The sequence below is a fragment of the Cyrtonyx montezumae genome, unplaced genomic scaffold, assembly GCF_038088225.1.
Source record: "Cyrtonyx montezumae isolate F1298 unplaced genomic scaffold, pur_monq_1.0 scaffold_36, whole genome shotgun sequence".
Classification (NCBI taxonomy): Eukaryota; Metazoa; Chordata; class Aves; order Galliformes; family Odontophoridae; genus Cyrtonyx; species Cyrtonyx montezumae.
The window spans coordinates 10,786,917-10,931,095 of record NW_027072041.1 but is presented as its reverse complement, the minus strand read 5'-3'; the positions used below and the strand labels follow the sequence as shown (position 1 = coordinate 10,931,095).

At 43.2% G+C, this 144,179-nt stretch overlaps 3 protein-coding genes across 3 annotated transcripts; 2 read left to right on the top strand and 1 right to left on the bottom strand.

Annotated features, from left to right (window-relative positions):
• The first annotated feature begins 29,195 nt into the window (after nucleotides 1-29,195).
• Nucleotides 29,196-117,591, top strand: CUNH5orf63 (chromosome unknown C5orf63 homolog). Its single transcript, XM_065745606.1, is given in 4 exon segments — nucleotides 29,196-30,213; nucleotides 33,974-34,030; nucleotides 34,691-34,924; nucleotides 117,582-117,591. Coding segments are annotated over 3 exon segments (348 nt in total). The 5' UTR covers nucleotides 29,196-30,102; the 3' UTR covers nucleotides 34,871-34,924; nucleotides 117,582-117,591.
• MARCHF3 (membrane associated ring-CH-type finger 3) lies at nucleotides 79,991-104,356 on the top strand. Its single transcript, XM_065745514.1, is given in 6 exon segments — nucleotides 79,991-80,068; nucleotides 80,522-80,564; nucleotides 80,567-80,726; nucleotides 80,994-81,201; nucleotides 98,420-98,629; nucleotides 103,682-104,356. Coding segments are annotated over 6 exon segments (858 nt in total). The 3' UTR covers nucleotides 103,841-104,356.
• Nucleotides 115,534-123,849, bottom strand: PHAX (phosphorylated adaptor for RNA export). Its single transcript, XM_065745603.1, has 5 exons — nucleotides 123,730-123,849; nucleotides 121,743-122,365; nucleotides 118,934-119,054; nucleotides 116,874-116,957; nucleotides 115,534-115,853 (listed from the first exon to the last, which is right to left on the bottom strand). The coding sequence occupies exons 1-5, from the start codon at nucleotides 123,832-123,834 to the stop codon at nucleotides 115,584-115,586; spliced, it is 1,203 nt and encodes a 400-aa protein (XP_065601675.1). The 5' UTR covers nucleotides 123,835-123,849; the 3' UTR covers nucleotides 115,534-115,583.
• Nucleotides 123,850-144,179: the final 20,330 nt, after the last annotated feature.

Below are 144,179 nucleotides of genomic sequence, written 5' to 3'. Positions count from 1 at the left end.
TATTGTCTTTTGTCTTAGATTTTAGACTATAAAAGGCAAGATAACTTTTGTTATTGTTTTTGTGCTCTTGTCCCTGTTACTACAGCCATACAACCAATAGCTGTTATCAATACTATTTCTGCTTTAAATATAATTTTGCTCTAGGTCTTCATATTCAAGTACCTTTGCAAGTGATAGCTTCCATTCCTGTATGTTTAACAAAAATAATGTGCTAGCCACAGAACAAGTGTTTTTTTTCAGCAGCAGAAAAAAATAATTCAACACATTTTATGAGGTCACGCAAGTCAACATCAAATTTAAAATTACACTTTTTGATTCCCGATCTGTATTATTCCATTGTCTTGTACATTAAAAGGGCTCAGAATTAGTACTTCATTGTTGACAACGGACTAATTTCTCTGGCAACCAGATACAAAAATAGATAAAACATTAAGAGCTGACTGTCTATATTTTAATATAAACTTAATGTGTACATCCAAAGGAACGAACCACAGTTCCTTACAGAAGCAAAACATCAACTAAAGACCAGACAGCTTGAATGGGTTAATTAACAAGAATGCTGACACAATCAATAACGCCATTCTAGTAAAGCCAATCTCTGCCCAGAATACCCCTCCTACTTTTCTGACAGATGGCTTTAGATCACGCATACTCTTTTCATAAGAAAACATTTGGAATAGCAAGATAGAGATTCTTGTAATAGATGAAAAGAACAATGCAGGAACACAACTTCTATCTACTAGAATGTGGAGGCACGGGTATCATTCATCAAGCAAGGCAATGCTTAATGGGAATAAGGGTGTGAGGACCTTGACTGTAGCAACACTATTCCTCACTACCCCACACCTAAGGAGAGACTTACATTGAATTTTTATTGATATATACTAGATTCCACTTAAAAACAATAATAATAATGCAATTAATTACATCCATGTCACAGCATCTTCCATGTAAGAATCAACCTATCCTAATCTTGACTAAAACTGTAGCACACAGGAATGTAATCTGGCCATTTTTTTCCTTCCTCAAATGCCAGTTACTTTCCCTAATAAGAAATAAAAGTGCTTAGATGGGAAATAGGTATGTAGAGACATGGTGCAACTCCTGCCAAGTAATCTGAATATAAATTCAAGGGACCTTCACCAGCTGCAGTAAATGCACTCGAAACTCCATTAGACTTCAATCAAACTTAAGTGCATTAATGTGTGGTTCCTGTGCTCTTTGCATAGCTGAGTTAACTGCTCTCGTTGAAGTGCCTTTGCTTCTCTGGGTGCATGCTCCCACACAGTACAATACACCCTTTTGTGGAAAACACCGTTTTGAAGGCTGCTGGTGGACTGCCCACCAGCCAAACTTCTCTACTAGTCTGCAAGGCAGGAGGCTGTTCACTCACCACTGAGACCCTCTGGGCACCAGAGGACACAACCCTTTCAGGCATGCACATTAACCATGCATGCTGCAGCTACAGCAGTGAAGGGCAAAGTCTAGGGGGCACAAAGGAATAAAACATCAGGTCGCTAGTGCAAAGGCAGCATGGCTTCAGTCCACTGGTACTGCTTTTGGAGAGTCAAAACTGGTGAGCACAGCTCTACCCCTGGAGAACAGTGCAACTCTGATAAGTAACTTCAGACACAACCAACTCACTTCACACAGGTCACTGAGCAGCCAGCAGCTGTTTTTGTTTGGTTGGTAGGGTTTGTTCTTCTTCTTCTTTTTCTTCTTTTTTTTTTTTGCAAGATACTGATTTGAACTAGTGAGCAAGACACAGGAAACTCATTCCTTGTCCTGTGAACTGTTCAGCTCCCACCAGAGACCTCTTTAAACCTATGACACTCCAGACTAACAAATACACCATCAGAAGTCAAATGCAAAGTCAAGCTGTCTGCACAGCATTATTAACAATCAATATTAACATGATGCAACTGATCTACCTTCTGTGGGAGCGATCTGCATTTATATTTGTTTGTGTGACAAGGACATACTGTGATTGCCATTGCATTTGCAAGAAAATTTAAATAAATTGTACAATACAAGGTTCTGTATTCTGAAGCTGTGCAGGGACGTGAGTTATATGAATGAAAAAAAATAGGAACATAGGCCTGAATTGCATTGTTTGTCCAGGTTATTAAAAACTCCTGAGCACACCTGCCCAGCTGCCATTTCTGACACAGTATCAGTTCTTGTTTACCACATTTCATCAGCAGGACCACGCAGTGGCAACTGATACAGATGACTTTTGCCTATCTAGTGTGCCATTCTCCGAAGTTCTGACTCTGGCTTGGCCAGCTGTACCCCCAACCCCACATATAAAGAAAGACATACAGAGATAATCGTGTATGCTTTCCTTCTTCATTATTGTGCTGTTGGGCACAAGTGCCTTTTAGGGGATTTGACAAGAAAACTGAAGCTTGAAGCCAGCTTTCAGTTTCAGTCTCCCATCAGACATGCTGCTGAGACTGAGCATCCAAGGCTCTCTAGCATCTTATCTGACGGGGAAAAAAAAAAAAGTCATCCTCCAGAGTTGGTTTTTGCTGGTTTATTTTATCTCATTTATTTATTTATTTATTTATTTATTCATTCATTCCCTTCTAAGTTTCTGGATAAAAACGCTTTTCGTAAATTGAGTCATTATGTTAATCTGCTTTCTAAACTGCTGCCAACAAAGCTTAATTACAAACCTAAGAAAGTACTGATGCCATCAGTACTAATACCATATCCAAAACAGAGGCTTTAAATTCTGTGTAATCAGAAGTTGGTACCCAACAGAAACTAGGGAGCTGTAAATGATTCTGGGATTACATGTCTGCTTTGATTAAGGGAAAACACTCAAATTGGGTGCAACATCGAAGTAATTCGTACAGTTACAAATATGGCTGCATTACTGGCTCATTCTAGGAAAAGCAGCTGTTTTGGGGTGGGTTTTTTTTTTTTTTTTCCCTAATTGACTTGTGCCTATATTTTGAGTCTGTTTCTTGGCTGAAACAAACGAATGACAACAACAAATTGGAAATATTTACCCTGCTATGAACGCAGCCAAAAGAAAATATGTGCAGGACATCGCATGACTTGAGAGCTTTTTTCTGGGTGGCCCGTGCTGAAAGACATATGCTGGAACATAGTCAAGCTGTTAAGCAGATGTGCACATTTCCATGTGCAGGTCGTGCTTATTTGCATATGTAGACAAACACCCCTGTCCCTCAGTAGATGCCACAGCTCCAGTCCTTGTGCAACAGTCAAAAACTTCCCACGAAAACTACGACGGCCTTTAAAAACACAACACCGCTCTTTCCTTCACATAAGCACAAACCTGAATTCTGAGAAGTGCGGTGCTGCACCGCACCCTGAAGCGTCCTCTCGGGACACAGACACGACCCCAGAGCCCCGCCACGACCCGGCCCAACCCGCAGCCGCAGCGCACGGGGTGCTGCCCGCTCCCTGCGCACGGACGCGGCACCGGAGGCACTGCGGGACGCGCCTCGGACAGCGCAGCGCCCGCACCGCTCCGCACCGCACCATACCGTACGCTGCATACCTGTCCGGGAACGCTGCCGCTCCGCCGCCGGGTCCCCGCTGCCGCTGCGCCGGGCGAGAGGCAGTGCGTGCGGCGGGGCCGGCGGAACGCAGCCCCTCCCTCCCCCTCCCTCTCCCCCTCCCTCTCCCTCTCCCCATCCATCCCGCCCCGCCGACGGCACAGCCCGGTCCGCCCCCGGCCCCTCCGCCCGCGGGAGGGGGCGGGCGGCGTTCCGGCAGCCGAGAGGAAGAACGGAGGCGGGTGGGGTCCCCACGATGCTCCTCCCTGTACCCCCCGTTCAGCCGCTCTAAGGCGGAAAAAAACTCAGAGAGCTCAGAGAGTGAGAGCCTGCAGAGGATGAGTGGCCTCCGAGCAAGTGCTGGAGGGATTTACTCATCCTGTCTCCCTCGGAGCTCACTCACGGGTCCCAGAAGCGACAGACAGACGTGCCCCTCGCTATTGCAACTTTCTCAGTCCTCTGTATTTACACATAACGGAAAAGATGGATCTGTGTGTGTGTCTCAAGTTTCTCCCGCTTCGTGACTGAAGATGCAGCTTGGAGCGATGGGAGGAAAATGTTTCCTGTAGCTGCGTAATTACTGCTTGCAACAGAAAGCCTCGGAAAGAGTGACAATTGCAGATCTCCCTCCCTTCCCCGGACCCCCCTCTTCCCCCCCCCCGCCCCCAACCTTCTCCTTGCGCGGCTTGTACAGGCAAACAAACGCTTTCAATATATTAAAAATAAATAAATAAATAAATAAAGGAATCCTAATTTGCGAGGGCAGTCGATAACTTGCCCAATAAGCTGATGCACGAGGAAATCTCCCCGGGATAAACAGTGAAAGCTGTCTCTGCCCGTAGATGGACCCCGACGCCGCGCAAAGAGCTGCGGGCGCGGCTGCTGAGTGCCGGGGGTGCGCGCATTTCCCGGGCAGCAGCGACCCCTGCGGGCTGCCGCGAGGGAAGGGGAGGGGAGGATTTTCTGCCAAAGATGCTGACCTCACTAACAGGAGACCACCCTCATTTCTGTGGTCATTGCTTTAAGCTGTTTAACTTCGTTACTCTTCATAGAACCATAGAATGGCTTGGTTGAGAAGGACCATAATGATCATCTAGTTTCAATAACCCTGCCATGGGCAGGGTTGCCAGCCACTGGATGCCCAGAGCTAAATGCAGTCTGGTTTGAAAACCTCCAGGGATGGGGCATCCATGACCTCCTTGAGCAACCTGTTCCAGTGTGCTCCCACTTCTTCCCAATCTCTAACCTAAATCTCCCCTGTCTCACTTTAGGATAATTCCTCCTTGTCCTATCTCACAGAATCGCAGAATTGTAGGGGTTTGAAGGGACCTCAAGAGATCATCAAGTCCAACCCCATTGCCAAAGCAGCTCCCTACACCAAGTCGCACAGGTAGGCGTCCAGGCAGGTCTTGAATATCTCCAGAGAAGGAGACCCCACAACTCCTCTCAGCAGCTTATTCCAGTGCTCCATCACCCTCACCGTAAAGAAGTTCTTGCGCACATATGTGCAGAACCTTCTGTACTCCAGTTTCCGTCTGTTCCCCCTTGTCCTGACCCCATACACTGCTGAAAAGAGTCTGGCCTCGCCACTTTCTCCCCCACAACTCAGATATTTATAAACCTGAATTAGGTCCCCTCTCAAGCCTTCTTTTCTCAAGGCCAAAGAGACCCAGTTCATTTAGCCTTTCTTCATAGGGGAGATCCTCCAGGCCCTTCACCATCTTTATGGCCCTGCGCTGGACTCTTTCCAAGAGATCCCTGTCTTTTTGATACTGGGGAGCCCAGAACTGGACACAGTAGTCCAGATGAGGCCTCACCAGGGCAGCGTATAAAGGGGAGTATCACCTCCCTTGACCTGCTGGTCACACTTTTTTTAATGCATCCCAGAATGCCATTGGCTCTCTTGGCCATGAGAGCACACTGCTGGCTCATGGTCAACCTGTTGTCCACCAGGACACCCAGGTCCCTCTCTGCAGAGCTCCTCTCCAACAGCTCATCCCCCAGCCTCTACTGGTGCATGCAATTATTCCTCCCTAGGTGCAAAACTCTACCCTTGCTTTTGGTAAATTTCATCGGGTTTCTGACTGCCCACCTCTCCAGCCTGTCCAGGTCTTGCTGAATGGCAGCACAGCCTTCAGGCATGTCTGCCAATCCTCCCAACTTCGTATCATCAACAATCTTGCTGAGGGCGGCCACTATCCACTCATCAAAGTCGTTGATGAAGATGTTGAACAAGACTGGACCCAGCACAGACCCCTGGGGAACACCGCTGGTTACAGGCCTCCAACCAGACTCTGCGCCGCCAATGACAACCCTGTGCGCTCTGCCAGTCAGCCAGTTCTCAGCCCACTTCACTGTCCACTCGTCTATCCCACACTTCCTTAGCTTTGTTATAAGGATGTCATGGGAGGCAGTATCAAATGCCTTGCTGAAATCAAGGTAGACTACATCCACTGCCCTCCCCCCAACCACCCAGCCAGTGACAACATCATAGAAGGCCACCAGGCTGGTAGAGCATGACATGGCATCCAGCACAAGCTGTTCCATCACCTTTCCAGGGACAGAGGTGAGGCCGAGTGGCCTATAATTACCCAAATTTTCCTTCTTGCCCTTTTTGAAGACCAGAGTGACACTGGCTATCCTCCAGTCTTCAGGCACATCCCCCATTCTCCAAGACCTCTCAAAGATGATAGAAAGTGGTTCAGCAATCACCTCCGCCAGCTCCCTCAGCACCCGTGGATGTACCCTGTTGGGTCCCATGGATTTATGAACATTAGCATTGCCTAGGCACTCACGGACTACCTCTTCCCTGACTGAAGGAAAGCCTCCCATTCCCCAGACCCTCTCACTAACCTCCATGGTCTGGGATTTCTGAGGGAGAGCTTTTTCACTCAAGATAGAAGCAAAGAAGGCGTTCAGTATTTCCGCCTTCTCAGCATCCCCCTTTACCAGGACACCCCCATCACCTAGTAGGGGGCTCACATTCTCCCTAATCTTCCTTTTACTGCTAACATACTTAAAAAAGCCTTTTTTATTATCCTGCATCACTTTTGCCAGATTCAATTCCAGGTGGCCTTTAGCCTTCCTCATTTCATCCCTGCAGGCCCTGACAACCTTCCTATATTCTTCCCAAGTGGTCAGACCCTTTTTCCACATTTCATGGACCTCCTTCTTCCCTTTCAGTTTGCACATGAGCTCCTTGCTCATCCATGCAGGTTTCCTGCCACCCATTCCCGATTTCTTGTTCACAGGGACACACTGCTCCGTAGCTTGGAAGAAGAGATGTTTAAATGCTGACCAGCTCTCACAGGCCCCCTTGCCTTCTAATACCCTAGCCCACAGGATAGCTCCAAGTAGGTCCCGGGAGAGATCAAAGTTGGCTCTCCTAAAGTCCAGGATAGCAATCCTACTTTTTGCTTTGCTCCTTCCACTCAGGATCTTGAACTCCACCATATCGTGATTACTACAACCCAAGCTGCCCCTGACCTTTACTTAATAGTGACCTGCAAGAGGCAGAGAACAATGTCTTCAGCTTAAAGTCTGAATTTAAGCATAGGTCATTTGAACTTAAATAACAAAACAAAACAAACAAACAAACAAATAATAATAATAAAAAAAAACTGCACACAGATATTCATAAAGTCATTATTTGCCTGTTAAATATTTTGGATTGCTTTGTTGGATGTGAAGTGATATTTTCTTTGAAGTAGTGAGAATTGCACTAAGTACCCTCAATTCTATTTTCCTGGAAAGTCATACAGAAAGGGCCTTCCTTGCTCCTAGAATTTGTAGTTTGCATTTCCTTTCCTTGATATATGTACTTTAACACACCACAGTGTCTGGAGTGTTTGCAATTGTTTGTGAGACAGTATGCTGAACTGCAGAATAAAATACCCTGCAAGTGATCCCCTGCTACCATGTTACAGCTCTTCTGGTTGTGGATCTGTAACACGACTAAGGGAATTCACATTAATGGGCACCACACTAGCTTCTGCAAATGAGCTTTCAAACGAGAAAGTCGTTTCTATAAGTGAAGTAAGACTTCTCAGCAAAATGGAGGGTACTTTATTATACAGAAGAAAGCAAATGTTACAGCCAACTATCCAGTGGGATGTGAAGGTAGTCTGTATCACAAACAAACAAATAAATGAAAGATCCCTTCCAAACCCCACAGTTCTGTGATCCTGTGACAGGTAATTAATATTACTATAAATGCACATTGAGTTGTTGCTCTCCAGTCTGAGATCCACTCTGACACTTTTGTGCCTGAAGTATTACCCTACGAACCACAAGGATTTTGCTAGCTTTAGTGAATGGATGCAAATATAATTGCCTTATTGATTTCTCCCTTCTGAGTTATCAGTGTGTGCATTAGTTAAAAGGAGCTATACTGAACACAGACACACCTGCAGTGTCTCGGAGTTACAGGCAACCTCCATATATTTTCTGTGAAATCCTGTATCCATATATCTTTTGCAATGTAACCATCTCATCCATGCTTCATCAGTGCAGCGGGCAGCACATCAGATATTCACTGTGTTAAACACTGGGAATGCATAACTGCATCAGGAAAATTAGTGTACAGGACTTGCGTTACTAGAGCAGACTGTGTGCAGCAAATAGTATCATCTAATTGGTCTTCAAGCTATGGAATTTCAGTGGAGGGAATGTGGCAGTATTTTGCATGGGGTTTTTTACTTTTCTTTTTCTAGACTGGCAGGCTTTCATTGACTTTTAAATGCCCAACTCTGCTGGAATTTTAGTAATAAATACAGCTTGCATTATCTTTGAATAATATCCCGCTAGTGGGTAAGGCCAAACATTTGTTTAACCTAGATTTACAATTCAGAAGGAATCATCCCACAACACTTTTTTGTTTGTTTTTAGTCAATAGACAAGCCCTAAATCTTTAAGGAGAGTTAATTAAACTCTACAGTTCCAAATGCTACTGATTCTGGTATATTTCAATGCTGAAATATATACATATAAAGCAGCTCAGACGATTCCCAGTGCAAGCTAGTATGTCAGAATGAGTACCAAGCAGTGTTTAGCCTTCCAGTGACTATGGACCTAACTGAGTGATACCATTGCTTGGAGAAGTTGTGCTTTGAAACACAAATTGGTCCTAAGGCACACACATTAATAAGAAGCAAATGGATACATTCTCCTCAGGGGTTGGACTTGGGACCAGTACTCTTCAACATTTTCAGTAATGACATAGACGATGGCATTGAGTGCACCCTCAGCAAGTTTGCAGATGACACCAAGCTGAATGGTGCAGTTGATACACTGGAAGGAAGGGAAGCCATCCAGAGGGACCTGCACAGGCTGGAGAAGAGGGCCCATGAAAAACTAACGAGGTTCAATAAGGCCAAGTGCAGTGTGCTGCACTTGGATCAGGGCAACCCCAAGTATTTATACCAACTGGGGGAAGATCTCCTTGAGAGCAGCCTGGAGGATTAGGACTTGGGGGTCCCGGTGGATGAGAAGCTGCACATGAGCTGGCAGTGCACGCTTGCAGCCCGGAAGGCCAACTGTGTTCTGGGCTGCATTAAAAAAGGGGTCACCAGCAGGGAGAGGGAGGTGATTGTCCCCCTCTACTCAGCTCTTGTGAGGCCTCAACTGGAGTACTGCGTCCAGGCCTGGGGCCCTGAGTACAGAAAGGATGTGGAGCTCTTGGAGCAGGTCCAGAGGAGGACCTCCAAAATGTTCAGAGTTCTGGAGCACCTCTCCTATGATGAAAGGTTTAGGGAACTGGGCTTTTTCAGCTTGGTGAAGTCTCCAGAGAGACCTCATTGCAGCCTTCCAGTGCTTGAAGGGAGCACATAAATAGGAGGGGAAACAGCAGTTAACAAGCGTGGATTGAGATGCCCCGTCTTAGCCAAGCAGAGCAAGGCAATTTGAGAGAGAAGGACGAGTGGAAACAGATACCAACTATTTTCCCTTGAAATTAATAGATTTTATTAAATATTTCATGCATAGGTATTTATAAAGAAACAACTAATTGCTAATTACTACAGGAAAGTCGTCTCCAGTAGATCTTTGTAAAGAATTTCAGTGCTACAGGAGCAATCTTATTAAATGAGATCCCACAGCAATGACTCCAGATGGATGGCAATATCAGTTGTATTCTCACAGTTCTCGCAGAGCTCAGCACAGGTCTTTGCTTGTCTTTGTGCTTTCTTTTTGTTGCGTTTGTCAAGTTTTGGCTTGGATGAAAACAATTCTTCATTGTAAATTTGTCTGAGAATAAACTACTCCTATACTACAATGGCAGAACCATTTAATCTACATAACAGGAAGATCTTTTATGATGTTTTACAATAGCCACGTGCCAAAAGAGAACAATTCACTGAGTAAGTTTCCTTGAGGAAACGGTCCTCCCACTAAGTATCCTTGCCATTCACGTTGAGGCCTGAGATCCGTTTTCCCGGGAGACAAATAGGCAGCCATGTAGCACTTCCTCTATGGGGACCTCAAGGGAAAATAAAGTTGAAGGTGGAGACTCAGGGAGATGGCTCTCTTCCTTCTGAGTCAGGGCTGAACCAGTGCCCTGGCACAGTGGATTGGGCACGCAGCACTGCTGAAGATGCCATGCTTTGGGTGAGTGACTAAGTAACTTGAAATGGCTGGTGTGACCAACACATCTCTGTATAAGAAACATGAAAGTTACATACATGTCACTTAGAAATGCCCTTTTCTCAGCCTGGATAAAGGTCCACGAGTCAGAACCTTTATCTGCCATTTGTGCAAGAGTCATTGTCTCCTCCAACCGAAGTGAAGAGCGGACAGAAAAGGAGGCCACAAAGGAAAAGAAGATTGAAAGGTGGGAGGGAGAACAGGAAGCGATCTGTAAAGTAGTAATGTGTTGTGCTGATAGATCGTGTATTTTTTAAAACTTGCTGTCCATTAGGAACTGCTTAGACATTTGGCTCTATGAAACAGTCTTTATGACGCAGGCTTATTGCTATCTGTAACTACCTGAAGAGAGGTTGTAGTGAGCTGGGGGTTGGCCTCTTCTCTCTCATGTAACTGTTGATAGGACGAGAGGGAATGGCGTCAAGTTGCACCGGGAGAGATTCAGAGTGGAGTTTAGGAAACGTTTCTTCTACGGAAGAGCAGTCATGTGCTGGAATGGGATGCCCAGTGAGGTGGTGGACTCACCGATTCAGGAGGTGTACGGGAGGAATAGACATTGTGGTTAATAGAGAACAACTGGAGATAGATGGACAGTTGGACTATTTGACCTTGTATGTCACTCCCAATTTTGTGATTCTGTAAAAAAAGAAACGGTGCTATTCTATAAGAGAAGGTTGTTTTCCCTTGAAATAAAAACCTGTTTGTCTTATTCCACGTGACACTCAGGCCCAGGCACACAGCACTACTGAGCAAACAGAAGCTTTGCTTACTGGCACTTCATCTCTGCAAGAAGTTAGAAGAACAATTACTCTCTTGCTTCATGTCTGTCAAAAGCCCAGCAAAATGAGCGGATACGTTGCTCAAAGCAGCATATGTATCTTACATGAAGTTAGTCTTACTTTGTACATAGAGGGGGTAGCGGCCTTGACAGACTTAGAAGAACAGCCGTTGGGTCCTCAGCAATTATGTATGCCAGTTTAAAGACTTTCTTATTATCTTCACTGGAGCTGCGTGCTGTTGCTGACTGCCCGGTCCTCTGAAGGATCTGTATCCCCATGCAAGACGTCTCACCCCACCGGAGAATCCGAGTATACACACCTGAGTATGCACTCCTGCACCCAGACCCATCCTCTCATTTCTGTGCATTCTTGACACCATGAGTCTATACCACTGTGGTTCTCCTCATGGGCTGCAGCCTCCTTCAGCTCCGGTCCAGCTGCTTGTGCATGGGCTCCTCCAGGGGTAGCTCCCATTTGGACCTGGCTGGGGGACGTTCATCTCCCAGGCTCTCCCCACACTAGTTGCCCCTGCAGCCCACTACTACAGATGCCTTGCTGCCAGCTCAGCAAGGGAAGATACAAAGGGAACAGCTTTGTAATTCGAGCTTTCATCAGTCAGAGGAATTTACTGGCTTTGCATGGCCCGCAACACAGTTTGCCAAGCCTGTCCCATGCTGATTTTTCCGGCTGCCTTGGATGTCTCAGTGTCAGTATTCTTCTAGTTGCCAGGGAGCGGACTACCAGATTGGTGTCTCGTTTCAAAGGATAGAGGGCTGCCACAGAAGGAAACAGAGCAGAGATGAAATCCACCAACCTGCAGAGACCTACTGGCATCCCCTCCTGACCATGCCAGCCTCAACCTCATTAGTTTTCCAGGCCAGGAGGAGCACGTAAGTCTAAGGGATCAGCTAGAAGCCACAGCTCAGGATTGCTCCATCTGCCCCAGGAATGTTCCTCTGCCCCTGCAGCATTTCCTCAGAGCAGGGTAAGGCATGGCTGCACACTGCTTGGGATCTATCCCGACTGATTAATAGGGATGAACCTGTGGCAGCTATCAGAAGCAAGCGCCTTCCTGCTCGAGCAAATGACAGCACTAACTTCATAACTTCATGTCACGTGCGGCTCTGTGGAGTTACTTACGTGCCAATGGAGAAGATATGAAGGGATGGCATAAAAAGACCTACCCCCGCACCGTGAGCGTGGGCGAGAGAATTACAGTGCAGACCAACTACCAATTAAATTGTTCCTGTTGCTGCAGGTAACCAATAGAGGGGCCTTGCCCTCAGCAGGATAAGAGGAAGAGGGATAATAGAGTGTATTGGACTGTGTGGATTCAGTGGCCTGGCACATCAGAACCACAAAAATATAAGGCACTGGTAGATACTGGTGCACAGTGTACTCTAATGCCTTTGAGTAATAATAAATGGACAGAACTGATCCCTGCCCCCAGCCCCAGCACTGTCCTCACTCACCATTGTAGATCATGTTCTTGTCCTCCTCACTTTGGTCCCAGTAGTGAAACAAAAACACCCCTAGGTAAAGAGATCCCATCAGATTGCCGCTCCCCAACACGCTCCCAGGAGCACAGGCTGCAGCCCAGCCAGCCCATCTGCTTCTGCTCCTGCACACCCAGGCAGGGACTGTGCCTGAGGGGGCACTTCAGCGAGGCACCCACTGGGGCTACTGGCGCGGGCAGGGTGTATCTGGGGGCTGCAGCATTGTGCCTTATTGCCAGGGCAGGGCCCAAAGAGGGACCCAGGGGCTCATTGGGCTCACCAATGAAATACAGAGCCTCTCTTTTCACTGAAGTCTGGGAATCCTCCAGGTATGTCAAACTCTGCAGCAGGTATTTCTTCGCTCTCCTTCTGTCCTGCTGCACCTGTCGAAAAACACAAAGGCCGCATGGTGCTTGCAGAACCTTCCCAGCAGCAGATGCGCCCCGTCCACTCCTTCCCCCTCCCCCCCGCCAACATCTCCTTCCTCAGCAAAGGGGCCGGGGCTGCAGAGTTGTCCTTACCAAGCACTCCCTGATCCCTTGCACATTGTTCTCCTGGGCCTGGCACTCCAACTCATTCCACTTCAGGAACTTTGCACAAGCGACGAGGACTTCTCCAGAGGCCTACAGAGCAACAGATACAGGGAGATGGCACCGCAGACACAGATCCCAAGTGCTGGAATGCTTGCTGCCCTCGCCCTCAGTTCCCAGACCAGCCCTGAGCTCAGCACACCCTTGCTTGCACACTGGACAGGTCTGAAATTCATACCTGTGCAACACTCAAGGTCTCGTCATTCTTTCGAAAGAGCAGAGGGACCAGGCTCCTGAGCACTCTCTTCTTCATTTTTCCCTTTTGCCACCATGCCACAGCCTCTATCACATCTCTGAAGAGGAGGATGGATAACTCTCGTATTTCACTTGACTCCTGACGGAAGAGAACAGGAGAACTTGGGCAACACACTCTCACTGCCCATGGGAAGCACAAGAGTAGGTGTGGCTGATGCAAAGGGAGACGCTTCTGAATCACATTCTGTATGAAGGTGCTCTGAATTCATGCACATCAGTGTAACAGCTTTTCAGCATGCGGTGTCTGTGCCTCAGAGTGCCGAGCACCCATCTGCAGAGCTCAGCCTCCCACAGCAGACTTACATGGTTAAAAAGATGCAGAAGTTTGTCAGCCAGCTCCAGAGCAATGGGACGTGCCTCCATATGATTCCCCAGGTTTCTGAAGATATTCAGCGCCTTAAGAGTGATCTCCGCATTGGCAAGTTGCAGGGTCTCCAGGATGTCTGGCAGCAGGGTCTGTATTTGTCTTGCCTGCACAAAGCACACAGTTTCCTTTTCATGAAGAGGGCAATGGCCACCCTGGCCTAAAGGCTCTGATAACAGAGCACCAGTCACACGCCTTGCATCCTGGCAGCTGCCACAGGAATCACAGCAGTAGACTCTGGGCAGGTGGTGGCCATGGGAGATAGCAGAAGGAGAGTGGGAGAGCAAGTACTCCATCTTTTCTGCTCAGCCACTCCCTTTTCCAACACACCCCCAAGTAGCCCATCTGGAAAGCTCCTGGAAAGCTCCCCATATAGTCACCAGGCCACACCGTGGCCATCATTCGAACTCTTTGAGTTTCGGGCAAGGTTAAGACACAACACTGCCCAGTGCACAGGTGATAGGCTGCCCACAGGGCTTTCATTTGACCTCATTGTTCCTGCTCACCATCTCAGGTCTCCGTGACAGATGGACGAGGCCCCTGAGCACCAGCCAGAGTATTGGAAAGCTTTGAATCTTCAGATACGTCTGAAGGAGCTCTTTGTTACCTATATCTTGCAGGCACTCTTCAGTGGGGCGCGACACCTGAAACAAATCCATCAGTGAGAGGCAGATAGAGGCATCAGGACTCCCTGCACCGTGCAACTCCTGGCTGCTCTGGCAGCCCAGGGCAGGACACTGGGGCCACACAGCCCAGCCTTTGGCAGTGGTGCCTCTGGAGGGCCCCACAGTCTCTCTGTACCCAGGCAGGCCTAGAACTACAAAAGATGATTTTTTTGCCTCCTGCAATCTCACCAGCCTCAGCCTCTTGCTCTCATGCTTTGAGGTGCAATAGAGCAGAGGGAGCTGGAACAAAAATGGCACCAGACATGGGTGGCCACAGGCGCTTCAGCAAGCTAAGGCCACGCAGAGGCCACAGCTCTCCCTGGACCCAGCCATGGCATTGGCTCCACCCTGCAGCCCGCCTCCGGTGTCCAGTCTGGGGGGCAGTGCTGGTGAAGGAAAACGAGACATGAAGGGGTGCAAGGTGCATTGTCAGGTAACTCACAATCAGGCAAAGGAGGTGAGAATCCGCTGTGGGGATGTTAAAGGTCATGCACAGCTCTTGGTCCTGAAGAACACTGCAAAGTTCTCCAAGGAGCACCTTCCATGAAGTTGCTTTTAGAGCAAGCACACTCCTCCAGATGTCCAGAGCAGTGCTGCAAACAGAAAGCAATGGTGAGTCAGCAGGGCTGCCTAAGCCCCAGCGCCATGTCTCCGTCAGTCCTCGCAGCCACAGGCTGTTCTGCAGCCCTGGCCCTGCCACCACACATCCTTAGGGAGGCCTGGGATCCCGGCCAGGGTGGGTGCTGAGACAGGCTTCCCCGAGGGCCAGGGCTGGAGCCCGATGGGGGCTCAGAGCTGCCTTGGTTGCATTGGCTGCTGCAGCCCTGAGCGGCCCACCAGCGCTGGAAACCACCATGCCATGGAGGGCCTGCTCCTCTGGAATGTCCTGCAGCTTTCCTTGGCTCTGGCAGACTCTGAGCCCCACTCTTCTCATGGATCAAGCCCACGGGGCTGTCAGGGCTGGTACCTGTCACTCTGTGGAAGGTGGATCAACACGCTCTCCACCACTTCTCTGGGAAAAGTATATGCCAGCATTTCAAGAGCTGAGAATAATTTCTGATGAAGTGATGTATGGTTTCTTTTCAGGTTCCCATGGATGGACCAAAGAATCTCTGGCACCTGTTGAGAGGACACGTGAAGAATATTGTTGCCACTGTACTGCAGACATTTGCCCTGCTGCCAGTGATATTACTGCCTTTCCTGTTGCTCTGTGCAGGCTTAAAATGTTGACAGATGCCCACGAGCTGAGGAGAGCAGGCCTTATCATTAGTATGGCTGATGCTAAGGGTCGTGCTTCAGTCTCACATTGTGCACAAAGGTGCTGTCTGTTTGTGCATAGCCATGCATGGGTTTCAATCACAGGTTGCCTGAGCCATGGAGAGGGGCTGGCCCTCGGCAGTTCTTGCAGTGCACACGCTGCCTTCTTAGCCTCCACATCCCTGCTTTAGCACCTGCAGAGAATGCCTGGAGCTGTCAGCAAAGGCAGCAGTGGAGGCTCTCAAAGTAATGCTTGGCAGCTGATGCTTTGTTGTACAGAGGCTGAGCATGTCCCCAGCACAGAGGTGTCACATCACTAAGGATGACCAAGCTGCCAGGGAGAAGGCCTTCTTCTCCTGCCCTTTGACCAGCCACGGCCTCTTGTTCTCACACCTTTGACAAGCAATTGCCCTGTAGGAGCTGGCACCAAATTGGCACCAGCCGTGCGTGGCCACAGGCTGATCCTCTCTCTGGCCCTGCAGCCTGCTCAAGCTGCATGGAGGCCACAGCTCTCCCTGGACCCAGGCATGGCCTTGACTCTGCCCCTAGCCTGCCTCAGTTTTCGAGTCTAAGGCACTGGGCTGGTGGAGGCAGGGAGCTGGGTAGAAGGAGCCCTGAAAGAGTGCAAGGTGTACTGTCTGCTAACTCACAGTCTGTCGAAGGAGGACCAACTCTTTTGTGGGGATCCCGCATAGATTTTCAGTCTTGAGCACACTGATCAGCACTACCAAGACTGTCTCTGATGACTGTGGGAAGGAAAATACACTCCTACAGATGTCCAGAGTAGTGCTGCAAACAGAGAGCAATGGTGTGTCAGCAGGGCTGCCTCAGCCCCAGCGCCATGTCTGTCCGGCAGCCCTCGCAGCCACAGGCTGTTCTGCAGCCCTGGCCCTGCCACCACACATCCTTAGGGAGGCCTACTAGTCGGCCAGGGTGAGCGGGGGGGCTGAGACAGGCTTCCCCAAGGGCAAGGGCTGGAGCCCGATGGGGGCTCAGAGCTGCCTTAATCAGCATTGGCTGCTGCAGCCCTGAGTGGCCCACCAGCGCTGGAAACCACCATGCCATGGAGGGCCTGCTCCTCTGGGATGTCCTGCAGCTTTCCTTGGCTCTGGCAGACTCTGAGCCCCACTCTTCTCATGGATCAAGCCCACGGGGCTGTCAGGGCTGGTACCTGTCACTCTGTGGAAGGTGGATCAACACGCTCTCCACCACTTCTCTGGGAAAAGTGTATGCCAGCATTTCAAGAGCTGAGAATAATGTCTCATGAAGTGATGTATGGTTTCTTTTCAGGTTCCCATGGATGGACCAAAGAATCTCTGGCACCTGTTGAGAGGACACGTGAAGAATATTGTTGCCACTGTACTGCAGACATTTGCCCTGCTGCCAGTGATATTACTGCCTTTCCTGTTGCTCTGTGCAGGCTTAAAATGTTGACAGATGCCCACGAGCTGAGGAGAGCAGGCCTTATCATTAGTATGGCTGATGCTAAGGGTCGTGCTTCAGTCTCACATTGTGCACAAAGGTGCTGTCTGTTTGTGCATAGCCATGCATGGGTTTCAATCACAGGTTGCCTGAGCCATGGAGAGGGGCTGGCCCTCGGCAGTTCTTGCAGTGCACACGCTGCCTTCTTAGCCTCCACATCCCTGCTTTAGCACCTGCAGAGAATGCCTGGAGCTGTCAGCAAAGGCAGCAGTGGAGGCTCTCAAAGTAATGCTTGGCAGCTGATGCTTTGTTGTACAGAGGCTGAGCATGTCCCCAGCACAGAGGTGTCACATCACTAAGGATGACCAAGCTGCCAGGGAGAAGGCCTTCTTCTCCTGCCCTTTGACCAGCCACGGCCTCTTGTTCTCACACCTTTGACAAGCAATTGCCCTGTAGGAGCTGGCACCAAATTGGCACCAGCCGTGCGTGGCCACAGGCTGATCCTCTCTCTGGCCCTGCAGCCTGCTCAAGCTGCATGGAGGCCACAGCTCTCCCTGGACCCAGGCATGGCCTTGACTCTGCCCCTAGCCTGCCTCAGTTTTCGAGTCTAAGGCACTGGGCTGGTGGAGGCAGGGAGCTGGGTAGAAGGAGCCCTGAAAGAGTGCAAGGTGTACTGTCTGCTAACTCACAGTCTGTCGAAGGAGGACCAACTCTTTTGTGGGGATCCCGCATAGATTTTCAGTCTTGAGCACACTGATCAGCACTACCAAGACTGTCTCTGATGACTGTGGGAAGGAAAGTACACTTCTCCAGATGTCCAGAGTAGTGCTGCAAACAGAGAGCAATGGTGTGTCAGCAGGGCTGCCTCAGCCCCAGCGCCATGTCTGTCCGGCAGGCCTCACAGCCACAGGCTGTTCTGCAGCCCTGGCCCTGCCCCCATGCATCCCTAGGGAGGCCTACCAGTCGGCCAGGGTGAGCGGGGGGGCTGAGACAGGCTTCCCCGAGGGCCAGCGCAGGATCCCAACGGGGGCTTGGAGCTGCCTTAATCAGCGTTGGCTGCTGCAGCCCTGAGTGGCCCACCAGCGCTAGAAAGCACAGTGCCATGGAGGGCCTGCTTCTCTGGGATGACCTGCAGATTTCCTTGGCTCTGGCAGACTTCTGAGCCCCACTCTTCGCATGGATCAAGCCCACGGGGCTGTCAGGGCTGGTACCTGTCACTCTGTGGAAGGTGGATCAACACGCTCTCCACCACTTCTCTGGGAAAAGTGTATGCCAGCATTTCAAGAGCTGAGAATAATGTCTCATGAAGTGATGTATGGTTTCTTTTCAGGTTCCCATGGATGGACCAAAGAATCTCTGGCACCTGTTGAGAGGACACGTGAAAAATATTGTTGCCACTGTACTGCAGACATTTGCCCTGCTGCCAGTGATATTGCTGCCTTTCCTGTTGCTCTGTGCAGGCTTAAAATGTTGACAGATGCCCACGAGCTGAGGAGAGCAGGCCTTATCATTAGTATGGCTGATGCTAAGGGTCGTGCTTCAGTCTCACATTGTGCACAAAGGTGCTGTCTGTTTGTGCATAGCCATGCATGGGTTTCAATCACAGGTTGCCTGAGCCATGGAGAGGGGCTGGCCCTCAGCAGTTCTTGCAGTGCACACGCTGCCTTCTTAGCCTCCACATCCCTGCTTTAGCACCTGCGGAGAATGCCTGGAGCTGTCAGCAAAGGCAGCAGTGGAGGCTCTCAAAGTAATGCTTGGCAACTGTTGCTTTGTTGTACAGAGGCTGAGCATGTCCCCAGCACAGAGGTGTCACATCACTAAGGATGACCAAGCTGCCAGGGACAAGGCCTGCTCCTCCTGCCCTTTGACCAGCCACGGCCTCTTGTTCTCACACCTTTGACAAGCAATTGCCCTGTAGGAGCTGGCACCAAATTGGCACCAGCCGTGTGTGGCCACAGGCTGATCCTCTCTCTGCCCCTGCAGCCTGCTCAAGCTGCATGGAGGCCACAGCTCTCCCTGGACCCAGGCATGGCCTTGACTCTGCCCCTAGCCTGCCTCAGTTTTCGAGTCTAAGGCACTGGGCTGGTGGAGGCAGGGAGCTGGGTAGAAGGAGCCCTGAAAGAGTGCAAGGTGTACTGTCTGCTAACTCACAGTCTGTCGAAGGAGGACCAACTCTTTTGTGGGGATCCCGCACAGATCTTCATTCTTGAGCACATTGAGCAGCACTACTAAGACTGTCTCTGATGACTGTGGGAAGGAAAGTACACTTCTCCAGATGTCCAGAGTAGTGCTGCAAACAGAGAGCAATGGTGTGTCAGGAGGGTTCTCTCAGCCCTGGTGACATGTGTTAGGCAGGCCCCGCAGCCACAGGCTGTTCTGCAGCCCTGGCCCTGCCACCATGCATGCCTGGGGAGGCCTACTATTCGGCCAGGGTGAGCGGGGGGGCTGAGACAGGCTTCCCCAAAGGCCAGGGCTGGAGCCCGATGGGGGCTTGGAGCTGCCTTGGTTGATGTTGGCTGCTGCAGCACTGAGCGGCCCCCCAGTGCTGGAAAGCACAGTGCCATGGAGGGCCTGCTCCTCTGGGATGTCCTGCATCTTTCCTTGGCTCTGGCAGTCTCCAAGCACCACTCTTTGCATGGATTAAGCCCACGGGGCTGTCAGGGCTGGTACCTGTCCCTCTGTGGAAGGTGGATCAACACGCTCTCCACCACTTCTCTGGGAAAAGTGTATGCCAGCATGTCAAGCACGGAGAAAACTGCCTGCTCAACTGGTGTTTTGTTGGTGTTTAGGTGTCTAACGAGGTATAACATAATCTCGGGCACCTGTTGGAAGAACACAGGGATTCTGCTACTGCCTTCGTACTGCAGATATTTGCCCTGATGCCAATGAATTTACTGCCCTTGCCACTGCTCTTTGCTGGCTTAAATTGGCTTCAGATGACCAAGAGCTGTGCAGGGCAGAGCATTCCAGCCTCAGACTGCTTACATCTTTCAGCCAGATGCCAGGATTTCTCAGGATCCTGTCCAGTATATTTTCGGCCCGCTCAATGTCCTCAACGCTGCTGTCTCCTGTGATCTTCTCAAGGGTCATGAGGACAATGTCTGTCCTCTGAGGATGTTTGAGGAGTTTTTCTAATTGCTACGGTAGGAAGGAGAAAAGGAGGGAAGACTTGTCAAACTGAGTGAGAATGAACGTGGTCTGGAGGAGGAAAACCAGAGGAAAAGGAAGGATGAAGTCTCTTGCTTCAAGGCAGAAACATGCTGAGGGCTCCAAGCTGTGCCCATTCATGTCTCACAGGCACCCCTGAGCTGTAGGCTGCTCTGGGATCCAGAGAAGGGGAGATAGCCTGTCTGGAAAGTTCCTGGCTCTTTACCTGACATAAACTGCCATCCGTGGAGCCGCAAAGCTTCCAGATCCGCTCCATGGCCTTTTCATGCACAATTTTTCTTGGGGAGGTGGTGAAGGGCAGCAGCACCTGTGAGGAGAGGAACAACTGGTTTGCCTGGGAGCCGCTGACGCCCACTCCAGCAGAAGCAGCTCTCCTGAGCTCCCAGCTGGAATCACAGCATTTATCCAGGCTTCTCCCAGAGATAGAGCCAAACCCTTCACAGGGCGGCTGCCACTGAGTTCCCTTGCGGGTTCTTGCTACTGGCAAGAAGTAGGAGGGGGGCTCAAATTCTACCAAAGACACAGACCTCCAGGATATTCTGCAATGTCACGTGCCTGGAGGTGACACGGCTGACCATCAGCATCTGCAGCATGTTGTCCACAGCATTCAGGGTCTGTAAAGAGAGAAAGAGGTTGTGGAAGTCTTTCAGAGGGCCCTCTCACCCCGAGGAAACTGCTGTGAACCCATGTGACTACCAGGGAAGGACTTAACAGATCTGCACACAGCCCAGGAGAGGCCTCATGGCAGCAAAGCCGCTGTGTGCATCCAAGGCTGTGAGCAGAATGGGATCTCCAGAAGTTCACCAAGTACGTACGTGATCGTATAGGACAACGTTCAATTCCTCTTCTTCTGGGATGAGGCTGAAGATGACTTTGAAGCACAAATTTGAAAGAGGTATTATTTCGTCCTCCGAAACTGCCTTCACTTCACTGCAAATTAGAGAGACCTTGCTGTTGGAGGCAGTGGCTTGAAGATGAGGTGGGGGTGGCACAGGTCCTCCCCTTGGGCAAGGCTCCTTGGGAGGGATTTGGAGCCCTGCTGGGAGGCACCTCCTCCGTGGGGATGTCCTGGGGATGTGTGGGCAAAAGCAGGGGCTGGGCATATACCTCAAGGCAGCGATGGCAGCCATGGCTTGGTGCTGCACTGCCGTGCACATTTGGTCCGTGGACTCCTTTTCCAGTAGCTCCTGTTGACCACAACCAGAATGGGACCTGGCAGTCCCCAGCACCCAGCACCAGCAGACCTGGCACCGGTCAGCAGGGCCAGAGCAGCCCCAGTGCCCCCAGCCCAGCACCAGAACGCAGAGGCACCCTGTGTCCCACTGCTGAGATCTTGGCGGCACTCGTAGTCGCCGCACCCACAACTGTCCCTCAGGGTGCCAGTCCCTGGGCACCTCTGCCACCTCCCACAACCCCCTGTATGGTCCCCTCACCTTGACTTTCTCTCCTAAGTTATTTTCATGGCAGAAAAAAGCCACGCTCTCGCACAAGCCCCTGTTTCTGCCAATTCTGCAGATGGTGAAGATGCTTTCCAGGAACATTATCTTTAGTGTCTCGTCCTGGCCAACACAGAGAGACAAGGAGGGAGCGTGAGCTGGAAGAGCTGTGTTCCACAGGCTCAGAGCATCGAAGACTGCGGAGCAGCGCAGCATGCCTGGAGGGCAGCAGATCTGCCCAGCCAGCAGCCCTCCTGCAGCCTGAAGGCAGAGCCAGAGGAACTGGGTGGAGATATGCAGGTGCAGCTGAGACATTACCCCTCCCGTGTTCCTGAGGAAGTGTTCAATTGTATTTATGGCCTCCTTGTTCTTCACCTCTTCATTGTCTTCTTCTCCATGGGGAGGCAGCCAGCCAGCATCTAACCAAGGAGGAGAGTGAGCAGCATTGTAGAGGGGCCGAAGGCAGGCGCGAGCAGAGGAAGGAGCCATGCTCTCTGCAGCCCTGTGCCTGCTCCCCTGGCACAGTGTGCCTGTGGCTGTCAGGACAAGGGGCCCTGGTGTTGAGCAGGGGGCACACGCTGCCCCAGCCCTGCCCGCCATGCTGTGGGACCCTTGCTTACCGGCATGCAGTGTCTGCACCTTGGTCACCTCTTCATAGAGCTTCGGTGGAGGTGTTCTCTCCCGGGGAGCCCCACTCTCCTCCCAGGCCACAATAGGGTGGCTGCGGGGTCTCTCCTCCATCCTGAGGGATGAGGACTGAAGTTGGGACGGGGCAGTTGTGGGGCTGCCGGGGGTAGAGGGAAACGACATGGGCTACGCTCGGGGGCTCCTCGCCAGACCCGCACACTCCTACAATGTCCCCTCACTGTCCTGCCAGACACTGCCAAGCCTCCGTGTCAGTGCCAACTGTCCCTGGGTGTCACACAATTGGGTCACAAAGGGCCTCACTGTGACACGCTGCCCCACCCAGGCGAGGCTGGATCCGGGCCCCGGGTTGAAATGGCACAGACCAAAGTCCCACAGCGAGGGGGGGGGGGGGGGGGGGGGGATATGTGCGCCTGCTTACACAAAGAGCTTTGGAAGTGGGCCCGAGAGCAGCCATACTGCCCAGGCACTCATGCGTCTGCTGTGAGGCCGCAGACGGCCGCTGCAGGACAGAGGAGGCAGACAAGCGCTCACTGTCAGCTCAGCAGCTGTCTTGCTCACAGGCCTGTGAACTCCAAGGCATTTGGTTATGAATGGTGGTGTTTTCTTCTGTAACTACAGTGGCAGAGAAGGATACTGACAGGATCCAAAAATCCCACCTCTGAAATAAATGGATCAGGAGTTGGTGCAAACATAGGAATTTTGTTTGTTTTGATCACGGGGCAATTTACTCGGCACCTGGCATGATGGCTGCAGGTGGAAGCAGCCTGTCTCCGAGGGGTGGGAGGATTCTAGCCGAGGAACTGGCAGGACTTATTGTCAGGTCTTTAAACTAGGTATGAAGGGGGAAGGTGACCAAATGAGGGCCACAGGGGCTGACGGGTAGTTCAAGGCTCAAAACAGAGCTTGATGGGTGAAGTGGATGGAATTCAAAGGCATGCAGAGGGGCGGGGGGATGCAGCTTCCCTTAAGTGTCTGTACACTAATGCGCGCAGCATGGGAAATAACCAGGAAGAGCTGGAGATCTGCGTGCGGGCCTGCAAGGCCACAATCTCATTGCTATCACAGAGACGTGGTGGGACAGCTCTCATGACTGGAATGTTGCCGTGGAGGACTATGTGCTTTTTAGGGAAGATCGGATCGCAAGGTGAGGTGATGGAGTTGCTCTTTATGTGAGATAGCAGTTAGAATGTATTGAACTTCACCTGGGGGAGAGTGACGTAGCAGTGGAGAGCCTGTGGGTGAGAATCAAGGGGCAGGCTGGTAAGGGTGACACAGCTGTGGGTGTGTACTATAGGCCCCCTGATCAGGAGGAGGGGGTTGATGGGGCCTTCCATAAACAATTGGAAGTAGCGTCATGTTCCCCAGTGCTGGTGCTTATGGGGGACTTCAATTATCCAGATATTTGCTGGATGAGCAACATGGCCAAGCACGCACAGTCCAGACGGTTCTTGCAATGTGTTGAAGACAACTTTCTGATGCAGGTGGTGGAGGAACCAACACAGAGAGGGGTGTTACTGGACCTTGTTTTCACTAACAAGGAAGGACTTGGAAAGGAAGTAAAGGTCTGGGGCAGCTTGGGTTGTATGCCACCTTAAGATTCTACAGTACTGACCTTTACCAGGTCAGGGCCAAAGAGCGGCACATTCACACCAATATGGTGAGCAGCAAAATGGCGTTTATTGGTAGTAAACACTTGCTTATATGCTCTATGTGCTTTGTCTATGCCCCTAAGCGTGCGTCATGATTTACACAGCAGATATATGATTTACGTAGCGGATGACAGAACAGGGAAGGTCCTATCGTGTCACATCCCAGTGCCGCCTCGTTAATGCCTAATACAACATCTCCCCCTCCCCATGCTCAGTAAGGCCTACAGCAACAGCCTACAGCAGTAAGGTTACAGCACGATCTGCTTAATAATTCTATCCTAACAGCCTAACAGCCTACTGACCTTCACATGTGTCCTACATGAAGCGGTATGTCACATTCTTAAATAATGCTGATTTGAGTCGGGACACTTGTCTCAGCATGCGCCATATCTTTATGTATAATATGATTACAAGCACTAAGCATATTAATGTTAGCCCTAACACAACTACGACTGGATGCAATACAGAGTTAAACATCCCCGTTGCTGTGGGGGACCATCCAAGAAGTACTTCCCACCAGTGATGTTCTCCTTCCTTTTTTATTCTCTCTAACAAGCGATGTATCTCTTTCGTATCGTGGTGAACAGTGATCAAGGTTTTCTGTCCATTGTCTCGAATGCGTTTTAGCAGTTGGCTCAGATCATCATGTTGCAAAAGTTTCTTTACCAGAGTGAGATTCATTCCAATTGGTACAGGCTGTAATTCCTGAATCAGCGTGTAGTTAGACTGTAGCAACTGGTAAGATTTAATCAGAGCTGTATAGTTGAAATCACATCCTAGAGTACTAGTAAAGTTACAAACACAGAAATTTGAATGATTACTGGTATCTACAATAATATCATCTATGCTTATGAAACTACAGGAAGTCCTCATACACGCACATCCTTTTCCAATATATATAAGCACTGTCCCGGATGTTACATTGGGACGAATCTCAAAATGGCAAATGTTCTGCGCAGTATCAAGACAGATGTCTTGAGTCTTAAGTGTATTATTACTTTAACAAACAAATCCTTGCTGTTCCTAAACTGTTTTTACTTTTCTTGTCTCAAAGCTTGCTTCACGAGGCCTTTGTGGCTATAAGACTCTAATTGACATCTGCAAATCATCTAGATGGTTGTCGTGGTGCCTCAGTGTCTCTGTTTATGGTTGTAAAGATAAGCAGAAATAGGGGCAAGTAGTCTTTTTCAGGGTACGGCTTGGAGAAGCTGATCACCGCAAAGGACGATAATACTTGTACATGGCACCAAAGGTGCTACTCCCTGCTGATTTATCTGTTGGGCCAGATGTGTTACACAGAGAACAAAACTTATAAATGGGGGTGGGCATAAATGAAACTAGTGCCAAAACATGGAGGCAACTAAACTTCGATAAAAAAGCAGGACAGACATCCTGTTGTCCCAACAAGATAACCAAACAGATGTCTCTCTTCAGGAATGATGAGGAGCTCTCCCCCTTCAACGTTTGAAAATGTACAGCAAAATTGACCCTTAGGTTTAACGCCCTAGATAACCAGAGTTTGGAATGTGTTGAATATGCATGTACTATACCTTTAAATATGTATTCGTTTCTCTCTTCGGTGTGCATGTTTGGTGGAGCGATCCCCCATGTACCCAGTTCTGTAACGGGGAGGGAAAAGCTGCTTGACATAACTCATTGGTGTGTTGAGTTGCTTGGTTGGTTTTCTTGGCACCACTAAACCAAAGACTTTGAAGAAGAGACTTTCCTGAGGGAAAAACCTCATTGGAAGAACCCACCCCCCCCCCACACCTCCTCCCTGCATGTTGTCTGCTTGCTGAGAAGCTTCCCAGCTTTCTCCCATCCCCCACGGTGACCAGACGAGTTCCTGAGATCAACAGACTACGGACCTCGATGGATCCACGGTGGTGATGCTCTCTCTCTCTCTCTCGCTTTCTGCCAAGTCTCCTTGCTTTTCATCTCTTTTCTATAGTATTTGTAATAGACTGGTTGGGCTCACATTTGACCTGTTGTGTCTTAATCTCACACCAGGTATACACATAATCAAAGAACCTCATCTCACTCCATTATATTGTAGCGTGACAGCATCCTACAAAGCACAGTTGCAAGCATTCTATAAAGCGTGACATACAGATCAGAATCCACACAAAGATTGTGAGCCCTGTTGTGAAAGTCTTAACCAATAATCTTAGTCATGAGGCCATCTGCGATTTCTTCTATCTATAACATAATACCATCCGTTAACACCTTTCTGAGGTATCTCTCATTCGTTACTTGTTGACATCTTCAGTCTCTCCTCAAGGTAGTGTAATCGTCCACGCCTTTCTGATCTATCATGACTTCCGCATCTCATCTGGTCACGACTCCTGCTCTGTCTTCCTTCTCTGCTACTTGATCTCTTGTGGTCTCATGGATGGCTCTAGTTAAATCTGATCCTTCCACTGCCTGTATTAACCTATTTGCGAAGTCCTGAAAGGACTTCGTAGGGTCCTGGCTGATGTTTGTCCAAGGGGTGGAGAGTTTGGTGCTTCGGACAAATTTTCTAAAGGCAGCCAACGCTGTATCTGATGTGGCAATCAATTCCCCCAGGTGTAATGGCACAACTTGGCTCTGGGGGGTGAGCATTGCACTGGATGTGCATGGGATGATTCTGTGCTGCCGCTGCGACTGACCTCAGCTGGTTAACCCATTCCTCCTTCCAGACTGTAAACTGTACAATGTGCATACGGGTCTCTCTGTCATAAGGTAGCAAAGGCCCTGGCGCTGTGAGAATCTCCAGCATGTTTGGTGTTAATGGTGATCTCAGCCCTTTCTTATCAATGGCCTCCACTAGTCAAGCTACTCCTTTTGGGTCGAGGGGAACGCATGTAAGGCCCTCCTCCCCAGCAAAATTGGGATTTTGCAAGCTCATAGAATATTTAAAGCGCAAGTGATCCTTGGGACTCACACGGTGTGAGTTGTGAGTTCAAAACTCACACGGGGCACCATTTGCCCTAATGAAATTCTACAGCACTGATCTGGGGCTGACCAGGACCACAGAACTGCACATTCGCACCAATGTGGTGAGCAGCAAAATGGCGTTTCTTGGTAGCAAACACTCGTTTATATGCCCTGTGTGTTCTACGCCCCCAAACGTGCGTATCACATCCCGGTACGTCCACATAGCAAAAAACTCAGTACATTCCTGATATTGCCACATAGCAGATAACAAAGCAGATAACAGAGCAGGGGAGGTCCTAACGTGTCACATCCAATATCGCCTCTTTAACGCCTAATACAACAAAATCCAACCACAACCTGACAGTACTACCCTAACTCTAACAGCCCACTGCTAAATCAAGTCCCTCAGCACCATATCCAAACATGCAGCTCAATTCTGTGACTTTGTGCAAGGCTCATCTTTTAGTTGTAGTAGTATCGGGCAGTGAAGGTTTGCTGCTGAGCTCTAAATACGATGTTGCTTATGATTATTTGAAATTGCTGGGGGAGTGAGACACTGGACTGGTGTCTTGATTCCTGTGAGACCCTGAAGCTCAGCGCTGATACCAGCATAACCATTTGCCTTTAGTTGGAGTTGTCTGGGCTCAAATTGGGATGGAGGGATCCAAAAGCAGGGATAAAGGAGGGAACCAGAGTCATTTTACATACATCGTAAGTGTAAGTGGGGGAATAAATCTGTGGATATAAATATCTGTACTGATTCTGCTGTCCACAAAATAATATGGGGGCAATCTTCCTTGTTTTGAAGGAAAAAATTTGCCTTGCAAGTCTGGCAACAAAAGCATTCATTTAAAAACTAGCCAGAACGAAAACAATTTGTCTTTGACTTTTTTATCCTGCATGTGAGCAAGCTGACATAGTGCACTTCGCTTTGCCAAAAATACATTCTCTCTGAGCAGCTATTTAGTGTGGATGCAAACGTTTCTAAGTGTGATTGAGGCTAGATGCCATCTTCCAGATTTGCTTTTTTTTTTTTTTTTCAAAGTGCTCGATGTTTATTTTTGTATTTACTGCGTAAGATCCTGGACAATGAGTTTTCCACCCAGCTAACATGAGCACTGCTCTGTGGCTCAGCTGGCAGCAGTGTGACCACAGGCACTGCAGCTGACACTCCTGATGGTCCTGAGCCTGGCCCACTGTCAACGGTTTCCGGGCAGGTTCGGCCCAGTTCTGTGACGATTGGTGTGGGGGACCCGCAGACCCACGACCCAGGAAAGGGGAAGGGGGAAAGGGAAAAGGGAAAAGGGAGATGGGCCTAGGAACAAAACAGCGGCAACGATCTGAGGAGGAAAGCTAATTTACTAAATAGATATCAGAAAGCAAAATAACACAATAGAATACAATATAATTGGAATTAAAGCTAATAAATCAAGTAAAATGATCAAGAGAGAGTGTCCGATAAACCGAAGGCCTTACGCTAACGCTGAAGGCGGATGGCAGCGAGCACCCACTGCTGAGTCCATCCCAAAGGAAAGAGAGTGTCCCGTGACCGCAGACAGTTTTTATCTTTCCCTCTGAGCGTAAACACGTAAAAACACAAAGCATCACAAAGTCCTCTGGGGAATGGAGTTCTTCTTCTCTTCTGAGACAGGTATACCTGGAACTATCGATGATCCACGGAGCTGGAGCATTAACTCTTTAACTCTAAATGCACTATATGATGTTATGATGTGGAATACCAGTACCAAAAATCATAAAACCATGACATTCCACCCCTTATTCCACATCGCTATATCACGTTTGATATATATGTATAAAAGAACAATGATTAACATGCATTAAATACACACACACAACATATATATGTATATACATGGAATTACCGACTGTACTCCCCCAACATCAAATTCTCTTGTGGTACACACTGAACATCCCCATTCTTCTGCATCACCCACCAAGTGGACCCAGGTCCCTGAGCAAAGACAGTTGCCCAGAGAGGTCTGCCCTTTCCAGAAGCTGGAAGGACCCAAACCGCTTTTCCCAACATGTTCTTTACATGTACTACAGGGACCTTATCTCCTTCTATAGTAGGTAGAGATCTGGATTGGGCAGGACCATCGCGACTGATGGATCCTCTGCTTTTGCCATCGCCCTTCCCACCAAAGAGGTTTCATCCTCTTGGTTTGTTTAATTGTGATGCATGTATCACAGTCATGGATAACCTGTGCAATAGCATCCATAGTTAAGTCCACCCCTCGGTCTCTAGCCCACTTATATGTTGCATCTCTTCCTTGATGCCTAGAGGTCTCATGGGCCCATCGAGCTAAAAATAATTCACTCTTGTGTTGCCAGTCCAAGTCTGCCTGAGCATTATTTGTGCTGTACAACTGTAGGCAAGTTCTTCTTGAGTGGAAAATGAATAAAAACAGATTGACTTTATGTAAAAGAGACCTGTTTGCCACAGTGCAGGATCTGATGGCAAGTATTCTCAGTGCAGACTCCCTTTTGTTTCTGCTCTTTGCTTCCAAGTCCCAGCATGCGATTTAAAGATTCCCTTAACATTAAGCTTGGGAGAAAGCACAGTTGTTGTTTGTCTCGCTATTGTTAGATGACTTCAAGACTCCAGTTTGGCACCCTTCAACAACACCACTTCCTATGAATTTTCTTAAACTTCCCCCAAAAAAGCAAGAATGCATCAACATTTTTCATAAATTCATTTGCTGTTGCAGGAAGGACTGAGGCTGAGATGCATGCTTTTAATATTATAAAGTTAAGTTGTCTTGACTGTGGCATTTTATTCACTGCAGGAAGCATTGTTTCAACATTCTGATTAGGTACAGATTAGTTGTTTGATGGAATAATTTTAAGTAGAACATGTCAAGCACTGCAGCAAGATTATTGAGGTTCAAAGCGCAGCACTTTGCATTTTCTTAATATCATGTAATTCTTAGTGGCATATATCAAGTTGAAACTGTTACACGTTTATGCCAGTGTTTGTATTACAGAATTTAAAAGAGGCATTTCAGCTGGAAAATATATATTTTTTAATGGAGTTGCATTTCTTTAACTACCTCGAGTTGTTTCTGATATGTCACAAAGTAACCTGGTATTCTGTTTAAAATGCTGATCCTGTGAACATGAAAGCACTGGGAAAATGGTTTGATTGTATATTTTAGAGCTGCTACTGAAGCACCAATGAATAAGGTTGAAATTGAATTTCGTTACTTATAACTTACCACAAAACAGTTAAAGTGCACATTTTATTTTTGTCTTATCAGGACAGTGATGCTTTGTTTTCTGAGCAGAACAGCACAGCTAGCAAGTACATCCAGTCTACTGGGAAGACAGCTGTGTTCAGCAAGCACGAAGAAACCCTTATTGACTCTGTTTACCAAGGTAAATGTAGTTTTCAGAATAAAGCACTGATAAACACGAATCCTGGATGAAATAGCTTGGCCTTTTGTGTAATCATTTGCTTTTAGGGTGTTTTTTACTTTTGGATTTACAGCACTCTTCTCACAAGCAAGTAGGTACGAGCAATAAATGGAGATTTCAGGACTATTCAATCTCAGTGATGCTGTGGTCCATTTTCTAGTAGAAAATTGTTCCCTAACTACTAGTGTTTTCTGGACTATTCAATCTCAGTGATGCTGTGGTCCATTTTCTAGTAGAAAATTGTTCCCTAACTACTAGTGTTTTGTAGGTGGCAAAGAAATGAGACGGCAATACACTCAATATGAATGCTACAATCGTCCAAATTTAATTCAAGACTCATCCCTTTTTATACAATTTTAACTAACATCTGACTATCATAACTCACTATTATTACAACAAGTACTAGATGAAATGATGGGTACATATCAGAACATGGGATAAAATATGGGTACATATCAGTGTTTACAGGATGCTTTCACAGGAACACAGATCTTGGCGAACCACCACATCCGCAATTCAGTCCCTTCTTTGTTGATTATCAGCATCAAGATGTTCTCATTAACCTTCTCGTGGTGCATCCAGATGTTGTCCCACGCTCTCAGTACTTTTCCTTTATCAACCTGACAACTTCAAAACTTTTCCATGCACAATGACCATTTGCAGGTCAAACTATTTCAGAGCAGCAAGCCCCACACTGTTTCATTCTGGAAATGGATATCAAAGATGAGTTTTCTTACCTAATCTGCTCAGAACAAGCATAAGCAGTCAAAATAGGCTGTTCAAAGCACTCGTTTAATTTCATTGCTATATTTGAGACTGAAAATATATGAGAGTAGTACTGATAGTACATGAGGAAAACTCTGCTGTCACCTTTTTCTTTCTTTGTTTTACTGGCTCTGTAAATCTGACTGGAATAAAATGCAAATAAACCTTTGGCTGGGGCACGGGCAGGTAGGATTCTTAAGCATATGTAGAAAACAGGGGTGCTGAGCAAGAATGCCCATCTGGAGCTACTGTCTTCCACAGATTCTTACCAAGGGCCTGCCTTATCTGCACAGGTCTTCTCCTCTTTTATACAGAATGCCACACTGCAGAATTCATGTTTATGTTGTCACATAGTTTCTGAAATCTTTGGTAGAAAAAACTACAAGTGTAAAGCCCTGAGAATGTTGATATCAGTGTGGCAGCACTTGTTGGTGTTGGATGGGATTCTTGTGATTTCCTCCTGCACAATGTTTGTTCACTCCCTGCCTAGCTGTAAAGGAGAGTTTAAACTGTGTAACATGGGAAAAGGTTTTAAAAGTCCTCATCTGTTATTAATCAGTGGAATGCATTCTTTAAGAAGGACAGTGCTTTAAAGCTTTCTTCTCTCCTTGCTTGGTGCAGTATAAATTCTTTCACAAAGCGAATGTGATAAGGTAGGGAATAATGAGCTTAGCATTAGGTTAATAATTGCAAAAAAGTTCTGTAGGATCTTGTGTCATAAAATCTTAAACAGTAATACTGTATGCAATCAAAATTTCTGGGTGTAGAGTTCATTCCTAAACCATCTTCTTTGGTTGAATGTGTTTTAATGAAAAATGTTACTCGTGTCTGATATCACCGGCAGTTGCCAAGCAGAAGGCAGACTGCTTTAAAACTCACTACCCCTCTTAGTTTGTACTTATTAACTGCCTTTCTCCCTCCTTCCAATTTTTAAGAACAAAAAGAAAAGAGGAGGAGAAGGCAGTAGAGAGCTATGGCTTCTGTGACCAAATCAAGCTGGTAAGATGCTAGCACTGCCAAATGGTTTTCCCCTTCATAAGCTTTGTTTATGCCAACACAGGCATCCATGCAACAACTGCTCCAGCTTTACAAAAAACAAAAAGCAGACAAACAACAAAAAAAAAAAGATCAATTTTTAACGGGGTTACTGTAAGTCAAATCAGATTTCATGACTAGTTTTACTGTGTAGCTGTATGAGTGCACAAAAGAAGTGGTGGCAGGAACATAGGCCTGCTTCCTTCAGCATCAGTGACAGTCTGAAATGAGCACCAAACTGCAGGCAAAGTATGCAGCATCAGTTTTAGTTCTACAGACAATTCTCATTTATACCAGAGATTTAGCATGAGTGGTGTCAGACAGATCCAGCTAACAGCACAGCACAGCACAGGTCTCTTTGGGAAGAGGTTTGTACTGTGTCAGCAGTAAGAATCCCACTTGCTGCAGAAAGGTACCCTTCAGATGTGAGCTGGTGTGAGACAGCTTCAACCAGGCAGCCCTATTACAGACTAAGATAAAGTCATGTCTGAGATCTACAATTGGACCGATTGACTGAAAAATACACGGTGATATAAGCAGATCATTTAAACAGATTTCACTGTTTTTGGAGCTTGTTGTCTGACTGCAAACCCGTGCCAATCGTATTAGTATTATGCAGTACTAACCCTTGCCATCAGGGCAGGAGCAAAGATATATTCTTTGCTAAGAATGAACTTAGTTTTTTGTGGGTTTTTTTTTTATGCTTTCGAGTGACATTAGAAAGCTTACCACAAGCCTAGGCCTGAGAACATCCTAATGACACTGTAAGGTGGCTGGCACTTTACAGAATTGATGTGTAGGATTCTGGAGCGTTTCTGTCACTTACTGATGTGCGCATTTGGGACTTTAGTATATCAGTCTAAAAAGGCCACAAGCAAGAACTCACAGCTCTCAGTCTTTAGCATCTTGCATAGGTTTTCAAAGCATCAGGATGTGTCTGTGCATGAAAGACAGTTTAGATTGGATCTGAATTGAAAGTAGAGTATTTAATCTAAGTTAATGTACGTGTGGGAAGCAAGGAATAGCTACTTCAGATTAACTCTGTATTTAAAGGAGCCACAGAAAGACTTGTGAGTGGGAAGGAAAGGAGTAGGTATTTTCAAGCTGTTGAGTGATGTTCCGTGACAGAGGGACCCCTGTGTGCTTTGCTGTGTGAATTATAGGCCAAATGCTGCTCCTACAGACAGTGAAGCAGCGTTCCTTCCAGTGAGTCACTGTCTCACATAAGCAGTGCTCTGACAATCGTGATGCATGATCAGTATAAGTCAGCTGTAATGCTACAGGTAACGCTTGGGAATTTTCAGGCAGGAGAAGTTTTCTTGAGCCTCGTTGCAGGTCAGAGCTGTTTGCCAGTTCACTCCGCTGGAGGTTTGCTGTCCTTGTAGCTGTGCACGTTGGGAGGTATCATGCTTAGTTTCTGTCAGCCACTGTCAGCCATGCTATATTTACTCTCGTGTTTTTGGTGTTGAACTGACAGTAGTGGCTTGATGTGAAGCAGAACAGAAGTTACTCATGTGAGTCCCTCACTCCCTGGGCTTCTGACAACAGCATTATGGGCAATTGTTTCCATCTGGAGATGGCAACACTTTCAATACCTGCCACTGCTAACCAAAAGAAGGGGTGTGATTAGAACCTTGTAAACCATTTTGACCTTCTAAATGGCCTTTGGAATGGCAGTTGAAAACTGCTAATTGGTACAGTCAGGAGAGTAACAGAAAATGTATGCGCTGTGTGGGTGAAACAAGAGTAGTTTGTTTTTGTCCATGCTGCAAGGGTAGAAATTTAGAAGGCCTTGAGACATATGAGAGAAAATGGAGGAGGAAAGCCACGTTTACAGCAGTGATGACACTTACCTTTTATGTGCAGCTAACTTGTGTGTTTTATTTTGTGTGTTATGATGGTCTGAATCTTTTCCCTTTAGAAACCTTGCCCTCTTTGTGATGAAGCAAAAGAAGTGCTTGAGCCGTATAAGAAAAGGGTAATGTATTGTAATATTGTACATACTTAATATAGAGAAAAAATAGTTCATCAGGATTCCATCTTTGAGAAAGAAAATTGCTTGGATTTATTTGCATCCATGATTTTACAGGTGACCTCTTCAAGAACATTTCAGCACTGATTTCCATAGAATGACAAACGTTTTTAAAACCACTGCACTTGTAAACATTGTTTCTCTGTCTGAAAGTTTACAGCTCTATTGGGGCAGGTGATGATCTCATTTGGGAAGTATATTGGTAAATAGGGCTTCAAATATTTCAACTGTATTTAAGCACAGTTTTTACTGTTCTGTGCCTAGGAAAGCATTTAAAAAGTATTGCAGTGTGCTGCTTGACAGGAAGCTGTTGTGTTGCCAGCTGCCCGTTTGTTGTAGATAATATTCAAAGGAGAGGGATTCTGCACAGGGGAGCAGAAGTACCTGTATGAACTGGCATAAATCCTTTGCAGACACATTGCTAAGGACTGTGGCTGCGTGCATTTCTTTGCCACAAAATGGGCAGTGTTTTGCAACGTAGAGGAATAAATCCGAAAGCCCAAAGTGAACCTTATTTCATTTCCGGAGAAGAATCTTGATCGGAAGACAAGCTAGTGTTCTTTTCCACTGTCTAGTATGTACTAACATATTTCTTTTCTGTCACAGTTTATTTTGCAGGAGGTGGATATTACCCTTCCAGGGAAATCAGCTTGGTATATTAAATAGAAATATGACATACCTGTTTTTCATTTAAATTGAAAGTTCCTAATGATGCATCAAGTAGACATTCAAAAGTTTGAGGAGCAGCTTACAGAGCTGGAGAGGCATAATGAGGGAAACCATTGAAGAAAATACAGTTTTTCCAGCGTGGTTCTGAAATGACCGTGCACAATAAATGGTGTGAAGAAATAGTATTCATTATCTGTCTTTACTGTCCTTAGAACTTATTGTACCCATGTCCTAACAAAGTTGGGTGACTCATATTCTGTTTTGTACTAGTCATTCAGTCCAGCTGCCTCAGTAGCAATTGTACTGCACTTCTACTGTGTTCCTACACTGTGGCTTTGCATTGATAGAATAAATGTTGCTCCATAGCAGCAGATCAAATGAAAGGTGCTTTTAGATTGGTAGTATGTGTAAGATGCATGTCTGTGGGAGACAGGAAGACGTTATAGATGTCTGTCCCAAGTGCTCATTTTGAAATGGAGAAGAAGGCTGTAAATGGATTGTAAATGAAAAGGACGCTTGATTAAAGACAGCAGATTCTCAGTGAAGGAGCGTAGCACCTATAGAAATCTGATGAAGCTGATACTCGTACATGAGCAATTGAGTGGGTTGTTCCTGTGGAGTGAACATGTTACACTTAAATCTATTACTGTCCTTACTGCTAGAGTTACTCCCATCACAACTGAGACAGAAAGAACAAAATGAAGTACTATAAAGCCAGAAGAACAGGATCTATAATGGAAGCAGCGTTTATTAATTCCAGATTAGTTTCTACTAATGCCATTTACTTCAGACTATTATGAAAAGGTAAACAAGAAACCCAAAGAGCTTATTTTAAAATTTTCTGGTTTGAAATAATATGATTTTCCTTTAATTTCCAGTTGCGTTCTTAAAAAAAAAAATAAGAAAAAGAAAGGAAAAAAACTCACAGTGATTTGCTCTGCTTAGGGATACTTTGGTAATTCTGTGGTAATTCAATCGGGGCCTTTATGCTTTCTGACAGAAAGGAGTCACATTTCTGTTCGCTCTGCAAGACAACTGCAAATCCATTTATCATTTGGCTTCAGTACTCTTTTATGAAGGGTACTGCAGTTCTTTCAGGGCGTCATTGGCAATGAAAATACGAATGGTAGACAGAGAATATCTACGTTAAATATATTTTCAGAAGCAGGAAAAAAGCAAGGAGTCAGCTGTTCTGAGGTGAGTAGTCTGTAACAAGTGCTGAAAAAAAAGTCATCTTAAGACCTACTTGATAGAACCTCCTAAAAAGAAACTAACACATACCTGCTGCTGCATTTCTGTTCTTTTCTATCCTGTGCTCTGTCCTCAGTAAGAATTTAAGCAAGCATGCTTAACAGACACAGCTTTCATAGAGGGAAGATTCCAGACATGAAACTCAATGAGGAGAGCAAGCTGAAATTCACTGAGATTTACTACTGATTTCAGCTCTTAGGGCATTGGTTGAATAAGAAACCAGCTAATAACTGTTGTGGAAATCGGCAGTCCCACTATGGCTCCATCCTGCAGTGTCTCCTGTTGATCACCCAATTCTGATGAATTCTGCTAGAGGAAAGCTTTCTGGGCACCAAGGGGTGAGAATTTAAAACGTTTTTTCTGCAACTTGAGTCCACTGCGCACGGGGTCTGAAAACAGCAGAGCACTGCTAGAACAGAGAGCTCTACGTTGTGGAGACTGTTAAAAAACAAGGTGAAATTTCTTGGGAATAAGTGAGTGATCAAACATTGTGTTAACAAAGCAGAGTGTTGAATGTAATGTTTTCGCCAACAGGAGAAAAGAAAAATGCAGAAGCTGCTATAACAAAATGCTTTTGGCATTGTGTCCTCCAGCATAGTGTTGCCCACCCCACAGTGCTTTTCACCATTAACAAGAGCACAGGTCCCTAGAGACAAAATCTTCCATGCTTATAGATTCATAGATTCATAGATACATTAGGTTGGAAAGGACTTACGTCCTTTCCTGAAAGGAAATTAGGTTGGAAAGGACCTACGTCCTGCCTGACCACTTTTTCAGAGAAAAAATTTTTCCTCAAATCTAATCTAAATCTTCCCCAGTGCAACTTGTGGCCATTCCCTCTCGTCCTGTCATTAGTTATCAGGGAAAAGAGGCCGATCCCCTCCTCATCACAACCTCCTTTCAGGAAGTGGTAGAGTGTGATAAGGTCTCCTCTGAACTTCCTTTTCTCCAGACCAAACAATCCCGGCTCCCTCAGCTGCTCCTCATAAGATTTGTGCTCCAAACCCCTCACCAGTTTTTTTTTCAGTTTCTCTGAACACGCTCCAGGGCCTCAATGTTCTTCTTATAGTTAGGGGCCCAAAACTGAACACAGTACTCGAGGTGCGGCCGCACCAGAGCTGAGTACAGGGGGATGATCACCTCCCTGCTCCTGCTGGCTACACTATTTCTAATACAGGCCAGGATGCCTGTATTTTCTGCAGTTTCTGCAGTTTATAATGCTGTAAATTTCCTATGGGATACAGTTAAATAATGTGTCTGAATTATCTCTTGTGTCAGCAACCAAGTGCCAAGGTCATAGAACCATAGAATTGTAGGGGTTTGAAGTGACCTCAAGAGATCATCAAGTCCAGCCCCCCTGCCAAAGAAGGTTCCCTACACCAGGTCGCACAGGTAGACGTCAAGGAGGGTCTTGAATATCTCCGGAGAATGAGATTGTACAACCCCCCTGGGCAGCCTGATCCAGCACTCCATCACCCTCACCGTAAAGAAGTTCTTGTGCACATTTGTGCGGAACCATTTCCTTCTGTGCTGCAGTTTCTGTCCATTCCCCCTTGTCCTGTCTCCACACACTGCTGAATAGAGTCTGGCCTCACCACTTTGTCCCCCACAACTCAGATATTTATAAACCTGGATCAGGTCCCCTCTCAAGCCTTCTTTTCTCAAGGCCAAAGAGACCCAGTTCATTTAGCCTTTCTTCATAGGGGAGATCCTCCAGGCCCTTCACCATCTTTATGGCCCTGCGCTGGACTCTTTCCAAGAGATCCCTGTCTTTTTGATACTGGGGGGCCCAGAACTGGACACAGTAGTCCAGATGAGGCCTCACCAGGGCAGCGTATAAAGAGGAGTATCACCTCCCTTGACCTGCTGGCCACACTTTTTTTAATGCATCCCAGAATGCCATTGGCTCTCTTGGCCATGAGAGCACACTGCTGGCTCATGGTCAACCTGTTGTCCACCAGGACACCCAGGTCCCTCTCTGCAGAGCTCCTCTCCAGCAGCTCATCCCCCAGCCTCTACTGGTGCATGCAATTATTCCTCCCTGAGTGCAAGACTCTACACATGCTTTTGTTAAATTTCATCAGGTTTCTGACTGCCCACCTCTCCAGCCTGTCCAGGTCTTGCTGAATGGCAGCACAGCCTTCAGGCATGTCTGCCAATCCTCCCAGCTTCGTATCATCAACAATCTTGCTGAGGGCGGCCACTATCCACTCATCAAAGTCGTTGATGAAGATGTTGAACAAGACTGGACCCAGCACGGACCCCCTGGGGGACACCGCTGGTTACAGGCCTCCAACCAGACTCTGCGCCGCCAATGACAACCCTGTGCACTCTGCCAGTCAGCCAGTTCTCAGCCCACTTCACTGTCCACTCGTCTATCCCACACTTCCTTAGCTTTGTTATAAGGATGTCATGGGAGGCAGTATCAAATGCCTTGCTGAAATCAAGGTAGACTACATCCACTGCCCTCCCCCCAACCACCCAGCCAGTGACAACATCATAGAAGGCCACCAGGCTGGTAGAGCATGACCTCCCCTTGGTGAACCCATGCTGGCTACTCCTGATAACCTCCTTTTCTTCCAATTGTCTGCAGACGGCATCCAGCACAAGCTGTTCCATCACCTTTCCAGGGACAGAGGTGAGGCCGAGTGGCCTATAATTACCCAAATTTTCCTTCTTGCCCTTTTTGAAGACCAGAGTGACACTGGCTATCCTCCAGTCTTCAGGCACATCTCCCATTCTCCAAGACCTCTCAAAGATGATAGAGAGTGGTTCAGCAATCACCTCCGCCAGCTCCCTCAGCACCCGTGGATGTACCCTGTTGGGTCCCATGGATTTATGAACATTAGCATTGCCTAGGCACTCTCAGACTACCTAATTCTGACACGGAGGCTTGGCAGTGTCTGGCAGGACAGCGAGGGAACAGGGCAGGAGTGTGTGGGTCTGGCAAGGAGCCCCCGAGCGCAGCCCACGTCGTTTCCCTCTACCCCCAGCAGCCCTGCGGCTTCTCCTTCCCAACTTCAGTCCTCATCCCTGAGGATGGAGGAGAGATCCCCCTAGCTGCCCCAGTCTGGGCTGGAAGGAGAGTGGGGCTCCCCGGGAGAGAACACCTCCACCGGAGCCCTACGAGGAGGTGACTGAGGTGCAGCTGCTGCTTGCCAGTGAGCGAGGGTCCACAGCATGGTGGGCAGGGCTGGGGTAGCGTGTGCCCCCTGCTCGACACCAGGGCCCCTTGTCCTGACAGCCACGGGCACACTGTGCCAGGGGAGCGGGCACAGGCTGCAGAGGGCACAGCTCCTTCCTCTGCTCGCGCCTGCCTTCAGCCCCTCTACAACACTGCTCACTCTCCTCCTTGGTTAGATGCTGGCTGGCTGCCTCCCCATGGAGAAGAGTACAACGAAAAGTTGGAGAAGAACAAGGAGGCCATAAATACAATTGAACACTTTCTCAGGAGTACGGGAGAGTTAACATCTTGGCTGTGCCTGCATCTCCACACAGTCCCTCCGGCTCTGCTGTCTGGACGGAGCTGCTGCCCTCTAGGCATGCTGCATCCTGCAGTGCTCTGGACCAGTGGGACATGGCTCACCCAGCTCACACACCCTCCTTGTCGCTCTATGTTGGCCAGGACGAGACACTAAAGATAATGTTCCTGGAAAGCATCTTCACCATGTGCAGAATCGGCACAAAGAGGGACTTGTGTGAGAGCGTGGCTATTTTCTGCCATGAAAATAACTTAGCAGAGAAAGTCAAGGTGAGGGGACCATACAGGGGGTTGTGGGAGGGGGCAGAGGTGCCCAGGGACCAGCACCCTGAGAGGCAGGGGTGGGTGGGGCAACTATGAGCGCCACCAAGATCTCAGCAGTGGGACACAGGGTGCCTCTGCGTTCCGGTGCTGGGCTGGGGGCACTAGGGCTGCTCTGGCCCTGCCGACCAGCACCAGGTCTGCTGGTGCTGGGTGCTGGAGACTGCCAGGTACCATCCTGGTTGTGGTCTACAGGAGCTGCTGGAAAATGAGCCCATGGACCAGATGTGCATGGCAGTGCAGCACCAAGCCATGGCTGCCATCACTGCCTTGAGGTACATGCCCAGCCCCTGCTTTTGCCCACACATCCCCAGGACATCCCCACGGAGGAGGTGCCTCCCAGCAGGGCTCCACATCCCTCCCAAGGAGCCTTGCCCAGGAGAGGACCTGTTAAAAAACAAGGTGAAATTTCTTTGGAATAAGTGACTGATCCCAAGTTAACAAAGCAGAGTGTTGAATGTAATGTTTTCACTAACAAGAGAAAAGAAAATTTGGAAGCTGCTATAACAAAATGCTTTTGGCATTGTGTCCTGCAGCATAGGGTTGCCCTACCCACAGTGCTTTTCACCATTAAGAAGAGTGCAGGTCCCTAGAGACAAAATCTTCCATGCTTTCTGCAGTTTATAATGCTGTAAATTCCCTATGGGATACTGTTAAATAATGTGTCTGAATTATCTCTATTGTCAGCAACCAAGTGCCAAGATCATTTTTTGGGATGGTTTCAGACAGCCTGGATTTTTCCATGCTGAAAATTTTGTAATAAGAGAACTGCTTCACAGTGTTTTTCAAGCAATCAGTTTCCCAAAATCAATTTTCAATCGAACAGTTTCCCAAAATACACCATTATTACTTCAAAGATACGGAGGACAGAGGTCATATGGGCTTGCCCTATTTCCCAAAACACATTACTGACAGAGGCTGGAATAGCCATCAGAGAGCAATTTTCCTTTATTTTTAACAAGCTCTGCTTTTGTGAAAATGGAAGACAAAAACAGGTTTCCTCGTTGTCCTTATTCATCCAGGCTGTGAAGGTTCTCTTCTGTAGTCAGTGGCTGAATTTTTCTCTCTACTTTGTAACGTGGATTGTAGCATTATTTTTATAACAGCTTCTGACTGTGCCATGGCCTTTATCAGTTGGATGGAGGTTTTTCTATTTTAGCTGTGTGTACTAGTGATATAGAATAAGGAGGGATGATTTCCAGCTTTTCTTCCAGTCCAGAGTGAAATGCATCCCTGTCTTGTGCATACCTCATCCTATTTTCCTTATCAAGGAAAGGTTGTTTTAGACCTTATGTGCCAGCAACGGGCCTGGATTTCTAGGTAGGTGTGGAAAGATCACTTCCAGCCACCTGGCATCCTCAGCCTCCTCCCCATCCTGTCAAAGCCAGACATGGGATATATTGCCAGAATCTTTCAGCACTGCTGGAAAAGGTACTTTTGCTCTTCCATTTCCAGAGAGCTGAAGCCCTCTTGTTTTGGAGACAAAGATGAAAAGGGAACATGAATGTGGAGCACCAGGTAGCACATCTCACAAAAGGAGAGAACTTTCAGTCATTTCCAGGTGAAAACCCCACAGGACAGGATGACGGGCAAGAAGCTAGTCCCACGTGCTGCAAGGGCCACACGTGCTGCAAGGTTCTCACTGCTAATTTAGGTTGCGTCAAGGTTGCAGTTGCTACCCCCTCCTCTCTTACCTTTGTTATTCTCGTTGACTGGGAGAACCTTAGTGGGAACAGAATTTTGCTTCAAATAGTTAACTGTTCCCATTTCCTTTGATGTCCAGGAATAACAAGTATTGTTTGATAGCATGGTATTGCTCTGTCTTTTACTTTCATCTTCCAAAACCAAGAAGGGAAGGAGCAAATAATATGTAAACTTTCCTAATTATGCCCTATTTCTGGACAATCAAAAAGTGATAACACAGTGTTGTCTTCCTCCAGTAACTGAAAATTGCAAATACTCACCAAGCTGACCTGCTTTATCTGCTCAACTTCTCCAGCTTTTTGTTGATGTCTTCACATGTTGCAGCCCACAAATGGGTCACCTTATTTCAGGAGGGGTGGTGGTGTGGCTTTCTATGTTAGAGTGTGTTTTGTTGTTGTTGAGTTTGGGGCTGGGAATAATAAGGTTGAGACTCTATGGGTGAGGATCAGGGGAGGGACAACAAAGTGGACATCCTGATGCTCCAGCCCTCTGGCCATCTTTGTGGCCCTCCTCTGAACCTGCTCCAGCAGCTCCATCCCCTTGTTTTGGGAGTCTCAGAACTGGACGCAGTACTCCAGGTGGGGTCTCATGAGAGCAGAGGGGCAAAATTGACTCTCTCAACCTGCTGGTCGTGCTTCTTTTGGTGCATCCCAGGGTTTGGCCTTCTTGGCAGCAAGTACATATTGTGGGCTCACATTGAATCTTTCATCAGCCAACACTTCCAAATCCTCCTCGGGGCTGCTCTCATGCCATTCTCCACTCAGCTTGTATCTGTGCTTGATATTACCCCAGCCCAGGTGCAGCACTTTGCACTTGGCTTTGTTGAACTTTAAACTTCATGAGGTTGGCATGGACTCACCTCTCAAGCATGTCCAGGTCCCCCTGGATCTTTTCTACAATACAATGAAAGTGAACTTCTGTAGGTGAGAAATAGGCAGTTCGCACTGTGAATGTGAGCTGGTGCTCAGCTGTCTGTGGTGAGGTGGTCTGGGGAAGTTCACCACCAAAGTGATTACTTATCTCCTTATGGGTGAGTTACCGTTGAAAGAGCAAGAGCAAGAACCCATACCAGATTTCAGGGGAAATGGGAGGAACCATAGTTGTAGTTCTGCTGTGAACTGATTTGAACTGGAGGACTGCAGCCCATGAGACTGCTGGATGTCACTTGGAAAAGTTCCATCTCCTCAAATCATAGTGCTTTAATCACTGGCTATGTCCACTCATTCTTGTGAGGGTTTTGTTGTTGTTTTTTTTTCCTCTCAGCGGTGACGATATTTAGAAGTGAATTGGAGCATGCTGACAAATAGAAAGTCTGTTCTCAAACTGACATTGCCTGGTGTAAAGCAATCACTAATAATATTATCCACATGGTTAAGACTGTTGAAAGCCTGGCAGCTGAAGCTTGATGAACCTCGTCACTTCCAGTTAAGATGCAGAAAGTGAAGCCAGGAGGTGGCAGCCTCATAGCTTAGATGTGTAAGTTGCTCAGCTTTACAAAGAATGGCAGTTTAACAAGCTGAGTGAGCTTGAGCTGTGGACTAGGGTTAGGCTGAAAGCAACAGCAGTGTACTTCCACTCCTGAATTGCCACTCTTCAGGTAGATGGGTTTTGTCAAAATAAGAATGAAAATAGTGTTTATTTGTTAGTGAAAACTGCAATTTGTTGAACTTGTGCAAGTCTGAGAGCCCTGTGGGTAGGGGTGAATCACTGGCATTAACAGGTGTCTGTTTGCTCTCCCTTTTCTTGGAACTGGTGGAGAGCAGACAATTTATAGCTGTAACAGCCCACATCCCTGCCCAGGACTATGGCATGTTTTAGGAGAATTTAATCCAGGCTAAGTTGGAATCCCATGTGCCAAAAATGCAGTTAAACAGTTGAAGACTGGCCAGGAGAATGGGGTGGATTGAGGTTCCTTTTTCCTTATAAAAGCTTGGGCAAGTGTAACCATACCTACCTTTGGGACTATCTCTGCTGCCAATGTTCCATGGTGACCCTGAACCTGGGAGTGTCCAGGCCCCAGCAGCACCAGCGCAGCACGTACACACGTTCAGGAAGCATGAAGCCCTGCCAATCTGTTGTCACAGCAAGCTGGGCCAGCAGAACTTATGGTAAAGGGAAGGACCACAGCTGTGTAAATGTTATTTGATACATGGATGTTGTAACAGGTTCCCATCTAGCAGCAATGCATTAATTCTACTCCATTCTGGTAAGTGCTGACCTTTAGCATGCTTGTTTCCTCCGCAGCTTACTGGTTGTCTCTCAGTTTGAATTTCATATACCATGGGTCACCATCCGCAGCAGCACCCATTCCTGCAGGTGAAAAGCAGTGCTTGACACTGCATCATGATGTCTCAGAATACACTGGGAGGATGAGGGGATAAGAAGTAGACTGAGAAAGAAAACGTTGTACTGGAAGAAAGCAATGGCAGAAGAGTGTACAGCTTTGAAGTCTTTCCATTCGGTATTTCTGTACATGGGCGTTGTGATTAACCTCACTGTGATAGCTGCCATGTGGTAATTCACATGGATACAGGTTAAGGTTCATTTTTTATCTTTTCCAGTTTCACTAGTAAAATTATATTCAGGCATGAGCATTGGAAGCTATCAACATAATGTCTACATTAATTTTAATAATATCTCCATTCATTTTAACAAGATAGAACAGTTTTTTGATCATTTATTTATTCTTCTGGAAACACTATTCTTCCACGCACTCAGATTTAGGTTTTTACCCTTTTGTTCCACAATAACTAGCAGATTTAAACCAGTTTTTGTCTGAGAATAGCTATGCATTTTTATGGATCTTGACAAATAAAGTACTTTCACTTCTCCCTATGTTCTTGAACGTTTTGCCAAAAATAGTTATATTTCTCCCTCTCAGAGTATTTTAGGGAACATCCTTTTCTTCATTAAAGTCATAAGGTTGGATATAAGGGAAAGGCTGTGCTCCAGAGGATGGTGGACATGGATCAGGCTGCCCAGGGTAGTGGGCACAGCCCCAAGCTGCTACATTTCAGGGAGTGTTTGGATACTGCTCTCAGATATAGGGTTTTGGTGGTGCTGTGTAGAGCCAGGAATCCTTATGTGTCCCTTCCAGCTGAGCACACTGAGAGCAAGAGTTAAAGCAGGTTATCTCACAGACAGGTTGTTTACACATCCTTTGTGCTCTGTATAAGAAAAACTTCTTGCTTGTCTTTATCTATTTTCTATCCAATTATAGTGTCAGAGACAGTCTAACCAATGAGTATAAGAGCTTTAGTTCATATATTCATATATAAGCATATTATGTAAGCAGCATTTAAATGTGGTTTCTTACTGAATGTTGTCCAAGATGGCAGATGGTGGAAAACCGATAGGAAGCAAGCAGTTTTTCTGAAGATGACTTCAGCATTGAAAGCACAGACATGTACAATGACTTCAGACTCAACATACATGTCTACACTTTCCCATCTGGTAAGATGGCCTTGTGAAGTTTGGTGGGAAGGCATTTTTACTCCACAGGATGTGTGGGTGGAAAAGCAGCATGGGCATATAGAAAGTGCATAACTGAAGTAGTTGCAATTAGAAAGACACTATAATGGTGGTGCACACATAACTGAAATGCTTCTGAAGTAATATCAGCACTTCTTCCCTGCTAAATCCAGCGCTGGGCATGTACTTCTCTGTGTGTGAGCAGTGTACTTTGCAACCTCCTTTGTGATTCACCAAAGCAGCTGCTTTATGGCTGAAGTGGCTATAGAGTTTTTGAAATACATTGAAATAGGTGTACTGCAAGCTGCTTCCATCTGTTTGAAAGTTTTCAGGGAGTGGAGTTTTGGGAATGCATTTGTTTGCTGGTAGTAATGGCTTATGAAGCATGTTATTATTCATTCATAGGGAAGTGGCACCTTCTCAGTTCTCCTAATGTCTGCTTGTCAAAGCAAGCAACAAACCCAAATTTTGAGTAGGCTGTGCTAGATCAGTCTAATTTTGACTAGTTTTCAGAAAGGTAATTTACATTCAAGCAAGTATTAAAAAAGAAGCAGGGGAGGGGGAGGGAGTTGCAGCTCTGAAAATAGCTCTGATAAAAAGTATTAGCGTTTATTTTAATTCCAACAATAAATTAAAATAGTGTTTAATCTCTTCATTTTGTTTTCCAGGACTGTATTCCTTTTCCTTGTAATTATGTCAATTTGGATTGGATTTTGCTGTCTGTGTTTCAAGTGACTGCATGAGGAATTTCACTTTCATGCAGGCATGGCTGATGTAAACCCAATGAGCAATTTTAGGACAGTTTTGAACATTGTGACCTTAATACTTTTTAATCAAAAACACATGGGAACTGCAGTTATGCTATCTCTAAGAGGATAATATTAACAAACTTTCATCTTCTTCACACTGTGCCTACTTGAGTCTTAGCTTTCTGCTAAAAACTCCTGTGGAGGCATTCTATAAAACTGAATGGGGATTAAAACTAATTGCTTTCTATATAAATCCTGGTAGAAATTAGAACAATAAGTTGAAGAAAATGTCTTTTTGGTAATTTCTTTTCCCACTATGGAAAACTTTATGTCACAGAAAAGGTATTTTCCTGTCATATCCTGCAAAGTTTTAATAATGGTGAAGATCAGGCATTGTGTGGCTTGATTAAAAAGCCGCTTGGAACAGTGGAATTCAGAGGTGGTGTGATCACTGAGAATCATTTATATCCCCAAAGTTTCAAAAGTTCAGCAGCAAAATTTGAAGCAGAACTTCAAGTACGTCAGATGACCGTTTTGTGGACATTAGTTGTAGTTGGTTTCTAGCCAAGAAGCAGGCAGATGTAACAAGCAGTTCTCAAATTTGAGATCTGGGCTTCAGGTTTTGAAAGTACCATGTATAAGCTCAACAGACATGTCATTCAGTGGTGTAGCAGGAAACAAGCCAACGCCACAGCTCTTAGAAGCCAAACCAATTCATCTTGCCACTGTGCTATTGTCTACTGTACATATCTGAAAGGCTACAAAAGCAGAATTTCTCAGCTTAATAGAGTTTCAGGAAGAATGTTGCTGTCATTCCCCATTGCCTCCAGGCTTCTTGGTTGCATAATGATGAAAGGTATGAGTTGTCCAGACTTGTCCACTCCTGACCAGCAAAAAAACCTCCAAACTCTGTCTACCTTTGAAAATTGCAATTCTCAAAAAAAAAAAAAAAAAAAAAAAAAGAAGAAGAAAAAAAAGGAAGTATACTTGATACTAATTTAAGCAACGTTTTAGAGTAGCACAGAAGGCTTTTCTGCATCGTCTGCTTACGCTACTACATTTGCTTGTGCCAAACTGAATCTAGTTTTGGGTACTGATACAAACCACTCATGTTAGATTAAGTGGTTGAATATATGTATGCCCCAAAAGCCTGAAGTTGTTTGTATGAGTAGGTAGAGTCACGCGGCAATGACTGAATTTGATTCTGTGATAAGAGCAAGTATTTGTCCACTCACAGAAAGTCCTGAGCAGAAATAACCTATTCTTATAAATACAGGATATGCTGCACAGATGGTTGCTGCAACAATTCGCAGAAACTTCTGTAGGCAGTTGCATGGATTAAACTCTTCTAACTCTAGACAACAGGATTTAGGGCATGTGCCCCTTCAGTTAGATTTCAGATCCATAATCTTTGTCAAGCCTATAGAAGCACCTGAAATTCTGTTGCCCAGCAGCAGATTTGGTTTAGGACATTTAAGGGGTTTTTCAGGTCACTGGGCAACAGTGGGATTTCACTATTTGTACTGATCAGACTCCTCACAGAGTAAATAGGATGTTGGTGTGCTGCCCATGAAAATTGTAAATGGGCTGTTATTATTCCTCTTCCAGTGTGCTGTGTTTAGCTGTGGCATGTAGTGCAGAAATGTCCTCTGGACAAAATGATCCTATTTTGGATAGGGCCAGGCAGTCACTGTGAGGTTGTAGCTACCTTTGCACACTGATTTTTGTGTTTGTACTGGGTCTGGCCATGATGGAGATACTTATACAGCAGCCCACGTGGTGCTGGGCTTTGGTTCTTGATAGCACACCAGTGTTGACTGTTGCTTAACAGTGACTGCACAGCTGTGAGCATTCCTCTTCTCTTTCCAGCACTCTGCCCATGCAGTGAGCAGGTTGTCAGGGACAGCGGACTGAGCCCTGGCACTTGGCTGCTGGACAGAGTCAAGTCATAAAATCATAAAAGGTCATAGAGTTATCTAGGTTGGAAAAGACCTTCAAGATAATCATCAGTCCAACAATCAGTCCAACCTACTGAGTCCCACCACTGTGTCCCTTCATGCCATATCCACAGATCTCTTAAATACACCCAAGGATGGGGACTCCTCCACTTCCTTGTACAGCCAGTGCAGAGCTGTAATGGAGCTCTAGTAATCCAGTAATTAAGCTCTAAGAGAGATCAGCTACCCAGGTTTATGTGTGCTGTGTATTTCTAGAAGACATCACACTGCAGTATAGTACAGAGAAACTGAGGAATAACTGATTGGGTTGGTCCTGGGAAGATGAACACTCTGTCTGGTGACATTCTTTCATAACAGGAAAAAAGGTGGTATAGATGATCATTTAATTTGGGTACAGTTGCAGGCTCATGATTTTTTTTGTTTGAGTGCAATGGCAGTAGTTAACCAGGGGACAGGAAGTGCATCAGGTTTCTTTGTGACCTGCTGGGTGATCCAAAAGGACAGCTTTGGATCTTGCTGCTCAAGGCTGCATCTGAGGGTGAAGCAAAGCTTTGGTTTTCTTTGCTTGAAGTGCTGCCAAAAAATGCAAGCTGTTTCTGTTCTGATTCTGTTGTTGGGTGAGATGAATGAATGACATGACAGTGAGCTAATTTGAATGGAGTCACACTTCATGTGTTTCCTAACAAAGAATAACTAACTTCTCTCTTTGTTGTACATATACTACAATCACGCTACTTACAAATGATGCATCAATTTAGAGTAACTAACAAACTCATTTTTTTATTCCCTTATTACAAATTGGTGCAGATGACAAAAAACAGAGCCCTACCTCACATGCTTATTGAGACTGCAATGAAAGTCATCTATCTTCCTGAGATATCTATCTGACCAGGAAGATGTCCAGCTGACATCTATTTTAAGATATTTTAAGACTTCATTTTCCTCCACTTTTTCAGTGGGAAATCTCTTCTTGGTAAGTTTGATTTTTCTTCCTCCTAAAGCCTTTGACACTGCTCCCATTCCTAAAAACACTTGCTATCATTATCCAGAGATATTTCATGCTGAAAAACTTGTGCCATGGAGGATGTGGTTAACAAAATAGGAAAACTGAACAAATGAACAAGCACTGTCCCATCAGGTAAGGGAGTGCGTAGTAGTCTGAAACTTTGTGTATTTTGTTGTTTGGTTTTGTTTGTTTGAGAAAAACCCTGAGAGAATCAGATGTACACCAATTATGTGGTGTATATTCACGAGGACTCCACCAAACAGGTATGCCAGTACATTAGCAGCAGAGTATGGCAGAAGACAAAGAAGACCCCTTATAAATGACCTGATTAACAAACTTCAAGACATTGAGTTACATTTAACCCCTCTATGAGCTTATGTTTCAGCCTTGGTAAAGGTAACTGAAAGAGTGGACAGACTAGAGTGCAATCAAGGAGATATAATGGACGAACTGACTACTGTGCTTGATTCTGACGAAACTGATAGATTTGATGGGAACCAGGATTCCCAAAACAGAAACATCTCAGCTATCAAAGAGGACGTTCTCCTGCTCGAGGAAGTGACAACAGTAAGACTATGTCACATGTTGCCTTGTGGCATTACCTATGTGACCAGGGGGAAAATATGAAGAAGTGGCATAAAAAACACACATCTGCACTTCAGGCACGGGTAAAAGAGTTACGAAATAGATCAACCATCAGGGTGAACATCTCCAAGAAGGTGACTGCTCCAGTGGCTGCCGGACACGGCAGTAGCTGTAAAAATAACAGAGGTAACAAATAGAGGGGCCCTGCCCTCAGCCAGGGGAGGGAAGGGATAATAGAGTGTATTGGACTGTGTGGATTCGATGGCCTGGCACATCAGAACCACAAAAATATAAGGCACTGGTGGACACTGGTGCACAGTGCACTCTAATGCCCTCAAGTCACCAAGGGACAGACTTAAATCTATATTTCTGGGGTGACTGGGGGTTCCCAAGAGTTAACCATGTTGGAGGCTGAAATAAACCTCACTGGTAAAGACTGGCAAAAACATGCTATTGTGACTGGCCCAGGGGCTCCATGTATACTTGGTATTGATTACCTCAAAAGGGGATATTTTAAGGATCCCAAAGGGTATCGATGGGCCTTTGGAATAGCTGCTGGGGATGCAGACTTTGCCTGGCCTATCAGAAGATCCGTCTGTTGTGGGGTTGCTGCAAGTGGAGGAGCAACAGGTACCGATTGCTACAAAAACGGTGCACAGACGGCAGTACCGCACCAACAGGGATTCCTTGCTCCCCATTCATAACCTGATTCATCAGCTAGAGAGACAGGGAGTGATCAGTAAAACTCACTCACCTTTTAACAGCCCCATATGGCCGGCGTGTAAAGCCAGTGGAGAATGGAGGCTGACGGTAGATTACCGAGATTACCATGATCTGAATGAAGTCACACCTCCACTGAGTGCTGCTGTGCCAGATATGTTGGAGCTGCAATATGAACTGGAGTCAAAAGCAGCCAAGTGGTATGCCACCACTGACATTGCCAATGCTTTCTTCTCAATTCCTTTGGCCACAGAGTGCAGGCCACAGTTTGCTTTCACCTGGAGGGGCGTCCAGTACACCTGGAACCGTTTGCCCCAGGGGTGGAAGCACAGCCCAACCATTTGCCATGGGTTGATCCAAGCTGCATTGGAACAGGGCAGTGCTCCTGAGCACTTACAATACATTGATGATATCTTTGTGTGGGGCAACACAGCAGGGGAAGTTTTTGAGAAAGGAGAGAGAATAATCCAGATCCTTCTGCAAGCTGGCTTTGCTATCAAGCGAAGCAAAGTGAAAGGGCCTGCACAGGACATTCAGTTCCTAGGTATAAAGTGGCAAGATGGACGTCATCACATCCCTACAGATGTGATTAACAAAATCACTGCCATGTCTCCACCCACAAGTAAGACAGAGACTCAAGCTTTTTTGGGTGTAGTGGGCTTTTGGAGAATGCATGTTCCAAACTACAGTCTCATTGTGAGCCCTCTCTATCGGGTGACGCGGAAGAAGAATGATTTTGTGTGGGGCCCTGAGCAGCAGCAGACTTTTGAGCAAATTAAGCAGGAGATAGCCCGTGCCGTGGCCCTGGGGCCAGTGCGGACGGGACAGGATGTAAAGAACATCCTCTACACTGCTGCTGGAAAGGAAGGTCCCACTTGGAGTTTGTGGCAAAGAGCTCCTGGAGAGACCCGAGGCCGACCCCTTGGATTCTGGAGTTGGGCGTACAGGGGGTCTGAGGAGCGCTACACTCCAACTGAGAAGGAGATCTTAGCCGCGTACGAGGGGGTTCGAGCTGCTTCCGAAGTAATCGGTACTGAAATGCAGCTCCTCCTGGCACCTCGATTGCCAGTGCTGAACTGGATGTTCAAAGGAAAGGTTCCCTCCACCCATCATGCTACTGATGCCACTTGGAGTAAGTGGATTGCGCTGATTACACAGCGAGCTCGGATGAGGAACCTCAGTCATCCAGGAATCCTAGAAGTGATCATGGACTGGCCTGAAGGTAAAAAGTTTGGAACAACACCAGCAAAGGAGGTATCACACACATGCCAAAGAGGCCCCACCATATAATGAAGTACCAGACAATGAAAAGAGATATGTCCTGTTCACAGATGGATCGTGTCGCATTGTGGGTAAGCACCGCAGATGGAAATCCGCTGTGTGGAGCCCCACACGACGAGTTGCAGAGGCCACAGAAGGAAAAGGAGAATCAAGTCAATTTGCAGAGGTAAAGGCTGTCCAGCTGGCCTTAGATGTGGCTGAATGGGAGAGGTGGCCCATGCTATATCTTTACACTGAATCATGGATGGTGGCAAATGCTTTTTGGGGGTGGTTACAGCAATGGGAACAAAATGGTTGGCAAGGGAGGGGTAAACCTATTTGGGCTGCTGAATTGTGGAGAGACATTGCTGCCCAAATAAAGAATATGGTTGTAAAGCTGCGCCATGTAGATGCTCATGTTCCTGAGAGCCGGGCAACTGAGGAACAACAAAATAACCATCAGATAGATCGAGCTGCCAAAGTTAAGGTGGCTCAAGCAGACTTGGACTGGCAACACAAGAGTGAATTATTTTTAGCTCGATGGGCCCATGAGACCTCTAGGCATCAAGGAAGAGATGCAACATATAAGTGGGCTAGAGACCGAGGGGTGGACTTAACTATGGATGCTATTGCACAGGTTATCCATGACTGTGATACATGCGTCACAATTAAACAAGCCAAGAGGATGAAACCTCCTTGGTGGGAAGGGCGATGGCAAAAGCAGAGGATCCATCTGTTGTGATGGTCCTGCCCAATCCAGATCTCTACCTACTGTAGAGGGAGATAAGGTCCCTGTAGTACATGTAAAGAACATGTTGGGAAAAGCAGTTTGGGTCCTTCCAGCTTCTGGAAAGGGCAGACCTCTCTGGGCAACTGTCTTTGCTCAGGGACCTGGGTCCACTTGGTGGTTAACGCAGAAGAATGGGGATGTTCAGTGTGTACCACAAGAGAATTTGATGTTGGGGGAGTACAGTCGGTAATTCCATGTATATACATATATATGTTGTGTGTGTATTTAATGCATGTTAATCATTGTTCTTCTATACACATATATCAAACATGATGTAGTGATGTGGAATAAGGGGTGGAATGTCATGGTTTTATGATTTTTGGAACTGGTATTCCACATCATAACATCATATAGTGCATTTAGAGTTAAAGAGTTAATGCTCCAGCTCTGTGGATCATCGATAGTTCCAGGTATGCCTGTCTCAGAAGAGAAGAAGATCTCCATTCCCCAGAGGACTTTGCGATACTTTGCGTTCTTACATGTTTGCGCTCAGAGGGAAAGATAAAAACTGTCTGTGGTCACGGGACACTCTCTTTCCTTTGGGATGGACTCAGCAGTGGGTGCTCGCTGCCATCCGCCTTCAGCATTAGCATAAGGCCTTCGGTTTATCGGACACTCTCTCTTGCTCATTTTGTTTGATTTATTAGCTTTAATTCCAATTATATTGTATTACATTTTGTTATTTTGCTTTCTGATATCTATTTAGTAAATTAGCTTTCCTCCTCAGATTGTTGCCGCTGTTTTGTTCCTAGGCCCATCTCCCTTTTTCCCTTTTCCCTTTCCCCCTTCCCTGGGGCGTGGGTCCCCCGCACCAATTGTCAGGGAACCGGGCGAGCCTGCCTGTAAACCATTGACACTTAGTCTTTCAAAGAAGTTAATTAGTATAAGTGGTCCTGTGAAAAAAACCACACCACTCTTTTAGGAACGATTAAATTCTGTCTCTCTCTGATCTTCGCAACTATTCATTATGGCCTTACAGATAAACTGTGGGAAACAGCAGAAGGTAAGCATTTCTCCCCTAAGTGGTGGCCGTGGCATTCAACTATTGTCAACCCCCTCTCTCCCTCTTCATGTAACAAAGGAGGTTCCAGCACCAAATGTGAGTCTGCACATTTCCCTCCAGTAAGAAAAGCAAGATGCTGGATGTTGTTCCCTCCCTAGCTCCTTTCAGTTCTGAAACTGAAGCTTCCATGTGACAAAGGTCTTCAAATATCAGTGACTTGTGGCCTCATCCCAAGAGCAAACAGAGGAAGCAGGTAAGGGCAGATCGAGCATGGAAATTGGCAGTGAGCCTCAGCAGCAGCTGAGGCATGAACTGTGCCCAGTGAAATTCCAGATGGGAAGCGAGGCACTAGAAAATCTCTAGAAGATCTAGAGGTGCTTTGGAGTTGAACTTCTGACATTAGTTTTGACATTAGGTTTACCACTTTCTCAGTGGGGGTCCGATCAATTGTTTCCAAAGTGCTTCATGTGTTATTGAACTGGACAGTGTGGGTATGCATTTAAACCTGCCAGTGGTTTTGGTACTTGCCCACAAAGAGATATTTAAAATTCTAATAAATTTGCCTATCGTTGTGTTTCTTAATGCAGTCATATATTTAAGGCACCAGGTACTTTGTCTTTTGAGTCTTCTCCTCAGGATACAAGTAATACAAAAGAGAAGATGGCTCACCTTCAGGATGTCAAGGCTCACAGGGGACTCCATGTGGGAGGGATCTCCAAGAAGAGATCTTTCCCTGGTGGTGGTCAGCCCTTAAATGGGGTTTGGGAGAGGTGGAGCCAGGCTCCACCCCTTCCAATCACACAGGTATATCACCTTCACCTGTGGCCCCTTGGCTGACTTGGTGCTCACCTCAGGTGACCAATCAGTGGTTTGGGTTGTGATTCAGCAGTTCCCATACACTGCCAAAGGAGGTGGTGGTCTCTGGAGGTGTTCAACAGCCATAGGGATATGGCACTGAGGGACATGGTCAGTGAGCATGGTGGGGTTGAACTTGATCATCTTAGAGGTCTTTTCTAACCTGCACGATTCTGTGGTTCTATTTGCTAGTACAGAGGATGTTTTTTTAGGAGATGTAAGTAGAATTATGTGGGATTCTACTGCATTGTGACCCAGCTTGGATCATCGTAACTCCACACAAATTGTTGAAGTATGATCAATAAAAGAGAGGTAAGAATTATATTTGAAAGGGGATTTGAGTTGTTTACAGGAGCAATAGTAGCACTGATAAATTTAAAAATTTTTGAACAGTAATTTTAAGACAAATAAGCAATATTACGCATGGAATGCTGCTTGGCTACATCTGACTATGAATCTCTGCCTGGAATTTCATAGTTAATACATAAGGATCCAAAGGTGGAGAAATTTGCTTTGCACCATATGCAAATGTAAAAATAACTGCATGCCTCTATTGACTACCAGCCAGTACTCCTCTTTTGTGCTTAGCAAATGTTTTTTCTGTTAGTGTTTTAATGGGAAGTTAGCTACGTGGCTTCTCTGCATTCCACGTAGCGTGAATAAAACACCACTGGCAGAAGCTATAAATCAATTTGGAAAGGCAGTTAGTACATGGAAAAGCCTGAAAGAGTTTTGTTACCTTAGTGTATTAAGCATGCACACTATGAGACATGTTTGTCACTGTAGGGAATGTACTTAACAAGAAATGTCAGCACTAATGAGTATGTGGGAAAGAAGCAATAATGGAAAAAACTGCCAGCTGTTATTTTTTGATATTTAAGATAGACAAGTTTATACTGTGCTAAAGAGATTTAAAGTGTTATGCAATAACGTAAAGGTGTTTAAAATTATATGTGAGGATGCTGTGTTGTTGCTGACAGCATTTTCTTACCAAAATAATTTTCTTCTTCCCCACTGTGTGCTAGATTTTATGGCTTGTTTGCTTTAGTGGTGCTGCTGGCAGCTCTCCAAACTGCCTTCCACCCGAGAACAGCAGCCAAAAAATAGAGCTGTGCCAAACCAAAACCGATGCAGTATTGATTTGTTCATTTTTAAATATATGATTTGCAGTATTTAGCTGGTTGTCAATTACCAATACTCACAGCAGTAGCTGAGTTTCTCATTATATATGCTGCAGCAAAAAACAAAACAAAACAGGAAAGGGCCAGGCAAGTCCTGGACCTTAATACTCTGTGTCTTAGATATGGGCCGAACACATTTCTGCTTTGTTAAGGAAAGAAAACAGATTTTGGTACTTCTGCATGACCTCACTTATTAAGATATCTCATTTTAGCTGTGTTGTGCAACATGCTGTCACTTGCAAGCTAGGAAAAAAAATAATTCCCCTATGCAATATCTGGTCTTTCATGTCTCCATTGCACTGGCTGCTGACAAAAAAAAAAAAAATCAGTGAGACTGGAATGGGGATCAAAGGTGGCAAATTTTAAATGTCTTTTGTAAGATGTTTATTTTTAATAGTATATTAAAAAATAATAAAAAACACAACAGCTTTTGTCAGACTTTGAGCAACTAATCACAATGTTTGTATGCTTACATTTCAGTATTTAGCATTTGTCGGTTATTCCATTTATGTGAATTTTTTTGATCTAGTTCAAGAAAGGAATAAAATATGCTAAAAAGACATATATGGAGTTGAAAAAGAAAATATCAACAAATAGACACATGAGGCTTAATTCACAGACTACCAACCTATGATTACATTCTGACTGGTGCTAAATGTGTAGGTTACTCCTACTGTTCACACAAATAATCATGCAGAGAAGTACCAGTGGTGGCTCCAGTACAGTGTTTATAAAGAAGTAACAATAGAAATATGAATAAATCAACAGAACACCTTCAAGTGAGGTGAATTAATTTTTCTTTTTAAACACTGCTCAAGATTGAAATTGTAAATAAATTTTTCTTTCATGCTTTCAGATTAAAGATCTAGGCTTATTAGTAATTCTGTTATTCTTCCCTTTGTGCTTTCCAATTTTTATTTCAAGCATGCAAACTTTGATAAATAATGAGATAAATAAGCCAATGTTGGTCAATGCTTCATTGTCTCATGCTCTTCATAAAATAGTTTGACTTAAATCTGTAAGCAGTGTGGTATGGCTATGTCTTTGAACCAGATGGTAGGTGAAGGGAAGGAAAGACTGGACGACAAATCCTTTCAGAGGAGTGGATTATTTAACATGCATTTTGGTGTGGGAGTTGTCTCCATTTTTAGTACATTGAAGGAAGAATCAGCACTTAATTTATTGGAGGTTTCTGCTAGATTTCTCAGAGTTATCCTAGGTTATGATCAGCCCATGCAAACTGTGTGAATGAGCCAGTCCAGATCAGAATGTAGGGCTTTGGGCACCATCTTCCTTACAGGCTTAATTTCATGTTGCCTACTCCTTAGTATATGACTATTAAGTGCACAAAAGCAGAGTTGAATCAATGTTACTCTGTCCCTCAGGCTGCATGTGAAGATGGCAAAGGGGACGATTTGTCCAATGCAATACACAGAAAACCAGAACCTGTCATTGTAGCAGAATGCATTTGCCTATGTAGTTCTATGTAGTAATACATATTGCTGAATCCCTGTGCCTGTGTAGCCATCTTCATTTCATTTCACAGAGCAGTCATGAATTAGAGTTGCACGGGACTTTACTTGGTTGTGTCTTAGGGCTACTGACAGTGTCCACTGGAGTCCTCAGGAGGATTAAAGGAACATAATGGAAACAAGAAAGAAGAAAAAGGGGTGAGTGAAATTCAGATATCTTTTATATTATTTTATACCAAACTACAGATGTACACAAAGACTCAGAACACATTTCTTTCATCTCGCTGCCTAAGGAGATACTGACTTCATTTTGGCTGGATCTATCTGCCTATGTATTTGTCTTTAAACTGTATGTTAAGTCACTTTCAACTGATCTATAGGATGTCTAAATGAATCGGGAAAACAGAACTATGCTATAGAAACAACAATGTTGAATTCCCCAGAAAAGTCCTGGTTCTCACTCAGCTTTGGGAGAGAGGGGAACTGGGTTCAGATAGCTGCTAGTTATATAATGGATGTTATCAAAAGAAGTGGAGTTCTCTGTACATATTCATAGTGCTGAAAAGAGGAAAAAGGAGATACTTTGCAACTCCTCACTTTCCATTCTTAAAAAAAAATCTGAAAAGATTTTAATGAAATATTAGGGATGTGAATGTGGTAATTCTTTTCAGTCTCTTATTCTTTCAAATTTCTCTGAGGTTTCATTGAAATAGATATAAATTTGAATAAAATTTTGGTCAACCTCTACTTAGAAGGAAAGAAAAAGAGCCTTTCACACATCTCTCAATGCACTTTATTTTTTATTAGAAGCAATATAGATTTAAAAAGCCCAAGTCCCATGTTTGAAATCTTTCCCCCTCTTACTTGTCAGAATTCCTTTTTTAAAGGGTAATCTTTTTCTTCTTTTAGGATTCCTGATTCAGAAGCAGAGATGTCAAATGTCTAATTTTTCTAAAAGCAGTGATAAATACTATATAACAATGATACAGGTGTGTCCTTCTACATGATGAGATACTAAACACATCAGTCTTTTTCATGACTGAAATCCATGCTAGCAGCCTTGCACATCAGCCCTCAGACAGGAAATTTCAATCTTGTCTTCAATCTTTTTCCCCTGGAGGCATTAATATTTTTTATTATGGTAGAAATCACACATTAACCCATTCAGATGAAAGAAAAATTGAGACACTAGTGACTAACAAGGAGGTGGTGCTTGGTATGCACAAAAAAGTCCTTAAGAAGACAGTGATAGGCACTTTTAAATGTTTAGATGATTGTTGCTCTACTAAAAGGGTAAGAAACTTGTAAAGATGGGTAAAAAAATTAAAAATGTTAGTTTTTAGTGAAATAACTCAAGATTATAACCAACTTCTTTACCTGTTAACAGATATGAGGGTATGTCTGTGGAAGTGGAAGTTTATTACCTCTCTTTCAAATCAGTACATGCAGAGGTCAGCTTTAGATTCACAATTATAGCTGGCATTTTCTAACTATTCTAGTATGAGGAAATTTCATGATATATGGTGATGAGGCCTGAAAATTTTAGGAAAAAGAGAGAACATAGGAAAAGCCAGTGAAAATTAGGTACTACCTCAGTGGTCAGATAAAGAGGAAGGACAGGGAACTAATGACCTTAGTGTGGATACAGCTTTATTTCACATGGGGCAGAGCCATGTGAGAATGTAAAATCTGAAATGATGTAGTAGATACGAAACCTTCCTTCAGTTACTGTTAGAGAACACTGAAGTTGCATGTCAGTGTGTGTTTCACAGAACATCCTTGCCCCACTGGTTCCCTCACTCACAGTCCAGAGTGAGGGCAGAACCCAGTCCATTGCCTCAATTACAGAGCTGAGTGATGGCAAATGTTTGCTAGAGTAGGTGCTGTTTCAAATGTTCATAATGGCAGACAAGTCAAGAAAAGCACCAGGGCTTGCACAGGAAAGGAAATGATGAACATCTTACAGCCTCTGTGCTTAGACCACATCCCTGCAGGGAAGAATAACCCTGAGACTTACTGGAAGTAAGTGGAAAGATGCTGGTAAAATATATAGACTTTGCATGCTGGGTTAGGTGCTGGAAAATGAAGGATTTATTTGTTTCTTTCTTCTGCTCACATTACCTAATTGGATTTGTACCTGACCGAACCCTTTCCTGCTGAGCACGCCTCACTGTCTGCAGCTGCACTTTCTTCCTGCCACACACTTTGAAAAAAAAATGATGTTTTTCCCAGTGTGAAGCTGTAAAAAACTGTTATTGTTTTCAGGTGTTAACTGACTCCCGCTGTTCTTGGGCTAGCCCAGCAGTATGTCACAGGACCAAGCTGCTGTGCTCCACGCAACTGCAATAAACTTTGAAAGAAATGTATCTGTCATTTAATGTTATATTTTGTTGTATGGTGCCTAAGGATGCAATCAATAATAATTTAAAGTCTGACATTAAAAATAGAATTCTTTTTATTAACTTCAGTCCTTATGGAAAATAAGTAAATATTTATGTATGCAATCAGACACTCTTCTTTGAAGACTTTTCATAAAAAATACAACTTTTCTTTAAGAACAGAATAAAATAAAATAAATGTAAACCTTGTTCTTGGAAAAAGGATGGAAGCATTGGATTATTCCAGAAAGTTCCATTAAAAAAAAATTTTGACATATAAGGTATTAACAGTACTCCACCTCAAAACCATACCAAGCATTTGGGGTGAAAGAGATTGATAACTTTGTATGAAATTGAGCCTCTTCACAAATCCAAAGCTCAGATTATTTCTAGTACTCGTGCAGATACTGGAAGATGTCCAAAATGCCCAGAGGAAGTACCTCACTAAAAATATGCTGTATCTCTAAAAATATTTAATACTTGTTAGTAAGTTAGACACTAAGATACAACACTTAGCAGTGATGAAATAAAGGTAACACCTTCTTATCAAATATTAAAAGAAAAACTGTACAAGTTATAGTTCAAGGTAGCTATTTGTCTGCTTTTTAAGTAAGCACAATCATATTTTAACATAAAATGGTTTATTCTTTCATAAAACATCAAAAACAGGTTCCAGGAAGGTCTTCTAGAATCAGACTGAATTGGTAACTTGATACAATATCCACTATCTCCAGTTTTCCAGATTATCTTGACTTTTCCAGGAAAGCCTGTCTTCTAAAAGAGCAGCTTGAGTATAGGCATCACTTAATATGACTCAAAGTTCTAGTTTTATGCCATGTTATGTTTTTCCATACAATGAAACTGAAAGCGCTTCTAAATTTACTGAAAATGAGACAGAAAACACAGTTTGACTTGAGAAAACTATCTTTCTTCTTCTACTGCTATTTTAATTTAAATGTTAACTTCCGCTGATCAGTAAGCTGCAGAAACAAATGTTCCCGTTTTTAAAAACAGGTTTGATTGTATGAAAATCCCACTCGATACACCAAAGCCCCATCTGAAGGCCACTGCACACAACAGCAATGTAAGCTGTGAGAAAATGTACACAAACAACTTGGACAAAGTGTACTGATCCCTAAGCCCACCCATTAAATAGGTAAAAAGCTAACAGTTTAGACCCAAACACAGGGAGGAAGCCAAACTTCTGTTCGGTAAATGCTTCTCCATGGCACAGAAGCTGCTTTACAAGTGTCCAAAATGCTCTTTTAGGCTTACTCAGAAGCAAGCTCTTTCATGGGACCATCCTTAGAAGAAGCACAGTGTAAGCACAATAAAGCTGAGAGGTCTGGAGCATAAGTCTTATGAGGAACGGCTGAGAGAACTGGGATTGTTCAGTCTGGAGAAGAGGAGGCTCATAGGAGACCTTGTCACCTGGAGGTGTTCAAGAGCCATGTAGATGCAACACTGAGGGACATGGTTAGTGGGCACAGTGAGGATGGATTGACAGTTGGAATTGATGATCTTAGTGGTCTTTTCCAAACTTAATGATTCTGTGATATAAAGAATAATAAGCTTAATGAAGCCAGGATTTATTCTTTAGAATAATAAGTGTCACTGAGTTGGATTATCAGTAGCATCTGCTCTCTGTGGAAGTATAATGAAGTTGGTAATAGTTGCTCCTGTTTTATCTAATAGAGTCACAGGGGTGTTTTGTTAACAGAACTCAAGAAATGAACAATCTTTTTAACATAACCTGCTGCAATTTGTTGGTTGTCATTGCAACGCTGCTGTGCCAAGAGTGAAACAAAATAAGATGACTCGGATAATCTAGTCTATAAATTACTTCCACCTGAAGAGTTAGCATATTCCTTTTCTGAGCAGATCCTAGAAAAATGAACATTAACTAACTGACTGGGTACATTTGTTTTAAAGAAAAAAAACTTACCAAATGAAAATAATGTTATTAAAAGGGAACAGAAATATCACCTCATTTTAATTACTCGACAGAGGTGATTAATCATTGCTGGCATTGCTGATGCAGAAGTGAGACAAAATATTCAATCTGTATAAAAATCTCATAATGCTTCAGTGAGGTCTTGGATCCTTTTTAGTAAGTTTTATCTTACTTGTCAACTGCTGTGGAAGTTAGAAGGTCAACCACCTGTGCAGAAGAGAAATCAGCTGTGATACTACCCTGTCATTACATATTATCCTCATGCATAACTTTTTATTATCATATTTGTCTATCAAAATAATGCACAGAATCATTTATGTAATGATGTTTCTGGCTGTGGCATGCTCACATATTATTTCCCACAGCTTCTGCAACGAATACTCACTGCTGCTGCTGTAGAATTGCCAGCTACTCAACATTGCTGTATGTCTGCTGCAGACAGAATGACTCTTGTTCATCTTTTTCAGAATAGCAGCTCAAAAAAGAAACTGTCCTTCTCTTCATGGTGAAAGGTGGTAGTAGGGATGACAGCTGGTGTCACTTGGCACAGCTTTCAATTTTATGATCAGAGAAGACTCCACGCACAGATTCCCCCTTGAGAATAGAGGGAAGAGCTCTGTTAGATTATGTTGACCAGTGCCCTTTTTCAGTATTCTGTCATATTTTTATTGGTCTGCCCAAGCCTTGCAACAACTGTAGTAAAGCCACTGGGCACATGTTAAAATATTAATGCATAAAAATCTTCTGCATAGATGTGCCCACAGTGAAAAAGTAAGCATGGACTACTGCTTTCTGGTTTAACTGTGACAGTCAAGAATATGCAGGCTTTGCAGGAAGTGAGCTAAAGAATGCAGACAACTGGCATTAAACCTTTACTAACTGTAATATTTGTTAGGATGTGACAGTAAGCACAAAGAAATAAACACTGTTGTGACTGTACAGCCCAGGCAGTCTGAAGTATTTTAGTATTGTTCCCCTATAAAAAAAATAGTGCAGAAAAAAACAACCAAACAAAAAAACCCGTATCTTATTCCAGTCCCTTAGTGGGATTTTAAAATATATTTTAACCCCTATCAGGATGTAGCACCACATAGTGATAGTCTTCATTGGGACTGTCTTCATTGTCCCTTTCGCTTCTCACTGAAGTCCCTCTCAAAGAAAACCAAAAGATATCAGGGTCCATGGAAATGTTTGGTTCCCTGGGATGGAAACTTCTGAGGAGAGCATCACCTGGAGATAAGGTCTGAGGACAGTAAAGATAATGATGCAGCTACAGAGACAGATGCAGTTCTCCTTTTGATTTTTTTTTTTTAATTAGACAACCATCATCTTGCAATGGGATTCTTACAGACAGTGTGTGACTGAATGAGTTAGCACAAAGTAAAGGGTGTACTTCATAACAGTTACTGTCACTTTGGGGTGATCAGTGTGTGGTGCCTACCTGCGACGTGGTATTCCTCACTAAGATTGCTGCAGGCGTGCTTAATTCTTCCATTAAGCAATCACCAGAGAAGTGAAGGTAGAGGAGGTAGTTCATGATTCTTGGGTTGCAGTTGAAATGCGGGAGATCTTCCTCTTCTTTTGTTATCAAAACTGAGCGTGGAATCCTGCCTATCAGTGTAGCTGACCAAACCTTTATCTCGTGAAAGGCAGGAGAGGGAGACAAGGTGAGAACTTCACTAGTCTGCAGTCTCCACATAGTTCTGTCTATCAAACAGTGCATGAGCAGCAGCAGAATGTCTTTATCATATTTGGAAGCATTTTAAGGCCTCTTTGAAGTTCTTTTTCTTCCTTATGCTGATAGAATGGCCCTTGGCTGAAGATGAATAATCTTGATTGCATAAATAAGCATTCTGATTCATAATTCACTAGCATTTACAGAATTCTTGGAAAATGCAAACTACAGTGCAACCACTGTGTGTTCCAGCTCTTCCATATCACTCCAGTAGGCAATTCTGTCTGACTGCTGGTGATTACATTGGTGGATTTAAGCAGTTAAGTTTTGCCAGGGGTGGAGTGACAGTACCAAAAGCAGCTTCTTCTGTGGCTGCTGTATCAGCATACTGTAAGGCAGTCCTGTTTCCCCACCAGCCCAATGCTTTCCAAGCCTCACTGGGCTGAAGACAGGCAGATTTGTCTTGTACTACGTACCTTAGACTTTAGGTAATCAGTTTTTTGAGGGTTTAAAAAATGGAATCATAACTCTGACAGAAGGTGAGTGTTAGATGTTTATCTCTTCTAGGCTGCTCATGAGAAGCATTAAATTCATTTATCTGTGTTTGGAAATAAAAGGCTGTCGCAGCTCATGTTTGTAGCTAAAATTAGTAAATATACAGAGCATGTTCAAGCTTCTTACTGACACAGCCATATTATCACACAACAAAATATAAACTAAGAAGCAGGAAAAAAGGAGAATTATTGGAGGATATCAACTTCCAAACAAAAACACTGGGAATGCAGTTGATGGAAGATGGAACAAATTTCAGAACAAGTATGACTGAGAACAATGCCAAGATGGTAGGGGAAATGTAATTAACCCTTGGCGAGCACCAACAAAAAGATGAGTCACAAATTCAATAAGCTGCATTAGACTATTGAGATGTTCATATATACAGCAATCCATTTCCCTCTTTCAGTGCCCATGCTATTATAAAATATGTATGGAAAGCATATCAAGACCCAGAAGCAGACACTTAAAAATAGTCGCCAAATACAGAAGAGTTGAATGTGATGGAAATAACCAACAGAAAAAAAAGTCTGACTTACAGTTACCAAATCTGTGGCGTGAAAAATGATCCTTCTGGCAATGCTGAAAAACTAGGAGACGTGGTACTTAATGAGGAAATTTGCTTCAGTGCTTCCTCATAACAAGGTATCCTTTATTCCTGACCTGACAGGCTGATAAAACTCAGGATGTCATTAAACTGATAATGAAATGCCATACCAAAAATAATCTTTTTTTCTTTTTTCTTTTTTTTTCTTTTTTTTCAGCACCTGGGTATCAGAACTAGTTGAATCAAATTTTAATCAGTTAACTCTTGGTTTTGATTTTGAGATATCACTGTGTATAAGTCTCCTAGGATAAGAAGTGTCATCTATTTTCTGTAAGTCAGAGCAGCATTTAATACTTGTCTTGTACTAAGAAAGCAGATATAATTGGAAACTAGTCAATCGATCTTGTTTGTTTGCAAGCCATGTTTGGATTATTGTTGAATGTGTTTTAAAAACTTAAGTGTGAGCATAAGTTGAACCAAACAAATATTTTCATGGAAAATATTATGTTTATTCTTTCTAAATGCTGTTGAATTACCTACAGCCCCTCTGAAACTGTATCATCTAGCTTCACATTTCACACACCATGTAAGTACAAAAGGGTTTCCATTTAGACACAAGAAAAGTACCTCAAAGCCCAGCTAGAACTATTGCTTAGGAATTATAAGGTATCCATTTTAAGGTTTTATTGGTAATTTTCTCTAACTACAGGCAGCTTTTGTGTTTGGTACTTGGGCCAAAGGCCTCATGGCATAAAATACCACAGTTTTGATGCAGTAAGACTGTCTGAAATTAAGCTGAAATTAAGAGGAAGTGGATGCAACAAGGATTCACAAAATCCTGCTTTGTGGAACATGGAAATTCATCATCCCAAACCTTTGAGTGTTCCTCTTTTCCTACCTCAGTAAAAAGCAGTTTTGTTCCACTCAGGAGCTGCACAGGAACATTTTAATTACTTGTTTCTTAAGAATGAATGTTTTGTGTAGTGAACTGTGTTAACACAGCAAATTGATGAAGTCAGATAATTTTACCTTAGCTTTTACTTCTAGGTTTTCACAGCATTTTAAGAATCACCAGGCACTGAAGCAAAACATGGAGCTCTCCAGTTATGCTCCCCTTTGTCAATGATTAATTTTTCTTCACCTAGGCTGACTTTCAGAGGAACAGAACTTGCTCAGCCAATTTCCAGACTTCCATGCCTCTGCTTTCCATGTCATCAGTGATGCTTTACAGTATGCAGAATGTATTTTCTGAGGAGATGCAAGTGAATCTATAATAAGATACTGATTTAGAAGTCTAGTTTAAGGAATTTTGTAATGATCACATCCTCAGACCTAATGGGATTGACGTTTCCTTGGAATTTTTCCAGAGTCGCTTTATCATATCCATAAGTGAAGAATGCACTCCAAACCTGAGCATGGTGGTAAGGTAATGGGTCTTGTGCCTCTCTCTAATATTATTTTTTGTCCCTCCACAATTTTAGGCTTCGCAGGCATGCTTTGTCTTCAAGGAGGAGAAGCTTAACTTGTAAGTGATAAATAAACTTCAAAAGAATTTGCATTAGGTATATATTAATTATCAGGCTGTATATTTGCTCTGAGTTGATTAATGTTCTCCCTTTAGATATGGTTAAGTGTTGATTTCTTAAACTCATACCATACAAAATAACATAAGCAAATATTGTTTCATTACTGTAAAATGGGGTGTATTTCTGTGAAATAGAAACATGCCTACATTCTAAGAGGCATTGGAAGAGTAGGTTCAAGGCCATTCAGAATGGACAACTAAATATTTCGTATTCTGTTATTTAGAATTGCCTGTTAAGCAATTAAACACAATATATTTCTCAAGGACTTGCTACTGTTGGATGCAGTTTCCTAGATTAAGGCCGCCCTCCAAATTCCTGTTTCTGTGGCACTTAGATGAAGATCACAGCTTTTGTTATCTTAGTGACAGGGGGCCAGAATCATGCTTCAGTGGCTATCTAGGCATTTCATCAGTTAAGAGAGCAATATAGCATTATAAATCAAGAAACTATCATGTATACGTAGTTTTCTAAAGAAATAAATGCCAATAGTACAACTTAAGCAGCACTTACTAGACGGTTCTAGAAGCACTGGTTTAAGATGGGGTACCATCTGCAACCTGTTTTTGCTGTCACAAACATGTGCCGAGTTTATAATAGACACACAAGAAAATCTGCACATCAGGATTGGTTTCAAAGCAGAAGTCAAAATAACACTGAGAGATTAAAATCTCAACTGAGATCCGCACATACTCCACATTTCTCATAAGACGGGCTAATTTCTCGTAAGATTACAGCTAATACTTAACTTCTAACTCTTTTTCTTATAATCTGTAGATGTTATTATTTTTCATGGCTTTGGATAAGGAGAAAAATGCTGTCCAGTTAAATTCTTTCTATGCTGTTTCAAATAAGTGTTGTGGTTTTCATGTACTGATGAAGCACTTCAGTAATTTGCATGAAAACTGTTGAGTAGAAATGGGATTTTACTTGCTTTGTTTACAGCAACACTTTTTCATTCTCAGATCTGCATGTCAGGGCTGATTTATTTCAGCAGTGTGAAGTTTGTTTGACAATCACTAACCACTTTGTTGCTCTTCTTTGAGAAAGCAGTAAACCACTGCCCAGTTAAACATATAGCATTACATAGCACAGGACATATAAAACTAGCTAGAGTAGGAAATAATCACTTTTTTATTACCTTGCAGTACTCCTATACGCTTGTCACATCTGGGTTGATTTCTAGAATGCAGTTTACAAACCTTGATGAAAGACTTTCAACTCAAGTTTAGAGATAAAACTTCACGTGAACCACTGAGCCTACATTTTTTTTCCTGGTGAGAAGAGTAAATTCTTGTTCTCCTTTATTTTTGTTTCTTCTCCTTTCTTTCATTTCTAATACAAAGTAAATTATCTTTATTGAAGGAGAGGGCTTGTTAGATGTCACCTTCAGAAGAACACGAGAGGATAGCAGCCTTAGAATAAGAGAATGTATATCAGTATTTAAAATTGTCTGGAGTATGGTTGGTAAAGCACTACTTATGTTTCATATATTTACAAGATGTCATTAGATGGTTCACCACTGAATAAAACTTGAATATACTCCAAGTAATTTTTAGTCTCATTATACTGACAAGCACAATATAAAGGGGATAAGAAGTGTTGGCTCTCCCTTCCTTCAGCTTCAATTCTACTTAATGCACCTAAGCTTTAGCACAGAGAAGAGATAATGCTTTTACTAATGCAGTTATATTGCATAGAAAGACTTTGGGGGGTAAGATTTTCTGGATGCATTCCATACACAGGACAGACGTGCTCAATACAGGAAGTAAATGTTAGTATTAAATATATTTATGCAGGTGAAGCCTAGAAAAATAAATATATAAATAATTTCATGTGAATATATCTGAATTATTTTTAATTACAGTGCAGTAGAAGAGCATTATTCAGGGTAAGCATCTTTATTTCAAAACTGAGATCTTAAAGAGAAGTCATGTTCATGAAGCTTCTAATCAGTTTTGCTTAGCAAGCAGAAGACTGATGCAGCTGATGTCAGTGGAGTTTGGTACAAAAATGTAAAGCTATTAAATTGAGAACTTTTTAATTTTCTAGATATTTTTTCTAATTTTGAAGTGGTTGTAATAAGCATTTTTTAAATTTTCATACATTCAGTGTTGTCCATCTGTAGTCAGGACTCTGCAATATTTTAATGAGATCATATTTGAGTAAAATCATCACTGCAAGAGCTGAAGCTTGAAGAATGAAATATAAAATGGCACATAATTAAGTTAAGTTAGCAACAATGAACAAGAGAATTAACAATTAATCTGTCTGTAGAAATTCTGTGACCATATTTCTCCAGGTGTTCTTCTTTAATAATTAAAAACACTTTTGCTTTTAGCTTTCCATCTCTGGCTATGCTGGTCCTTAGGTTTTTCAGTACCCATCACCTCTGTGAACAAGAGCTGCCTATGTTCTTAATCTTGCAAGCTGTTACATGAAGAAGTTGCTTGGTTCTGACAGCAATCCTGCTCAGGAATTGCACCAAATAGAGCACTCTGAGTCATGTAAAAACACAGGTTTCAAACTGCTCCAGCTCATCAGAAAATTCATGTACACAAGCTCTATACAAACAGGACTTCTTACTAAAACCGGGACATGAGGTTAAGCAATATGTACAACATTTGCAGTTTAAGCAAGATGTTTCCAGGGTGACATTCTCAGGCCAGGAAAAATCAGTTGACCTCAGTTAAAATTTACCTGTGTGAGAGAAGGATGAACAGTGAGGAAGTTAATATATGGAACAGGATATATGTAGGTTGTTCCAAAAGCACTACCTACTGTTTATTTCCATGGAAACTACAGCAGATACAAAGAACAGAATAACACTGCTTGATATAGCAAATTCTCAGCTAAAAAAAACATTATTTTTCACCATAGTCACCACCATTAGCTATGCAATTTCAGTAGTGATGAAAAGCACTACTCACTGCCTCACTGTGCTCACACCCACTGTTTGGTCTCTGTAAGTGTTCATCAAGCATCAATAAATGTTGATGAGTCACATTTTTTTCCACATGGAGGAAATCAGTTCCACACGTTTGCTCCATCTGCACTTCCATGTCAGATGCCGTTCTGTCAGACTGCCCCTCTGCTGCCATCTGTCACATGGCAGCAAAATGTAATGGAACATTGGTAGGAAGGTTCAGCCTCTACTGCAATACCACCAACATTCTCCTCTGACATTGTGGGCCAACATCAAAAAATGGGAGGCATTAATTTTGGAGCAGCCCTCCTTTCAGCTTTACAGTAGAAATGATGAGAAAATGATGAGAGTTATTTCTGAATGCTTCCTGGGGGAGAACAGCCTTGGTTGGACATGAAGGCTAAACTTTGTTCTCCCATAAGATTTATCCTAGAGGTGATGAACAGTAAGCACAAGTCCAATATAAAACCTCAGTGAGGTCAGTGGTAACTTTACCACCAAGTAGAGCCACATTTGGGTCAGGTATGGCTTGATTTGCTCCCTTTAAAGACTTAGTGTTTAACAAATAAAGGTTGGTCTCACACTGTATTGTTGCAAGGCTGAAAAAAAAGTCAGCTTTAAAACCTCAGGATGTAGCAGGTGCAGTCTGTGTACATTTTCCAGCTGTCTCAAGCTGTGCAGACACAGACTAACTGCTTAGCCTGGAAACATGAATGCTATGCAAGATGTGTCCCAGAAGGCAGGAGGATGTTTGCTGTTTTGGAGGAGAGCCCCATGCTCCTGGATGGAGCAGCAGAAATGAAGGATCCAAAGAAAGAAGAATCCAGAATCTAAAAAAACTGACTGATGGTTAAAACTGCTACTGCTGGATGGTGTAACACATATACTTTCTGAATAAATTGTGGGTATTTGCCGAGAGAAGGGTAACTGAGAGTTTTGCAGATTCTGTGATAGGGAAAGAACAAAGTCGGTAATATATATTGTACTGAAAAAAAGATTGATGCTTTTCATAACATATTTACTGAGTGATTTTTAAGGTTGAGTCCTGACTCTAAAGGATTGACTTGTCCTTTGGCCATTGTTGAAGAGAATGAAATCGCGTGGTTCAGGCCTCATCTGGCAGGTTTTTTGCCAAGAAGTAAACACGCATCTCTGATATAAGGTTTCAAAATCTACTTTTCACAGCTTTATAAATCAGTTTGGTTTGGGAAAATGAAAGGGAATCAAATACTTAATCCACCTTGCAAAAGTGAGCTTCCAACTTGCTGGCTTTCCAGTGTATAACTAGATACTACTGACTTTTGGTGCTTTAGTTCAAAATAGCACAAATTGTGTTTGGTGTGACTTAAGCTAGAAATAAACCACTTGGAAACAGTGATTCTGTGGAGTGCCAGCCCAGCTTGCAAGTGGCTGCCCTTTGGGTCACTCCATAAAGCACACGACTTACTCATTAATCTACATGATTTCTATGAGAAGCCAAGCTTTTCAGTTCAGGACATCTGATCAAAACAAATGGAGAGGGAAAGCACTGTCCTAGCGTTTAAGATCCTGGATGCAATTGTCATTTTGCAGCCTTGGACTTGGTCTTCTTGGAAAGATATCTCTGTCTGAGCAGTAACTACTGTGTGTGGGAAGACCTTTGACCAAAATAATCTGTAAGCCAATGGCACCTGTCTATTTTCACAGCCCCTGGCCATGTTGGCTGGAGTACCTGGAAGACTGTTACAGGAAGTGCATGGTAGGCAGAGAAAGGTGATCTTTGGCAGAGCTTCTACATCCATGGTGCATGCTCCTGGCAAATGCCAATTAAGTGTGCATCTCTGGGGTCTGGCTCACAAGAGCAACCATGGCCAGGGGTTTCAAAATGCATAATTGGCAACATATACAAAAACATTAGTTTGTTTCCTGGATTGTTCATGAAAGAGCAACTAGGCACATTAAGCTGTTCCATTCATGCCTGTGTTCTACTAGTTTCTGCAGGTGCAGGGAGTCTATTCAAAGAGCTGCTGTCAAATATGGGTTTTCTGCAGAGAGAGTGTGGACACAGCTTCCTCATTTGCTCTGCTTGCAGCACTCAGAAGTTACTCTGAATCATAGCTTCCTCTTGTTTTACTAGTAATCCAAAATGCCTTCTAGGAAAAATGAGACAGACTGGTTTTGCATTTTGACTTGTATGAGGAAAGGCATCTACTCTAGAAAATGCCAGTAGGAAAGAAAATGTACATCTTTCCCCATAAATTGAAAGAAGCTATCACTGCTATTTCCAGGTTGGTAGTAAACTACTTCTTTAAGATTAAAATGCCACCCAAATGCAGGATGACACTTTCTTAAATGCTTCAGCTAGCAAATACTACAAGCCCTTCTTCTATGCTGGTAACATCTTACATTTTGACAAGAATCAAAAGAAGAAAAATCTAAGCAAAAGACTTCAGTTAACACTGGTACAGACATAAAACAATTTATTAAGTTCCACAGTGCCAGAAATGTTCATTGCTCTCACAGAAAGTAATTCAAGATTCAATAGATGAAAAAAAATAAAAGAAATATTGATTTCTCACTGGGCAGTGAGTTTTTAAATACATGGATGACTCTTGAGGACTATTCATGCTGATGTGCTCTGTGCTTCTGCCTGAGACTAGCACTCAGTTCTTTGATGTGCATGCTTTTAAAATCGTACTTCACATGCAGCATACTTCATGATAGTTTTTAAGAAGCCCTAGAGCTTTCTGCCATCAGATTGAGAAGAAAATGTTATCTGCAGCATGAAGAATTAGTTAACTGTGAGCTGAATCAGCCACTTTGAAACTGCCTAGTATTGGTGAAGTTCAGTATTACACTGAAAACTTTCAAAAATTAAAAATAAACTTTCTGTTTATTTAATATGTTTTACAGTGAAATCTTTCAATCTTGTGAAGTTGCTTGCCTTCCTCAACAGGTAAACAAGCATCACATCTTCCTTTTGTAACAACTGTCTCTCATGGTTTCCTCGGTGTTTTTTTTTTTTTTGATGTTGTTATTGTAGCTACTACAAAACAAATGCTGTTGAAAGATTGTAATGGTTGTTCTTCAGTGCTGTTTCACCATCACAGTGTCCCTGAACTACCGTGTACTGTAGTGCTGTCACGCTCCAATATAAAGAAGGGCAACGAGGTTCTTAGATTATGTATATACCTAGCATGAGATTAAGAAATAACGGTTCAAATGTTGGTCCGACCAGTTTATTACCATTGACCAGGGAGATGGGGAAGGCGGACACTGTTAGGGTGATGGGGAAGAGAAGACGAGCTATAGGAAAGATAGGAAAGAAGCAAGGGTTTGTACAACGCGGGGAAAGTCACCAGCCAGGATCCCAGGGGCGGTCCGGTTGCAAGCGGCTCCGACGGTCCGAGGCAGAAGAGCAGGGGTGGCAGAAGCGGGGAGAACAGCAGCAGCGACGGGCAGCCCTGAGCAGCAAGCAGCTGTCCTGGAGAAGCGGCACCGGGTCAGCACAGGAGGAGCGGCGTGGGGAAAGTCCAGGAACAGCGTCAGTCAGCACCGGAGAAGCAGCAAACAGTAATCAGCTCGTGAGGGTTCAGATGGTAGAACACCTCGAAGGAGTGGCGAGGTCCAGGAGAAAGCAGCATGTCTCAGGCAGCAGGCCCAGGAGGGAGAACAGCAGCAGGGATCAGCTCATGAGGTTTCCCATGGAAGAACACCAACACAGCAACACCAACAAAACCACACCAATCTCATGGTGGTCGATCCCTCTTTTATCCTTCATTTCTCTTGCCTACGTGGCAAGTCCTGTGCTAGCCTGCCAGGCAAGCTTCTCCTGAGATGGCTATCTCCCCACGGAGATGAGTACCACACAAAAGAGTGTTCAGCGGCCACTGAGCTGCAGCTTATCTCTCTTTCGTTGCCCCAGGACATGCCCATCTGCTTGTCCCTTAGACAAAGGATTTCGCAACCCTTGCCCAGGACTAGCTTGGACATGTTCGGACATGTTCATCAGCAAACTTTGAGGCAATGATATAAAATATTAGTCTCTTACAAGTGCACTTCAGTGATAGCTGGAATTCAGTGAATGCTTAGCAGTTTAGATAAGGTTTTCTCACATATCTTCCTTCTCCCTAAGCAACAAATGAGTATTCATCAAATGAGTTTGATTTCCACAAGTTGTAGAAATGAATCTTATATATTCAGGAATTAAGATTCTTGTGGGCAGACTTCCTGTGGGATTCAGATTTTTTGAAGAAAGTATCTATACCTCATTTTGTTTTCTTTTTGTTAATGCTTCTGAACAAACAGAATGAAGTCTGTTATTTACAACTACATACCCACTGAAGCTGCAAGAAAGCAGGTCTTTCCCATTTTACATCCTGGTCTTAGTTGCTCTAGATGTCAGTTATTTTAAGAACAATATAGATGCACGCAGGATTATACAACAGGGCCAAAACTGAGTTGAGGTCCCAGCTGTTAGGCTGGGACCAGGAGGCACAACCAAAGGCATGCCACAGAAGATAGCCCTGTAACTGAAGACAAGCAAGTTCAGACTGGCTGGGGCTCTGAGCAACTTGACTGAGCTGTAGGTGTTCCTGTTCATTGCAGGTGGTTGGACTAGATAGAAGATCTTTAAAGATCCTTTCCAACACAAATGATTATATGATTCTACAATTTTTTACTGTTCTACGCTTCTATACTTCTATGATTCTAGTAGTTGGTTGGGACCCTGGTCTGTGTGTGCCCTTCTGGCATCTCATATGGCACAAGGTTTTCTGTTCTGAAATCATCTGGCAGTTGCCAGCTGAAAGAAGTATGGATGTACCCACATACCAAATGATATATCATCTAGGGCTACAAAAACTGCCCAAATAACCATAGCTAAATCCGTAACAGTAGTTTAACTAAAGCAGAGTTCTTCTGTATAGTACTGGTTCATCTCCATAGGGATTGTGCAAAATAGGGGTAACTTGAAGAGGGACATGTCTTGTACTGAGAACTACTGTAAAAAAGAGACTGTCTTACGAAGCAGGATGGCAGGTGACAGCATAAACTTCAGTGAGGGGAAGATCCTTTTCTCCATCACCACCTAATAAATGTTTAACAGACTATCCTTTGAGCCAGAATCTTTTATCAATCAGCAACAGTTTGCAATCCAAAGTACAAATAAAGGCAAAAGGTGTTACCATACAAACTTCACCTTAAAATTGCAGATTGCAGTATGATGCAGAATTGTACCTGCCATCCATGATTGCTAATCTCCAAGATCCATCCAAGAGCACAAGTTGCTGTTCAGTCAGTGCCAGGCTTCACTGGCAGTCAGATTGCTCTGTCAGTGCAACGGTGGATGGGTTTGTTTCTACATGATCCCTCAGGCAGGCTGAGGAGCAGCCATGGGCCTCAGTAGGAGGTAAGGCCCCACCAATTCACACAAAAACAATGAGAGCTTTGGTTTCTCCTTAATCACAGCTAGCAAGCCATTTCTCCTTGATACTGGATGTTAATGTTAATATTGAACACTGGGCTGCGGCTAGAGTGGAAAAGGAAATAGTCTTCTGGAATTCAATGACATAAATTAGAAATAAAAATGCATCTCCAAACACTGCATTTTTAAAGATTTTTTTTAATAATGCTGTATTTCATAGGAAAAAATATTCCCCAGATAAGAATGTAGTGTTTTTCATAGACTTGTTAAGTTTTGACGCATGCATGTTTGGGTTGCATGTCTTGAAACCATTAGGGTGACTCATGGTAACATGGAATAAGAAAAGTTCATGGATTTCCAGATTTGGAACTTTATGAGTATGAGATGCATTGTGTGCTATTCTTAGAAAGGTGCCACAAAAAGGGAAGCAAACAAATCACACAGGAGCTCTGTGTGAATATTTATTTAGCTTTTCCATCCCACCATTTGAATTGTAAGATCTTTTTGCCTCACGCAAATCAAAACCACTTACAGCTTCAGTGGAAAATCTCCACTGCTAACTGTTATGTTAAAATCTGTTATGTTAATTTAACTCATCAGCATGATAATGTTTCAGGATATGAGGTCAGTTCAGATAAAATAGGCTGAAGTTCACTAAGGATTCCAGTTTTTGGTGCTAATTGCAAATGCAGATGTTTTCTTATTTAAATTCTTTTCCAGGGTAGTGATGCTAGTTTTCAACATCTCCTATTTGACTGCAATTCAGAAAGAGCAGCAGTGCTTTACTCAGTGGCATGGTTTTTTTAGTCTCATGTTTTCTCTTGATATAAAAGTTAAAATTTTCTTAGAAAGAAAAATAAGAATGGGAAAGAAGATGTACTAGGCAGCCCATAAAGGAGTAGTACTTCATGAGCTTAGAGGGGCCATGCTGTTAGCAATAATCAGCAGCTGACAAAGCCCAGAAGCAGCTTGTCTTTGAAACAAAGATTGCAATTGTTAGGCAACATTTGTTTGGGAGACTAAGCCACTTCTCCAGTGTATTTCCATTAATTCATGTAATGCCAAGAAGAAAAATACTCCAGATGCCTCTTAAAAACTGCTACAGCCCTAGAAAACAGCCCAGACTTGGAAATTATTTACAAAATAAAAATCAAAACAAGCAGTAGAGGAAAAAAAGGCAAAGCATGGCAAGAGAGTAAGATGTTGACCTATATTTTAACAGTGGAGGTAGTAGCCACTGGATTGGGACTGAAAGAGAGAAAGTTATAACTGACATCTGCTGGGAAAAGATCCAATAAATTATGATACGGAGAACAATTTCAGTTGCACTTGAGTCTTTTACCCAGTTCCAGCAACGATCTCAGTTAATTTGCTGGAGAACGCTGCATCTCAATTCCCTGTTGCAGTTCTTTGCTTCACAGTGATGGTCAGATTTAATTTACTGACTATACATGCAGTGCCTGCAGAGTTGCTAGGGCTGCTTTTTGGGAGGACGGAGTACAAATAACTGCAGACTACTGTGATCACCTGAATCTGTAGTTCTGTGAACTAAAGAAGGAAGTGGACTTGATATTGATATCACAACTTGCACTTTTCACATCTGCACATAACAGCACTGGATGCAAAAGTAACAGGAATGTACATTAAACTAGTCCATAAACCCATGAATGAAGGGGATGGGAAAAAAAATCACCATGAGGACATTTTTAATTGGTGATGCAAGTTGTTTAGGGGTTGGTTTGCCCCAGTTCCGTGACGGATGGGGCAGGGGAGACCCACAGACCCACAGACCCCCTCCCCAGGAAAAGGGAAAGGGGAAAAGGGCAGAGAGATGGGCCTAAAAACAAAACAGCTGCAATGATCTGAGAAAGAAAAATACTTTACTAAAGAAGATATTGGAATGCAAAACAACACAATATAATTGGAATTGAAGCTAATAAATAAAGTGAGAGAGATGTCCAAAAACTGAAGGCCTTTTGCTAAAGCTGAAGGTGAGATGGCTAGGGAGCGCACACACTGCAGGTGAGGAGCAGAAAGAGGAAAGACATGCAAACAGATTTATCTTCCTCTCTGGTTGGAAAACAGGAATGCACAGTCTCCTGGGGTACGTAGTTCTTCTCTGGTACAGGTATACCTGGAAATATCAATGATCCATGGAGCTGGAGCATTAACTCTTTAACTCCCAGTGCACATGATGTTACGATGTGGAATACCAATACAAAAATCATAAAACCATGTCAGGTGACTAAAAGAACGTTTTTTCCAGTGTGTACTTCCTTCAGGAAAACATCCACTGTTTTATTCCAGATCAGAATGTTGAAATTTCAGAGGACACAGAACAGCTCCAAGAATCTAATAGCTTTTTTTTTTTTTTTGCCTTTAAATTTCACATTTGTTCACGATCAAAATACATACAAAATCTTTGCACACATATACAACACACACACATAATATATGACAGTGAGATGTCTTAGTGATCACAAAATGACCTGGAAAATGGGATTTTGAGATATTAAAGTTGTGGGAATAGAATGCTGTCCCTGCATAAGAACAAGATAAGAATTTTATGCCATCGTCTCTGCTGCAATCTAGCATCACAGAAATTAGAAATAAAGATTGCAAATTGATGAGCAGTGTAAAGGTATAGCTAGTAACAACTTATGTTCAGTCAGTATGATTACATATGTAATATTTTGCTGCATGCCATGCCCAAAGAAGTGGAGGCAAGTTGGAACTTGCCTGTGTGAGGAGGCATCAGGCAGACCTGACACACACACCCAGTGCATCTTTTGGCAGTATGGAAGAGGCCCTGGAGAGAATCTCCATGTCAATACGATGAGTTCTGAGACTCCTTGGAAACAGCAGGATTGGCCATTAATCCACTGGCTATTCATTTGTAATTAACAAATGTAATCCTTAGGTGAGATCTTGAACCTGGAGTATCCAGCCAATAGGAAAGCAGGGCAGGGGGTGAGCAGTGGGAGACAGGTACAAAAGTTGCAGTATTGTTCCCAGAGGTGCACTCCTGTTGTCAGGATGCCCACCATTGCAATCACAGATTAAAAGTTTCTTCAGCAGAGATCCTGTCTCCTAAAAATTATCTCAGATGTTTTTGACAAAGTGATTGTACAAAAAGGGAAAGAGAATAAATACTCCATGAACTGCTCAAGCATAAAGTGATAGATGGAAGACAGAGCTGAAATGTGAAGGTTACTGTAAGAAACAGCTGGACTTTGCCATCTTCACATTTCATGTTGTGGAGGTGAGAAGTGCGAGTTAGAAACTGGTAGCAAAGAAAAGGTAGGAAAACTAAGATGAGGAGAAAGAGCTGGAATAAATATTGCTGTCATCAGGCAGTCTTAAAATAGATTTTGGATAGATAAGAGATGAGTTGTGGGTGTAGTAGCGGAAACAGAAGAGCGAATTACTACATATCTTCGAACATGTGTCCATCACAACAGATCCAATCACTTCTCTCTGAGTTTTCAGGCACCTGAAATAACATTTATAAGTTCATAAGTTCATAAGTTCATAAGGTTGGAAAGGACCTATAAGATCATCTAGTCCAACCATCCTCCTATCACTATCTCTACCCAACTACTAAATTAAGTCCTTTAGCACCTCATCTAAACGCTTCTTGAACAGCGCTAGGGATGGTGCCTCAACCACCTCCCTAGGCAGGCCATTCCAGTGCCTGACCACTCTTTCAGAAAAGAAATGCTTCCTGAGGTCTAATCTAAATCTTCCCTGGCGCAACTTGTGGCCATTCCCTCTCGTCCTGTCATTACTTATCAGGGAGAAGAGGCCTACCCCCTCCTCACCACAACCCCCCTTCAGGAAGTGGTAGAGTGCAATAAGGTCTCCTCTGAGCCTCCTCTTCTCCAGACTAAACAATCCCAGCTCCCTCAGCCGCTCCTCATAAGACTTGTGCTCCAGGCCCCTCACCAGTTTTGTTGCCCTTCTCTGAACACGCTCCAGGGCCTCAATGTCCTTCTTGTAGTGAGGGGCCCAAAACTGAACACAGTTCTCGAGGTGCGGCCGTACCAGAGCTGAGTACAGGGGGATGATCACCTCCCTGCTCCTGCTGGCTACACTATTTCTAATACAGGCCAGGATGCTGTTGGCCTTCTTAGCCACCTGGGCACACTGCCGGCTCATGTTGAGCCGAGCATCAACCAACACCCCCAGGTCCTTTTCCTCTCTACATTCTTCAAGCCATTCTGCCCCAAGCCTATAGCATTGCATGGGGTTATTGTGGCCAAAGTGCAGGACCCGGCACTTGGTCTTATTGAACCTCATCCCATTGAGCTCAGCCCAGCTGTTCAGCCTATCCAAATCCCTCTGAAGGGCCTCCCTACCCTCAGGCAGTTTGACACATCCTCCCAGCTTTGTGTCATCTGCAAACTTACTGAGGGTACACTCAATTCCCTCGTCTAGGTCATCAATAAAGATATTAAACAAGATGGGCCCCAAAACTGACCCTTGGGGGACACCACTCGTAACAGGACGCCAGCTGGACTTAACTCCATTAACCACTACCCTCTGGGCACGGCCCTCCAGCCAGTTCTCCACCCAGAGAAGAGTGAACCTGTCCACACCAATTTGGTGGAAGACAGATTTGATAATCTGGCTTCCACCACCTAACATTTCATTCTTCTGGAATCAGTGAAAAAAATGTTTTTATAGCCTCTAATATTCTTTTATTAAAAGGAAAAAAGAAAGGAAAAGAAAAGAAAAGAAAAAAAAGAAAAAAAGCTATCTGTAAATAAATAGGTCAGATACATTTGCTGTGCCAAGGTTGGATATTGGTGCAGTGCTGTATTCAGAGATTTGAGTTAACATAATTGTTGGGACATTAGACATGCCCTAAAGCTCTGCATTTAGTTGCATTATCTGATGCTTTAGCAAATGCTCGTGGACTCGTGAAGTAGCTGATAGATGTGTTTGTAACACCTCGGGCAGTCTGTATGCAACGATAAACCCGCTGCTGTGCTTAATGAGGTCAGTGAAGCATCCAGAGAAGACATACATAGTTGTGCAGCGTGGGTCTGCGCTGCCTGGGCTTTTTAGGTTTAATGAAGCAGTTCCTCAGCGGCTGGGTATTCTTGTCGAACAGTCTCAGAGCAGATTTCAAAACTACGACGTTGCTTTTAGATGTTCCTCTATTCTCCTTGGAGCTCTGTGGCTCTTCCTCTCTTACAATGCCTGCATCTTTTGTGTGCTAATGGTTTTGAAATCAACCATTTCCCGCAGTTCCGTTTTAATCGGGAGGCAGAGTCTAGCCGCTTTCCTTCCCTGTTCTCCGAATGTAAGCTGGCTCAGCAGCCTGCAGCTTCCCCTCTAGGTGGTGCATAGTCTGAAAATACCCAAAGCAATCCCACGCAACGTGCAAATTCACGGACGCTTTCCTATTTTAGACGCCAAGTTTAGAATCCAAGTTCCCACGGGAAAAGTTGCATCCTGCGAGCTGTCTAGCGACCCTGTCACATCCTCACACATCACACAGACTGCCCGCCCCAGGCTTCCGTTCGGGCTGCTAGAATCACCTTACAGGATCTATTCTAAAGGAGACACCTTTGCTTAAAAAGTGAACGGGCGCTTAATTTTTGGAGATGTTTCTTCCCACTGCGGTACCGTCCAAATAGGAGCGGTGACCGAGGCAGAGCGTTTTTCTGGAGGAGTAGAGGCAGCGCAGACAGGAACGTGTCACAGCGGTAATCCACGGTGGACTGCCTCCGTGGTCCGGAGCCGTGCTAGGAGCTTCTCCTCACGCAAGCAGTCAGTCCGCCCGCGCGTGCAGGCACGCGTTCTCCCCGCTGTACACCTGTGAGCAGCGACACCCGAAGTCACCGAGAGCTTCCCTTCGCAGGCTCCGTGCTGACCGAGCAGCCCATGCTTCCTGGCTGCCGCCCGGACATCGCATAAAGCGATGGGGAAAGGAGCGCAGAAGGATGTATGTAGTCAGGCTGTGATTTCCACGCAGCGCGTGGCACGCAGTTATCGGCTGCTCCGCGTGACAACGCCGGCTGCGGGAAGCGGTGCTGCGCTCCGGGTGACCGTGAGGGTCCTTGCGGGGCTGCTCCTCCTCCCGCGCAGTTTCCCCTACCCACGGCCGGGGCAGCCTACAGGTGCGGGGCACGCGCGGCGGAGATCGTGCGCTCCTTGCAGCGCTCGGGGAGGGGGAGAAGAGAGACAGCGGCTCATTCCCTTGAACATGAAGGTAAAGAGCAAAGCCGAGCTCACGCTCGCAGCCGGCTGCGGTTCGGTCGGGGCGGGGATGTGGCCTGACCCCGCCCCCCGCTCCCTAAAGCATACGGGCGCCCAGAGCGGCCGCCGCTCTTCACTATGACGAACAGCCGCGGCCGCCAGCAGGAGCCCGCCCCGAGGCGGCCCGGCTGCCCGGGGTATGTCATGCAGGTGGCGACAAAGGACGGGCAGCTGCTCTCCGCCGTGCGGACCCTCGCCACGCAGAGGTAGGGGACGCGGGGAGCGGTGTCGCGGCTGCGCGGCGCGGAGCTGGAAAGCTTCGGTGGGACGGGAACCGCCGTGCTGCTGTGAAGTTTCTCGCTGCTGCTGCAGGTGTGACCCGAAGGCCCGAAAGGGCTTTTCTGCCTTTACTTGCAATAAGTTTTTCAAAGCCGGTGCTTCTGCACGTCCCCGTTGGGAGCGGGCGCACCGCTCCGGTGCATCCTGCTCTCCTCCTCGCCCCGCTCCCTCGAGGAGCCGGGCGTGGCACCGCGAGAGGTTGTGGGGCTTGAGGGAGTCCAGGCAGCGGGAAGCCACCGTGCACCATAACGAGAGATTCTTCCGTAATGAAGTTGGTTAAGTTCGGAGGTGTTGTCTAGAAGGAGAAGCACCCTTTGGTTGTACAGAATCACAGAGTGGCTTCAGCTGAAACGGACCTTTAAGCCCTTCCAGTCGGCAGCGCTACCACGCATCAAGATGAGGCTGCCCTGGGTCCCATTGAGCCTGGCCCTGAGTGCCTCCAGGGATGGGGCACCCGCAGTTTCTCTGCGGTGCTGAGGGTGACTCCATGAGAAATGGCCGTGGGAGGAAGGTGCTGGACGCAGCGCTCCTTTTACAGGCAGCTCGTATCTACTCTTGAGCAGCAGGTGGGGAATCGCCCCAGGGAATGTTACGTCACTGTGTCCTCGCTGTAGGTGAAGCTGCTCCCTCATTCCTCATGACTCGCTCACCTACTAGCACTGTATGTTTGCTTTTCTCCCTTTTTTAACCCCCACACCAGTGACATCTAAGTAAGTGTATGTGCATGCGTATGGCTGTATCCTGACAGCCTGCTGCACTGACCACAGAACAAAGCATGCACCCTGCGAACGTTTCCTGCCTTGTGAATTGGTGCTGTCTCCAGTGGCAGGGCTGTGTGCTGACCAGCAGTGTCTCTCTCCTCCCACAGCAGTCCCTTCAATGACCGCCCAGTGTGCAGGATCTGCCACGAGGGCAGCAGTCAGGAAGACCTGCTTTCTCCCTGCGAGTGTATGGGGACACTGGGGACCATCCACCGCAGCTGCCTGGAGCACTGGCTGTCTTCATCCAACACTAGCTACTGCGAGCTCTGCCATTTCAGGTTTGCAGTGGAGCGCAAACCCAGGCTGCTGGTAGAGGTCAGTATGCGGGGCACATCCTCCCAAGCTAAGCCCTAATAAGCACATGGTGTCTGCTTTGTGTGGGCATCACACAGCTGCTCTGCTGGAGCAAGATTAAGCTGGAAGCCTGGGACTCTCCAGGGCAGGGGCAGGAGTTTAAGCAAAGCAGTGGAGCCTGACTGGTGGTTTCGCTTTGCTATAAACATAAGCAAAGGTCTGGGGAGCAATGTGTGGGGAGTACAGAGTACAGCAGCCACTGAGGTGGTGGTGGAGGTATGTCACAGCCATGTGGTGGTTTCTGCTAGACATATGTGAGTATACAGAATCCTTGACTTGTCAGGAACTTTTCTTCTGGCTTCTGAGGAAGACAAAACAAATCAAGAAGCCTTAGGAACCAGGCTTGTGTGTTGAGCCCATGAGAAGGAACTGTCTTTTTGTACAGTGTCTGGCATCTTCAGCCATTCTGGAATGACCTTTTGGCCTCCCCTTGCCTGGATACCAGGCTGTGAATCGGGTAATTGTTCTTCCCTTATCAATTAAAATTCAGTTACAGTGGACAATAGATGTTTTAGTGGCTGCATGAAGCTTGCCATGAAAAGAAAGGAGAAAAAAAAAAAAGAACAAACCATAATCATTATCTCTATCTCTGATTTTTTTTCTTTCTCTATTTTCCTTTGGAGGAAAAAGAAAAATAGATGGTTTATGCTGAAATTAAAAGTGAGTTACAAATAACAACTATTTTAAGAAGCAATGTGAAGTATCTGATCATAGCAGTGGTGATACAAGTACTTGCATGCTGAGCTTGGATTAAGGGCAGAGTATTCTTCTTCATTATTACTACAAACTGTAGCAGAGTAAGTAGGAGTTACACTGTTGAAAATGAGGGAGAGGATGTTCTGTTTTGTCCTTGTTCACAGGACAAAACAGCTGGGTACAGGACAGCACTGAGCTTGGATGTGGGTCAGAAGGTGGGTAGTTGTGTGACAGCTGCTCTCACTGAAGACCACCAAATCTGCTCCAGGATAGGTGAAGTTAGGTGAAGTTAATGTCTGAATCTGAGGTTATCTTTTTAGGATCCATGAAAACAGAGATGTGGGATCTCTTCTTTCAGCCAGATGCCCTGAGTCAGGGTTGAACTGTGTGTTTTTGCTTGTTTATTGCTGTGGTTTTGGTGCAAGGATATTGCCGCCCTGAATTGTTCTTCTAAAAAGAAAGATAAGCAGTGCTGAGAGAGTGCTAAGCTGTTTGATTTTAGAGTCCAGCTTCATCCAGATGTTCCCTTACAGTGGCTGCTTCTGAGCCTTGCTTTGTACAAATGGGGCATGACTTGTCTCAGAGCTAATGGGGACTGAAGATTCTGCAAGTGAAAGCCATGCCTGCTCAAGCTGGGGAGCCTTGGATGCTTAGTCACCAGCTGCTGAAGCACACCTCTTTGTGCCAAAAATCAACAGTATTATTATGATATAGGAGATGGTGTATATCATGAATATAGTAACAGTAACTTAAAAGCTGCCTTTTTTCTTCAGCTGGGGACAAGTGGGAGTTAGGTGCGGTTTCTGAACATCTCTGAAATATGGCACACATTTCTTACTGAAGTTTTTTTTCTTTACTATCCATTTTTTTTCTTGCTTTTCAACCACCACATCCACACCACAGTATTTTAATGTGGTTTTCAGCAGTTGCATTATGGGTTGTGATAAAGCAGCAACTGATTCCCTTACATTCCTTTGCAGTCTTACAGAAGTATGTTTCTGGTTAGAAGGGAATTTGACTTATTCTTTCAAAGCTAAGAGCATCAGGGAGTAAAAGTGACTGAGATGGGCTGTGTGCAAGGAGACAAACCTAAGCAGGAAGATGTCAGATTTCTTTACTATGATTTAACTTTGTACTCAAAGTTTGCGTTAATCTGTTCCACACAGTGCTCTGTATTTTCCAAACCTTCCCATGTAAATAATTACAACCAGTCTGTAAAGTTCCCAAAGCACAGCTAAACCAGATTCATGTTGCTGGATCCTCTCACCACCTATTCCCTCCAGGGCTGTCCTATCTGCCTCCCTGCATTACCTAAAGTAATGGGGTGTGGAAGGATGATTATCAGATATATCAGGACAAACTTGCACAAAAGCCTGGTGTAAAGCCTGGACTAATGGCAAGCCAGAGTGACCATCTGCTTCTCAGTCCATTGTGCGTGGATGAGAGCTGTGTGTGTTTGGGTGATGGGATGACAAGTCTGGCAAGCACCATCAGCTCTCGGAGCTGCTTCCCACCCATGAAGTGCTGGTACAAGTGACATATATGAGCACAACCAGAGTCGTTCTCTTCAGTTAGTAGTATAACTAGTTCTCCAGAGATTCCTTGGAACTAGATAATGGAAGTGGTAAACAGTTCTCTCAGTGGAGGTGAATGATGAGTTTACCAATGCATTCAGGGAGGTCAGGAGAGACAAATATAGTCATAGAGTCATTTATAGAGCATATCGAAGCCAAGCATATCCAGTAATTCCTCTCCAAGTCCTATCTCATGCAGAGTCTGTGTCCCATTCATTGGTCGGTGACAAGCAGGACAAAAATGTTTGAAGCAGTCAATCACCTTCATTCATCTTTTCTGGAGTTTTTTTCATCAGGAGAAAAAAAATTGCTTCTGCCTATTGAAAGAAATATTATTCACTTTCTCAAAGGGGACAAAAAAAAGAAAAACAATTCTCTTCACTAGTTTGATTGCTGCTTCTAATGAAATATAGCCATAAGTGTGTGAAGAAAATCTCAAAGGAAGCAAATAGATTTACTTTTCTTGCTTTGCTCAGAAATGCCATACCCAAAAAGCCTTCATGCTTGAGATGCTGTATCCAGGAAATGCTGGATCAGTAATGGGCTTGAAGTGAGGCGAGCAGAAAGTGGCATGGCTGCTTGCTCAGCCATGTTCCTTCCTCCCCTGTGCATGTCATTGTGGAAGCAGCAGAATATTTCTTGCTGCACTTAGTTATGTGGTTAGAGCAGTTTAGTGGACCCATTCAATTTCTCCCTTTACCATGCTATCAGATTATCATTAGTATATTATTATTAAATGAGAGCAACTACTCCATGAAAATTTATTGCAAGATGGCTTTTTGCCTTCTTTCTAGCAACTGTGTATGTTCATGCTAAGGATGTGTGCCCATGAACTCAAGACAGGAGACCTTTAGCTCAGATAGAAGGAGCATGTCTACAATTGTGTCCTGCCTTCTGCATTATTTGTGCACAGGATGCAGAAGTGCAGGAATCACACCTTCACTTTTTTCCTCCAGCTTACGTTATGAGCAGCATTCTGCTTTTTTCTGGATTTTTTTTGTAAGTAAAAGCAAAAGGAATTTGATTTTGACCTTCGTCTTTTATTTGTTATATCTTTTCTCCATCGTAAGTTTCTCTCTGGTTGAGTTCCAAGGTGTATACTTCTCATAAGAGACTCCCTTTATCTGTGACATACTGCATACTTCTGTTTGAGTAAGAAACACTTCTCTGTGAATGTACAATTTGTGGAAGCAGAGTCAGGAAAGTCAATTCCCAACCTCGTGTTTGTAAAGTTTTAGACGTTGTTGATGTACTTTATTTTAACCCACATTCTTTTCCTCTGAAGAATTGTTTAACTATGAATCTGACTTTGCGATTGGGACAGTATTTATTCATTTTTCAAGGAGCTGTTCATTGCCTTACACCTTTTCCTGCCTCAAGGCATCGTGCCATGGTTCAGGGTGGTAACATATGAAGGCTGTGGTCCTGTGTCTTTATATGTATGCTGGGACATAACGGGATAATGCAGCAGGAAAACAAGTTCAATATTGGTTTTAATACGTGTTTACAACCCTCTCGTTTTTGTCTTTTGCCCCCAGTGCACTGGGAGAAGTGCTGTGTGTTGTTCTTCACCAAGTCAAAGAAGTACGCACAAGGATTTCATCTTCCATGGGTATTTACCAAAGCTTGTTTGGCAGAAAACATTCTTCTTCACATTCTTCCTTGTCTCCCATATCTTTGGTTTCCTTGTGTCAGAAACGCTGCCCTGTTTGATTTTACAGTCACTGGTGAGAACTGCTTGCTGCTACACTTTTCATGGGGTTAGTTATACAAATGGCTATAGCACAGCAGGTAGGTGTGGAGCACCCATGCTCTGATAGGGTTGACTTGCCTGTGGCCAACTAATCAGAAGCTGGTGCGCTCCTTCCAGATGTCCCTGCTTCTGCAGGGACTTAGCTCAGTGGATGGACTGGTGCTCATCTGCCTTTGTCTTTATTTCAGAGCCGCTCGTGAAGCTGTTGACAGCAGCTGCACTGGAGATAATTTGGTATGCAGTTACAGTAGAGTGGGAGATGGAATGATAGAAAAAGTACTTTTTCAGTGCATTTGGGATGTCAGGAACAGGCTACCAGTTATCGTAAAGCTGGAGGACTACTATCTGCTCCTGCTCTTTCAAACTGGGTCACAGGAGACTGCAAGTAGAAATCACAAAACATTAAAAAGGACTTAATATTCCTTGGGCATGGCCCTCCTCTGGATTCACTTTAGCAGCTTCACGTTTCTTCTGCTGGGTGCCCCAGGCCTGAATGCAGTACTGCAGATGGGTCCTTACATTATGATAGAGGGGGACAGTCCCCTCCCTTCCTCAGCTGGCCACCACTCTTCTGATGCAGCCCAGAATATTGCTGGCCTTCTGGGCTGCAGGCACACATTGCTGGCTCACATCCAGCTTTTCATCCACCAGGACCCCCTAGTCCTTCTCCACAGGGCTGCTCTCCAGCTCTTCTTTTCCCAGTCTGTACACATTCCTGGTGTTGCCCCAACTCAAGTGCAACACCTTACACTTGGCCTTGTTGAACCTCATTAGGTTCATTTCACCCCACTTGTCATACTTGACCAGGTCCCTGTGGATGACATCCTTTCATTCTGTTGTTATCAATTGCATGACTGAGCTTGGAATCATCTGCAAACTTGATGAGAGTACACTTGATCCTACTATCTGCATCACTGGAAAAGATATTGAAGAGCACCAGTCCCAAGAAGGACACCTGGGAGACAGTTTGCCACTGGCCTCGCCCTAGATGTACAGACATGGACCCCACAGCACTCTGGCTGCAGCTATCCAACCAATTATTTATCCAGTGAAGATGCAACTCTTTAAATTCGTATATCCCACATTTAGAGATGAGAATGTGGTGTGGGACCATTCCAAAGGCCTTGAAGAAATCCAGGTAGATGACATCAATTTCTCTTTGTCTATGGAAACCATCGCTCCATTGTAGAAGGTCCCTGGATTTGCAAGGTACAGTCTGCCCTCAGTGAAGCTGTGCTGTTGGTCTCACATCACTGTCTCGTCCCTCATGTGCCTTAATGTATCTTCCAGGAGGATCTGCTCCATGATTTTCCCAGGTACGGAGGTGAGGCTCTCCACCCTGTAATTCCATAGGTCTTCTTTTCTCTGTTAAAAATGGATATGGTGTTTACCTTTTTCCTGTCACTGGAGACTTCTGAGAGCCACAACTGTTCAAATACAGTGGTGAGTGGCTAGGCAACCGCATCAGCCAGTTTCTTTATGACTCTGGAGTGCATATGGCCCCCACGGACTTGTACACATTCAGTCTCATGAGGTGGTCTCAAACTTGCTCTTTGTTTACAGGGGTCACCCGGCAAACTGTGACACTGAGAAAGCTGAAATAACCAACATCAGTCAGAACTAATCTGCTTGAGCATAGGCTTCCTGTAGTATCTTTGAAGCTGCCATGTGGAGTGACATTTTTGCAAGAGATAGTATGTTGCTGTTCAGGCACTTGGCAAGCTCAGCAGAGCAAATCTAGGCATTTCTCTGATTTCAGAGCTTTTCCAGGTTGTCTGGAGTCATTCACTGCACTACAGTCTGTTTGCCAGTAATCCCTTATGCACTGTGTGCTCACGTTACCAGTATATGCACATTCCCCTCAGTCCTGATGATACTGCAAAATCCAGTTCAAAAAGTATGCCATGGTACCGATCCTGCCTTTCCTGCCACGTGTTAGATGTGCAGCACCCCTGTGTGGTCTCCTGGGTTCAAGAGGTCTACAGCATGAGAGCTTTGCATGGAAGTCTGATGTGTGGCATGTGCCTAAGGTTGCCTCATCTCAAAGGGAAAAAAAAGCTGCTGCTCAGTCAGTCCACTTCACTCTGCAATGCCCACTTCATCACCCCTGCTAGGGAGAGCCTGGTCACAACTAACCCAGAGCCTTGAGGCTAAAGCAGCAGAAACTCCAGAAGCTGGAAGAAAGGTCATGTGGATGTTTTTGCATTGTTTAAGCACTTAGATTTGATAAGCTTTATCTGAACATTAGGTGTCGTCCTCTTTGTTTCCTAATTGCAACTATGTCGATTCCCCTGACTTCCCTCCAGAAACATATCTAAACCAGGGCACTGCACTGTATTTATGTCAAAAAAAAAAATGTTAGAAGGCAACCAAATACACTATCAATGTGGCATAAGAAGTTTTAAGTCAAGCTAGTATTGCTTTTAAGTTGTTCATATGTTTTAAACCCATCAGAATTTAATGTCATCAGTATTTAATGGTTCATTCTTTCTTTATTTTTATTTTTGCAAGCAAACAAGAAGCACTTCATTAACAACATAAAACCTGTAAGTGGAACAGCATGACTAAGAGAAATAATGTCAGCATAAACATTGCAGTATTGCATAGAAATTAACTACAGCTTTTTCTCCCATCTTTTTCTGTCTCTAGAGCTCATACTAGAAAAGAAAGAGGAAGCAGTTAAGTAAGGCTTGCATTCTAATTTAAAACTTATAGTGACTTTACACTCAAATATGAGTTTACTTTTTCCATAAGGCTCTGAAGCATACTTTTTTTTATCACTTCTTTTTATTTTTTCTCTGCTCAGTCAAGCAAGTCATTAACAACTGATTTGTTGCATGCAAATCAGAAGGAAAATGGTGACTTGGTGTAGTCACCACTAGGAGTTGGGCTGAGTGATCCTTCTGGCTCTCTTCCAATCAGGATACTGAATGATTCTGTGAAATCTTCCATAAATCTCAGAGCGCAGAAGTGACTCACCTTGCAGTGCAGCATGTTTGTGCTGGGAACAGGGCTTTTTTGCCTGCTTCTACAGAGAATAGGGAATGCTCTCAGGATTGCTGTGGCATGTTTCAGAGATGGAAACAGTACAGAAGAAGCACTGGCAAAAGAGAAAGTGCCCATGATCTGATAAATATAGTTGGAAAAGGAGCTTATAAAATAATAGTAATGATAAAATAAAGCAAATTGCAACCTGTTACGGTGTTATCCGTGACAGTGACCCCAGGGAAAACCGAAGAGAGAGAGAGAAGAGAAAAAGAAAAAAAAAAAACTGCATCAGTGGCGCGGCCTCCCGAGCAGAGCCGTGCTCCGGGGGAAGGGGGAAACAGCGGGAAGAGATGGGTCTACAAAAACAACGGCACGATCTGAGAAGGAACGGTAACTTTACTAAATCTAATAAAATTGAACAACTGAGAGAGAAATGAAGCTTCCAAACCAAAAGCTGTGAGCTTACGTTAAGGAGGACCTGCAGGGGAAGCACACGTGCTGAACCTCCACGGCAGCCCAGAGCAATGCGCCCAGGCAGAGCGCCGCCTGCATCCGGTGCGGAGCTCCGCCCCTCTGCTGCTCCCACAGCATTAACTCCTTCACTGCTGCATGGTGCTCTGGTGTGGAATACCGGCATCAACACCACAAAACCACAACACAACCTTAAACAAATGGATAAAGGGACTGCACTTTGGAGAAGAGAGCACCTGGAGGTCTCAAGGGTGTTGCGGGGCCTCTCTATCAGACCACTGTCAGCATACATACATATATACATCCTGCCTCCCTTCTTGACCCTAAAAATACCAAATAGGAAGGGTAAGGTGGGGGGAGATGATTTTGTATTGTTTGTCCTCAGCTGCTTAAATGCCCCCCATGAGGTTCAAGTCACATGGTCAGAATCTGAAGCAGACTTCTGGTGAAAGTGTGTTTGTGTTGCTAAAAGAAGTAACAATTAACCTTGTGACACATTCAGTTTTAAAAACATGAGCTGTTCAAGACTGCCTTTTTGCACCTAGAATACCCTACTGTTTTTATTCCTAGTGGGAATGATCCAGAGCCCAAAACAAGCCTCTCTTAGTCCTATAAATAAAATAGCTTGTGTTCTTTGCAGAAAAGATTTGCAATTATTCTTTATTCTCTGAAGAAGAGGCAGTTCAGGGGAGACCTTGTTGCTCTTTACAGCTCTCTGGAAGAAGGTTGTGGCAAGGTGAGAGTCAGCCTCTTCTCCCAGGTAATAGTAATAGGATGGGAGGTAATGGCCTCAAGTTGCACCAGAGGAAGTTCAAGCTGGATATTAGGAAAAATTTCTTCTCAGAGTGATGAGGCAGTGGGACAGCTGCCCAGAGAGGTGGTGGAGTCAGCATCCCTGGAGATGTTCAATATGTGTATGGCACTGAGGAACGTGATTAGCAGGCATGGTGGGATGAGTTAGTGGTTGGATTTGAAGATCTTAGAGATCTTTTCCAATCTTAATAACTCTGATTCTGTGACTTTTCAAAGCACAAATCTTTCTTGTAGTTCTGGAAACAGGAGTGCAAACAAGATCAACTCAGCTGCCAGCATGCAAACAAATGAAGCCCCTCAAACCATGAGGAAGGAAAAGAAAACTTACACTGTGCGTCACATATGTGACTGCTTTTTGCTGAATTTAAAGGACTAGTGAGAAAGGGATGAGGAAAGTTCCCAGGAGAAAGGAAATGGGCAACCAGAGAAGCAGCAGCTGCACTATTCATAAAGGACTAGTTAAGATGAGGGAAGGTAATGTGAGTATTCAAAGCTGCAGCTATTTGTGTTTTGGATAATACTGGTGACTTCTCTTTGAGTATCATGGTTCTGTAATGCAGTTGTAGGCCACCATGTCATCTTTGTCTAGCAGGCAGCATTTCCTACCTGCAGGTATAGATACCACCCACAGGAGCAAGTCAACGGCTGTTTCTTCTACCAAGAAACAGCTAAGATGAAAAGTTTCAGTGTACCTGACTTCTGGGAGGGCAACCAAGATTTTATTAACTGAATCAGGGCAACTGCAGTGTGTTGCAGTATGTGTTGTAAATAGCAAATCTGCTTCAGTTTGGATTTAAAATCTAAAAACAAAATGTTTGTTGATTGATTTTCTTGAATGCTTAGGTTTGTTTGCTTAATTGGGAAGACATTCACACAAAAACAGAGTGGTGGCTTTACAGAACATGCAGACAGAATGAAATACTGCTTCTCTCCATTAGCACAAAGTCTTTTTTCTTGACATATCTTGAAATCTTTACTTGTTTGAACTATCATCTGAAATATAATTAAATAAATTATAAGTAATAGGAAAACTGAGCAGCAGTAATATTACAGGATTCAATATGGTTTAATTGGACCTGCAGGAATTGTCACTGATTTTTTGAGCTTAGCAAGCTCTGTTGTTTGTTTTCACTATCATAAAATTACTAATCCTGTTGTTAGTATTAATGTTGTATGATCCAGGAAATGGACATATCTGCCAGACACTGTATTATCACACCTTGGTGGTGCACTGTGTATCACACTCCTGCTTTCCAGATGGCAGCTGATTGGTCCAGGTGACAGAATCTGCTCTGGTGTGATGGCTACAGCCTGCAGTACTCTGCCTCATGCTTACTTCTAGACCAGGGTTGGTTCCTGTCTGCACTGTGGCTTATGTTTAGGTGTTGTTTTTGTTTGTTTGTTTGTTTGTTTTTCAAAACAAAATAATTTAAATTGTACCCTATACCACCCTTACAGTAAACCTCCTATTCTTTCCACGTGTAAAAAGCATAAAAATGATTTTTTTTTTAATTTAAAAACAGTAGCTTTGGCTCATTCAGACATCAGCAATGAAAATATTACCTGTGGCTTTAGGTAAAATGAAGGTTCAGTGCAGACTTGGACATGAAGAGGCCATAGTGTTGGCAGAGCGAACTACAGAGCTCAAATGTTAAGCTTTCAGCTGTCATATAGCTAGAAACTCTATCTCTAGGATTGACGGAGCATCTCTGTTGGCTATCACCATGACTTTTCGAAGAGCAGCACACTGAAGACAGTAGTATTGTGCCAGTAACTGACTACTTGACCAAAGCAGGAGAAAAAAAACAACAACCTGAAATAGAAATTCTTTTTTTCAGTTGAGAAATATTTATTTTCTGTGGTAAAACTTTTACCTGAAAAAGTTTTGAGTGAACAAAAATGTTTAATTACTCTGGAAACAAATACAGATACCAGCCTGGTCTGGGAGATGTTTTGAGTTACATATTGGTAAACTGTGTTTCAAAACACCCTGTTGAAAAAAAGCTTAAAACAAAACTTTTCAAGTAAAAAAGTACTTGAACAGAACTAACTACCTATTCAGATGAAATTATTATATATTTTTTGTCCACAAATGGTCCTTTTGTCTTCAGAAATACCACAGAATCATTAAGGTTGGAAAAGATCTCCAAGGTCTTCACATCCAACTGCCAACCTTTCCTCACCGTACCCACTGTCTGTCCCTCAGTGCCACATCCACACAGTTCCTGAACACCTCCAGGGATGGTGACTCCACCACCTCCCTGGGCAGCCTGTGCCAGCACATGACCACTCTTTTGAGAAGACATGTTCCTAATGTCCAGCCTGAATATCCTTCATCCAAGAGAAACACTCTTGGAAAACCAGACAATTGACCTTTCTTGACTTAAAGCCCAGAAGAAAACTCTCCCATTAGGCACTGCCAGAGTGACACCAGAAGTGACAGTAATTGCTCTCATTTCTTCATGTATATAAGATACTCTCTCTGAGATTCACTGTGAAGCCATCAGCATGAAAAGAATGAAATGAACTGGCATGTTTGATGTGTAATAAGCTATTTTTGGTTCAAAGGGAAACCCATTTAGACAATTCCTTACTGTCTTCTCCTACAACCTCATATGTGATAGCACTATAAATACTCTTAACTAAAAGGCATGGTGGGGGGGTTTCTTCATATTCTACAAAATCTCCCTTGCTGCTGATATAGCTCAAGCTGTATTTATGTAGTATCAATTTTCCAAGCCGAACATACTGAATAAAAAAGGGCTTCCCAGTATGAACTGTGAGTGGCCTTAGGATCTGACTCAGAAGACACTGTATAAACGCTTTAGTTTTTGCTTGCCAACTTACTGGAGTCAGACTGATGAGGTGAGTGCTCCCAGAACTGGGCCTTTGGTGGTGGTGAAGTAGCTCAGACTCTTGGAGGTGTTTTAGGAAGTGATGGCAGCTCATTGTAGTTGGGTCAGTAAATACAAAGGCAGAGCGTCTAAAATGTGCCCTCAGTTTCTGCTTGTTCTTGTTATTTCGTCCTTCAGACAGAAGGCTTCTCTATATCTTAGTAGATGTGTATTAAATGATTTTCTGCAGTTTTGTGCATAAGTGAAGTGTGGAAAGCCACTAATTGGCTTATAGGCCAAAAGTCTTCCAGGGACTGCTGCATACCCCCATCAAGCTCCCCAGAGTTGGAGTTGGCATTCAGCTGAAAGAGACAACAAGCTATGTTTTGTCTTTTTGGGGTGGGCAGTCATTTAAATTTAGGTCTGCATGGTGATGTAACTGCAGCAGGTCTTTTGTGAGCACTGTATGAAGTGCATGTGCCTTGGATGTGCTAGTGGTGTTTCCTCGTGACAGATGCAGTACCTCTGATATCCTTTTCAAAAGGTAAGCAACTTCCTTCATAGTCTTTTTTTTAGACTATTCTGCACTTCCTAGGAGGCTGTTCCAGAGCTAGAACCTCTGAAAGCTTGGAAGTTTTTTCAGATTATTATCCTAGATGTATTTGTGACCAATTATTAGCCATTTGTTCTTAAGCCAACAGTGTCTGTTAACTTAAGTAGCCCTTCTCCTTTGCTGACATCCCCCATCAGTTCTCCTATTTTCCTGGCCAGCCCTGAGGTGCACATAAGGACATGATTTTGCTATGGTAATTAAGAGAACCTCTGAAGCCTGCTTTTGTGACAAAGGCTCTCAGTCCCCTTGACATTCCTTCTTTGCTTCAGCTGAAGCAAAATCCTTCCTTGACTGCAGGAGCTTTCCCCCACCCTGCAATCTTCAGCATGATTCTGCTTAGCAAGAGCCTGCCTGCGCAGGGATATTGCCATGCATCATTGCTCCCATAGCTGTGTATTCTTGCTCTGGCTTTCCACCTGGACATCTGTAACAGCAATGAATGTTTGCTTTAAATCAGCACTTGTGATGGCACTTTCTGCCAGGTGGGTCAGCCTTTTGTTTCAGATACAATCCTTTTTACAATCTTTTTTTAAAAAATTAAAATTACTGCTAGAAATCTCAATTTAGTGAAGATGTAATCAAGTACACTGACACATTTTAAGAGGAAAAGATTCAGAGTGCTATAGTGCAGGTCAGACAGTTGCATCTGGCCTTGAGCCTCGTTATTTGCCAGCATGGCAGTCCCGACTGTGCTGCCAGAGCAATTAATCAGCTCAGCACTTTGCTGGAGCTGTTCCATGGGTTTCACTTTTACAGAAGGATTTGCTGACTTGACTTTTTAACTATAAAGTAAATTGACAGTGCACATTTTCAAAACAAAAGACAGAAACCTAGACCTTAAACAGCAGCATGTTTGAAAGTGGGTGTGTGCTACTTCCAGCGGAAAATGCATGCTGTGACTGAAATCTGTGCAGCCACTGAGATTCCTGTTCACAGAATCTCAGAACCATAGGGCTTGAAAGGGACCTCCAACTCCAACTCCTTGCTGAAGCTGGTTCCCTTGAGAACTTTGAGCTTCCATTTTAGAAGTAGTCAGTGAAATTATTGCAGCTTTTTTAAATTGGACTACAAAAATTTGAGATTTTAATTTATTACCTAATGATTTTATATATCTCTTATTTACTGCTGTCAGTTACTTAGTTTTCATTCTTTGTTCACGTGGGTCAGGCAGACAGAAGTGGTGCTGGGAGCCATTGGATATGAGGCATGCTCAAGCTTTCAGTCAAGGTAATCTGCGGACCACCAAATGCTGTCTTAATTCAGGCATATTGTATTGTACATTGTAAAAGTCACAGGGTGGGAAACAACATCTGTCCTAATGTGCATGAATCATATAGAATCATTAAGGCTGGAAAAGTCTTCTCAGGTTGTGTTTGCATTCCTGTTTCCTGGATTATGAGAAAAATGTGTGCTTTGGAAAAGTCGTAGAAGGATAGAATCATTAAGGTTAGAAAGACCATGAAGATCACCATGTTGAACCATCAGCCCGTCAGTCCCCATATTGATAACTAACCCCATCCCTCAGTGCCACATCCACACAGTTCTCAAACACCTCCAGGGACAGTGACTCCACCATGTCCCTGGGCAGCCTGTGCCAATGCATTGCCACTCTTTCTGAAAAGAATTTTTTCCTAACATCCAACCTGAACTTCCCTTGGTGCAACATGAGGCCGTTAGTTTTTGTCCTATCGCTGGAAGGAAGAGGCCGTCCTCTGCAGTCCCTTTTAGGTAGTTGTAGAAAGCAGTAAGGTCTCCCTTATGCCTCCTCCAGACTAAACAATGCCTGTTCTCTCAGCTGCTACTCATAAGACATGTTCCAGACCTTTCCCAACTTCATTTCTCTTCTCTGGACACACTCCATGGCCTCAATATCTTTCTTTCAGTGAGTGGCCCAAGAATGAATACAGTACTTGAGGCACAGTCTCACCATGGCTGAGTACAGTTGGACTTTCCTTGGTGAAGCTGTGCTGGCTGTCTAGGATCGCCCTCTCAACTCTCATGTGCCTTAATTTGTCTTTTAGGAGGATCTGTTCCATGATCTTCCCAGGCACAGAGGTGGGGCTCACTGGCCTCTAGTTCTCCTGTTCCTCCTTCCTTCTTTTCTTGTAAATGGGAATGATGTTTCCATTTTTCCAGTCCCCAGGTTCTTCTCCTGACAACCATGACTTTTCAGGTATGGTGGAGAGCAGCTCAGCAACCATCATCTGCCAGCTCCCTCAGGACCCTCAGATGCATGTCATCGAGCCCCATGGGCTTGTATACATTTGGTTTCATGAGGCAGTCTTGGACTTGCTCTACTCTTACAGCAGGGTGGGGAAGATTTACTCCCCCACTTCCCACAAAGAGGATCAGGGATGCAAGCTTCAGAGAAGCGAGAAATATGAGAATCTTGGGTTAAAATGAAGACCAAAGCAAAAAAACTCATTTAGTACCTCAGCCTTCTTCATATCTGTTGTAGCCATTCCTCCTCTCTCATTTACCAAAGAAGGTACATTCTCTGTGGCCTGCCTGGTCTGGTCAATGCACATGTAGAATCCTTTCTTGTTGTTTTTAACATCCCTCTTCAAGTTCAGTTCTGTCTGCACCTTGGCTTTCCTCATGCCCTCTCTGCAAGTCTGAACAGCATCCCTGTATTCTCCCTCTTGACATGCCCAAACCCATCGGCCTTCTAGGCCACCTGAGCATTCTGCTGGCCCATGTTCCATTGACTGTAGTGTTACATGAGGTCATTGTGACAGAAGTGCAGGACCTAATATCCAGTCTTGTTAAAGCTCATAAGTTGATGCAGTTGGCCTTGGCCCATTGATCCAGCCTTTCCAGACCCCTCAGAGGGGCCTTTCTACCCTCATGCAGATTCCTCCCAGCTTGTCATCATCTACAGACATGCTGAGGGTACATGCTTGCCACATGGACATGTTCCTGCCTTTCTCCTCTCCATAGAGGCATAACATAACTTACTCAGCTGTGCCACCTGGGTGCTACTGGCCCTGTGAGTGTCACCATGCTGAGCACGCTTTGGGAGCAGCCATGCCTCTTTCCTGCTTGGCACTGGCGCGTGCAGATGCTGGAAAACTGATGAGCAGTTGCTGCTTTGTGGAGACTGAGATACAGAGCAGGTGCTCATCACTTTTTTGCTAGCTTACCTCCTAAGCAAATGCATGTCACAAACCCTTCAGACAGCTGCTTGTGAAAGCAGAATCCCTGCTGCCAGGTGTGTTGAGTTCCTTTCATTTTCCTGACAGTGTCTCATTGAAGGGATTCACACAAGTTGAACAAGGAGAGGTTGCAATCAGTCATGTCTAGAAGCAACTGAATATACCCTGAGACTGTCATGCATACAGCCTTGGTAGACCTTTAAGCAATTGGAACAAGACTCCAAGGAAAATGTGAGCTTTTCACACATGGCTTTATAGTGTTCTCTGTAGAGTGACAGTACAGTGACATGCTGCTCAGATGTAGGCCTAACCCTTCTCCCTGCACACACCCTCCGGGAGAGCTGGGTGTGCAGCTCCTGCCCTGCTGCAGTCGAGAGGTGCACTCAGTAATGTCAAATGTCCGGCACTGCTTGGAAAGGAAGGAACACTCCTGAGCAGCCCCCTTTGAAGAGTGCTTTGCCTTACAGCTGAAGTTGCTTGTGTCTGTACAAAGTAGTTGGGAAACTCTTCATACTTAAGATTTTGTGCTCTTCAACATCTTATCATCTAGATAGTGGTATCAAGTTCAGCCTCAGCAAGTTTGCTGTAGGTGCAGTTGACACAATAGTAGAAAGGGCTAGTGTACAGAGGGACCTGGGCACACTCAAAAAATGGCCCCACAGGAACCCAGTGAGGTTCAGCAAGGCCAAGAGCAAAATGCTGCACTTGGATTTGTGCAATCCTTGATATATGTGCAGACTAGGAGAAGAACTCGTTGAGAGCATCCCTATGGAGAAGGATCTCGGGCTTCTGGTGGATGAAAAGCTGGACATGAGCCTGCAGTGTGTGCTATTCTGCCCTCATGAGGCCCCATCTGGAGTACTGTGTCCAGGCCTGGGGCCCCCAGCACAGGAAGGATGTGGAACTGCTTGAGCAGGTCCAGAGGAGGGCCATGAAGAATACCAAAGGGCTGGAGCATCTCTCCTTTGAAAAAAGGCTGAAGGAGCTGAGCTTGTTCAGCCTGGTGAAGAGAAGGCTCCAGGGAGACCTCATTGCAGCCTTCTAGTACCTGTAGGACATTTACAGGCAGGACGGGGAACACCTTTTGTATAGTCTGATATTGGTCGGATGAGGTGGAATGGCTTTAAACAAACAGAGGGGAACTTAAGATGAGCTGCTAGAAAGAAATTTTTTTATGCAGGGAGTGATGAGGTCCTGGCACAGCTGCCCAGAGAAGCTATGAGTGCCTCATCCCTGGAGCCACTCAAGGCCAGGTTGGATGGGGACCTGGGCAGCCTCAGCAGGGGGGCGCAACCCAGCCCATGACACGGGGTTGGGGCTGGGGGGTTGGGGCTTTAAGGGCCCCTCCAACCCATGCCATTCTGTGATTCTATGATTCTAAGATTCTGTGATTTTAAAGTGACTTGAAAACATGCAAAAAAAAAATTGGTTATAACTATATTTTTGTATTCCTCTGAAATCTAGAGTTATGCTGGAAAATAAGTCTGGGATGCAGCCACAATATGTGCTGCATTTATTTTCCTATACTGTGCAAGGCAGGAAAAGTGAAGTGGGGATTGAAAACAGCAGATTGGGACACCTGAGTGAGCATTGCTGCTGCAGTGACTGTGGGTTCTGCTGCACTGAGAGCAGAGGACAAGAGTGCTACCAGCCAGAGTGCAATGCAAGGCCTGGGGCTGGTGTATGGCCTGTGCTGGCTGAGGCTTTTGAGTAGCACTGCAGCAGAAATGTTTGCTATCTTTGGTAGTACTGAACATATTTGCATGGGGACAAAAGGAAAACAAGGATCCTGCAGCAGTCACAGCGAGTAACCTGTATCTTACAGTGGCAAAGGTTGCACAGCTCAATAGTCATGCTGTTTAAACACTGACTTGAGTGATGAGGTTTTTAAATTAGAAGGTCTCGGTGTGCTGCTCCAAGCTGAACTTCCTTCACCTCTGCTATCTGAAATACTGTTTATTGCAGCAGGGGTGTGCAGGACTGATAGCTGTTCAGTCAGCCTTCGCTTCAGCCGTTGACTTTCAGACACTCTGTTTTCCAAGATTAATATCCTCCTAATAAAAGTAACCTTGTATGCATTCACCTCTGCTTGCATGCAGATATCTGAAGGCAAGCTAAAAATGGCCTTGCTAGTGTTACTGGCAGATTTAAATATGTATATATATACATATTTATTTATGTATGTATGGTCAGAAAGCAGTAACAAATAGTTCTTTGCTCCAGTTTTGCCAGAAGATGCGCTCTGCTGGCTGATGCTTGCTTTGTCTGTGCTTTGCCTGCAGTGGCTGAGGAACCCAGGTCCCCAACATGAGAAGCGGACTCTCTTCGGGGACATGGTGTGTTTCCTGTTCATCACCCCGCTGGCGACCGTCTCTGGCTGGCTGTGCTTGCAGGGAGCTGTCGACCACCTGCATTTCAGCAGTAGGCTGGAAGCTGTCGGCCTCATTGCACTCACTGTTGCACTCTTCACCATTTACCTCTTTTGGACCCTAGTGAGTATGGGGATGGGGGAAAGAGCAAAGCAGGAAACGAATTACACCTGTACCCCTCTAGAGTGCTGTAAACTGGGTGAAACACTGCATAAAGCACTGCTTACATTCAGAAATCTCTTGATTTTGTGTCTGTTAGGTTCTCTGGAAATTCAGAAAGATGCTGTGTATTTGAGGTCTGTACTTCTCAAATCCCATACTCTGGGGAGGATAATGAGTGGGAGAGGGGAAACAGTGAGAAGGAATTTGAGGTGAGTGCTGAAGCATGGAGTCAGAGATTGCATGTACAGTGTCCAGTTGAGAACACAGTGCACAGAAAAGCATTTCACAGCAATCTGGCAGTCAGTAAGGACTCGGACTTCATTCTGATCCCACATCTGGCCAACTCTTTTTAAGTTCAGAAAACTCAGAGACATTGGATGTTGGTGTCATTTTCTTCTTCAGGAAGGTTTTCCCTGTTGCTTGTCCCTGTGGGAAGCCCAGGGCAGAACACACACAGGTCAGCTGCTGTTGCAAGGCAGATGCAGCACCTGCTGTGTTCCCACCCTGAAGGCCACCTGGTTTGCATCGAGATGTTGGATGGAGACAAGCCCCTGGCCTTAACTTGCCAATGAGCACTCAGCCCAGCAGAGCTGAGGGGAACTCAGTGGAAAACAGCCAAAATAAATGCTCATCGGGCCACGACATTCCACTGGAGTATTTCACAGGAAACCCCATCACTGCTGAGGTTGATGTGTTAAGAGCTATTGCTCTGGTGGGGGGAGAAAAGTGGATGCAGATAGGCACTCCTGCTGACATGCACATGATGGAGTGAGGCGGTGCTGTGGGAAGTGCTCACTGAACCAACTGCCTGCAGCAGCACCCAGCCCTGCCCTGCAGGATGGGTGCCCACCAGCTGCCTCTGACCAGAGCAAGTGGTCATTGGCACTGCAGGAATAGCACTGAAAGTTACCTCACAGCAAGAAAAACCTGTGCTGAGCCTGGAAGAGAGGGAAAGAACCATATGGCAACAACAACAAAAAAAGACCCACGTAGTTCCTAACAACTATTTCCAAGGAGGCCAAGAAGTATAATAGCTCTTATGCTTCATTCAGAATAGTGAAATGCCTTCTCATGCAAAGAGCACTTTAGGCTAAATTTAACACAGCCGTAGGGAAAGCTCATCGTTGCCTCAACCTTCTGCAGCTTCTCTTCTTTCTTCCATTCTCCATGAGGCAGCAGCGCTCCCCATTGGCAGGATAGCCATTGACTCAGCTAATGAGATGCATTGGGCTTCCTGCAGTGCTGTGCAGAGGCATTTCCCTCAGGCTGCTCCAGCTACCATGGCACATGACTGTCTTAGGAACCCACATACTGCTGGAAGTACTGGATATAAATGAAGCGCTACCATAGAATGGTTAGAAGCTGCAAACAGTGGTTTGTCTAATTCGTAGAATCACAGAACCATTTGAGATGGAAAAGACCCTTTAAGGTCATCTATTCCAACTCCCCTGCAGTGAACAGGGATGCCTACAGCTTCATCAGGTGCTTTTGATGCTGCCCAGGATATTTGTGGCTTTCTGAGCTGTGAGGACATATTGCTGGCTCATGTCCAGCTGCCATCCACCCATACCCTCTAGTCCTTTTTGGCAGGGCTGTGCTCAATCCTTTCATCAGCCAGCTTCTACTGATAGTGGGGATTGCTGTGACCCAGGTGCAGTACCTTGCACTTGGCTTTGTTGAACCTTATGACATACTCCAGGGCCCACTGCTCAAGCCTGTCTGAGTCTCTCTGGATTGCATCCCTCAAATATTTAATAATTAAATTTAATTGTTTGTGACATGTGGATACATCTGACCTTGCTCGTGAAGATTTCAGGAGCATCTCAGATGTAAGCTGGCAACATCTACAGCTACTGCTTTGACAAGTATTAAAAATAAGTTCTAATTCACTTTATAATGTTTCTTCTTTCAGAATCTTATAAAGAAATGTATGTGCCCTTTAGTAGTTACTTAGTGCTTGGAGAGTATGCTAATGGTGATCTTGATGTAATGGCACACCTCAGCTGGTTTAACCGAGGCACAGTGTCCTTAATGCCCACTGAGCTGTGCAAGATGTAATTCAGCCAGAGCCATCACACAGCCCAACAGGAGGTGGGTGGGCAGTGAAGCACCGCATCCATCGAGCAGGTGGGGTTTCCTGCCTTTGTGGGTGTATGGATCTCCTGCTCAGAGCCAGGAGTTGAACGGTGGAGCAGTAGAGCAGAGGAGCGCGGTGGGGAGGATGCTCAGGCGCTGTCCACAGTACTTACGGTACCCTCATTTCCCTCTCAGTGTTAGTGCTGGATGAGAAGAGTTTTGAGATTTATGTGCATCTGTAAATCTGTAAAGTCGTCAGGCTCAAGTGCTGGTGTATTCAAGCGCCTCGTCAGAATCTAGATTTATAAAAGCAAGGTAGAGATTTACAGCAACTACTTTACAACTGGCAGAGAGCACACTCCTCCTGTGTGCTCCTCCGGGAAAGCCCCAGCCCAGGGATGTGCCAGATGTACTGACCCTCAGTTCTCAGTGCTGAGAAGATGGAAGGATCCTGTTCCACTTGTTATGGCTTTGCAGGGACATGTTGAGAGCTGCTGAGTAAATTACACACAACCTGTGATATAATGCTCCTCTAGGTCCTGGGAAAATTAAGAAAACTAATACTTAATTTTACTTCCTATAAATCAGTATATTCTCTCGTAGGCAAAAGCTGGCACTTAGGTTATTTATGCACCACAGTATCCCAGTGAGCAGAAAAAGGGAGATAGGTTATTTTTAGCACCCAAGAAGTTGTTTGATCCCTTCCAGTGAAAGCGAGGCCACAGCTAAGTTCTCCATAAAATGCTTTTACTTTCCCTCATTTAATCACTGCAACTGATCTACATCTTCCCCCAGAAAAATAAAAAGAGAAGTTCTTCTCTGTCCAAGAAAAAATCTTCAGAACAGATTTCTGTTTAAGGATTCAGGGCCATGTTCTGCCTCGCCATGCACCTGGCTGATCTTGAGGGCAGTGTAATGGAACTGCTGACTAAAACCAAACGGTAGCCTACATGAAGCCAGATTAGAAAGACAAATGCTTCCTCTCACTATGGTCTTGAAGAAGTGAAGGAAGAACCTCTGTGTGGCACGGCCCAATGTAGGAGCAGGGGTTGTTGGTGCAGTGTCTGAGTTCCACCGCAGTGTAGCAGTGTGGGGCAAGGAGCACTGGTCTGTATGCTTTCAATGAAATTGAGCAGCTTACATCACTCAGAAGCCAGCTCCAGGAAGGAGCCCACTGTAAACAGGTTGTCAGGCTGAACTAGGATATCCCGTGAGGTGCTGCAAGCAGGCAAGCAGTGAAAGCCTGGAGTGACAATCTTGATCTTTTTCAAAGAATCACACGTGATGCTACAGGAGAGCTCCTGAACTCCTGCTGGCTTCCCTGAGGCAATCACAGTGCTTTGCATAGCATTTGACTTTGTAGAGCTTTCTTCGTTTATTTTGGTTTTTTGTTTGTTTGTTCTTTGTTGTTGTTGTTTTTGTTGGTTTTTGTATTTGCTTCCTCCCTCTCTGCCTCATGATTTCTGCCGATACTACAGTGTATTTTTAAAAGAGATTGCTTGTGTTCTTACATATAGGCTGTTCCTATATGAGATGAAGACAGACTGCTTTACCTTCAGGGGAGCAGAGGATATGGAAAACTGGGGAATTAAATTGTCTGTGGGAAGAGCTGTCCTGAGGCAACTGCTCAGTGAGCAAAAGCTCGGTTGATTTCCCTCGTTACCAGCAGACAGATGGATAAGGACCTAATAAAAAAAAAAAAAAAAGACTTTTTTTTGTTATCTCCTAGTTGGATTTTACAGAATGGATTTTTTTTTTTTTTTTTTTAAGATAAAAGCACTCAGTTGCAACTAGAATAGTTTTGAAAGATGCATTCATAGGCACATAGGTGTCCAGTCTAGGAGCACTGTGCTCTGTAGCCATCCATGCCACCAGCACTATGTGGAGGTCAGGGAAGTGGCAGGGCAGCTCTTTGGACAGTGACACTGTTTGAAAGCAGCACACACCCACCCCAGAGCAGTCAGTGGCCTCTTCCACTGCCTCCGCAAAGCCAGTGCTGCCACCAGATGCAGCACCTGCATGGAACCCTCTATCTTCTGAACGGCAGTGACTTAATGTAAGTGGCACAGGTGCATAAAAATCAGTGACAAATGAACAAGCATTGATAACGGGATCATGTTACTTCCGTGCTTGCTGCTTGCATCCCTTCCTGCCTGTGGCTCAGGGACATCATCCTTGACATTTGGCACTCCTTACCTAACAAGCCCCAAGCCAACTAACAGGTGTTTGACATAGCTGCACTGCATACAGACCTAGCTCATGCACTTGGCTGTCACTAAAATAAGCAGTAGGCTACTTAAAAAAAATTACAGGCCAAGCTGTCTTGCATATATTCACAGCAATCATTTGTCTTCCACTATTAGCAGTCCATATTGAGTTTGGAATTGGACACCTGAGAACAGTAAAAAAAATTTGAAAGACAACATCAGCTGAGACTCTAATTCTGAGACAGCATATGGAAGTCAGTCACACTCACCTCATGGTACCTATGCAATCCTGAACTCAATACATTTAGCAACAAAGCATTACAAGGTGGAATATATGACACTGTCAGTGTCTGCATACAAGCCTTCACCATCCAGCCAGCTACAGTGTTCATCAGCTTAACAACCTCAAACCTAAATTCATCTGGTCATAAATGACTCCCAGTGGTTCTAGCTCTTGAGGAATATAGGCAGGATGTCTGTTTTTTCATTTCATTAGAACTGAATGAGAAGTGTACAGCAGCAGAAAGCGTGGCACAAGCTGCTCTTTGCTGTGGAAGCTTGGGGAACAAGCTCCCTATCCATTAGGTTTTGTCTTTGCCCATTTTATCCTACCCAGTGAGGCTGCTTATAGGCTTTTTGTCACACTTGAAGGTGCATTCCCCAACCCCTCACCCATTCATTAGAGGAACGAAGCGATCCTGAATCATGCAGATGTCTCCTCTCTCTGCAGGTGTCTTTTAGGTATCACTGTAGGTTATTCAATGAATGGCGTCAGACCAACCAGCGGGTGATACTTCTCATCCCCAAGTCTGCCAATATCCCCTCCAACCAGCAGTCGCTGCTGTCCCTGCCATCAGTCAGAAGGAACTCAAAGGAGACAATTGTTTGATTTGGGCTGTTCTGCTGTGGAGCTGTGCACTAAGAACATTTTCCTCGAACTCATTGGGCTCAAACACCATGCAGAACCCAGCAGCACACTATCCTGATGCACAAATTCTTCACAAAGGAGAAAAACACAGTTTGAATTCAAATCATGGGTGCTGCAGTCATATGATATTTGCTAAGGTGCCAATTATGTTTATTTAGCAGATACTCTATGGAAGCTCATGTTAATACTTGCATTGCCAAGTGATGCAGACTTTTCTATTATTGTTTAAAATATTAAACTGTGATAATTAACAATGCAAAACAGATGTAGAGTGCTTTGTTTTTATTATTTTCTTCCTACAGTCATATGGCTTAGGTAGCCAGGTAGTAGCCAGTGCTACTGTTTTTCCTGAATCACATCAACATCATTGCAGATTTTTTTTTTTAACCCCGATTAATTTTATTTAACAGCTTTTATTCCAGTATTTTGGATTGTTGAAACACTTTTGTGTGATTATTTCTACATGCTGGCATGTTATTTAAGCACTGTGTAATGATTGGAAGACAGAGAAGTTCTTTAGGAATAAATTTAGAACACGTTGAAGAAAGAAGTGACACAAATTGGAATAATCATCCTGTTTTAAAGTATTCTATTAAGTAACAGCAAAACTCAGGGCACGAGAATTGTACTTTTCCACTCAGAAGCATCAAATGAGATGTTGCGTTCTGAACTGCAATTGTACCAGTGAGAATTCTAGTTAGCCAACCTGCTCTGTGTTTACACCAAGGTGAATTTAACTCTAATTGTATAAATTAATTTTGTGAGGCAAACTCTGCATACATAATGAATGAGATCAATAAGCACATCTCAGGAAGCAGGAACTCATCTTGAATGATAATTAGCATTACTTGAAAGATTGCAGAGCCTTTAGCTCATCAGGTAGGATTCAGCAGAGTGGATGTAAACCCTGGCTTCTCATTGTAGCAGTGAGAGGGTGGCTTTTCTAGAAGGTGTAAAGCACGGCAGTGCCACATAAAGTGGCAACTGAACTGTATTTGGAGTCTGAAGATTAAACTGTATACTTGATTGGCATTACCACTTTCCCTTATGGTTTCACATCAAATTAATTCAGCGATTCTGTGCTCTTAATAGAGTCCAGAGAGATTTATTTTTTTACAAAAAATAATGAAATAAATTTTCATTTACAAATTCTGCTAGAATTAGCAATTGATGCATAGGTTATTTGAACATATATATTAATGTAGATAGTAATGCCACTATATGCATTGTTTTCCAAATTCTGCAGTAACTGACAATAAAGGGAATACATATTAAGAAGAGGAATGATTTATATACTTTGAACTGATCCAGGTGGTATGGGTGTTCACCATGAGAGGAGCGTAGGGCCCTGCTTTAGGGTGAGAAAAGCTTAGTACACCATGACAAATCTATTAACATGACTACAGCTAGACTTGTCCAAATAATACCATAGAGAAGCTGCTTATCAGTATTTGTTGCAGCTGTCAATTTCACAGTGTAAGGAAATCAGCTATTTAAATGATAAATGTCAGTTTTAATCTGACATTACAATGTAGTTTCACTGCAAGAAACTATCAACTCTTTTTGTGAAAAAGTTTTAAATGTACAGATCTGTATTCTTTAATGTGATGGTAAGGTCAGGAGCTGATCATGTATTTGGCAATGGATACCTGCTTCTCTTCCAGAACAAAACTGTAGGAAGAATATACTAAATTTTGAAGAAACATATATAATACTGTGATTGCTTAAGATGTGTTATGTTTTATGACCATCTCTCTGAAAAACAGTAACTATCTGGGTAGAAGACTGAAAAGGATATAAGCAGATTGTTCCAGGTGACAGGAAAACCAGAAAGCCTGCCCCACAAACAAGTTCAGACAGAGGTATTCTTCTTTCTGTTTTATAAAACAAAAAAACAGGTCTGATTTGGAATTCCAGAAGTAACAATGGATCAGTATTTCAAATCAAGCTGCAAGTCATCTGCATGCAGATCAACCGAAGGATTTGGAACAGCTGGCCTTTGCTAGATCAATTTTCATTTCTGGTTTCAAGAAAATTATTTAAGCAGAAGGCATCCTGAAGCAACCAGAGAAAGCATGGTACATTGCTGCGCTAGTTTCTGTACATCATGAGCAAGTAAGGCAGAAGCGGAAGGCAAAGCCACTAGTAGCAGCCTCCCAGGGATTTTCTTGAGAATGACAGAAAACACCAGACACATGTTTTCCATTGTCCTTTTCCACTAAACCTATGGACATACTGTGCACTTGATGTTCATCCTTGTACTTTTTAAAACATGGGAAGAACGTGGATGATGTTAATTCATACTTCTGCTCTGCAGTAAAGACTTGCAGTCAGAAGGCTTTCCTGAAGCTTTTCTGCAATTAGTTGAGCCACTGTTGCTGCATCAAACCCAAATTCCCATTTACAATTTCAAAAGTGGGTTACAGCTGATATTCTACAGCAGTAGCAGTCAGGTTTTCCTTCTGTGTAACCTTCTTACTGAAACAACAAACAACACAAAATTAAGGGGAGATTAAATAAGCAGCATGTGACAAAATTAAGGAGAGATTAAATAAGTAGTGTGTGACAAAATTATGATGCTGAAAAGGGAAGAGGCTCAACAGCAGGCAGCTAGGTAACCTCTCATTCATCCCAAGGAGAGTAAAACTGAGAGCAGCGCTATAGATCACTTCAGAAAGAAGGAGGGGAGGATATATGCACTGAGTAGCAGAAATTTATTTGACTATACAACTCATATAAATGAAATTTTAGAAATACCACAGCCTTCTGCAAGGGAGTAGGATTAATGAGCCCTCAGGTTTATTTATTTTTTTATTATTTATTATTATTATTATTTTTATTTTTATTTCACTCTGTAGTTCTACCAGACTGAGATTTCAAGCTGCCACTTACATTTTATTTACTAAAAATAGATGGGCACTGTTTCCACTGTCGGAAGTCATTTAGGGCAATTGGACAACTTAGCACATAACGGACATCAGGACCAATATACTAGACAACCTCTGATGCCACAGGAATACCAGGGAGCTACCATCAGAAAAACAGGAAAAACTACAAGAAGGACAAGCTATACACTGAAATAAAGCTTTAGCCTACAGAACAAGGGTAAGATTAATAACTGCTACTAATTATGCTTTTCATATGGTTTTGATACCAAGCTCCATTTAAAACACAGCTGTAAAAAAGGATTTCCTTGCAACCAGGAAAATACTTATTCATTGCCTAATGCTGTTTGGGGGCATGCAGTGTACCTCTGAAGCTGACAGACAACACAAAGAGCACAACAGAGGCGCTTATCTTTATAAACACCTAGCAAGCCTGTAAAACAGTCCGCAGTATGGGTGAGCAGGGTGTGATATAGCAGTGGTAACACTACACTACATACCAACTCGTTATTCCACACTTTTTTATTTGTTTACCACGTGAAGCAACAGGAAAGCTTTTTTAAACCCAAATTAATATGCCAACAGCTGCCAAGTCTGTTACAATCTGTGAATGCTTTTAGCTCTTACCCAGCTTTTACTGAGCATCTTTTACACCTCACTGTGGCAATATTACAGAAATATCTTCCTCTCTTTGATACTGAAAGTTTATACATAGATACATACAAGATAACGTTGATGTGCTGTCTACTGCATTCCTTTCTAAAGTAAAGCAAAAACACCATCTTCAGAAAAAAAAATAAGATGCTGCAGTTGCATGGAAAATCAATGCTGTAACTGTACATGACTTAAATTATTAAGTCAGACTTCTTTAACAGTTATGTTTTCAGTTCATAAACCTAACAGCCAAATTAGCTACAAATCTTCTTATCCAAATGTCTTTTTGTCAGCTAGATGAGATGTAACCGGCCATACAATCAGTCTAAACTGCAATGTACCTTTACCAATACCATCAAACATAAGATTTCTTCCTGTGGTGGTAATCATACATAGTACAGGTTCTCTTATCTACACAAACTTGTTAAAGAAAACTTGAGGGAAAGTACTAAATGCACTCTAAGCAAAACTGGAGATAAAAAGGAGTTAGTTTTGCTGTTTTCCCATATCTAGTCAAGAATTATAAATAATTAAGTGTCCCACCATTCCCTTAATATTAACTGTTGTACTCCAAGAAAGCCTAAATAAGCATTCTCCTTCATCCTATATAGCCTCAGTTTCTTTTTATAAAATGTTCTACTTCAGACAAGAACTTTTTGCATTTTTTATTCCCAACAACTACTTACTTTTCCTCCCTGGAGAAAAGTAATTCATCACCAATTAGAACACCACTTTTTCCTGAAAAGAAGCAGGAGTACATATTGTGCTTATAGCGGATATAAAAAAGCACCACTTCCTAGATTTTGAGTTTTCCATAAAAACACCTTTTTAATTTCAGAAATACTCAAATCAGTTGAAAATGTAGGTTAAAACAGTTAAGTTTCCCTGTGAGATTTTAAGAACAACATTAAAACTGCTTCTACTTAAGTAGACAAGTGAATCCTTAGCTCCTGCTAAGGAGCTGCTGCGAATTAGCATAGCTGCTAATTTTATGTTTTTTGATGTCTACTTGGGAAAATATTTTATTGGAATACAGAATTACTGGACTGTCTAGGTTTGAAAAGATCTTCAAGATCATCAAGTTCAAACATCAATCTGGCTTAATAAGTGCCATCTCTAAGGCACATATCTCAGCACCATGTTCTTAAGTCACCATCTTACACACGTCCAGGGAGAGGGACTCTACCACTGTCCTAGGCAGTCTGTTCCAAGACTTGACCACCACCTCCATGATCAAATTCTTCACAACCACTCTTAACCTCCCAAGAGCACCTTGAGACCACTTCCTCATATTCTATTGCAAACAGCAGGGATAGATGTCAATGAGACAAAAAACAATCTGTACCATACAGCTAAGAGTGATTACACCAGTATTTATTAATGAACTTGCCCACTATAAACCAACCATAGATCATGGCTTGTTGTTGTTACTGTGACCAGACCTAAATTCTCTCTCTTTTCACTCAGAAGGTGGTGATGCACTGGAACAGGTTGACTGGAACAGGTTGCCCAGAAAGGCTGTGGAAGCCCCATCCCTGGAGGCATTCAAGGCAAGGCTGGATGTGGCTCTCCGCAGTCTGCTCTAGTGGTTGGAGACCCTGCCCTGGGGTCTCTTTTCAACTTTTCAACCCAGGCCATCCTATGATTTTATGATAATATGATTCAGAGCTAGGAACAGCTGACAAGAAAGCACCTTGCTTCAGGAGCACTCATCATAACACTGCTGCAGAAGTAAAAAGATTTGTTTCTTAAAAATTCTTATTCAGGTATTCACAGGAATGAATGTATGTTAGCACATATTTTTATAGTGGTGCTGTGTTGTTTTTTATGCAATTGCATGCAGTAAGTCACTAAACAGCTTTTACCTCCCAGGTATAAAATACATCAGTATCACATCTTGACCATCTCTGATGCCAGTTCTGTAAGTGTACCTGAAAGCAATCTTTACGTATTGCTCTAGAAGTAGAAATAGGAGCACGTCTACAAAACTAACTAGGACAGAGGAGCTTCCACAACCTCTCTGGGCATCTCCAGCTCATCAGATACCTAATGATCTTCAGAAAATGAAAACACATTTTGCAAAGCATAATGTTAAAAAACCAACAAGATTATTTTCCAGTGGTCTGATACCTTTAAAGAATTCCATCCATCTGCCTTCTCTCACCCAAGCTGGTAGATAATGGCAATAAGGAAAACAGTTAAGGAGTGAGTGAAAATAACACTGACATAAAATTGTATCTTTCCATCTTGAGCTCTGTGCTTTTCAAGAGACTAATTAAATGTTGGAAGTGTGGTGAAGAGATAGGAGGACTTTGTTCAGTCAAATAAACAGAAATTTTCTTATAGAGCTCATATGAGAGGTAGGAAAGGTCTATGGTTTTGTTTGCTGTTCTTTAAAAGGGAATATAGTTCAATAACAAGATCTCCATCTGGTGGTAGAATGTTTCCACACTAAGTGTTAGCAACATACAGAATAGAAGTCTTTTTTTTTCCTCCCCTCTTAAAAATCTAACATTATTTAGGCTAGTTCATATATGTACTCTAAAGCATCTTTCCAAAAACCAGCATTTGTCCCAGTGCCATGTACTGCAAGACTGCTAACTTACCTGAATATTCACAAGACTCAAGTAGCTGCTCCTAGGTACATGTTCATGTGAGGGTTAAGGCACTGTTCATCATTCTACAGTGACAAAAACGGGCCCTACAAAAGCTAGAGCCAAGAACACTGACACACGCAAAATAATGGTGAGGAAGTGTAACAGTCCTGTCTAATGGAAATGTATTGCTAGTCTGTGTTATTGGTTTTGAAAACAACAAATAAGAAAAGGAATAAACAATTAAGTGTTCATTTATACAGGTAATGCTGTAACATCATTATCTCAGATTATATATCTATTATATAAATAATAGAAAAACATTATGCCTAGGAAAATTTAAAAGTAATGAGAACAATTATAGGATATGAAATAACACTGAAAGAAAATATTCATACTACATAAATACAAACACATTTAAATAGGAGATGAAATCAAGTTTCACTTCAGAGTCTAATGTAGTTGTTTAAGCCCATGTTACCACCAAAAGGAGCAGTCTCACCAATCTCTGTCCATCCACCTAACCTTTGTCCACCCCCTTCAACTTCTGTTGGCATAAATTCAAAATGTCATGATGTAGTTCATCAGGATGGAAACTGGTCTAACATGGAGGACATGCTAAAAAATGTCCAATGTTTTTCTAGAAACTGATTGCAAAGAAGCAATTCAAAAAAAGAATAAATTCTCATGATTCTGGCCATTAAAAAAAGCCTTCAGATCAAGATGAAGACAGTTACAGAAACAGTTATGCAAACTTTGAATAAAGGCCCAAGGAACTCATTTTCTAAAGGTCAATTTGTTCCTCTTGTAAAGTTTAAGAAACTTTTACAAACCAAGTGCCACTTGTTCCATTTATGTGCAGGATTTTCCATGTTGAAGCTTATCACTTCTAAGTATCTAGCAATCATTCCACTTTTGACTCAGTTCTTTCGCAAAGTAAATTCCAGGAACTTAATCTGAAGTGTCTATACTTTTTATTCAAAGCTTTCAAACATTGGGTAAATGCAATAAGAACTGAATTTTCCAAATTGACAAAATTACAATTGTTTTCCATAGAAACAGACTAGATCTCTAGAAGACTTAGTTTTGTTCCTAAAAACTGTAAACAAGCAAAGCAATCAACATCAAAACAGACTTTGTTACAAAAAAAACCACGTAAGCAAATTTAAGCTCTTACACTATCTTAACAACACATTGAACACGAATCCCCTTTTCAGAATAAGAAAAACAAGAAACCTAAGCAAAATAGTAACAATATGAAGGCATTTTTACTGCGTCTTTCAAGAGTTGAGCGTGATTTTATGTTTTTTTATTGCACTAAAAAAAAGTCTATTTTCTAGAAGAAAGTAGTTTATCTTTGTGCTGTAATATGAATATGTATTCAGTTCAATGAGAGTTCATAGTATTGAAGATATCTTTCCCTTTCCAAACAGCACTTAAATATAAAGAAGTCAGGAGTAGATGGCTGGAGTGGTGTTGTCTGAGAAAATCAACCCCCAAAAAGCAGAGACTTCTGAAGTTTCTATTACAAAAAAAAAGACTGGCATATAAAACTGAAGGTAGGGAATGTCATTTTCAAACAGCACAAAGAGTTCAGAATCAACCAGTGTATGTCCTAATTGGAAGTTGCAGTTTCTTTTACAAAGCTTTGTTTTCAATATCAGAAAATAAAGGCTGTTAGACTTTTAGATTAAGAGTTAAAAGAAATAAACTACAAAAATACATCATGCTTCTGAGAAGGCAGACAATAACCATTGCTTGAAGAACCTTGAAGAAACTTGAAGGAAAGAGTTTACATGATCACACAGCTGTTAGATCTCCTTGGATTATCCCTGTTATAAATAGAAAAATCACATTTGGAAAAAAAATAAATCCAACAGCAAGAGATTCAGAAATCATAAATAGTATTATTATTATTACATGTTATATTATTAATATATGAAATTACTAGCCTGGTACGGCCTAAGCAAGCTATAATGCAATGTCTTGACCTTGTGAAGTAAAGGAATGCTAGATATCCTTTTATGTGAGGTAATGGAACAGGGGCACCACTGTAGAAGACTGAGAGGCAGGTGGGTTAATGTAACTCTGCAAAAGTGTAAAAGGAGATCACCACAATAACAAGATGAGGAACAGATGGAGGAGGGAGCCTTTCAAGGCAGGTATTCCTCCAGACTGATTTCCTTATCTTCTGAAGACTATACAGACCTGTTGAATTACAATAACCAGACTCAGTGGGGGAAGAAGAGATGTGGTAAATTATACCTATAATCACTTCAGCAGAGGCAGAAAGCCACTCTGGCCTATTTCAATACTATACTAAATCTCGAACTGTGCCTATGTGGAGCCATACCTTGATCTTATCATTAGAGGAGGTCTAGCAACCATCTGAGACCTCCAGACACATTACTGAAACATTCCGAAGAAGCACTGACCTTCTTAGGGTCCACAAAGGCATAAAAGGCAAAGGGCTGCCCTTTCAGGTGTGCAGATTCTCCACTGCAGGAACAATCCTGACATTGCTGGATACAAAAGAGGTGACCCTCTCACTTTGTATCTTTATCTATCTCCCTCTTTTTCTCCCTCTTTTCTAGTTATATTAGGACATAACGCAAGTCACATTATCATAGCTTATCGCTACAATCCCATTTCTTATATAGCACCAATAATCACATTCCCCAAATTTGAAACTACTTCTTGTTTGAATAAACATGTTAACCAACCACTTCACCTTACTAGGCCCCAAGATGATCTCATACCTTATCACTTCCATACTTACCCAGCATAGCTCGAAGTCGAGACATGACAGCCAGAAATAACACAAAGGTCACTCTGGAATTGAGTTTACACAGCTGGTGAAGACAGCGGTGAGCTGTGTAACAAATACAGATCAAAAGTTATTTAAAAAATCCACTGTAACATTTCTTTAGCTGAAGAGCTAACAGCACTTTAGTTGAAGAGCTCACCCCAAAAACCACAGCTGCCACTGAAAGCACTTCAGTACTGAGTAGCTGCAGTGAAAGCTTGCCCCTATATTGAGTTTTAATGATAGATTAAAAACCAAACCAACAAATCTAAAAAAATGAGTGTTTCCATTCAAGCCAACAGATGTGAGGTTAGGTTAGAATCCTGAATACATGATTTGTGTGTTGTGACTTGAGACATGTATTTGTCATTTCCATTGGTTACCAGCATTCAGGTCCAGGTGTGATTCTAGAATTGCTTTCAGCTGGGCAATACTCACAGTTCTGAAAAAGTGTCATCTACCAGTATTGCAAATAAAGAGGTGAGAAAGCTTCAACTATGTGCCTTCTAAATATTGCAAAACTTTTTTTCTGAAGACTTCTGTGAGGTCTGGTGAGCCATCTTCCCTAAGGTATCCATTGAGCCTCCTCTTCTCCACACTGAACAATCCCAGCTCCCTCAGCTGCTCCTCATAAGGCCTGTGCTCCAGATCCCTCACCAGCTTGGTTGCCCAAATGCTTACGGTTTGAAATAGTAATAACAGGATTGAAAAGCTGCAGAGAACACAGCCCCAGGACTGTCCTGAGCAGCCAATATCTGCTCAGATACACTACAACTACAGATAACACAACTGCTAAGTAGAACTTAATGCAACCCTTTTGATACCCATTGGTGAAACTGGAATGAAGGCGGGATGCTCAAACAATGGAAACCTTAACCCGCAAAAAAATGGTGTTCTAGATATCATTTTTGAAGACACTCCCATGCAACTACCAAAACTAGAACCATCAAATACTGTCTCAAACTAATGAAGTGCTGTGCATGACTTACCAGTTTAGTACACTTGATCATTACAATTGTGTTGGGAAAGTTAATGAATAAATCACATCCCACTACTTCACAGACAGTATGTTCACAGCAAAAGCATGCCTTACACCTGATGAGTAACAGGAAGCTTGGACACATGAACAGAAAAATGCAGAACTCCTGGATAAATTCAGCTTTACAATGGAATGTGCTGTGTTTGAAGTCTTTCTCTCTTATTTTGTCTTTTAAATAACAGATCTTGACAGTTTATTACAATTTCACAATGTGTTTCAGTGATATGCCTTGCTTCTAAAATCTCATTAGACCTAGGTGAGGAAAAGCTATGGATATGTTGTTGGCTTTAAACGTGAATTAATCCATGCAGAATGACAAAACATTTGTTGCAGTTTCTGCTGGGTTACTTGGCTGGATGGGGCACCTCGGGGTGCACAGGAGAGCCAGGGAGGCTGGCTCAGTCCAGTCAAAGGGACATTCCACACCATATGACAATGCACAAACATGGGGAAGTTGGCTGGGACACAGGGTGCAAATGGGGGCAGCTGCTGCTTGGGATCAGCTGGGTGTCAGTCAGTACGTAGGAACTGTGTTGTGCATCACTTGCAATGAAAAAATATGTATTATTATTACTATAATTACTATTATTTTTCCATCTTAGTATGCTGTTTTTATCTCAACCCAAGTTTTACTGTTTTTTTTTCCCTCTGATTCTTTCCCCAGTTTCACTGGGAGCTGGAAGTTAGGAAATATAGGTGTAAGTGTGGTACTTCACTGCCTGCCAGGTTAAATCACAACAGTATTCTACATTGCAAAATAATGAGTCTATTCACAGAAAACAAAACTCAATAGAGACAAAGTATTGTAAACATTGTACATACCAGAATCAGAAACCCTCTTCAGTTATAACCAAATTGTTGCCTTCAAACTTTAAAAGTACAGGCCTTTTCTATCAATTACACATTCTCTTTTGCATACTTCATTTTCTTAAGGTTCAGCAAATAAAAACTTCGTAATTTCTGCAAGCTGCATGTTACTTCATTCTACCACTGGCACAAGCACGGAAACAAGAACTGCAATGTTTATACCTGCATGTAGGGTATAAAGACACTCAAAGCAAGTACAATAATATAATCTCTCTGTTCAGAAAGAGTAGTATTTTAGAACAAAGATGTATAAACTGTGTATGTTTATTCATAGGAAAAAAAAAAGGAAGCTCAAATCACTATTAAATGCAATAAACTCCTGCAGAAATTTAAAACATACATTGCTCAGCAGTACTTGTTTACAAGATTGTTATTCAGAGGCTGCCAACATTAAAATGTAGTTAATTAACAAATTAATCTATAAACATTGCTATTCTTGTCAGCACACTGTCATATTAGCACCACACAATCTTTTACATCAAGAGTAACTTTACACAGGTGTTTCTGTTCTAGTGCAATTAAGAATATCCCCTACTTGATGACAGCTTTGTCAGCTTCAGCAGATTAAGCTGGATTTATTCTGTTAACAGTGTTAATCACTAAAATTAACATGTGGCTGTAACAACTTTACTACAGAATATTGATGCAGAGCTGTTATCAAGAAAAATCTTACTGGTTTTTGAGGACTCAGTGAACAAATAATAGGACAGTTAATAACTTTCATGCTGTTAAATCTAGCTAAGAACTATGTAATTGTTTTCTTCATCAAATATTTCTTATGTTTCTGCAACTAACTGTTAACGAACGGGATAATTTAAAAGTTTAATATGTTTTATAGAGACTTTGTTATCATTAATATCTAAAAGATCTCCAAATCATGAGCATTATCAATTTCTATGATATCTTCAGGTTCCATCTTGGTTTCATGATTCCCATCCTGTAAGTCATCCAGAGAAGCCAGAGCTTCGTTTGTGTCACTAGCGAAAGTCTCACGAGACGCATCATCATATTCTTGCAGGTTAAGCCCTTTAATGGCTTTTTTCATCTTCTTTCCTAGAACTTGTATTCTCCTCTTCTTAGCAGCTTTTTTGTTTTCATACTCCTTTTGGTTTTCCAGATAAAATATTTCCTTAAATAATAAAACAAACGAACAAAAAAATATATTAATTTCCTGAAGAAAACACGAAGCAAAAATCCTTTTAACATCTAATACTGCTCAACAGTACTAGTTGAGTAACAGCAACATTCACATAATTCAGAATAGGAATGTAGATTGCACTTATAAAGATATGTCCCATAAATTATTTTAATTTGAAACTATGAAGTAAGTAACACTAAATTTTTCATTTCAAGTAGGCAGATAACACAAAACTAACTGGGAGTGGCTGATACACCAGTGTCATGCTGCCAGCCAGAGGGATTTCAGCAGTCTGAATAAACTGACTAACAGCAAATTCATGAAGTTCGATTAGAAGTGAGAAGTTTAGACCTTGTACTAAGGGACATGGCTGAGTGAGGAAATATTGGTGGTAGATGGGACAGCTGGACTGGATGATCTTGGAGGTCTTTTCCAACCTCGATGACTCTGTGATTCTACACCTACAGAGGAATGACTGGTGCCCAGCTACCCAGAAAATACAGTGGCAGAAAAGGACCAGAAGGTAACTAAGCTAGGGTGGCGAGCACATTACGACACTGAACAATTAAGACTAGTTTCAGATAATAATCAGGCTAATGGGACAGTACTACCTGGTGCTACAGCTGCAGCTGTATAGGACAGGAATATTTTATTAACAGCATATAATTTAATTAATATATCATGAAGCAAATATAACCGTAAATAACAGCACTGTAAGGTACACACAAAGTTAAAACAATTCAGTATACAATTCTTCAGACTCTATAGCTTCCTCTTCCCTGGCAAATTTTTGTCAGTGGCAATACACTAAGAGGTGCCTTCTTAGCCACATTTCAATGCATTCTGTAAACAGTTATTTGCTTATACTTTGACTATGAAAAGCTGCTTTCTTTGGAATAACAGTTAAACTTGCCAGAAGTTCTGAGAAGAATTCAGGCATAAGCTTTCTATCAGAAAAAAAACTCCACAGAATTAACTTCAGATAATCATGTGCACTCTTAACAATTTTACCTTGATTTGCTCCTCTTTGACACTGGGTGTGTTCTTCAGCAGGTTTAAATAAACGCCCCCTGGTGTTCTCCTCCTAGCACCATTCTTAAACAGAAAGAATAAAGTAGTAATGTTAGCAAAATTAAAATGTAATTGTTGATACAAGAATGGCGTAGAAGACAATGCTTTCTCTTGAGACAGAATTCAGAAAGTGAAGTTCTGCTGTTCTAGTTGTTACATAACCACAACCCTGGCTATTTTTTTATTTTTGTTTGTGGCTGATATATGAAAGTCAACAATCAGCTTGCTATATTTGGACAGGTAATGCATGCAGTTCCAAAAGATATGCTTTAGAATATCCTATCAACTGCTCATACTACAAATCAAATCTGATTTTGATAGTGAAGAAACAAAGTACTGATGTATATCAGATACATTCACAGCCATCTGCAATAATGAATGTATTAGGTTAGATACTGAGAACACTGCTAACAAGGAAGTCTAGTAAAATTTCAAACATTATTTTCATAAAATTATATAGAATCTCATTTGTTTATCTGCAGGATCTTGCATTTCTGCCTAACATATAATCTCCCCCCCTGTAACATGTCAGTTCCACACTACACACTTCAGTAGTTTTCAAGTGAACAATAGTGTATCATGCTGGTGCATGAACAGACTCAGCTTTGAAACTTCTGTAAATTATAAAAAAAAAAAAAAAAAAGAAAGATGAAGAAACAATCAATTCACTTTCACTCCATAGCTCATTATTTAATAAAAACACACACAGAAACTGATAACCTGATCATTACATGTAGGATTTTTTACCATGTCTTATAAAAGAAATTGGTCCTCAGTCCTGCAGTGCTGGTACACAGGTCCTATAACAAAGCTAACATATTCCCTATTGAGATTTATGTTTTGAAAGGGACATTAGGAATACCTGAAACATATCATGTTGCCCTCTGACTGCATGCTGATTAACCCAGATAGCTCAGTGTTGCTGAACAACCAATTGACTAAATAGAGTAATATAGTAGAAGCTTCATCCCAAAAAGTAGCAGCTTTTATTCAAGATTTAGAACATCTTATGTTGAAGAATTCCTGCAACAGCAAGGCGGACATGAGCTGCTTCAACTGAGCAACCCAAGCTGCCAAGATGTCTATGGGAAACTTCTGTGATTATGTTGTTCAGCCTGCCTTCAGCAAAGAGGACCTCACAGGACTGCTGATAATTTTAACTATAGGTATTTTTAGAGTAAGCTGTCCTTGACAGTCTATTCTGTTTAGCTAGCAGGTGTTCCCTCTGGGCTCTGTGTTATGCACTGGCCACGCTGATATGGTGCTCAAAGGAAACTACACTGTTTGAACCTTGAGAAAAGTAAAAGCAGGAGATGGTCTGTGGCGAGTGGGAGAGAAAAAGTGCACTTTGAAGCAGGGGACGCCCTGCCAGTGCTGCCTTTCACATCTGCTGCCGATGCATTCCTGCCTGGTTTCTTAGGATTAGGACGATATCAAAAGTTACCTCCTCCAGGATATGTTTCTTACTGCTGTTAATTGTTGGGAGTTGTTTTAAAGTTGTTTTTCTTCAAGGCTCTCAGCCAATGACTGTGTGCTATTCTCTGTATGCCCCTGTCTTAAACATTGTAAGAATAAGGCTGTCTGGGTAATAAAAGGACAGCATGGTTTAACCATATTGGTGTATGTCATGACTCTGGCCATTTTCTCCAACAACAATCTTAAGGTTGTGAGGGAAACATCCCAAGGCAAGTAATTGTTAAGTTATCACTGCAAATCAGATATTGACTTGAGGACAAGAAATGGGGTAATTTCCAGGTGTGTTCATCTCATTGATTACTCAAAACTCTGCTAGAAGGTTATGTTAGCATTTATTGCTAATTGACTTTCACTGCTCAGATGTACTTCCCAAGGGAAGATCATATATTATAAAAAAATAAAAAATAAACATGGAATCTGGAAGAACCTATCAAATGTGAAAGCTATGTAGCAGAATTACATAAATGTTCTGCATGTAAAAATCATCCCATCCACCCTCTACTTCAATATCACATTTTTCTTACCACTATGAACAGTCCACCATTTTGTTCCACTTCAGCAGTTTCCATAAGTAGTTCAATAGCTTTTCTCTTTCCAATTATTTTCACTACTCGAGCAATTAAATCTTTCTTTGGTTCACAAAGCCTTGAGGGGGGGAGAAACAAACACATTCACAGTCAGCAGAATTTCAAGAAACATCAACCATGGCACTTCCATAATGAGTAACTTATTCCATGTGACATACAACTGTGCTATAATAATGAAGTTCTACATTTAAATGTGTTTTGGTGGCTTCTTAAAACTAAATTTTACAGTTCTAAGCTTCTGAAGGACAGTAACCTGTAAAGCAGGCATGTTAAAAGCTTGTCTGAGTAAATGTTGTTCTACCTCTACTGATTAGTGAAATGTTAAACAGAAAATGCAAATCCCTGTATAAGTCTCTGAAGCAACAGAATGAAAGTCTGCTGCATGACAAACCAGCAGCATACGGAAGAAGTGTTACACTAAACTGACTAAAGGAGTTTGAATAGAAAGTTAGCTGACACAGCAACTATTTGCTTGGCCAACATTTACCCACCCAGCCCGATTTTGTATTTTATGTTTAATCTCACAGAGTTTAATGACGTTGAGGCTTCAGAAATAAAGTGCTTTCTTAATTACCTCCAGAAATAAGCTCTAAATTGTGATACTGGAAAAGAAATGAATGCTTCTTAAAGATGTAGACAACTTTAAGACAACCAGAATTTCTTAAAGAGCTGGTTTAATAGATTTCCTGTTGGTAGCAGCGGCAGCTAAGTCACATCTCCATCTCTAGCTTATTCTAAGCCTGTACAATTCTTAAAGCTGTGCAAGGCAATGGGAACCAAACAAGGTAAACAGCAAAAATGTCACAAAACAGACAAAAAGGCTCTTTGGCTTCTGTTCACTGTATGGGACAGTACAACAAAATGTTAATAAATCCAGGCAGAAGACACAACACAGCTTAAACAACACTGCTATCACATACAATCACATTTCTACTGATGCAGATTGGTGCAGCTATTCCTATTAGCAATGAAAAAAGTGGCTTCTCCCTTAATTTGATAAAATCCAACAGAACAAAGAGAAGTTTATTACAAAAGACATGCTCTGGGCTTTCAAATTCTTAAGTGAAAAGCTACTGAGATCTGATAACAACATCAGTCTAACTCCAATATCTCAGCAGCTGGCATTATCATGCAGGTATCACAGAAATAAATAAGCTGGTTTTGTTGACCACTGTTTAGGTGTCAACCTACAAATCAGTAAGACTTCCAACTCTTGTTCTTCAGTTAACAATTTTGCTCCCTTTTACTTCTGAAAAAAGGCAGTGGCAGCTTAAACTAATTGAAGTATTACTACTACTATGTGCTTCTTCTCCCCTCACACTATCAGCCCAGTTCAAACTCAAAGGAAACTGTGCATCAAACTATTTTGGGAAACAAACTGACCTGAAAACAGGTATGTTCTTAGCTCAGTGCACAGGACTGTGAAACGAATGAGATGATGATGTGCATCAGTACAGGCTGCAGGCTAACCTGCTGGAAAGAAGCTCTGCAGAGAACAATCTGAGTATCCAGGTGTCCATGAATCAGCAGTGCTACCTTGTGGCCAAGATACCTTGGGGTGCAATAAAAAGAACATAGCTAGCAGGTCAAGAGAGGTGATCCTCCCCCTCTACTCAGACCTGGTGAGGACACATCAGGAATACTGCATCCAGTTCTGAGCTCCTCAGATCGACAGGGAATTGCTACAGAGAGCCTAGCAGAGGGCCACAAAAATGGTTAGGTGCCTGGAGTATCTCCTGTATGAGGAAGGGCTGTGAGCCCAGCGACTGCTCAGCCTAGAGCAGACTGAGAGGGATCTTACCAGTGCTTATAAATACCTGAAAGACAGGTGCCAAAAGAATGGGGCCAGGCTCTTTCCAACTGTGTCTAGCAACAAAATAAAGGCCAGTGGACACAGACTGAAACCTGTACTACCTAAACATAAGAAAAAACTAATTTACTCTGAGGGACACAGAGTAATAGAAAAGGCTGCCCAGAGTGGTTGTGGAGCCTCCTTCTCTGGAGATACTGAAGACCTGCCTGGGCACTTTTCTGTGTGACCTACTATAGGGAACCTGCTTTAGAAAGGGGTTAGACTTCACGACCTACAGAGGCCTTTTCCAATTCCGAGGATTCTGTGCACAAGCTTAGTAACTCTAACACTGGCTGGCATAAACTGTCACAGAACTACTGCAGAGCTTCTTTCTTCCAGTGCTACTGTCTACTAATCTCAGTTCAAGCAGCACTGAAACACCTCTGCAAACAGGATGTTCTGTGTATGTAAACAACAAGTGTTTCAGAAGCAGTACTCTCCAAAACATTATCCTACTCAAGCCAACTCAGTTTCAAAGGTTTATAACTTAGCCGAATTTTCACAGTGTCAACAGTTTATGTACACTAGTTACCAACTTCAAATTCACTCTTAAAAAAATCACATCAAATAGCCACACTAAATCTAAGTAACAAGAAATAGTATTTCTGATAGCCACTAAAATCAATTTCTACCTGAGAGTAGCTCAAGAAAGGAAAAAAAGAAAAGGTTAGACAATTACTGGATGCTTCTGAAAGAGACCATATAAAATGCTGCATTTTAATTTCAGGATTTTGGAAATACCCACAAAGCACTTATTTATGCTTTTTATAGCCTGGTACAACACATTACAAACTCAGCAAATAAGTTGCTTGTTTTCTCTTGTTTTTGTTCTGCATTCTTTTCCATCCATGGTTTACCAATATTTCAAGTTAGATACACCATTACCTAGCTTACCGGTAAGCAATTTCATCTGCTACTTTTTCCTCTGAATCTTCTTCTGTTATTTCATATCTTCCTTTGTACTTCATCTCTTGCCTTTCCCCCAGTCTATCTTTTACGGATCGTTTTCGTTTGAGAAAGCCTTGTTGTTCATTTTCTTCTTCTGTGGGCAATGTTTTCTTGTCGTCATGCATGTATTCATCCAGTTCTTTATTTAAAGTCTCTTCCTCCTTTTGCTGAGCTTCCTTCATCAACTTTTTAGCCAATAAATAATTGTAAGTCTCTGACTGCCTGCTCCTGTCAATACTTCCATCCATTCCTAGAATCCCAAGTTCAGTAGCCACCGCATCCTGATTTTGCTCCTGGAGCACCATGCCCCAAATGTTGTTAACTTTCTTACCACCTAGAGCAGTTTGTTTCTGGTGGCTCTGATTAAGAGGAAAAGGCTCAGATTTAGCAGGAGGAAAGTTGAAACATTTCTGTCGTTTTCGTTTCCACAGACAGCTGTCATCATCAGATTCAGAAAAGCTTTCATCGCTTGAATCTACACTTTTGATTGTCCGATAAGGAACGTCTGGGGCACCTGATGAAATGGTGCTCTGGAAAGGTCTGCCAGCATTACTAGCATCATGTGATTTCTGAAATGAACAAGTAAATGTGCGTTAACTCAATTATTCATGCAAAGAAAAAGAACCATCAAGTCATGCAAAAAATGCATTAGCTTCAAGTTTTTGATCTCAACTTGTCGCATTTTGATCAGTTCTCTGAGCATCTCATGGAGACCAGAAAAGCTACTACAACTCCCAACCCAGACAACAGATATGCAGAGTAGTTTTAAGAATGAAGACTATCACAGCACTTCAGTGGAATTTCTTGTAACAGCAGAAAACTTAAAAGTTTTCTGTCTGACAGAAAGAGAGTGGGCATTCAGTGACATGCAACCATACCAGACTTCCCTGAAACTTCGGTGAGAAAAAAAAAAAAAGAACAGGAAACTAGACAAATACTACTCATGACTTTGAAAAGCTAATCTAGTGTTTGCTGATTCTGAGTCTCTAAGGACAAGACATGAGCATGTAATGGTAGTGCCTCACATAAGAACCAGATTTTTTTTGCTGCTTTAAAACAAAGTACTAGTGGCTCAGTATGGCTGTTATTGATCAGAGCAAAAACAAAAGCTGAAAGGGTTTGAAATGCTTTACAAACAGGTCTTATTGCTATACAAACATTCAAGAGAGAGCATTTCCCCATCACTCCGACAGGCAAGCTCAACAGAACACCAAACCTGCTCAGATCTGCATCACAGATAATAGAAGGCAGAATTCCAGTTCCACCGTTGCAGGAAACTTCTGGACATGCTTTCTATGCTGCACTGCAGTAATTTTTTTTAACAGTTAATCCCATTTTTCCCTGCTTGATTTTTTATTACAGCTACATGCTACTCTGAGATCTTTAAGATCAGACTTCCTTCTGCCAGAGGTTAAAAAATCCTATTTAATCATCTTGTTACAGACAGGGCACCATCACTTCCCTTCCTATTAGGGAAGAGACTGCAGATTAAGCCTAAACGTTATAACACAACGTAACGAGGAAGCCATATGACCCTCGGGAAGAAACAACGCTAAGCAGTGGCTTCTGGGTGACAGCAGCACACTCAGGACAGCGGCGTCCGTTACACACTGCTCCCACGTGCGGCCAAATGCGTCGTTCCCGTTGTTGGTGTACGGTGGCGCTCCTCCTCCTCAGCACACGCACATAGGACCGACCCGCTCCCGCCAGAGCCCACGGCCCGGCCCGGTCCGACCCGCAAAGCACCGGGAAGGGCTCACCCGGCCCGGCCCGGCCCGGCCCGGCCCGGTCCGACTCGCACAACACTGGGCCCGGTGCCGCCTTCCGCCACCAGGCGGGGCGCTAGCGCCAGCTGTCCCGGCCAGGCCTCCGGAGCCGCTTCGGCAGTGGGGAGGGAGGAGGCCGGGCCTCGCCATCGCCTCCCGCTTCTCACCTGCTGCCGGTCCTTTGGGGAACCGGCGCCCGGCATTTCGGAGTCCGAATCTGACAGCTCGCCGTCCTCCACATCGCCTTCCATGCGCCGCACCTCCAACGCCATCGCGGCAGGGCGGCGGAGGGGGTGGGGTCGCGCGGGGCACGGTGGGAACGCGGGAGGGCGGGCGGTGTGGGGTGGGGAGGGGTGGGGAGCGCGCTGCGCGCCGCCGCCATCTTGTGCGCGAGGCGTGCTGGGGGTTGGGTTGGGCGGGTTGTGGAGGTGCCGGGTGTTGTAGGCGGAGAGGAGTCTGCGGATAAACAGGGATCGTGTAGTGCAGCTCGTACCGTTGATCGGTCGATCCGGGAACTCTCCTCAGCTCGTTGCATCGGTCATACGAGCTGCTTTCACAAAATCGGATGATCTCGAGGAGAACTTAGTATCTGGCTGGTATAAGGGGCATCAGGGTTATCTACTTGGCCCAGGGGTGCAGGTTCGTCCTGCTTTGTAAACCGACTGCACGGCTATCCGTCAATGGGTATCAGCAGGCTTAATTAATAGTATTGCAGACTCTTGTATCGCAGCCCTCAGCCCACTGCCACCATGCTCACTGAACCACACCTCAGGATGCCCTACAAGATGACTCAGAGTGGTTATTGGCCAGAATTACACTGTGTCTCTGTGGGTATGGTAAAGCTGGTGAACTGGAATCTAGTAAAAACTGTGTAGCAGTAACACAATAATAATCTAGATCATTTAAACTCTTCTATTCATAAACAACATAATAAAAATATATTGGTCTGCTGTTAGAACTTAGCTACATTTTTGTAGTAGCTTTTTGTTTGTTTATCTCCAGCTTTCACACTAATTAATTAACCACTTGAAAATGATTTCTGCCTGAATGCTCTTTTCCCTACTCCATGTTACTCTCTTCTCACAGCAAAGTTTTAGTGCTGAATATCAGTCATAGCCAAGTTTCATCACTGGTCAGAATACCAGTCCCCACAACTATAACACATTAAGATCCTAGTAAGAAGTGAGTAATAACACACATAGGCAGAAATCTCAAGCTGGTGCTCATTTTCTTCATACAACTAGTGTCTGGGAAAACAAAAAAAAACAAAACTTACCTCTTACTATAGTAAATTTTGACTTTGCATCGATAATTTATAATCACAAAGTTCACATTTTGGTGAATGGGTAATACACAGCTACTGATTAAGCTGCAATTTGAATGCTTCTCCAGCTCTTTCCAAGTACCTTATACAGGATTCTCATTAATGCAGGATATTTTAATCGCTCATTTTGTCAATTTTGCTAGCTTCTCAGATTCAAGAGGGGTTGTGAGGAGAAGACAGCAGAGAACTGAGTAAAGCAGAAGTGTTTTCAAGTTGGGTAATGACTGTGGATTCCCATACCTTCCTGGAGACAGTTGCTATTGCAGTTGATTACCCAGCCAGGAACTTTCACTGCAACATAAGAGACCCGTGCAATCCTTTGCAGTTTCCCCCACTGTTAGCAGCACCCCTAGTCTATTGCACAAGTAATAACATACCTGTCTATTTTTAAGTCTGCTGCTTCCAGAGAAATCTCCTGCGTGAGCCTAGGTTATCACTTATTCCTGGTCTATAGAGACTCAAGATGTCAAATGCAGAGAATGCCTCGTGTCCTGAAATCAGAGAGTTAGACCTTTGTCTGACAAAGCCTACCCCCTATGTCTCCTGTGACTCTTTGACTCCCAGAAGACCTAAGCAAGTCATAACACTTCACAGAAAACAGAAGACAAATCTGTAGTTTTTGCATTGAGAAGCTGGAAATAGACTGGAAATCCTACCAGCAGTATTTCTCATCTTCAGGAAAAGACCCAAGCCTGTACATTATTTTTAGTGACATTGTTTTTAGAAAGCTCTAAAAATAGGTCTTTGGAAAGGGGTCAGCAAAAAGGTAAGTCCCCAGTCTCAGTCTAGCTTTTCTGGTGCTACAAATGAGCAATTGGGGTTAGAAATTCGAAAGTGTTTTAGCCAGCGTGCCTTTCTCCAGAGACAAACCTCACCACAGTCTCTGTAACTGCAGGATTCACCCGTTGCCTTCAGTGGTCACAGCTGCACGCACAGCACATGCTACTGCTATAAACTCTTGGTCTCTGGAGTCAGAAATCCCCTGTGTCATTTATAGTCCCAACCTGTTTCTTTTATCTCATGTGGTTAAAATGAGGACAGTGTTGACTGTATCTTCAGTAGTTAATAGCTGGCAGAGGCAAGATAAACCCTTGGTCCTGCTTAGAGTGCTGTGGCTGGACTGGGTGTAAGAGATTATTATTTTTTATGTCATTGCCTTGATGATGAACAAGTCTAAGACAAGTCCAAGCAAGTCCTGGGCAAGGGTTGTAAAATCCTTTGTCTGAGAGACACAAATGGATATGTCCTGGGGTAATAAGAAAGAGATAAGCTGCAGCTCAGTGGCTAGAGAACAGCCTTTTGTGTGGACTCATCTCAGGGAGGGGGCATGGGGGAAGGAGGGATAGCCATCTCAGGGGGTACTCACATGACACTTACCCAAGCACTCGGAGATGTCACGTAGGCAGGAAAAATGGAGGATAAAAGAGGGATCAACAGCTATGAAAATAGGTGTTCTTCCATCAGAACCGTCAGCGAGCTGATCCCTGCAGGCTGATAGACTCCCTTCTGGGCCTGTCACCTGAGACCTGCTGCTTTCTCCTGGACCTCACTGCTTCTTCCTGGTAAATGCTTGCTGCCCAAAGCTGCACATCTGCTGCTGCTGCTCTCCCCCCTTCCCGCTCTTCTGCCTGGGACCATCAGAACGGCGTGCAACAGGACCTCTGCTGGATCCGGATGGTGACTGTCCCCTCCTAGCACAATTCTTGCTTCTTCCCTATCTTTCCTATTGCCCACCTTCCCATCCCCATCACCCTGATTAGTAATAGTATCCATCCTCCCCTTCCCACTGATTCCCCTTGATCTCCCTGATTAAGATTTGTAATAAACTGGTTGGAGCAACATGTGAACCATTTTTTCATAATCTCACACTTACCACAATTATCAAAGAACCTCCTCTCCCCCCTATAAATTGGAGAAAGACAGTAGGCCACTGTCCTGGAGGAATGGAGCCTTGTATTCCAGCCTGTCTCAGGCGGCACCAGGCTGGTCTTTGCAGGCAGATGCCATCAGCAGTGCATGCTATTGTAGGCACCTCCAAAACTTAGTGCGCCTTGATCTTTGACAAGCGGTCAGGACCCAGTGCAGTGGAAGGAATTAGGCTGCTGACACTCAGACCTGACACAGGCTCTACAGATATTGGAGGTGTCATATCTGGAAGTGTCAGAGCTGTTTTTGCTTTTCTCTTAGTTCCAGCAATACTTCGATCAGTGGAGTGCTGTTTATTTATTTGGATGGAGTAGCAGACACTAGTTATTTGGGCTTGGAAAAAAAAAGTCAGTGTTGAGGAGTGGATGCAATTTGCTTTTTTTGGTCAGTTACTCTCATACATCCACTAGAGTGGCTGTGAGTGTAGAATCTGGCTGGTGGGGAAGAGGACATCCGTGGAAACCATGATGGCAGCAATTCTTTCCTCCATGCAGCAGGCTATATGAATTTTTTTTGCTTGGCGGCTGCATTGGTGCAGCAAACAGATCAACAAGGTGGGGGAATGTTAATTGCTGAGAAATGTAACTATAAGAGTGAGATATGGAAGCAGTTTTTCTTACCTATTGCTACTGATGCTACTGATGCTTACACACATCGGTTCTATAATGGCATTTTTCATTTGCTTCTTTTGTCAATTCACAGCAAGTTACTGACAAATGCTTATGGGCATTAGGATGTACAGATATACAGGAGAGCTGACTCACGGGCCATACATTTTACAAAGGACATAGATGGTCACAGACATTTTTTTACAGTCTAAATGGTTTTCAAATAAGGGACTTTGTACAAAGACATGGACAGAAGCATTATGTCAGAAGATGCTGATTTTAAGAAGACTGAAAAAGGTGTAGCTATAAAGGGAATAGTATAGTGAACTTGTTCAGTCTAATCAGTAACTACATGAATAGATTTGAGAGACTTCCACACCTTGAATTATGCAGACTCTGCTCATTGCTGAATCCACTTACTACAAATCAAATTGGTTCCCAAGGCTTTATGTTGTTGCCTGAAGACTCAACGAAATTCATTATTAGATTTGAGGACTGCTAGAAACTACCTCTTTAATCACTGACTTTCATTATTTTTAAAGAAAAGCAGCAATGACAGTGGTAAAAAAAAATAAATAAATAAAACAAAATAAAAATCAACGGTGGAACTATAGCCAGAGGGGCATGTAATTACAAACAACAACAGCTACACTGACACCAAGTGGTGAAATCCTTGTTTGCATGCTGCAAATAGATTTGTTGGTTTTGACAATTGTGCCTTTTCTTGAGCCAACATGCAGCTCACATTTCATAGAGTCATACCGACTTTTCTACAGAAAGCATTAATAAGTCTGTCATTCTCACACAGAAGCACAGACTAGTGGAAAGAACCTCAAGATATCATCAAGTCCAATCCTCTGCTAAAGCAGACACACTGCAGTATGTCACACAGGTAGGCATCCAGACAGGTTTTGAATATCTCCACAGAAGGAGACTTCACAACCTCTCTGGGCAGCCTGTGCCAGTACTCTGTCACCTTCATTGAAAAGAAGTTCTGCACGTTTGTGTGGAACTTCCTAGATTCAAGTTTTAGGGCAGTGCTCCTTGTCCTTGTCCAGTAACTACACACTACTGAGAAGAGCCTGACCTCCTCCATATGTTTCCCACCTCCCTTTATTTTATTAGATCTCCCTTCAAACTTCTTTTCCTCATGCTGAACTGACTCATGTTACTCAGCCTTTCCTTATATAGGAGATGCTTCAGCATCCTTGTCATCTTTGTGGCCCTCTTCTGGACTCCTTCTAGGAAATCATTGTCTCTTTTGAACTTGGGAACCCAGAACTGGACACAGTACCCTGTATATTCAAATGTCATCTAACTGAAACAAAAATGAGAATGTTCAATGTATTGCACATATATTTTATTCCCAGTAAGCAACTTTTTTATTCCTTGTACCATATCTCAGTCAAAGGTGACACAATTCACTGAGGGTTAATTTCTCTTTAAATTAAATTGATGAGGATTTTGTTGTTTCAGAAGTGTCTCTCACTTCTGCAAACTGTTTAAACATCCTTTTGAGGCAGAGGAGAGAAAAGGTTTGTTACAATTTGCCTTAAAGTCTTAGTTACACTCGTTATTTTTAAGAGTTTTTTTTTTTTTTTTTTCATTGAGCTTTTGTTTGAAGCTGAGTGATTACAATGTGTATGCACACCATGAGGCTTCCCACCTGTGTTCTTGGTTCTAGGTAAGTCTGTTTATGTTACCACTGCTTTTTAGAGGCGCCTTTTTCCACATATGTAGAATCAGCATCCAGTACAACATTAATAAAACAAAAACAAAACCAAACAAACAACAACAACAACAACAACAAAACAACAAACATTGCTTTTTGATGCTTGTTACTCCCACTACATATATAATATTTGATTATGAGAAGCTACTATTTTTCCAGATAATACTGTTCTACCTCTGAAATAGTTTACTCACATTTGTGATTTGTCTCTTCCTCAGCTTGTGTAATGGTCCTTGTGTCATGTACAATGAAAGCATGATAAAAATAATTCTGCCTTTTAAGACTTAAGTTGGATTGGTCCAGAAATTTACTCCAAACTAATAGCAAGAATCTTATGTATTTTAACTCTTAAAATGGAATTGATATTAATCAGGTGCTAATACAGAAAATCAATGAGGACTCTTTAGATTGGATGTGAGCAGAGATAAATAGGTGCTTTATATACTCGCAAAGATCTTTCAAATACTTTAAAAGTATAGCAGAGAATCTACATGGAAAATGTCAGTATTGATTGCAAATACCTCAGCATACTTTGTGCATTTAAATACCTAGAGAATAAGGGAAGAATTGTATTGTTCTATTACTGCAAGGGGAGCACAGGAAGTGCAAGTCCTTTGACACAGATTTACGAAACTAAGTCTTAAAAAGTTAGTTAGCATGTATGTAAACAAATTGTTATAGGGACTCTTCATTTCTTTTATTAATATGAAACATTTTTTAAGATGGAAATGGAAGATCAAATATTTTTGCTGCCAAACAAGCTTCCTTCTCAAAAACCGTTTCAAAGAGAATGCAGAAAATAGTAACGAAAAGGACACAAATTCTGTCTTTGCTTCTCATTTTTTAATGGAAAAATTGAGTGCATGTTTTGTCAAGCCCTATTGCTTCTGTTAAGTGGATAAAGGAAACCATGAGAGGTAAAAATACAATACCATTAAATAAGAAGGTAAATACGTAAATATTTTAACAAGTCTGATTCTTAAAAAAAACCTTACGAATACAAATACAGAGAAAATGTGTGGAACAAAGTTATCAGTGTATGTCATGCCCTTCGTCAAGCTAATAAAAACAAATCAGTGTGAAAATGTAAGTGCTTTAGTCAACTTATAGGTTGCACAAATCTCTTGTCTTCAGTGATGACTAATGATGAAATCAGATGCCCTCTGTTCTGTTTCAGATTCATCAATAATTTATTTTACCCATTGCATACGTAGATGAACATTAGCAGCTTGTCATGCTTTGATTTTTTTGTTACTTGCTTTAGGATCACAAGCTGCAAGGTAGTTAACAAGACAACTGTCAGGACTGAGCTATTACATGATAGAGGCAACAGTGGAACAAAAACTTCTGGTGAGTACACATTTTTCTCCCTTTTTTAATGTGCTGTAAGGGACTCTGCTTAAACTGGGGAACATAACTACTACTCATCTTCTTGAATTCTCTGTATGGCTGCTGTTGAAAAAATGTAGGCTGAAAGTTTTTAGAACATTACTTCAAAAGAAATATTAAAAAAAAATTATTACTTATTTCTAAAGAAAAATTATCTCTTCAAAATATGTTGGTTAAAAATTGACCAAACCATAACTGAAACTGCTCTCAAGGCTTTAGTGAAATCTGGAAAAGGATAAACAGCTGTCAGTCTTTGAAAGAATCTGCGAGAAAGCTTATTTGCAGTCTGTGGAAGAGTAGATCCGAATGGTGTGACTGCAGGCCAACCAGTGCAGCCTTACTGTTCCTATTACAAAATCACAGAATCACAGAATGGTTGAGTTTGGAATGAACCACTTGATCATCTAATCCAGTCTCCCTGCTTCAGGCAGGGTCATCTAAAGCACATTGCCCAGGATCATATATAGGTGTGTTTTGAATATCTCCAGAGCAGGAGACCCCACAACCTCTCTGGACAGCCTGTTATAGTTGCTCTGTCACCCTCACAGTGGAGCTGTTTTTTCTCTTGTGCTGATGGAACTTCCTATGTTTCAGTTTGAGCCCATTGCCTCTTGTCCTTTTACCAGGCACCACTGAAAACAGCCTGACCACATCTTGTTGACACCCTCCCTTAAGATATTTGCACACGTTGATCAGATTCTCCCTCAGTCTTCTCCAGGCTGAACCTTCCCAAGTGTCTCAGCCTTTTCTCATAGGAGAAATGTTCCAGCCCTTAATCAACTTTATAGCCCTCTCCTGAACTTGCTTCAGGAGCTCCATGTCCTTCTTGTTCTGGGAAACCCAGCACTGCACATACTCCATATTTGACCTCACCAGGGCTGAATAGAGGGAGAGGATTACCTCTTTTGACCTGCTGGCCACATTCTTCTTAATGCACTCCAGGATGCCATTAGCCTTCTTGTTATATGAATGCTCTCTGCTGGCTCATGGCCAACCTGCTGTCCACCAGGACACCCAGGTCCTTATCTGTGGAGCTGTTTTCCAGTAAGTCAGCCCCCAGCCTGCACTAACACATGCTGTTATTCCTCCTCAGATGTAGAGCTGTGCACTTGCCCTTGTTGTACTTCACGTTGTTCTTATCTGCTCATTGCTGCAGCCTGTTGAGGTCTCTCTGGATGGCAGCACAGTCCTTCGGTGTATCTGCTACTCTACCAATTTGGTATAATCAGTGAACCTGCTGAAGGTGCACTCTCATGCCTTCTTTCAGGTCATTGATGAAAAAGTCGAACAAGACTTGGCCTAGTACAAATCTGTTGCCTGATTGAGCAACACTGATTGAGCAAACACTCCTCCCCAGTTCTCTTACATCAGTTAAAGTACGAAGCAGTTGTAGCAGTTGATGCTTCCAGGAAACTTGGGCTTTGCCAATAAAGCTTCTTAACAGCCAGGCCTCAGTCTAACATTGCTGTCTTATGCTATTTTTTCCTTGAAAGCAGCTACTCACTTCTAGTTAGAAACAGACTGCTGCAGGGAGCATGAAAATACACCAATTGACAGATATTTCAGACAAAAAGTTCTTGACATCTTTCTTGTCACTGTTTTCATGTAATGTTTTACTATGAAGGCAAAACAGGGCAGAAAATATCTTGTGACTGTACCACAGCTGTCTGTTTTCAGATAAGATGAAAGTACTAAGGAAAATGTCAGAAACGTTTGGGCTAGAGCCTGCATAAGTAGGAAATTCAGAAATACGTGAAAATATTCACCACTTTTCTTTCCAGCAGCAATAGAATAGTGTTTTAAAATCAGATGCATCATAAAGCCACATTGTCCCTATAACTGATATTATTTTTTATTAGCTACATATGACAAATGCTGGATAATATTAGCAAACCTAGGAAAAGATCTTCATAGGTGTTTTTTTTTTTCTTCATTTCATTTAGAGCTGGAAACTATGACAAAGGTGAAGAGTTCAGAGCTGGAAAAAAGATGTGAAAAACAATTCAGTGCTCATTCAAGCATTCAGGTTTAATTCCAGGTAGAGTTCTTAGTTTTGTTTTCTTCAGTTGAACCACCATTTTTCATACACACTGTATGGTAACATCTTCCTTCTAGAAAGTCACTACACACCATGTATGATGGAAAATAACCATGTTTTCTGGGTTTTATATCACTGTGTACTTGACACGTTCTAAGTGACTCAGCTGTGAGTGAGGCCTGGCTTTGTGGCAGGACTTAGGCGGAAGAGAAATGAGCAAAGCTGATCTCACAGTTTCATCCCGCCCATCTGTACCCATGCTTTATGTTGGATCCTGCTTTCTCTCTTTTCCTTTGCCCGTTGCAGAAGGCTGCTATGATTTCTTTGAAGGTCACTTTCCTAAGGAAATTTGGTCTGCTCTGAACAATTTTTACAAACCTAAAGTCAGAGTTTGGTGATGTAACTGCATCACTGGACAAGAGAAGAGCCGTTGATGTCATCTACCTGAATTTCAGTAAGGTCTTTGACATGGTACCCCACAAAATCCTCAGTTCCAAATTGGAAACTATATGAGTTGTGTGGACTGTTTGTCGGGTAAGGAAATGGGTAAGGTAGGAGTCAGATGGTGGTGGTCAGTGGCTCAGTGTTTGGATGGAGGTCACTAACAAGTCTGTTCCTCAGGGGCTGGTACTGCAACCAGGGCTGTTTGACATCTTCATCAGTGGCATTTAGAGTGGGTTTGAGTGTGCTCTCAGCAGTTTGTAGATAACACCAAACAGTGTGGTGTGATTGATGTGCTCTCTCTGTGTGATTGTGTGTCTTTCTGACATCCAGAGAGACCTAGGCAGGCTCAAGCAGAGGGCCCAGGAGAACCTCATCAAGTTAAATATAGTCAAGTGTGAGGTCTTTCACTTAGATTGTTGCAGCTCCCCCTATCAGTACAAGCTGGGGAATTAAAGGATTGAGCACAGTCCTACAAAAAAGGACTTGGGGGTACTGATGGGAAAAGAACTTGGGGTACAGGGAGGGTGGCAGCTGGACATGTCCCTGCATTTCTATGCATCAAAAGAAGCTGCATCAAAAGAAAAGAGGCTGCATCAAAAGAAGCATGGCCAGCAGAGTGAGAGAGTGATCCTGCCCCTCTGCTCTGTGCTAGTGAGGCCTCATCTGGAGTACTGCATCTAGATGCAGAGTCCTCAGTACAGGAGAGACGTGGACCTGTTGGAGTATGTCCAGAGGAAAGCCACAAAAATTATCTAAGGGATGGAACACCACCCCAGCAAGGACAGGCTGAAAGAGTTGGGGCTGTATAAATTGGAGAAGAGAAGGCACTGAGGAGACAAGATAATGACCTTTCAGTATTGAAGGGAGGCTGTAAGAAAGAAGGGGGCAGACTCTTTATCATAAAGACTATGATAAAGAGTCTTTGGTAGCAGGACAAGGGAAAATGTTCTGAAACTAAAAGAGTGGAGATTTAGATTGGATATGAGGAAAAAGATTTTTACAAGCAGAGTGGGAGGCACTGGCAGAGGTTGCCCAGGGAGGTGGTAGATGCCTCATCCCTGGAGACATTCAAGATCAGGTGGGATGGGGCTTTGACCACCATTATCTAGCTGTAGGTGTCCCCTGTTCAGTGCAGAAGTGTTGGACTAGATGACCTTTTAGGGTCCCTTCCCACCCTAACACTTCTATGATTCTATGAATTCAGGATTTGCTTGCTCTGTTGTCTGCTGAGCATTGAGTTGAATGGCTGCTGGTGACTAGTACTTAAGTCCTGCCTCTCAGAGAAATAGCAGAGCCTCTTGCTTTTATTTATACCAAATTTTTGCAAGATTTATGGGATTTAAGTTAGAAGTGAGGTATGAGTAATCGTTTACTTATAATTACAGTATTCTTGGATATAAGGGCAACGCCTGTGTACACACCTGGTTCACTTTAGTCAATAATTCCCTGGGTGGTCCAGAAACTTCATTTCTTGATATTTTCATAGATGAGATAATTAACTGTTTTTTTTTAATGGACCAATTTGGAAGTAGGTGAGTGTCTGAGCTCCTAGCCACCCTCATAGCAGATTTGAGTAAGTGGTACAGGACATCTCTGGTTGGGAACTTCTGACTGTTCTGAAGAATTCCTGTCGGGGCAGTTCCTACTGTGTCAAGAATAAATTAAAAACTGTTATTCAGCAGTGTAGGATGCAAGTTCCTGCAACAGGGACTTCTGCTATAACCAATCCTTAAGATTGTTGCTTACCCATGTGATCCATACTTTATATCAAGATACAAATAAGCTAGCTTTGTTTTGTTGTTTTTTCGTTTTTTTTTTTTAACAGACATTCTTTGTATGAGTCTCTGTCTACAGAAGCCTGCCTGTGTATTCTGACAGTTGCTCAGAGCTGATAAGCTGATCCTGAAAACTTCCCTGTAGGTGTAATAAAACCACTTTGCTTTCATCCATTCTTTGGAGCTGGGCTTACGTGCCTGTCAAGAGAGCAGAGATTTTGTATAAAAATACTAGTCATTATATAAATACAAGCAAGGACAGTTAGCATCAGTGATGTTTTCACTGCCTTAGAACTGCTATTTCTCACTCTGTGGTATTTCCAGGCTAAAAAATAACAGTCTTTCGTGTTTACTAACTGGGAGAGAAATTAATGCAACAGCTGTGTCACAGGCATAACTACCGCAGCCAAATTTTGATACAAGGCATCAAAATGAGAACCAAGATTAGGGAATAGCCATTAAAAACAGAAATCACTTCTTTCATAATAATCAACTGGTTGAATTTTCCCCTCCTTCCTGTTCAAAAAAGGTAATTTTTATTTTTCCTTTCTGTCACTAACGCAATCACAGAGTGCCTTGGAGTTTTCTATTTGTTTTATTTGGGGAAAAAAAAGGAAATAAGTAGATAAATAAATTTGAAGAAACTATTCTGACCTTGCTGCCCATTTTTACCTATCTGACTGGTCATTTAAAACTGTGGAGTTCAAGTGGTCCTTTGAAGGAAAACAAAAAGATTATCATGAAGAGTCAGAGAAATTACTTTTAACCTATATGACCACACAGAGTAAAAAGCTTGCAAATGAAAAACAGTTTTTCATTCTTAAAATGCACAAATGAAATGACTTAAAGTAAAACTCATAGCATCCTGTTTTGGTTGTATTTTAAAATCCCAGAGCTCTTTTCCATTGCAAGTTTCTGGTGAATATCAACTTCTAGAAGAATTCTGGGACTTCTCCTTATGGTTCCTAGAAGGAGATCCCAGGGGAAAAAAATCATAATCACAGGGTTTACTAAGCTGCAGGTCATCTTTCTCTAGAGGTAGTGGCTACTCATACACTACTGATGGTGTTTTTACTAGCTGAAAGCAAGTCCCAGTTCTTCACTGTGACAATACTCACATTTCCTTTGACTTAATGTTTTCAGCTTCTGCATGCAATCAAATTAAATGAATAGTTGGTATGCTCTGTTTCAGCCTTTAGCACGTTCCTGCGGGTGCTTGACTGAACCAAATGTTGCAACAGATTATGATGATGATTGTGGTGGAATAAGTGAGAGTCAACAGTAAATGGAATCTTGTCACTCAGTGGGACAGTTAGGGCTTTGGGGTTAGGCCATTCAACTTAGTTATTTGGGAAACCTGTTTGCCATTTCTCTTGACTATGATACACAGTACAGGAGACATCATCAAAAAAATGCTATTTTGAAATTCAAGCCAGGCTAAAGGTTTACAAAAAACACCAGGTATTTATCCTTACTTTATCAGAAAGTAAAATAATACAAGGAGAGGGAAGAGGAGGGGAGAGAGGAGAGAGGTGAGGGAGGATGGGGGAGGGGAGAAAAGGGGAAGGAAGAGAGATTTCCTAGTTAAGAGTCATGAAGAAGTTGTTGAATTGCCAGGATGTCTTGAAGCAGACATCACTTAATTTACAGTGATGCATACACTTTCTATTGATTGCATAATAAAAAGAGATTGCACAAAAGTTTGTGTTTCTCTTAATTATATTCATGCTGAAGTTGTGATCTGAGGATGCTTGAGTTCCTGAAATTGTAACTGAATATGGGTTTCTCTGTTTTGGCCTTTCAATTTAATATAGCATGCAAACCTTCAAGGTTATATCTCTGTCAGTAAGTCATCATTCTTTTTATGTTGCATGGGTCTGTCGCTAAGTAAAATTCTTTCTATTTGTTACCCTTAAAACTGTGCATTACTAAGTTTATTTAGCTTTCCTTGCTAACCTTGCAAAAGCCTGTCACTCCATCTGCTTCTTAAGTCAGCTTTATTCCCTTCTGCATCTCCACTTGATGGTTCAGGTGGCTCCTCTGCCTCTCTAAAGGCCTCTCCATACAGAAAAGCACAAGTTCAGTCTGCTTGCAGAGCAATGTCAGTACCACTCCCACTCACCAGTTGCAGCAGTTTGGCTAACTCCCAGGTCCTGGATCCTGCTGATGTATAGTGCAAAGCAGTGTGTGCCTAGAACATTAGAATTTGTACATGTTCCTTCCAGATATACAAGATCTGCCAAGTATGTCTTTTTTGTGAGTTTATTCTAGCAAGCCATAGGGTTGTGTTTTAGCATATGAAAAATGCCATTAACTAAACTGCAAAACAGAGCTCTGTTTTGTGCTAGTTTATCCTGCATTAATACCACTTGCCTTGGATTTCTGAAACGCATCTCAACTAAGCCAGGTAGGGAACAGCTATGGTCACAGCTTCACATCTTTTTGCTCTTGTTTTCTTCCCTCACTAAAAAATGAAATCTTCATTAAAAGAAGAAAATGTGTGACTGTTTTGCATGAACTGCCTAATGTAAAGCTTGCCAATACTGGCTAAACCAAAGACTGACTAATGCTTGAGCTGTCAAGTGTTTGATACTGCACCTGCACTTATCATTACTTGTCTGTTATATGTTAAAGCAAAGCTCATTGCCAAATGGACTCTCAATGTGGTAGCTCTGATTTTTGAGTGTACCACGTGCACACTGCTGTGACAAACTCTTCATGGGCTCTCACACTCAGCCTTTGAAAATGGAAAGATTTAGTTCCAGCAGAAAGCCTACATCCTCCAAATGGACAGATGCCTGTCACAGTCATGACCTGATCTGGCTTACTAAGGGACCAAAAGAAGTGGTGGAGGGCTTGAGGAGACACATGGATCTCTTTAGGCTTTTGCCTACCTCCAGAGATAGCTGTTAGACCAGCTCAGCTGTCTCACCTGACAATCTTATCAGAACTAGACCTGCAGTATGATCTGTTGTCTTGGCAGGAGAGGTGAGAAACCTGCACCAGAAGCAGGCTGTGATGACGAAGGAGCAAGGATTACCTAAAAGCTGGTGGCCTGGAGTTGTTTCACTGGGCACTGTAGCTGCTGGGAAGCTACTCCATACTGCTGCCCCTAATCTTGTCCCATACTGTTAATCTTCATAAGCAAAAACATGTTCAGACAACAGATTTTACATTTTGGTTTGTCATGAGTTTAAGCTGTAAATACTTAATCAAGTGAGACTTCTGCTATTATACCAGTGTGCTGGAGTTGAGAGGACTTGTGTTTTGGGATAGAAACAGAAGGAAAAGAACTAACCATTCCTGTAATGTAGCTTCAAAATGAAGCCCATGTTAATGTAGTTCATCCAAAAAATTAAGGATCTCTATCTCATTGAATGTGTAGCTATCAGTTTTTCCCTTAGAAAGAATAAAATCTAACAGGAAATTTTCAACAATGAATTAATTCACATTGCAAAAATACCTCATTGAATGCCTTTGCGGGCATGGTCACATCTTCTGGAATACTGAGCTTGAAAGATTGCAGAGCATGAATTCTGCATGCCTGAAAATGGAAGCAATGTTTTTTTATAAAGCAGGTCATTGCCAACCACTAAGAAATCTTGGAAAATTCCTTTAAAAACCTAACTGCTCTTACAAGTTACTTCCTTTGCTGAGTTGTTCACCTGTAGTAGTATAGACATGGTAGATCACACTAAGAGGATATTGCATGACACTGTAAACCAGATTTTGGAATAGTGTAGCTTTAACTAAATTCTCAGAAAAACTACGTGTATGCTGGTTTAGGTTGCCTTTTGACTTTGTCACTGAAACAATGGCAACATAGAAAGACAACAGAAGGAGAAGGGCTGCTCTTTGTTTTCTTTGGCAGTAGAAGATGAAAATGTTTCTTCCTCCCTCCAGCTGCTCTATCTGTAGTGTAGTGCTGAGGTCTACTAACCTCTTTCCTCTGCCAGAATAATGTTTAATAAGGCTGCACTGCAGTAATCACAGCTAAAACAGCATGTTTTTCTTTCCCTTTCCCTTTCCCTTTCCCTTTCCCTTTCCCTTTCCCTTTCCCTTTCCCTTTCCCTTTCCCTTTCCCTTTCCCTTTCCCTTTCCCTTTCCCTTTCCCTTTCCCTTTCCTTTTCCTTTCCCTTCCCTTTCCTTCCCTTCCCTTTCCCTTCTCCTTTCCCTTCTCCTTTCCCTTTTCCTTTCCCTTCTCCTTTCCCTTCTCCTTTCCCTTTTCCTTTCCCTTCTCCTTTCCCTTTTCCTTTCCCTTTTTTATGATGTCAAAAAAAAACCTTTATATCAGATTTGTCTTTTAGGTCAAATCTTGACTGCGGATTCAAAGACAAAGGTGGAGGCCATAAAGCTTTCCTGGAGTAGGAGTCCCTCACTGCAGACATTGCAGAAATCAATTGGGAGTGAGAGGAAGCAGGTAAAAGTGCATGCAAACCTCAGGGTGTGGCCCTTCAGCCATCTAGCAGCTGGAAGTGAGCGGGGCTGCCCACAGTCACCACCACCGTGAAGCTCTTGTCCATATACCCGTTGAAATAGAATCAAACAGTTAAGATGCTGGTTAAACTATAGCTCCCCTCAAAGTGAAAAGGTGAGCTGGTTCTTTTGAAAAGATATGTCTTCCACTTCCATGTTGACAGACTGAAATACTCTCGCATGTTCAATAGCCATGCTTCTTATGCACTATTCACAGTCTCCACTGTCATGTGCATGCATAAACTTCGAAAACATGATGCCAGTTAAACATATTTTATTGTTCTTTCTGCGCTCTTCAGCTTTCAGACTTCTGGAGCAATATAGAAAAATGTGATCTCCCTTTGCAGGTGTTAACTAGCAGTCTTGGAAGAAGGATTGAGCATGGGGTTATAGAAGAGCATGTGAGGATTTCACATACCAACAAATCAGGTTTGGAAGCAGAGAATTTTGTTCTCGTTGCTTTGTCTGCTCCATGTGGTCTTATGCTGTAGTTACTACCCAGCCTGTTAAAGGCCAAAGGCTATCTAAGGGGAGTTTCAGAACAGGAATGTTGACATGAATTAAATAGTGAAAAGAAGTGCAGTCAGTGCTGTGCGTTTTTCCTCTTTGGTCTCAATTTTTGCCAGACTGTAACTCCTAGAAATGGTCACCATTTTGGCTTGAGATTGGTATTTTCATATGTTATAGTCCAGTTCCTCACACAGTCCTAGCAGGATTTCAGAATACAGTTCCTCAGCATTACCACTTTGTGCTGCATTATGTAATTGGAACATTCAAATCAGACAACTTCAAAGATGTTAAAGAGAAATTCTTTGAATATATATTAAGGCCAGTAAGTAATTGTTCCTATGGGAACAGTTAAGCCCTTTTTTCTAAGTCATCTGCAGATAGGACACCTACAAATATAGCACATGATAAGGTGCTGAGCTGAATGCCAAGCCATCTGTAGTTTTTCAGGCACTGGATTATGTGGGTATGTATTTGTACTTTTTTAAATAAACTGTGTAGAGATTCCTCTCTGTTCCACAGCGGCATTTCAGAAGACAGTAATTTAATTTAAAACCATCATTCTGAATGTCTTTCCTCCAAAATAATTTTATTCTCCATTAGATAAAGGCCTAGCTGGAATCTCTGTTTTCACTGGAACGTTTTAGACTATGACTTTCTAAGAAGATGTATTTGGAAATACAAAAGCTGAAATACTTGCAACTTGTGTGTGTGTGTCCATCTCATTGAATTTCTCCTTCAAACAACTTTATGCAATAGTAGAATTATTTTAATGTAAAAGGAGAATTACATAAGGAAAAGATACTCCTAAGTTTTGCTGGTTACCTTAAGTCATTGAGGCTGAGGCCTGTGATTCCACTACTCTGCAGAAATCACGCGTCTTCTCTAGTTAATCACAATACTCTGTAGAAGTAAGCTGTCTTCATAGTTTCAAAGCATAACCTCAGATAGTCCAGGCTTGATCTCCAAAAAAATAAAAAATAAAAAAAATACAGCTAACATTTAACCTAACGATGATGAACATGAACAAAAGATTGTTCAGAAACAGTTATTAATCAATGTGTTCTTCATTTTGAGAAGGTGACTGTGGCAAAATTTCAGCACATCTGTGCAACGCATAATTCTCAATCAATTCTTTAAACTTTTGTAATGTGAATTTTTGTAGTTTTAAATCTGGAGAGACCATTAACTCACCATGCAGTTACTATTGCATCCTGTCCAACCACACAGCCTGCGAGCTCCAGTTTATCTCTGGAATGACAACCTGACTTTCATGAACAACGTTAGCAGATGGCAAATGTGTTCTCTTCTGTATTAGCTTAGTCAGTGATTAATTTCCTGCAGCGTTTAATACATATTTCTTATTTCTAATATAAATGTGCCTATCTTCATTTGGCAGCTCTCTGTTTTCACCCTCAGGAAGGTTAACACACCTCAAAAACACATGCAGTTTTAGGAAGAGATATCCATGACCATTGCAGAACCACCAGAAAATCACAGTTCAGTCTGAAAACTGGCAAGGTTTTTATCAAGGGTTTAGCTGATGTGTCTGTAATTTCAAATTTTATGTGACAGATCCCTCATATAAAATCACAGTCTGTTCCAATCATTGGCTTTTTCAAATCCAGGGAGTGCTGAGAAAGAAATTTGTTTATTATTAGTACTATCATTTGCTGTGGGTTCTGGGGAAAAAGGGAGAATTCTGTTTAGCAAACAATAGTGTAAAACAAAATTTTATCATTAAAGCTGAATGACACTGCAGAACTGTAATTATTCTCTCATTGGAAGCTGCCATCTGTGCCACTCATTTTGTCATTCTTGCAGGCAGGGGAAAAATCTTTTCAAGGATTCTAAATTCACCGTGAGGGTCACAGGAAATAAGAATTGTGCATCTCTCAGAATTAAGACTTTCCATTGAATCTGGTCCTCGTTGCACCTAATTCATTTGCAGAACAGGACAGGACTTGTTGTACATTGCTTGTTGTAATGACTTGTCCAGTAGATGTGTGTGCTGAAGGGAAGTCCCTGGGGAAACACAGCACAACCATCCCCTGTTCTTTCAGTGCAGCTGTCTGTGGTCCCACTAGGGAGAGCTCACGCACTGCAGTCTCACTGAAACAACTGTGCGAACAGGCTCCTGTTTTTTTCATTTTAAACAGCATACACACAAGGCCTGAAACATGTGCATCTAATATTTAAAATGGCAGAATGCATCAGGAAATGTTTAGGATATTTCTGCTTATGCTTGTTGTAATGACGTTTCCCATTTCTTTTCTGAGCTGTAAACTTTGATAACAAAATCAGAACAGAGGCAGCTGTTGCATACGTTTTATTTTCCCCATAGTCACTGAAGCACAGATTGCCACCTTTCTCACCTCCATTCCTTGTATACGCTACTCAGGTTGGGAACCAATCTTTCTGAGCCTAGATTTCTCATCTGTAAGACTGGGATAAAGATACCTCCTGCACCTGCCTTCACTAGCTGGTTGGCAGAACCTTCAAAGCAGAAGCCAGATGTGGGATCACTTTCAATTGCAGCCCCTGCTTTTTCTGCATTTTGAATAAGACATGATCTGAAGCATATCACCAACACAAAAAGGAAATACTAGGTCTTGTTTGGGGAAGAGGTCAGTACTTTACAGTCAGTCTGGGTGTAAGAGAAGAGAGTGGGATCATTTTCCAACCTTGGAAAACTAGCTCACAGTAAAATACAGTTTCTATCTGTGAGTAGATAATGGTGTTTCTGACACGAGCACTTCTATAGCAAACATTCACGACGGAACTGGGAGAGTTGCAATGAACCACCAGAGGTTGCTATTACCAAATTAAAAAAAAAAAACCACAACAAACCAGTGAAAATAAATACCCAATGGAATACATCCATTACAGGACAACGTAATCTTCCTTTCCATATATACCTCTCTCCTACATTTTTGCCCCTGTCTTTCAGTCTTCAGAACTAAGTCTATTTGGAAAGAAGAAAAGGAGAATCAGGAAAAAACAAGGATGTTGGGCCCTTCCGTTTTAAAAACTATGAAGAGAAATCTTTGCACACCAAACCCAGGTCTTATGGGGAATCAAACTGCCCGTACCCTTTGTTTCTTCTCCTTTCTCACACTGGTTGCAGTTTTCTATTATACTTCTTGGCACATATACTTCTTTTTTGACCACAATCGCAAACCTGGAGATGTAAAGGCACCAAAGCAGAAGCATTGCCTCAGATCAAGCATTAGTAACGTTTCCCAGAGCACAAATCTGAAGGAGTGCTGGCTCAGAGGTCAGGCTGACACCTTAGCACCTCAGGAGCCCCTGGGTATTGCTATACTCGGAAACAGCTGTAGCCTGGGAATTCTGCAGATTGTAGCCTTCCTAGGACAGCTCACTTCTGCAGTGTCAAAGCCTGCAAAGGTGGAGCAGGCAAGCTCTGTCACCAGAGATGGTGATGTGTATTGCCTCCTGTGTCTGCCCTGTGGTGCTGAGAGGATTTTCAGTCTCCTTGGTGGAGAAAGTAGGACGTACAGGTATGATGTGATGTTGGTGCCCCCACTTGGGCACAGCAAGCTTTTGCAAATGTATTCACTGCAAGAGCTGCTCTAGTCAAATCCCTGTCTGTACTCCATACACCTTAACGGGAATGAAACCTCTCTGCAAAACCTTTGATTTCTGATATTCAGCAGAACCCAAGGTGGCTGGCTTTCCTGATGCCAATTTTTGATAGCAATATTTGTAGTGACAAATATTTGACAGCAATATTTGTACTATTTATTGCTCTGTTTCTAAAGGATCAGGTAAGGAGGGGCAAAGTGTTCTTTATTGGCTATACGATTTAGGAATACAGAAATCTCCATCCTCTTGCTGTCTCACTGTGTCAGCTCTTACTTGTAGTAACACACTGTTACATGACTATCCATACTCAAGATTCAGCTGCTTCTTCACCAGTGATAATAAATATACTAAGTTCACCTGTAGAATCTAGATAGACTCTTGCTTGCAAGTATGAAACAAATACAAAACAGAATGACTTTTCAGAAAGAAGGAAAGGAATATAGCCAGTGTAATGCATCATAAGAAATTATTCCTCCATTTAAGTGGAATATTGATTATTCAGAAATCTCCAGAGTTCCTGCTGTCCAAACTCAGGAACCTTCCAGTACTTGGTTTAATGTCACCTGGTATCAAATCTTGTCACAGTGTCACAGGCCTGCAAGACAGTAAAGTCTTAACTACACATGATCAATTGCTATCAGCTTCTAAAATGTTGCTGTAGTTCCTCCAGCTTCCTGTTCTTGACTAATCTTTGACAAATCTCTCTTACAATATATTTTTAATTCCAGATATACATGGTTCAACTTTAGATAAGGGTAGAAGCTCACCCCACCACAGTTAGAAGCATGGTTG

What these genes read in the sequence shown, in the direction of transcription:
- PHAX (XM_065745603.1), bottom strand. Translation starts at nt 123,834, where the DNA reads ATGGCGTTGGAGGTGCGGCGCATGGAAGGCGATGTGGAGGACGGCGAG. An exon ending in CCCCAAAGGACCGGCAGCAG is followed by an intron (nt 122,366 to 123,729) that starts GTGAGAAGCGGG and finishes TGTTCATTTCAG; the next exon opens with AAATCACATGATGCTAGTAA. An exon ending in GCAGATGAAATTGCTTACCG is followed by an intron (nt 119,055 to 121,742) that starts GTAAGCTAGGTA and finishes CCCCCCCTCAAG; the next exon opens with GCTTTGTGAACCAAAGAAAG.